At 39.0% G+C, this 142834-nt stretch overlaps 5 protein-coding genes and 1 long non-coding RNA gene across 47 annotated transcripts; 4 read left to right on the top strand and 2 right to left on the bottom strand.

The window, feature by feature from the left end:
* The first annotated feature begins 11045 nt into the window (after positions 1-11045).
* On the top strand, positions 11046-19996 carry PRHA (pathogenesis related homeodomain protein A). 3 transcript variants are annotated; one of them, XM_086645168.1, is made up of 11 exons: positions 11046-11338; positions 12751-13321; positions 15155-15320; positions 15555-15678; positions 16436-16548; positions 16657-17040; positions 17161-17394; positions 17799-17888; positions 18302-18352; positions 18709-18954; positions 19581-19996. In XM_086645168.1, exons 2-11 carry the CDS (start codon positions 12801-12803, stop codon positions 19836-19838), a joined length of 2187 nt encoding a protein of 728 aa, XP_086501294.1. In that variant the 5' UTR covers positions 11046-11338; positions 12751-12800; the 3' UTR covers positions 19839-19996. The 3 variants fall into 3 exon arrangements, with proteins under 3 accessions (XP_086501294.1, XP_086501295.1, XP_086501296.1); XM_086645169.1 differs by having other exon boundaries at positions 11125-11821; XM_086645170.1 differs by having other exon boundaries at positions 11170-11338; positions 12730-13321.
* A 120-nt stretch (positions 19997-20116) lies between these two features.
* On the bottom strand, positions 20117-34242 carry LOC147531675 (uncharacterized). 18 transcript variants are annotated; one of them, XM_086645187.1, is made up of 11 exons: positions 34152-34242; positions 29408-29463; positions 27982-29329; positions 27453-27513; positions 27243-27355; positions 24518-24608; positions 23968-24015; positions 21192-22508; positions 20657-21109; positions 20454-20561; positions 20117-20295 (listed from the first exon to the last, which is right to left on the bottom strand). In XM_086645187.1, the coding sequence occupies exons 3-8, from the start codon at positions 29322-29324 to the stop codon at positions 22452-22454; spliced, it is 1713 nt and encodes a 570-aa protein (XP_086501313.1). In that variant the 5' UTR covers positions 29325-29329; positions 29408-29463; positions 34152-34242; the 3' UTR covers positions 20117-20295; positions 20454-20561; positions 20657-21109; positions 21192-22451. The 18 variants fall into 18 exon arrangements, with proteins under 18 accessions (XP_086501313.1, XP_086501306.1, XP_086501312.1 ...); XM_086645180.1 differs by having other exon boundaries at positions 20657-20829; positions 22391-22508; XM_086645186.1 differs by having other exon boundaries at positions 20454-21109.
* Positions 34243-70130: 35888 nt separating this feature from the next.
* Positions 70131-72040, top strand: LOC147531674 (tRNA (guanine-N-7) methyltransferase). The gene is made up of 2 exons (XM_086649413.1): positions 70131-70245; positions 70805-72040. The coding sequence occupies exon 2, from the start codon at positions 70928-70930 to the stop codon at positions 71732-71734; it is 807 nt and encodes a 268-aa protein (XP_086505539.1). The 5' UTR covers positions 70131-70245; positions 70805-70927; the 3' UTR covers positions 71735-72040.
* A 1202-nt stretch (positions 72041-73242) lies between these two features.
* LOC147531673 (uncharacterized) lies at positions 73243-75452 on the top strand. The gene is made up of 5 exons (XR_015227981.1): positions 73243-73307; positions 73752-73806; positions 73906-73988; positions 75219-75265; positions 75372-75452. It is a non-coding gene; the product is annotated as an uncharacterized LOC147531673 (long non-coding RNA).
* A 4667-nt stretch (positions 75453-80119) lies between these two features.
* LOC147531672 (uncharacterized) lies at positions 80120-87099 on the bottom strand. The gene is made up of 9 exons (XM_086647590.1): positions 86671-87099; positions 85097-85303; positions 84815-84917; positions 83551-83630; positions 83386-83463; positions 82460-82551; positions 81178-81289; positions 80941-81066; positions 80120-80583 (listed from the first exon to the last, which is right to left on the bottom strand). Exons 1-9 carry the CDS (start codon positions 86974-86976, stop codon positions 80461-80463), a joined length of 1227 nt encoding a protein of 408 aa, XP_086503716.1. The 5' UTR covers positions 86977-87099; the 3' UTR covers positions 80120-80460.
* A 25584-nt stretch (positions 87100-112683) lies between these two features.
* LOC147531671 (transcription factor bHLH34-like) lies at positions 112684-120521 on the top strand. Of its 23 annotated transcripts, XM_086649400.1 has the most exons (13): positions 112783-113429; positions 114332-114472; positions 114939-115211; positions 115377-115556; positions 115662-115947; positions 116113-116275; positions 117452-117559; positions 117667-117846; positions 118838-119013; positions 119175-119411; positions 119625-119795; positions 119900-119955; positions 120150-120521. In XM_086649400.1, the coding sequence occupies exons 3-5, from the start codon at positions 115201-115203 to the stop codon at positions 115852-115854; spliced, it is 384 nt and encodes a 127-aa protein (XP_086505526.1). In that variant the 5' UTR covers positions 112783-113429; positions 114332-114472; positions 114939-115200; the 3' UTR covers positions 115855-115947; positions 116113-116275; positions 117452-117559; positions 117667-117846; positions 118838-119013; positions 119175-119411; positions 119625-119795; positions 119900-119955; positions 120150-120521. The 23 variants fall into 23 exon arrangements, with proteins under 23 accessions (XP_086505515.1, XP_086505508.1, XP_086505511.1 ...); XM_086649382.1 differs by having other exon boundaries at positions 112781-113429; positions 114425-114472; positions 115662-115827; positions 118843-119411; XM_086649385.1 differs by having other exon boundaries at positions 112781-113429; positions 115662-116275; positions 117766-117846; positions 118838-118956; positions 119175-119431.
* Positions 120522-142834: the final 22313 nt, after the last annotated feature.

Genomic DNA, 142834 nt, shown 5'->3' with positions numbered 1-142834 from the left:
TTTCATTTTATCAGGACCTTCGTTATGAAGGGGGATAGTATTGAGTAGGTTCATCAAAATTAGCACTGAGGATATCTTCATTCCAGTGGTCATTAATAATAAGTTGAGAAACATTGGTAAGATTCGAGTTGTTGGAGTTAAGAGTTGGGCTATTCGTGCCTGGGATCCAGTTGTCTGTCCAGATATTAATGTTGTCTCCTGTGTGCACTTCCCAAGAATGGTGGGATTTGGCAGGCCCGGGCATTAGAGTTGGCGAAGTATTTGGCTTTCAAGAATTGGACCCAGAGAGCTTCGGGGTCGGATTTGAGGCGCCAATTCAGTTTGCTGAGGAGGATTGTGTTATCCAGATGAGGATGGTTGATGCCCAACCCTCCTTGCTTTTTAGGAAGACAGATATAAGTCTTGGTGCATATACCTTTAGACTTTCCCCACCAGAAGGACTTCTGTAAAGTCGTTATACTTTTGCTTACGCCTTTCCGGATTGCAAAGCATTGCATCTGGTATCGGGGAACGGTCGAAGCTAAAATTGAAATGACAACTGTGCGGCCAGCTTGAGAAAGAAATGAGTGGTTCCATTTAGAGAGCTTGGATTTAATTTGCTCCAGAATGTTATTAAAGACTTTTGTTTTTTGAGCTCCGATAAAGAGTTGGGCTCCTAAGTATTTTTCAGAGGTAGAGACATATTTCACTTTGAGGGTTCGCATGATGATGCGCTTAAATTTAGGATGAGTGTTTTTAGAGTAGAAGATGTTGGGTTTGGCATAGTTGATGGTTTGACCAGAGGAATATCAAAAGAAATTTAAGATATTCTTAAGGTTATGAATGTTATCGATAGAATTTTTACCGAAGATGATGCAGTCATCAACGAACAGAAGATGAGAGATAGTAAGATTGGGGTTATATGTAGGGAACCCCTGGAATTAAACATGATCGGGGTTGGAAGAGAGGAGCATGCTCAATCTTTCCATAGCCAAAGTGAAAAGGAAGGGTGAAAGAGGGTCACCCTGCCGGATACCTCTGGATGGGAAGAAGGTGGGTCCCGGACACCCATTAATGAGGACCGACATGGAGGAGGTGGAAATGCAGTTGAAGATCATATTAAGCCAGTGCTCAGATAAACCAAGCCTCCTCATGAAATCAGCAAAAAAGGACCATTCGATTTTGTCGAAGGCTTTAGACATATCCAGTTTAAGACCAAAGTAGCCAGTCGAGCCTTTCATTCTTTTGAAGGAGTGACTTAGTCCCTGTCCTATGATAATGTTATCCGAAATTTGTCTACCTAGGACGTACGCAGCCTGGAAAGGGGAGATGATGTGGTTAAGGTTGAATTTCAGTCTCTCGACGAGGATTTTAGTGATGATTTTGTAGGTGGTGTTGAGCAGACTGATCGTGCGATAGTCTACCGGGGTTTGGGGCGTTAGAGTTTTGGGTATAAGGCAGATGTGAGTATGGTTAGTAACGTGAGGAAGGATAACTGTTTGGAAGAAGTTCTGAACTAGGTTGTAGATGTCTTTGCTAACTGTGTCCCAGTGGGATTGAAAGAAGAACGGATGGTAACCATCAGTTCCGGGGCGAAATCTTTCTTGTGCCAATTGATGGCTAGATCGATTTCAGATTTGTCTGAAATGGTTGTTAGCTCTGCATTTTAGGTTGGGGAGATGATGGGGTGGAAAAGATTGGAGATAATAGAATCCGTGGAAGTGTGGGATGTGGAGTTGATGTTGATGAGGTGATTGGTGAAGGTGAAGTATATGACTGTCATGTCATCCTGCCAGTCTTCGTTCTTATCTTTGATTGCTAGAATTTGATTGGTGCTAGTACGATGAATAGCTCGGGAGTGAAATAATTTTGTGTTTTATCTCCTAGGGAGATAAAATTGTTACGAGATTTTTCCTTCCACAAGCCTTCTTGATGTCTATAGAGCTCCTCAAGTCTCGCAGTGAGGAGGAGGTTGTCATTGTTATTATGGTTATTCTAAAGAGAAGATATGATGTTATTGATTTGTTTCTAAGTTACCGAAAACATCTTTGTTCCACTTGGATATGTTTGCTCAAAGTAGTAAGATCATTCTGAATATTATGAGCCGAAGGGATGTTATTATTAAGGGCCCATTTATTAGCGATGAAATCGTGACAATCTGGATGGGACATCTATGTGCGGATGAATTTAAAAGGTTTGGGTGAGGGTGGTTATAATTGCGAGTGTTAAGGAAAATCGGGTAATGATCCGACCCGACGATGTCCAGATGAGTGAGATAGGAGTTGGGAAAGAACTGGAACCAACTGTCATTTGCCAGCGCTCTGTCTAGTCGCTCTTGAATGAGGTTGCCAGCAAATTGACAATTACTCCAGGTGTACGGGTTTCCCTTGAAACCAAGATCGATCAGACCCATTTGGTTGATGATATCTAGTATTTTGGGAAGTTTAGAGTTTGATGTGTCATCACCCCCATTTTTCTCCCGAGGATCAAGAATAATATTGAGGTCTCCGATCAAGATCCAAGGGAGGTTGGGCGAGGGTCTAGCATTACGGAGGGTTTTCCAAAGAAAGAGCTTGTTTTTCTGGTAAGGGCTACCATAGAATGTCGTGATGATAGTAGTGGTAGTGTCATTGGGGTCATAGACGAAGGCGTGGATAATGTTGGCATTTGAGCTAATGATGGATAGATTGAGGTGGTGTTTCTAGAAGAGGAAAAGACCTCCGACTCTATTGATAGGATCCACAAAGTGGCCCGCGTACCTTTTAGCTATGGGGATATGTTTATCAATATTGAAGGATTTGTTTTTCGTCTCCGAAAGGAAGATAATATCAGAGCGCTTACTATTGATAAGATGGAGAAGATGTTTTCTGGAAAGGAAAGACTTGGTGCCCCTAATATTCCAACTGGGTATAGAGAGGTTCAGGTTGGTCACATGGTTCGAGGCCATAATATTAGGACTGGCCTAAAGAAGCTAAAATGCGGGTAGGGGTAAGAGTCTAGGGGCACCCACCCTTGAAAGGCCCAGGACGTTAGGCCCAATACAAGGTCAAGGGGTGGGAACTAGCTAGGGCTCGTGAAGTCCAAGGGTCAGCTACAGGGGTAAGTCTAACAACACCACAAAGGGACAGAGGCAGGCAGAAGAAGCAAGAAAGAAGAGAGACAATCACGAACAAAGAAGCGAAAAGCAGCAGAGATTAACTAAAATTAGAGCAGTATTATAAACAAAATGCGAAAAAGAACAGAAAAACAACAGAGATTAACTAAAATTAGAGCAGTAATATAAACAAAATGCTAAAAACAGAAGAGGTCTAAGCTATCAAAACAAAAACAGGAAACATTATTTTTTTTTGAACTATACGGGAAAGACTATTAACTTGCAAACTTATAAGGATAAACGAAGAACCGAAAAAAAAACCTACACAATTACTCCAAATAAATACATGCTAGTAGAGATATAGATTCAAGTAATAAAGCAACCAAACTTAATCTAATATCTACACACTCATAACATTAAATAACATTCAACTTCATCGGTCTCATTTTAGGGGAAATCAATACACAAATAAAGGCTATTTGGTGAACTTTAAGCTACTCTAAGATGGGTGCAGAAAGTTATAAGTGGAATCACAAGCAAGCTTAGTTTTTATTGAGCTGAAATTAGTAAACTAAGATGAACTAATATTGAAGTTTAGGGTTAAAAGTGAAACTTTCCTGATTTCCAGGATCTATGATAATGATGATGTTAATCGTTCATGCATGGTTGCTGCCCTCTTGGTTGAAGTCGTGGGTCTTTTGCTGTGAAGTTGGATTCCTGATGCTTTGAGCCTTCCCCGACTTCCTTTGTTGAACGTGATCCTATATAGAGGTTTGTTTGATTGGGATTGTTGTATGATCATGGGGGTTAGGTTAAGATGATTGATGATAGTAGCCTTGTTGGGCAGATTTGCGATGAGAAGATTGTGCTGGGTTTGATGAAGATCTTGTGTGGGATTTAGGGTTAGGTAGTAAGAGAGAACAAAAAATCGCCAGGTGACGTCATCGCGACTCTCTCTTTCCTAAAAAAACCCCCACTCTTCTATATATGTAAACACCATACACTCTTCTATTGTCGTATACCATTAATATTATGGTTCCTTGCAACAAGAAAGAAATTTAACATTATGGTTCTTTTACTAATTGACTTGTGCCCCCATTTGAGTATAATCTATTACAATAAAACAACTACGTCGGTTATGAGAGGCATAAGTCTGACCGTCTATTTTTTATTCGGAGTTTGACAAGATTACTGATGGAAATATATGGTAGATCAATGAAATAATAAAACAGATAAAACTTTCTTCGCTGTGTCGTGGTCTGGAGGCCACTGCCTTGAAAGTGATTTCAGAGCAACCTTGGTGCAAATTGCTAATTCCGGTCACTTCCCAAGGATTTACCACAACTTACCGTCTTCGACTGCACTGAAGAAGATAGTAATGGAGATTGCAGAATTCTAAACTCAGTACTCAGAGGGAGGATGATAACTAAATTTATGCGTATCTTTTTTGTTGAATTCGACGTGGTAGAGAAGATAGGGGAGTTAGAGATAAACTCGAAAACTGGTTAGATTATCCCCACGAAATCAGTTAGAGATAGACGACTCACGGGCACATGGGCTCAAGAGCCACGGCCCAAAGGCCCAAATGCCCAAAAACCCACCCGCTGCGCGTCAGTGTGCGCGCATGCGGGAATCTTCAATACTCCACTAAGTTCTTTACAATGAGTTGTCAAGCAACTCAACTAGTTTCCCTAGTTCAAAGATGTGGGATACTGGGTTATAGGAAAAATGACTTTGAATGCCATCTCCCATCTGAAAGTGGACCTTACCCATGTGCTAGCTAGAAGACAAGAGAGTCTTGACCAGTAGCAAGTGGGTGATGCTCACTCTCAATTAATTTCAAGAATGAAATAAACCCCAAATTTACATCCACTAGCTGATATAAAAAATCTCATTACTCAAAACAAAAGGGTATTGGTGTCAACAATCGGTCAAGATATCTCTAAAATAACTACTCCCCCTATTTATCATGTAACCCATAATTTTTGCCATTATTCCCTTCCGTTTTGAATTTTTTCAAATCCGAAAGTTGAAAATTCGGGTTCTTCACTATCACAACAACGTTAGCCAAGAGGGATCTGCGGTAGAAACCTAGTCACTAGTTGTTGGGTTATGGCTCATAATGTTCTAAGCGAAATCTCAGACATCTAATATCTAACACTAGTATCCCTAGGGTCTTATGTATAAGCTTAATATGAACTAAGTTAGATAGAGATTGTTACCTTAATCGTTATTTCCCACAGACTTAAACGGTTGAATACAAGAAGACCAAGAGCTCCAATTGTAGCTCCTATACTTGAGACATCAAGTAATCAACTTGATTTCCCACATGAAGTTTAGCTAGAACTTTAATGGTGATTAGACGAAGAACACCTTCTTCTTTAGAATAGATAGATAGTTGGGATTAATTCTCTCTTTCTTTCTCTACTTAATGTTGTAGAGATAAAAATCTCCTTGAGAATTCTGAACACCTTATTCTGAACTAATGAGGGTCTTATATAGAATTTCAAAGTTAGAGTCCAACCTAGGGTTGGGAATCGGTCTGGAAGGACAGACCGCGAACAGACTTGATTCCCTTACAGGACAAAACTTCACGGTGTCCGTTCGGACTGGCGGACTAAACGGACGAACTTACCAAAAATTTCCTCTCAAAAAGTCCCGCCCGTGTCTGTTTTATCGTTCTGGACATGCCGGACACCGGTCGATCGGACTTCGGGTATGAAGAATCAAAAAGAACACAAAGACGACAAAATTTTGAATTTACTGAGCTGAAGTTACAAATTTACAAACTATACAGTTGGAACTCGAAATAATGTTTATGTTATTGGCTTGTTGTTGTACTAACAAAAAAAGATGAAATCAGAAAACAAATTATAAGATATAACTTGTTATACTAGAAGAAAAGATTAATCACTGGAATTTTTTGTCATAACCTAACTAGAACCCAAATTCACAGAAAAGCTAGGGGAATTTCTCGACACTTCTTACTCAAAATCACAGATAAATTATTAGCTGGAACGAAGAAGAATATAAGAATAAACTAAAAACAGGAATATAACAAGTTAATACCTTTAGATCTTGCAGATCTTGCATAAGGAAGAAGAATATATCTATCACAATCCATGTAAGATGAAGAAGAAGATGAATATAATAAGTAATGATTTATCAAACATAGAAACTACCTTCTATTTTTCATCTTACTCTGGCCAGCCACCCTATGCCCTAATGGGCTGGGTTTGGCAGGCCCTATTAATGTGTCGGGCCATGCCTTGCCCGAGCCACTAATGGGCTTTAAGTGCTCGACCCAAAACTCCTATGTTCTGGCCCTTTTAACTATCTTTGCCTTAGCTTTCCTTTAGGCCTTTTTGACATATTTATGGGTCTAACCCATGTTTATATGTCTTACCCCTCTAGTCATATCTTTCGATCAAGTCGACACTCCTTGGTGTAACCCGATGTAGGATCTGGACGAAGTTAGCCGTGAATCGCTTTGTGATTCGACGATCGTAGTTGGTTTCTAGCTAAACACTATGATCCATAAATTGTCCGGACTTGATGATCTTCTTCATCAATTGTCCTATCTGACAAATTGCTCACCTTGCATCTTTGGTCGAAGGGCATCTCCTTCAGTCCCCCACTTGTACTTAGAATAAGTGCAATGCTCGATTCCTTTGTCAATTTGTATCCCATCTTATACGTCATATCTTTCATACTTTCTTGATCCCGAGTACAACTGTCAATGCAAATGATTAATCACTTAATCCATTTGAGCGTGGCCACGCCTTTTTTAGTTCCTACTCATCAAGTGGCCATGAGATACTTTTCCTAATTTAATTAGGATGAAACAATCCATTCTTGCACCCCCACTTAGCTTCATGTCTATCATGTCTTTCCCAGTATCCGCCTTTATAAGCTCCTTTTACGGTGCGACGTTTGACGGAACCAAAGTCAAACATTCCTTGCATAAGATGAGTGGAACACTTATGTTTTGAGGAATCTCTCCAATCTTGTCAATGAGAGGTTTTGTGACGTTCATCACTCCTGATGTACTCTAATGATGGGTTATCCAGTGTATATTCTCAAGCATACACCCACGTAGTTGACTTGAATACTCTTATTCCATAGCTCATGAAACAACGCTATATTGTCAACCTCGCGTTAGTCTTCATAAGTCATTGTTGTCCATGCAAATTTAGGGGTGAGCAACGGTCGGTTTTTTTCTTTTAGCTCAAGCCGAAGCCGAACCAATTAGTGGCGGTTTGACTAAATCGTCGGCCGAAGTCGAGCCGATCATTTGGTCGGCCGACATGGTTCAACTCGGTTTGGTTCGGTTCGGTTGAGTTCGATTGATCGGTTTAACCGAGCACAATTTAGAGAAAATGTAAACTAATGTTCTTCATTTCATTGCATATATCGAAAATAAAAATTAAGAACCCATCATACTTTTCCGCCATTACATATGCCGAAAAAAAAATTAAAAATTCATCGTACTTTTCCACCATTACAAACAAAAGATAAGTAGAAGTGTGAATACAAAATATATAATTTTAAGTTACAATTAAGAATAGGTTGTGGTAAATAGAAAATCAGAGAAGAATTACCTTTAAAACCTTTCAATCAAGTTGAATAGGTGGTCGATGAAGCCGACAACAACAACTAGGAAGAAAGACGGATAGTAGTATGGAAGACTTGATTAGGGATTTTCTAATTTTTTTTTTCTTTTTAGTTTAACACTTTCTAACTCTACAAAATTGTTAATTCATTTTTCCTTGGGATTCGGTCGGTTCGGTTTGGGCGGTTTCTGGAAACTCAAGTCGAGGCCAAACCAGACCGATTTTGGGTTATTCGGTTTTCGGCCGAACCAAGTCGAACGGTGATCGGTTTGGCCCAAAAATCGATCGGTGCGGTTCGACTTGGTTTGGTTCGGCCAATTGGTTCGGTTTTTGCTCACCCCAACATGCAATGTCCTGGACTAGGGAGATGATACTGAAATAATTCCAAGTTCACGTAATAGGGTTTCATTCATTAGATCACGCATCTAACAAACCTATTTGGAATATTTCATTATCAACGGACTGTCGTTTAAATACTAAACCAACTTTAGACGACGAAATAAACAACCTTTATTTCTGATAACAAGAGTTTGTAAACTTGAGTCTCCTCTGTAAACTCCTTTGGTTTCACAATTTACTAGTCAAGGTTATTCTCAGAATGGACCTTATGCCTTATACCCTATATACGACCTTTCATAATTGGTCTTAGGTGACCGTTTAGTTAAAACAGATCTAATCCGAGTAAATCTTTATTGTTTATCAATTAATCGAAGGTCGCGTCCTTCAATTTTCTTTGTTGATTTCTAGTATCTCTTTACTAGAATTAGAACTTCTAAAGCTTTAATTTTATTCTTTCGTTTGTAGAGTTTGCAACAGTAGTCAGCTTGGAACTCTTTCCAACCTACTATTTTTCCATGTCTGGAAGTTTGCAATATATGACATTTTCAACTTTTCTTGGTATTGATGTGGGTCTTATGACTTCCTTGGCTTATGGGTTTGATAGTGTGAAGGTGGCTATTGATTCAAAGGGTGCCTGTGACTTGTTGAGCAAGTCTGGTGCTATTCCTCCTTGGAAGTATTTGAGTGTGTGGAGGAGAATTAAATGCAATACGACGAGATTCAATATCTGCAGCCTAGAGCATGTGGTTTTAGAGAGGTGAATCAGCTAGCTGATTTGTTGTCCAAGGCTAGACAATTAGTGGGGATTGACCATCTTGCAGCAGGTCACCTTAGTGAGGAAATGCAATGTGTTGCTCATGATGATAGGCTGGGACTCATTAGGATGAGGCAGAAATCATGGAGGTTTTTTTTGTGTGTTTTTTCCTATTTGTATTTGTCTTAATTGTTGTAATCTTTGTATTTGTCTTAATTGTTGTAATTTTCTTATGGGACTATATCAACTAGTATGGGACTATATCAACTAGTTGCTATTTTCGGCAATTTCCTTAAATCTTATTCTAAATGGTCTTTTAGGAAACCTAATAGGAGGTGGATTCTTATTAGGGTTCTATATAAAGACTCTTAGGGCAGAGAATAAGGTGTGGAATTTCTCTCTAAGCTTTTTTACTCTACCACATCAAGTAGAGAGGAGAAAGTGAGCTAATTCCCAAGCTACCAATTAGTCAAGCAAGAAGAAGGTGTTCTTCTTATCAAACCACCATTGGAGCACTAGCGGGCTCTCAAGAAGGGAGATTAAATACACCTTTCGGTGTCCCAAGTAGAGGAGCGACAATTGGAGCTCTTGGTCTTCTTTAGCGATTGGAAAGGTTCGAGGGAAAATAGTGATTAAGGTAATCATCTATTTTCTTATTAGTTTAACTATTAGTTTATGCATGATGATCTTGGGACGTACTAATGTTAAGACATGAGATGTCTGAGATTCTGCTTATACGACATTAGTAGACACCACCATAACCCAACATCATGGAACTAAACTGATTACATCCGCCCGATAATAGAAGGTCAAAATCGTTCTAGTTCACATGTGCCTTTCGCACACACAAAATATAATTTGGAGTTAACGTTTTCCATCCACGTGGGGCATAAATCAGTTGTTAAAAAAACGGGGTGGAGTCTCAATATATTAAATTGATATAATAATGGGTCAATGTCAAACTATCCCATGAAGAGTTGTCAAGTGTCAATGAAGGTTCTCTTTCATAAGTGTCAATATATAGAGAGACTCCAATTTTTATGTGTCTTCAATGGAGATCTCTAAAATACCTCTACTTAATGCACATGTCACTCTTCAATTCAACAAACAAAAAGTAGTTAAAAAGCAAGGGTTTCTATTGGTTAGAATTTTAAAGCGGCACTTAGAGAGTCTCAAGAAGACACTCTAATTTTAGAGTGTCTCTCTTGAGAGTCTCTATTAATAAATACTTCACATCATCATAGTCTAGTAGAGTGTCCCATTGGAATTGAGTTTTTAACAATATCTCTATAAATTCTAAGTGGCACTCTAAATTTTAGAGTTTGAGTGTCACAAGAGCATCTCCAACGGGACACTCTAACAAAAACTCTAAAGTCTAGTTGTCAAGTGTCAAATAAAGATTCTTTCCTAAGTGTCAATATAGACACTCTAAAATTTTTTGGTCTCCGATGGAAATCTCTAAAATCTCTCTACTTAATACACATGTCACCTCTTAAATTGGATAGGAAAAGAGTAGTTGAAAAGAAAATATTTCTATCAGTTTAAATTTTAAAGTAGCACTTAGAGAGTCTCAATGAGACACTCTAATTTAGAGTGTCTCTATAATAAATGCTTCCACATCATCATGGAGAGTCAAATAGAGTGTTCCATTGGAGAAGGTTTTTTAATAAAAGTTATAAAAATCCCAAGTGACACTTTAAGTGTTAGAGTTTGAGTATCCCATTAGAGCATCTCCAATGAGACACTCAATCTCTAACACTCAATCTCTAACACTCTATTATGAGGTGGACACATTTATTATAGAGTGTCTAGAGAGAGAAACTCTAAACCTAGAGTGTCTCTTTGAGACTCTCTAAGAGCATCTCCAATGGGACACTCAATATCTAACACTTAGAGTGCCAAATATGATTTTTTGGAGTTTTTGTTAAAAACCCATCTCCAATGGAACACTTTGTTAGACACTCTATTATGAGGTGGACACATTTATTATAGAGTGTTTAGAGAGAAAAACTCTAAAACTAGAGTGTCACTTTGAGACATTCTAAGTGTCACTTTAATATTTAAACCAATAGAAACCTTTCATTTCAATTACTTTTTTCATATTCAATTTAAAAGTGACATGTATATTAAGTAAGAGAGTATAGAGATCTCCATTGGAGACCAAACCAATTTAAAGTGTCTCTATATTGACACTAGAAATGAGAATCTTTATTTCACACTTGACAACTAGACTTTTAGAGTATTAGAATGTCCCATTGGAGGTGCTAAGTCTATCATTATTGACTAAGCCTTTATGCTCCAGAAGACTTTTCTTTATTCTCCGAAGCTGTAGCCCATTAAATTTTGTTTGGATTATTTGGCTAAAGAAAAATAGTACTCCCATAAATTTCAACAAAGAAAAAAACAAGAAGCTCCGACCGAGAAAAGAAGAGCCTAAAACTAGCAGGGCGCCGGTGTGACGACCATTATAATCAAACTAATTCAGTCACTAGAGAAGAAATTTAATTTCTTTAAAATGTTATAGAGATCCTTCTATCTCCAGTCTCTCCCTCTTTTATGGTAACCTACCTATTTCGATATCACTCTTTTTTTTTCTTCATTTCTAATTTTTTTTTTGTTGAACTTCTTCATTTCTAATTCACTACTCTGATCTTTTCAAATGTGAAAAATCAGATATTTTTTGTTGAACTAATTCTATTGTGTTTTATTTGTTTAATCTCATATTTTCCTAAAAGTCACAATTGTAATCTGATTAGTTCTAGAATTTTTAATTCCCCTTATCTTTAGAAGAAGATTAATTCTTGGGGTTAATGGGAAAGGCTTAATTGTGGGATTTTTGTTCTTTTCTTCCTTTCAAGGTCGAATTCATTTTCTCAGATTTCAATACCAGAACCAGGAACACTGCATTTCCTTAACTTTCCTGGTTTTCTGGAATTTTGATTTCAGCCTTTTGTTTGTTGGTTGAATCTTTCGATGTATGTGAATTGTCTTATATGTGAAAAAGGAAGAAGGATTGCTAGTAGGATCAATTGTTGAATTTAGGTTTTTCTCTTATTTACAAGCTTGAACGTTTATTTGATTTTTGTATGAATAACTAATAGATACACGAATTCTTAGTGTTGATTACATAATTCTTAGGTATTTGAGAAGATTATTTATTTATAACCTGAATGTTGATTTTAGGATGAACTAAGCTTTGCTTGTTTACCTAGCTAGACTCATTCAAAATTTTCATTAAGGGGGGCTGGGGATATCTAATTGGGGCAAGGACATGCTTATTGTCGGTATGTGAAGGTAGGAATCGATAAGCATTGTATAGTCAAAACTCAAGATTATAGAAGGCTTAGAAGCAAATGTGTATGCCAAGAGCATAAGATTTATGTGGCTCCCTGGAATCAATATTTTCCAATAAATTCTTTCTGGTCTTCAATTACTGAGAAACCCCGTAGCAAAATTTTGACCGAAACGAGGAAAGTATTCAGTTCATTTTTCTCTACCCACAATCACTTATTAAGTTATTGTGGCTTGGACATAGGAGTAACTACTATAGCAGTTCTTAAAATATTTGTTTGGTTGTCTTGTGACAGAGTTTCTTGCCTTGTGTTTTCTCCTCTGAAATCTAGATTCTTTTCTTACTTCCTTGAAGAGTAAATTTGTATTTTGGATGTGATGGAAAGATTTTTAAAAAAAGCCCTGAATATTGTGGTTACAGATTCATGATTGAAATGTTCATTTTTTACTCTTTTGCTTTATTTCCTGCCTCTTCGCTCTTTTCTATAATTGGTATCAAGAAAGATCACATCTTTCAATCAGAACTGATTAAGGTCTTTTGTAGTTTTTCTTGTGAATCAAACCTGTTTTCCTTTTCCGCTTGATGTTTCTTTTGAACCAAATATGTTCATCAGTTTTTGCCTTCATTTTGGTTTTCTCGCCATGAAATTATTGTTCAGGGTAGAGTTTCTTTTGTGCAGATAACTTCAAAGTCTTAAAAGAAGGGTTCAAACCCATAAGAACTACTGAAATGCAGAGTAGTGGAACAAAATCACACCTTCGAGCTTCAAGCAAGTCCATCTTTTCCAGGAAAGATCTTGGGTCTAAATTAGTTACTTCGGATAAGAACGTTGACAAACAATACTATACGAAGAGATACAAACCAAAACAAAAACCTCATGTAAAGACAGTTGATTCAATCTTGTCAAAGAGGTCAGCTGAGTTTTCAAGCGATGGTTCCAGGAAAAACCCTTTGAAGAGGAACCCAGTGAGAAGAAAAAAGGCGCGAAAAGTCTCTGACACATATTCTTCTGATATTCTACTTTCCTCGATCGTCCAAGACAGAAAATCCTTTTCCTTTAGAAAACACAAAAATGATACTGTTGGGGTACAAAAGGTGCACAGAAAGAAAAGACGGAAGAGGAAGAAGGAAAGCAGGGATCAAGATGGGGCTGCTAGTTTGCAAAGAAGAGCAAGGTACCTGCTAATTAAAATGAAGATGGACCAGAACCTCATCGATGCATATTCTGGGGAGGGCTGGAATGGCCAGAGGTATGGGCATTTCATAATTGTATCATCTCTTCCATCTGGAAGAAATTCATGTCTCTCTAAATTTGTGGGGAATTAATTTAATGTTCCCAAACTTTAGCTAGTTTCGAGAGAAACAAAACTTAACCATTTGGTTGAGTACTTCATAAAATTAAGGAGTACACATCAAGGAATGAAAGTATGAAACTTCCTAAAATTTCACCGAAATTTCGCGAAACGTTTCCTAAAATCAGATTAGGTGCACGAAGTAACACTTACAACTATTTCCTGCATAGTTTCCACGGACATGATCCAAATTTCCACCAAAATGGTTGGAAATATCGAAATTTCCACCGACATAGTAGAAATCTAGCAAAAAAACCCGGAGAAACTAATACTAGAAGCATATCCCTTCCTTCGTCTTTTTCATCATCATTTCTCTTAGATCTCTCTTGATTTTGATATTATGGTTATAATGCTTTTTAAACCTATTTGAATGATTTACGTCATGACTTAACTGCCTAAATTGATTTTATCTTAGTAGCACCCTGATATAACTATGTAATTGAGTAATTGACGATACCTTCTTAAACTAACATAGTTTGTTAACTATTAACTATTATCAGTAAGAATGTTATCTTTTGGGGGTTATAGCCAAAAAGTTATTCAATTTACCCCCGGAAGTAACTGTGTAATTGTTAATACTCCTTCAAACTAATAGATAATGTTAAACATCTTTTTCTTTTATTAATTCATTCAAAGTTTCAAAGAAAAAAAAAATTCTTATACATAATTGCATCATATATTTATCATTTTTGTAGATTTGTAAGATTTTCACACTGACCGAAACGTTTCCACACTGACCGACACGTTTCTACACTGACCGAAACGTTCCCACTTTTTGACCGACCGAAATTTCATTCCTTGGTACACCTATGGTGAAGGATGCCTTACTGCTGGATAACAGAAGTAAAAGAATAACCATGTATCGAGATGCTTCTTGGACACACTTTGAAGTCAAACTGGAATTACATTTCCTAAAACTTTTGAAAGGATCATTCGTATGTGGTTATTACTTATGAGACACATTTAGAGACAAGTTGAGCTCAGTTCTTATATTTATCTCCTGTTCTTATTGAATAGAGTGTGGTTTGGATTTGGTAGAACAGAGAGGCCGAGTCGGATTTTAAACTAATGGTGTAATGGATTTAACTGCCTCAGTTTCTCGACTAGACGTATTCACCCTGAGGAGCGTTCACTTTGGTCACCGCCATATAATGTGTTGATTCCTTATATAAGTTTTCTTCACCTCGCATCCCTATCTTATTTTTCAGTCTTTGAGTATCCATTATATGCATGAATTAGCAAGTAAAAAATGTTCCTATGTTCTATTGAATAGAGTGTGGTTTGGATTTGGTAGAACAAAGAGGCCCAGTCGGATTTTACACTAATGGTGTAATGGATTTAACTGCCTCAGTTTCTCTACTAGACGTATTCACCCTGAGGAGCGTTCACTTTGGTCACCGCCATATAATGTGTTCATTCCTTATATAAGTTTTCTTCACCTTGCACCCCTATCTTGTTTTCCAGTCTTTGAGTATCCATTATATGCATAATTAGCAAGTAAAATATGTTCCTATGTTCTATTTACTTTGCTCTTCAGTTCGAATCTGACAAAGCTCCATGGGGTATGATATAAATTGTCAGTAGAACCTGTTTTAATGTGTCTTAGATTTATTTTTCTGACACTTCGAGTGATAACTGATAGCATGTCCTGATGTAAGATTCTGAATAATTAAATAAGTTGTCAAGCTAACTTAATTAATCCTTCTGTATGTTTCAAAATGTTATCTGCAGTCGTGAAAAGATTAAGCCAGTGAAGGAGCTACAGAGAGCAACAAAGCAGATATTGAAATGTAAACTTGGAATCCGAGATGCAATTCACCAGCTAGATCTGCTTAGTTCCGAGGGCTCCATTGAACAATCTGCATTTGGTCCGGATGGATCTGTTTTCCATGAACATGTACACGTTACAACGTCCTGTTCTCTAGTAAAGTACTTTTTTGTGTAATCTGTCCCAAGTTAACTAGAGCTTCATGAAATAATTTGGGTTGTTGAAAATGACAAAATAGTAAATAGTTGAAGGGAACATGGCATCTTTTCAGCAGTAACTCAATAACTCTCTTCTTTTCCTGGTGGTTAAATCTAGTTTAAGGTCTAGATAATGAATATTAATAGCTCTATATTCTGTTTTTAGATTTTCTGCGCAACATGCAAATTGCAAGAGGCTTTTCTAGATAATGACATTATACTATGTGATGGGACTTGCAATCGTGCTTTCCACCAGAAATGCTTAGAACCGCCGTTAGCAACAGAAAATAGTGAGCCCATTCTTCTAAATTCTTTGGTTACAGTTTTATTTCAACTTGCGGTTTTTATTTGTTGTACTTCACCCAGGATCTATTTAATGCGGATGTTCTCTTTAGTATTTACTTTGCCATTTCTGGTACCTGAAACTCTGATATTTGTGTCAGACTCGCAGCCTTTCACGTGTATAGTGTGAGATTTTGTTTGTACATCTGGTGGATACTTGCCTACGATCATGTTAGGACTACAAAATACTACTTTAGGTTAACTTTCTTTTTTGTGAAAAGGAAAATTGGCCAAAACTCTAGAGCCCATATTTTCCTTTGTCCAAAAAGGATCCAACAATTTTTTCGCGGCTGCAAGGTTTGCTTAGGTTTGCATATTTCAAACTTTGCACAATTTTGCATGAGTATAACATTTGTACGTAGTCTGGGCAGGTTCGTGCGGGTTTGCGTAGGAAGCCCAAGCCTAAAGAACTATTGACATGCCTTTTGACTAAGAGTCAAGACCAATGTTAAAATGACTGATCTAGCTGAAAAAGTAGTTCGTACAAAATTGAAGTTCTAATCACCCAAGACACAATACGCTTACGACTGTCTCCTTGTTGGGCTTTTTCCACCCAATGTATCTAATTCCTCGTAGAGCAGTTGGTTATGATACCAGTGATATAAGTGCCCATGTTATATAGCTTAAATCCTATTCTTCTGGTATCTCATATCTGCTCTTCTTGCTTAAATTAACTAACTACTTCTTGAATTGTTTATGTTACAGTTCCTCCGGGAGATCAAGGATGGTTTTGTAAATTTTGTGACTGTAAAATGGAAATACTGGATGCCGTAAATGCACACCTGGGAACCCACTTCTCTGTAAACAGTAATTGGCAAGTGAGTGAAAATTCAACACCTAGTAGAACTTCTTATTTTCTTTCCGGTGCTCAATTTACAGTGTTTGATCCCCAACTTCTAGCACACTAGTAAATTCGTTCATGACAGGAAATTTTCAAGGAGGAAGCTTCAAGGCCTAATGAGGAGAAAACATCTCTCATTCCTGATGATGCATGGCCATCTGATGAGTCTGATGACCATGATTATGATCCAGAAAGAAATGATGTTAGCTGCAGCTTTAGCAGAACAGGCAGTGAAGATGATGAAGCAAGTAGTTCCAGTAGCTTTTTCTGGACATCTGATGAAGAAGCTAAGTTGCAACCCAGGAATTCTGAAGACGATAGATCCCCTAATGGTGGATCTTATCAGGGTAAAGATAGAGGAAAGAGCTCTGGTAAGAACAGAAGCATAGATCCTGATGACTCTACTGGCTGTGAAATAATGAATCAACGTAGGCAGAGGAGAGATGTTGATTATCAGCAACTCCATGATGTGAGTATCTTAGAAAAATCTAAAAATTAGATGTTAGCGTTCTTACTTTGCTGGATGAAGAATTAACTCACCTTACTTATTGTTTCAAATATGATTTCTTATCCTCTGGATGTTGCCTAGGAGATGTTTGGAAAGGACGTGATCGAAAATGAACAAGTTAGTGAAGATGAGGACTGGGGACCTGGTAGGAGGCGACGAAGATTGAATGAGAGTGATGCAGCTGGAACTCTGGTGGCTTTATGTGGAACTGGCGATGGATGTTCCAATGCAATGCTTGTAGAAGCTAAAATGAAACCATGCTCCCCTCTAGAAGATAAAAGAACACTATTCAGAATTCCCTCACACGCTGTTGAGGTATTTAAGCATTCCCACTCATTTTAGTATACTACTGCACCAGCAGATCAGCTTAGTTTGGTTGACTATTTAGGTGACTCAAGCACAAGCATACAAATAGAAATGATGGACCTAGATATGTGAAAAATGATTCCTACAACTTTGTGTGAGCTCCGTAGACCAGTGTAAGCAGGGTATAGAATAATAACACTATACATAATAGAGAATAAATAAGGTGGGTTGGCATAAAACCTGATGGAAGTAGGAATACATACTTGGACAAAGAAAATGTTTTATAATTGACGATACTAACTGTCAACCTTAAGCTTGATTACCTTCATAAAATTGATATGCTGTTTCCGGTTAGGATGTTCTTTTACTAAAATGGTTCTTATATAAGTGAATTATGTTTGTTGCACGCTCAGAAACTTCGTAGAGTCTTTGCTGAAAATGAGCTTCCCTCAAGAGCTGCCAAAGAGAATCTCTCGGAACAGTTGGGTATTGCATCTGAGAAGGTAAGCCACGCATGAACAAGATGAGTAACAGTTAAAACACGATGTTGACAGAAGAAATCAGGTCTGTCATTAGATTTGATTTACTTTCACTTCTTGAAACACGATCTTAATCAAGTGATTCAGTTTATAGTGAAATTTCAAAGGTGTACTAGGTTTAATACCAACATTCACTTTCATCCTGGCTGGACCAATTCGAAGGATACATTTTCTTGACTTATGACATTCTTATTATTTGTTTATCTTTTCCACCTCATTTGGTACTAATGAACCCTAAGTTTTTTTTTTTTCAATTGTTTAGCGTGTGCCTCGAACCCTTGACCTCTAAGGTGGAAGATTATACCTCTTACCACTCCAACCAAGGGTTGTTGGCAAATGAACCCTAAGTTGTTTTGTTCCTCTCTTAATTTTTGCAGGTCAACAAGTGGTTCAAAAATGCCAGGTATGCAGCACTTAAGAACAGAAAGGTGAGTCCAAACTCTTCATAAGCTTCTAAAGTCGTTTACGTTTTACTGAACTCCCGGTCAATACTTTAGGTACTTTCAGTGTCGGTTACTTGTATCTCTTGTATCTCTATTTGGGGCTTTGTTAGATTTCGGTATAATGATTCCTGCACGCATGGGACACCAATACCCATAATTCTCCTTGGATTAAAAGTCATATCCCTTTGTTTAAAACAATTCAAAGTGACCCATAATTCTCCTTGGCTTAAAAGTCATATCCCTTTGTTTAAAACAATTCAAAGTTGTATTCACTTTTCAGTGGATGTGGTTCGATTAGATCCCCTGCTTTATTGCTTACATGAATTTTCCTATTGCTGCAGGCTGATAGCACCGGTCGACATGACAACAATGGGAAAACTGCAAAAGAATCACCTGCTGCAGCTGAAAACAATCGAACTCCTAATGCAATTGTTAACTCTGACATAGTCCCATCAGCTAATGAAGTCTTAATACCGAAAAGTTTAAGAGAAGTTCATCTCAAGAACAAATCTAAAGCTCTAACCAATAACCAAAAGAAGAAACGGTACAAAAGTACAATTGGAGTTTGGCAAACTAATTCTCATGAGGTATTGAGTAGCTCTTACATATTTTTTTCATGCTTTATGCTGTGGGTCTAACATGGTTGACTAGATAAAGGCACACACGGGTGGAACGGTACCATCTTTATTGTAGTTTTGTTTCACGGTTAAAATTAGGAGTCGTACCTATTGAAAGATAGTCATAAGTCTAGTAATAGACCCGTGTGTGCCACATGTACTTGTATCTATTGATTTGTCATCCTCGGTCAACCAAAATTTTTTTGACTTTTGGAAACATTTACATGCCCACCAATTTAAGTGAGACGAGCCAATTCATAGGAAGCCACATGAATTTGACACAGTAGGGTGTGAATGTTTGTAGTTTTAAACACGGGTACACATCCGCACTAATTTTTGTCAACTGTCGCATGTGACTGAGTAACTATAGATTTATTTATATGTTTAACTTGAAAAGATAACACTACGGCAAATTGGACTGATATTCTCAAAATTCATTGATGACCCTTCGGAGCCAAAGTTGCAGTCTCTTGCAGACATTGCTAATAATATTGTTATTGTTGTTCCAAGTATGGTCCAATGTAAATATGAGATTATATGTACCTTGATCAAAGTATCAAACAACTTGGTAACCCCAGTTTCATGTCTTACTGCAGCTAATTGGCAATGACATAAATTACAAGAAGAATCTGACTGATACAAGGAGAAAATTTCCGCACGAAAACATCAACCATGAGGAGGTAATTTCAGAGAAGGTAGAGCAACAATATTGTGCTGAGATGGAGAGATTATGTCATCTCCAGGCCAAGTTAGCAGAAATGAAGCAGGTTTTAATGAGAATATGGAAGGGGAAAAATCATGTAAATGACCAAGTTGTTTACGTTCCAGTTGCAGAGTTAAAGATTAAGCGATGATAACATCACTATGTATTAACCACTAACTAAGTCTTGTAATCCAAATTCTGTTCCTCAGTGAAATATAAATCAAATACAAGTCACTGTATGAAATGGTATAATCTGAATTCACTTTCTTACATAATTGAAAGCAAAAATAGAAGTAATCTTCTTGTGAACTGTGATTAGTTTCATTTGTACTTCAAGTGTTTGTCGTACGGTTCTTTTGATTCTCTTACGAAGAGTATATCCCATTAAAATGTTTCAGAATTAGTCGAAATAAATCAGCTAAGATGAGATGTTGCAATACAGTTCATAAAGAGGAAAAAATGAAGTATAATATATTTACAATTACAGTGGTAAAGAAAATTGATGTTCAATTAGATGAAAGAAAATTAAGACATTTATATTAACATAATCTTTGGTAATTTCTTCTCTTTAGTAAAAACAAAAAAAATCTGTCCAGCCCTCATTGCAACTGCAACAAAAGATTCTGCAATTAGTATACAATTAGTGTGATAATAAAGATGACATTTTTAATTAGTAATCCATGACCAATGTTTGAATAATTATCAAGTGTACAAGAATTTTCAACAACAAAAAAAAAAAACAAGTGCACAAGAAACCAGCCATTACATTGTTTTTTTCAACGCAAGGGTCATATTTCCATGTATAGTTCAGGATTGAGAAACTGGCACGAACTTGCAAAATGATAAGATTCCATCTTCCCATTAGTTTGTTTCTCTAAAGTATTATGACGACCGGTAAAAAAAGAGTTAGTAAAGGGAATTTATAACAATAGGAGCGAGCCGATCGACAACAAGTATACTGAAATTTACATTTTAGCAATTGTTAAATTGGCACTTTGTAAGCACTCATTTTCGCTTCTACAACCCTAGTCTCTTGCCACGCCCTAAATCATCAAGAACCTCTAGGCCCTTTCTTCATTCAGAGAGGTAGAATGGACTTCCTTAGGGAAAGAAGATTTTTGGAAAAAAAAACAAGTCCCCTCCTGATAACAAGAAAAAGATCCTGATCTATAAGTTTAGAAAGAAAATAGTTAGTGATTTCTGGAAAAAGCAAAACCAACAAAAGTTCTTACCGTAACACATTATAAGTACCTCGGATTTGCAGTGTTCTTTTCTATATTTTTCTTTCCCAAACTTAAAAAATAATCAATAAGAGTACTATCCAACCAATTTTCGGCTAAGGAAAACATAATGAGGTATATAAACATTTCGTAACCCCACTATCTGATGTTTAAATGCGTCATGCATGAAGGTCAACAGGTCCTCTTTAAAAAAACCGATTGCATGCTTATAGTAACTCAGGGTGCTAATAAAACTGCATGCTTACAGTACAAAAGTAAAGTACCTTTAACAGTAGGATTCCATACACAGGATGGAGAGACTAAGCTGGTGTTTGTTTTCAAACTAAAACAAGACTTGTCTAAATGGTCTCAAGTAGCTGTAATTGCAAAACGTTTATCATGTATAATTCGTTAGTCTGACTGACCAACTCAGGTTTATTTCGAGTCCATTTTAGTTAGACATAAAACAAGTCTAAAGTAAGAGGCTGTTTATCTAAATGACTATTCTACCCCCAAGCAAAACTAGTAACAGATGATGAAACTCGAAAGGAGGCTCTATGTTCCCAAAAAGCTGTTCTTCATTTAGACCCACTTCATTCCGGAGGAACTTAGGTTTGCTCGAATGGGCGAGTAGCTCCATAGGACAAACTAGTAACTACGTTCGTACAAGACTACTACGTCTGTACTCAGAAAGTTGCTCTGCTTCATCATTTAAAAATGGGGTCATACTCAACACTTGTGTAGTCTCAAATGCAATAACCTTTTGTACATACCCATGCCACACTTGATTTTGGTCAATGTCATGGGATCGCAAAGAACAAACCTAGGGTGACAATCACATAACATTGATTCCAAGCCCAAAGTCAAGTAGGGAGGAGCCACGACATCTACATTAAAACTCAAACATGTATAGACTGGACCAATCTCAACCCAGAATCCTACTTTTTTAGGCATTTATAGTGTGAAAATCTCAGATACTGACTCAATTTTAGTTCATAAGAAAGATCACAGTTCATAAATACAAAGATTATGCAGTTTTTCTGAATAAACGAAACACAGACGGAAAAGTTCCGAGTTGCTTTTAGGAATAAACTATTACCAACTTTTCTGTTATCACTACAGTGAAATTCATCACTGAGTTCTGATTAAAACCCTAACCAACCTTGTTGTGTATACTGTTTACTTAATTTCTTTGGCCAGAAAAAAGGGTATTCCTCTCTTAAGTATTGTTATCTCCTTAGGTTGCCTTGGTCAAGACTCATGAGTGAAAAAGCTGAATTACAAAAGAAGCAGAATAACAAAGTAAATTATTTTCTATTCGGTTGTTCGACTTGTTCTCTTGTTTCCGTGTGTAATATAAAATTGGATCAAGTATATACTTTTCAAGTAAAATATAAAAAAAAGGAATGTTGAGAACCCTTTGAACTGTTTGAAATTTTGAAAGAAATGTAAAACTACATTTAAAGGTCGAATCTGTAAATACCTATATTAACTCTCATGGATCACCACCCCATCTTTTAATGTATGCCTCTAACATCATCTTCTTAATCACTCTTTCGCCGAATCTGTCTTTGCTTTTTAGAAGCTAGCCGAGGCCTCAACTGTTTAATAGAACATTTGCGAACTCATGACCATTAATAGAGATGTGCATGCAAATTTATTTAACTAGCAAATGAACCAAATCTGTCATTCTTCACAAATATATAAGTATAAGATAAAAATGGTTTTGTTTTGAAAAAAGTAATTTCAATGATAACACCGTTTCCCGTTCTGAGATAACGAGGTATAACTTGCATTGGCAAGAGCAACATTATCGTATTTTAAATATCAGCATATCGGATATGAGATCCAATTTCCTGTTGTTCCAAGTTAAAAAGACATCTCAATGTTTTTGGTCTTCGTCATCCCTACACAGAAATGTGCGAACTATGTAAACTGTGCAAACCTTACATACTATGTCGGAACTTGATTAAAACTCTGAGGAAAAAGTTGTGGATAGGAGTTTTTTTTTTGTTGAACTAGTTGTGGATAGGAGTTGACGCAAAAAAAAAATAGATGAATCCTTTCTAACAAAAGAAACTTCTGCTTAAGGAGTTTTGGCCATTTTTCAATTAGAGAAAATGTAGTGGGGAGCAGTCAACATTGTGGAGACATGATACGGCGAGATTTAGTACTGATATTTGCACCCAAAGCAAAAAAAAACAAACTCTGGAGGTTCGAAGAAGAGGAAACAGCACTTTGGAGAACCATTATGACTGAGAAGCATGGGGAATCAATGAAGGACTGGATCAGAAACAAAACAAAGCTCCGATAGAAATGTGGGGTCTCACGGAGCATCCAAACTAGAGTGGAAGAATTCTTCGACCTGACAAAATGGAAATTGGGGAACGGACAGAAAATCCAAATCTGGTAAGGCACCTGGTGCTCAACCATCAGCCTAAAGGACTGGTGATCGCCTATTCATCCATTGTTGAGTACTTGAGTTGCCACAGGCATCTGGAATTACTTCATCAACTCACTTCACATTAGCTGGTGTATAACCCGAGATCTTTAAAATCACCTATTGGACCAGTTGGAAGGTGTATAGAAAGTGAAGAACCGGAAAAAAATATAGAATATTATTCCCTAAAGCAATTATATAGGGGATATGGAAAGATAGAAATAACAAAATTTTCAAGGAAAAGAATTTGTGAACTAACCTAGTGAAAAAAGAAGTAAAGGGGGTTTTATTCTAGGAACCTTGAGTTGGCAAAAACGATTTTTTACAACGACTTTATCAACAGTTGGGAGGCTTGAATGTTGTATAACATGTAACCTAGCCCCCCAATACTCGTTTGTGATTCAGTTTTCTCATATATTCATTCAAAGTTTCAAAATTAAATTCTGATCCCAATTTAATAAGAAAACTACCTAGAACTTAACCTACACGATTAACAATGAAAAACTAAAGGAATTAGTGAATTACTAACAAGAAAACACGTTCAATTAATGATATTCAAACACATTCATACGACATTCTTTCAAAAATGAAAACGACAGATGGATTTTGCTAAAGCGTACCTTCTCTATATATTTAAGGTGCTTAAGTACTTGCTCTGTTTTTAGCTCCTGCAAATAGGTTGAACGAAAATTGAATTTGGGATAAAAATAATCCATACATGATGAAAGAAAGCAAGGAACTAAATGAGAGGCTGAATATTAATCCTAAAACTAGTGAGAAAGGTGTTTTAGTCTTATATTTCTGTGGGGAAACAAGAGTTGAACACTCCAAAACGAAGTCAAATGCATGATTTAGTAACAAGAAAAGTGATCAATCTAACAAGGAAAATAATATATGCCCAAATTGAAGGACTCCATGCTTTGAGCTTTGAAATTTAAATTCCTAGCTAACAATACAAGGGCTTTAGTATCTGAAACAAAGTAAATAAACAAGAAACAGTTCAAGTCTTCAAGATAATGAGTCATTTCTATGAACCATTGGGGTACAACAACCTAGTGTCTAAAACCAAACCTTTTACGCCCATCTGGGTATCCTTCTAGAAAACTGTTTACGGGTTATCAGAAACTTAAGTAAAGCTAATAGTACATAAAAGTGTAAACCATTTTTCACCTGAGGAACAGCACAATCGGCATGAACTGGATCCCAAACAACAGAGCAGGAGCAGTCCCAATCATCAGTTTGTAGCTCAAAAAGAGGAGCCCTGTGTTGATAAAAAATGTTAAACTTCACAAGAATAAATTGGAATGAAGACAAACAATTATTTTATGTTGTTTTTTCTATGCAGAGATTTGCTTCATATAAGTTCGCTTCTTTCACAAATTCATGTAAGGTTGCGTGATTCTCAGGAGGCCTCCAACTCTAGGCTGTAGCATGTTTTTTATTGAGAAGGCAAGCTTATTATATAGAGAAGAGATTATGGTGTTAGTACCACTCTAGGCCTCCCATACAAAGTGACCAAATTCTTTTTGTATCATATTTAGTTTGTATAATAAGTTGTTCTGAAACGAAAATCAAGTCTGAAATAATGCGACAAAGCTATCAAGTTTCAACATGATCATGAACTGATTCTTAAGAAAACATTTTTTTTTTTGAAAGTTTGAATGAATATATTAAGGAGAAAAAATATATACAGAAAAAATAGGGATAATCAATACGGGAAGTGTTACATCATCCACGCCTCCCAATTGACTACCATGTCAACAAAAGAAACATCTTTAAAAGCTTTCAACACTCTAGACCAAGCAAAACCCGTGCCTTTGACATCCTCTATATCTACTCTAGAGTTGGGGTTACAATCGTTGAAAATTTTATTGTTTCTATCCTTCCATAAGTTCCAGATTATAGCTGCCGGATAATGCTCCATATGGCCCTTCTGTTCTTCCTGATAGGAATGGATCCCCACTGCACCAGGATGTCCGAGATGTTGTTTGGAAAGCACCATCCAACTCCTGCTGTCGAGATAAAATAAGACCAAAGGTTTAGAGCCACTGGACAATGGATTAGAAGATGGGTGATGGTCTCCTCGTCCTGTTTGCATAGAGAACATCTATTGACTAGGATCATTCCTTTCTTTTTGAGGTTGTCTATAGTAGGGAGCCTATGAAGAGCTGCTGCCCAAACAGTGAAGCTTATCCTAGGAGGAATAAGAATTCTCCAAATATTCTTGGTAACATCCTTGCTGAGACTGTCATTCTTCTGGTTGGCTCTCCTGTAGAAATTCCTCGCAGAGATAGGGTCCTCCTCCTTAAATTTCCAGACTCTGCTGTCTCTCGAGGTCGACGGCTTCTGAGTCTCAATGAGGGGCATCAAGGTTGTAAACCTTTGGATCTCCCAGTCGTTTAGGTTCCTTCTAAAATGGAAATCCCAGGAGTCGTGGATAGTGCTAAACATCTGGGATACCTTATCATGTCTAGAGTAAACTATCTGATAAAGGTCAGGAAAAGCTTCGCTCAAGGTTTGGTCCCCAATCCATAAATCTAGCCAGAACCTAATGGAATTTCCATCCCCCAACTTCCATCTCGTCATCTCCAGAAACCCCTCAATTCTGTTCTGAATACCTCGCTAAACCCCACAAGTTTTCTTCTTGCGATTTCTGTTCCAGACTTGGACATCCTCTCCATACTTCTCTTTAATCAGGGTGGCCCAGAGCTTATCAGTCTCAGATTCAAAGCGCCAGAGCCACTTAGACAGCAGAGGTTGGATCATACCTTTGATGTCCTTTACTCCTAGTCCTCCCTGGCTCAATTCATGGCCAAGGATCTCCCAAGCGACCCAGTGGATGTGGTTGGCCTCTTGCGCTGTGTCCGATAAAAAGTTACACATCTTCTTGTCTACCTCCTTGAGGATGCTCGAAGGCATAGAGAAGAGAGACATGAAATAAAGGGGAAGAGCTTGTAAAACAGACTTTACCAGAGTTAGTTTGCCCCCTCTAGAGAGGTTCCTCCCTTTCCAAGCTGAGAATTTCTTGTTTATCCTCTCAATAATGGGATCCCACAAATGTTTGGCCTTATATCTTTCCCCCAATGGCATTCCCAAGTAGGAGGTGAGAAGACACCCAAGAGGGCACCCAAAAAGATCCATATTGGAATTGGCCTGATCTTCCTGGTGAGGAGAGTTCACCCGAAAGATCACTGATTTGGACAGGTTCACCTGGAGTCCCGATGCCATTTCGTACCAGATGAGTATTTCCCTAAGTTTACGAAGTTGGTTGTTATCATCCTCATGGAAAAATAAGGTGTCATCCGCAAATTGCAGATGATTAATGGGAGTGCCCCCCTCGCAAACTTTAAAGCCTTTCATCGATTGAAGAGCCTCAGCCTGTTGCATACACCAGCTCAGGATTTCTCCTACAAACAGAAACAGCATGGGAGAGATTGGGTCACCTTGCCGTATGCCTCTAGAACTTTGGAACACCTTGTAGGCCTATCAGGATGGAGAAAGTGGCTGACTTCTAAAGAAAACATCATGGTCTATGCGATAAAGAATGTTTGAACCTTAAGGATACTTGGGAGAGAAAAAGGATGAAAAAAATTACTACCTCCGTCCTACTTTGTTTGTACTTTTGGGAAATGAACTTATTAAGGAAAACTTATCTATTATTAACAACTAAAATTACTTTACCAAACTACTCATATTTAATGTATAGAATTCATTGGAAATAACATTGGTAGAAGTGTAGAACCAATTAGAATATTTTATTGTATTAAAAGTAAAGGGGAGTTTTGGAAATGTCATCACATTTAGTAATTTTGAATGTTATATAAGGAAAGTGGACAAATATTTTGGGATAGCCATAAAGGAATAACACCCAAACAAAATGGGATGGAGGCAATACCTTCTCCACTTCCCACAAATAGTGCCCTCTTCTATGTCACGATCCAAGGTCTCTCCGCATTGAAGCCAATTACCTATCGAGCTGCTTGCCATGGATTTTTTTGCATTTGAACCCTAATTACCCAATGTGAAAATCCATGTTAAGTTCATAAACTATATTGCTAAAAAAAAGATAAGAGTAATAAGATGCGAGTAGGTTAATAGCTCTTACACATTTATCACAACACTTGGCGGGATCCATTTCCAATGGTTCACCAAAACAATCTAAATCACTGCAACAAACATAAATCGCAAAATATGACATAATAATGACAATAACAATGAATGTTGAACCTAGATTTGACCAAACCCGAGGCACTTCAAATAATTCCATTCGAGAGAACTAATACTTGCTCATAAGAACCAGACTTACAAAAATTTTAGCTATTAAGAGAACAAGAAGTTGGAAACTTCTTCACATATAAGCAGTGTAACTCTAAGCTAAGTTCACATTTTCAAAGTAGTAGTTAAGTTTTGCACTTGGAATGGTATGAGACTGTATACCAACTTTTTTATTTCTTACAGTATGCATACAATTACTGAACTAGTTAAGTTTTGCACTTGGAATTTTTTTTTTTGAAACTTAGTTTTGCACTTGGAATGTTATGAGACTGTATACCAACTTTTTTATTTCTTGCAGTATGCATACAATTACTGAACTATCTAATAAAGAAAAAGATTGAGTGAAGAAAAAAACTTACTTCGAAACTGGGCCAGACCAGTCAGGTACATCTGCTTGGAAATCTTTCCCTATTCTTACATCTGTAGTATATGGCTCAGAGTCCGTCAACATGAAGGAGATAGGACCTAATTGATCTTTAGGTGTTCTACTCCTACACTTCTTCTCTTCACTTTTTGCATTTAACGATTTTCCAGGTGAATTCTTCGAGGAAAGTTCCTGTTTCTTCCTTGAACAAGTCTGACAATACCACTCATTAACAGGTATCCTTCTTATCCTGGGGTTAAAACAAGAAACATGAAATGCCTCCTCACAATGATCGCAAATCAACATTTTCTGTAGCTTTTCGATACACCCACAGATTTTGCATGATCGCACATTGCATCCATGAGCACCAACACTCACGCCATTATAAGTGTTGTTTCCAGCAGGGCAAGCCCGTTGAAGCAATCCATGCTGTCTGAGTATGGATATGCATAAATCTTTTTCTGTGAGACATTTCCCTAACCAACCTGTAGCTAGATTATCAGAAGAGGAGCTCTCCCCAGTTTCGTCCAGGTCGCTCTTAATGGAAGCAGAACCAAATTCAACGTTTGACTTTGATGATGAACAACTATCATTTGAACAATATGCAGAAGCTGGTTTTTTGAAGCTCTCATTTTGTTGTTCATCACAGCCTTCTACTTCTCCACCAGAGCATATATTATTAGAAGCTGACTTCAAAAAGGTGGTTTTGTTCTCTTCAGAAGGAGCATTCCTACAATTCTGAGGATTTACTTGTTTGTATACGGATTTCGGGCTTGCTGTGGTAATAGGTTCACCTCGCACCCTGTAACTGTCATTCGCAATTTGAGATTGCAGATTACATTCCTTATCTTCTGATAGTGAAGGCATTTCAGAACAACTATGACAGCCTCCACTACTCTTTGAACTATTTGTCATCGCAGTCGATAGAAAAGAAATGGAGTCCCGTTGAGAATTCCTTCGCTTGTAAAAAATATTTGGCTGAGGCCTTCTTCGCTTGTAAAAAATATTTGGTTGAGGCCTCCTTCGCTTGTAAAAAATATTTGGTTGAGGCCTCCTTCGCTTGTAAACCAGATTTGGTGCAAATTTTGTGCGCATAGTGTTGACAGTTGGTAATTTGAAACAGGTTATCGAACGGTTTCGAGAGTCACTCTCTTTCGCCTCCCTATCTGAAACTAATTCTCCATTCTGATGTTCAGAATAAGATGGACTTTTCTGGAGACACTTCTGTGATGTTTTTTTGCTGGATTCCAAATCACATACTAAGCCTTGTATCTTGTGATTAGATACAAAAGAATGAGCTATTTCAGAAGATCTGGAAACCGATCTCTGTTTCAACATTTCACCTGCATAATTAGTTATAAGCCGCCAGTTAGAAATGATTTTATCACTTTCCACTAGTGTCTCTGTAGAAAGCACCGCACCTTGTAAATACCATGTGGCACATTTCCTTGCTTCCCCTATTCGTACAAAAGCATCCCTAAACATAGCAAATTACACTAAGAAAATGTGCCAAAAGATACTAAGAAGAAAAGCAATTTGAAAATCTTTACTCAAAGTCTCACGCGACAACTATAAAACACAGTACAATATGCTTTAGGATCTTACTAAAAAACAACACAGCAACTAATATTTCTCTGCATAGTTAACATCAACTTTTAGCCACGATATACAAAATTGCCAGAAGCTTGTTCCAGTAGATTATAAACCAAGAAGAGTACAAGTGTGTAAAAATTGGTAATGGAAGAACTTGCATTACATTCACCATATATTTGTAACTTTATATTGTTGAAGTAGTGAAAGTTTTAACCAATTATATACATCAATGTTGGACAATAATACGAGTCTATAGTCTATAGTGTTTGACATTTTCTGCAGTATCTACACACCACGTTTACGTTGCAACATATAACAACATATAAATAAATAATAATGAGACCACGAAGTGGAGGAAAGAGAAGCAAATAAGAAATAAAAAGAAAATAGATAAAACTAAAGTTATGACTAACAAAAATAATTGAAGTACGTCATAAAGTGGGTACAACACTACAACTGGAAAAACAAAACAAAACTTGGGGCCTAGAAAGAAGCTCGGACACAATTGGGTGCAAAAACAATAAATGGTTACAAATAGGGGGGCCAAAAAGAATTAATTGTTCTCCAAATTAAAGAAACTTAAAAAAATATCAAAAAAGGTAGTCCATGAGAGGAGGCGAACTTCGAACCTAGCAAACTAGAGATATGGTTTCAACCAACTACGCTAATGCCTTTAGGTGATCATAGTTTGTTTCGGAACTGTGAAGAACTAACCCAGCCTATAGCCTAAGTTAGTCTTCAATAGTTTCACCCTTGATTCCGACAATAATTTCCATATTTTAACATATTTCCACTATTTCTACAGATCTCCATCAACTTGTTGATATGTTCACGCATGCCAAAACATTACGTGGAAATATTTTGGTATCTAAACAGACCAAAATACATAACAAAACCAAAAGTTAATACCTCTTTCAAAAACAAAGAGTAGGGAAGGGAGCTAAAAGTTTCTCCTTCCAAAATATCTACTTAAATGAGTATCTGATTTATGAAAAAGGTTTAATGAGCATAATTTCAAGAATCATGAGTTCTTAGACACTAAAAGTTTCAAATTGTAGATTGCAAGGGTGCATCCCCAACAATTGCCTATCATCTTTTCGAAGACCAAGGGGAAATAGAGACGGAAAAAAAGATGATAAATATGTTGGTTCCCAAGTCGGCTAAAACAAAGCATCGGAATGTAGAAGACTTTGAAATCCTATATCAAATTATCAATGCTAACTTATTTAAATCTCCCTTAAGTTAGACATGACAGCGATAACTTTCTCTTATTTTGTCAAGACTAAGGGATCATATTGCCTTTTCCATTTCATCAAGTCTACAAGTTGTTACAATATAAGTTATTTATAACATAACTTACAAAAAACGTGTATCCAAGTGTCCAACAAGATTATATGCAAAAAAATTTAAGTACGTAGCTAGAAAAGAAAAGGCATTTCTTACAAGATAGTTACCCTAATTTATTTATTAATTTTTTCGTTTAGTTATTTCTATCTCGCTTCCTTTCGTGGCTCACTAGGCGAATTTCTTTCTTTTGAAAGGTGTTGTAACTCTTCAACTTCTATCTACTTAACCAACTTCTTTAAAAAACGATTTTACACCTCAAGGCGGTTTCTTCGAAACGCGTGACATCCTCAAAAAGAAAAAACAAGTAAACAACTAGCACAGAAAACCTAAAATAAAGGCGTAGATGTCAAATAAACAAATTTATTGGTGTACCTAGTGTAGCATAGACTTCGACCTTAAAAGAGTAACACTAAACAATTGCTAGTAAAACCTAATAACTACACATTCTCCTATTATGCCTTTTTGTTTTGTAGTGCCCATTTGCTATTTAATTGTCCCAATATGTGAAGTGTGTGGGATGAAATTCCAACTACACCTTTTTATTTCATATCTATATACCCCGATGAAACTCTAAATATATTTATTTTTTTTTCGAAGAATTTGAATTAATTTAATGAAAAAGAGAGGAGGGACTATACAGAGACAACAAGAAAAGAACAAAGGGAAACCAAAGCGACTACATGCTCAAGACGCTATCCCAACTAGACACGAAATCTAAATACATGTAAGCCCTAGTCCAACCTAGAGACCTACTCCAATGAAACAGAACTCCCAAAACATCTTCCGCCTCTACTTTAAACGCCCGAGGGGAGTCCTTAAAAATTCCATCATTCCGAGCCTTCCAAATGCACCAACATATAGCCAAAAGGGACAAGGTTCCGTAAACCTCTCTTAGACTTCTTCACTGGGATCTTACTCCATTGAGCCAGCATCTAAATCAGACTATTCGGACTACACCAGCTAGTTCCAGCAGACCTAATGAAATAGGACCATAACTTCCCGGCCTCCGGACAATGGATCATCAGATGAGAAACCGACTCCTCTTCCAGCCTACATCTCCCACACCTATTGGGTATAGCCCAGACTCGCTTCTTTAAAGAGTCTATCGTAGGGAGCTTACCTAGGGCTGCTGCCCACATCATAAAACTCTAAATATATGAAGTATACAACTACATTTATTATTATCAAAAGATACATTATTGGTAGGAGCAGGGGCGGAACTATGTGTAGACTAAGCCAGCTATAGCCTGGGTTAGGTCTTGTAAGTTCCGCCCCAAATAACTAACATCAAAAGGAGGTAGCCCAGCTGGTTGAGCTTCTGCCCAGCGCACTTGAGGGCAGGGGTTCGAAGTTCGATATCACCCTTCAACATGATTTTTGTATATTTTTTTACCTAGGTTTTGATATGGATAATCCTCTTTTGGCCCTCAATTTATAAGAAAGCCTTGATTTTACCCTTAACACTTGACCAATTGCCGACTTGGCACTAAATTGTGTCTAAACTTTCTTTTGGGGCCCTACTATTGTTGCCTTTCCTCTCTTCTCTTTCCCTTTTTTTATTTTTCTTCCCCTTTCATTTTTTTATTCTATTATCACTTCAACCTCCATCGTAGGATTCTCCCTTACTTTAGCGACGTTATCGTGGTATGTCTCCCATATTTCATTTCAACTACTTGGTAAGACAAAAGAGTTGACGACCTTGATTTTGTGTTTTCGTCACAAATTTAACTTCAATTTTTTTCGCTTCATAGACAAAAAGAAAAGATTAACCCTTACCTAAGTTATGTAGAAAGATCCATCTCCAACAAGGAAAACAAACTCTAATTTGGTAACTAAAGCCAAAGAGAAAGAATTTTTTGAAGTCCCATTTTTTGCGCTTTTTGTTTATTTGTTTAGTAATAACAAACACCAATTACAAAGTAGACAACCAACTCACTTAATTCAAATTCTTAAAACCTAGCAAACCCAAAGAAATTAAGGAACTTATACAATATGAGTAATTTACTTGAACAATGCTTGGGCAAACCTTGGGGATTCTCTCAGCATTCTGGACAAATGGAAGTTGTAGCTTGGATGTGTCCAAAGTCTATCACTTGCGCAACTCACAACGCCATAGTCAACCCATAATAAGACCATTACGACGTTAGAAAGTCCTAAAGTTCATTACACATGAAAACTGACAATTCGCAGTTGACACCTAGAGATTCCTTCTTATTTTGGTTTAACCCTAATATTTATCTATATGTCGAAACATATGTTAGGTATTCTAAGTGGAAATATACTACTTCTTAATCCGGTCCAATCTTTGTCCCTCAAGGTTTTACCCTTTTACAAAGAAGATTTCACTGAATCAACCGCTTAAATGATGATATTTACTCAGGCCCCTTACTAATCTCATATTGATTTCACAACTATTTGTCCCGGGCATGTTTACGGCAGGCCTGCAACAAAAGGGCCTCCTTTGACATCATATCTTGTCACCCAGGCGAGCAGCCCTCCGGTTCGGGTGCCTGTCTTTAGAAGTCGCACATTTCGAATGTGTGTAAGCAACTTGAATATGTGTTAAACATATACCGGCCCTTCCCTTATAATATGATACCATACTAGCTTTCCAGCGAGAGAAATCATGTAGGGAAACTTTGTTATGTGGTGGAGAGATAATGAGAGATTTATTGAGAAGCATGAACTATTCATAGTGTTTAGGATCCTATATAAATAAATTATTTCAAGTAGTTCAATCTCGTCGCCTCCATCGCTTCTAAACTACAAGAAGTAATAGTTCTAGACATACATTTTATAAACAAACTGATTAAATTTTCCTACTAACTTCAAAAGCATTGTGCCCACAAACCCAAGAACATCATCTATTTCTTGAATAAATGGAATTTCAGTTTATTAGATTTAAAAGAATTATATAGCAAAACCCTAGAAACATTGAAAATTGGAATATCCTAGCTCTAAAATATTTAGCCAACAAGAAGAACAAACGGAAAATACCCTTAAAACCTAAACACACAATATCAAGATAAACAAAAACAAACCAGGATCCAGTGCCAACATGAAATAAGAAGAACTACCCTAACAACGTTGATTTTATCTAAGAACTGGAAACAAAGTTATTGACAAAAAATTAACAACACATGAATCAACAAGCAAAATTTCAGATAATTAGATAGAATAAAGCTATTCAGATTTGCAAACAGAAGGGGTAGAGACGATATTTACCTAAACCAGATGAAAAACCCTCGTAGGAACTAAATTTCTTCAACTTGGCAACGCTTGTCTATGGGAGGGGAATAGTGGTGCTCAAAAGGCCGGGCCGGGTTGCGGGCCGGGCCCAAGCAACCCGGGCTGGAATAGCTCCGGGCCGGGCCGGTCCCGGGTTGGTTAAACCTATGGCCCAACCCGGGACCGTGACTTGACCCAGGCCAGGCCGGGCCGGGCCAAACCCGAGTTTGACCAGGCTAATTTGTTTTTTTTTTTTCCTGTTTTTTAATATGAAACTCAATTAAAACTTAACGAACTTACTTAAAAGAAAATAAGACTTATCACGTAGTATTAAAGTAATGACTATTTACCTAAAAAAATCGAACTTACCTAAAGTAAATAAAAACAAAATGGAACTTACTTAAAAAATATAGTATTTACTAAAAATTTCTTCTCTTACTCGAAAAGAAAAGATTTTCTAAAACTTACACAAAAATGGTTTAATGAAACTTACCTATATTCTTTTTATATTCTCTAACTTAAAAAGGAAAAGATTTTCTAAACTTACATAAGGATATGAATCCTTAACATAAATATAAATATTTCTTTCTAACTCAACAACTTACCTAAATTTATTTTTAGATAAAATTTTTAAAGCATACCAAAAATTTCTTCTCCAACTTAAGTTTGCTATATTTTCTAAATAGGATATAAATGATTAGGAGGAATATAAATATTTAAAGAAAGAAAGAAAAATAGAAAAAGGGAAAAAAAATAAAAAATTGCCGGGCTCAACCCGGGCTTTTCCGGGCCGGGCCTAGCCCGTCGGGCCCAAAATAGAGGCCCAGCCCGGGCCCGGGACAGAACCCGGGTTGACCTGGCCCGTTTTCCGTACGGGCCAGGCCGGTTCGGGCCTGTACTGAACGGGCCGGCCCGGCCTTTTGAGCACCTCTAGAGGGGAATAGTTTTAATTACTTTTGATTGTTTTGCTTTTGAAAAGGTAGTCAACATGGACAACCAAATATCTTATGGCAACGCTTTCCGGAAAGCTAAATAGTTTCTCTTGTGTGAAATTTTAAAGGGAATATGCAAAATCTTGAAAATTTTCCGGGGAAACATATTTTACGGGGAATATGTTTCAAAATAAAAAACCCTCCACCTCACCTCACTTTCTCTCTCTCCACCTCACCTCTCTCTCTCCCCACCTCTCTCTATCTTCTCCGACCAGGTCGCCGGCCGGAAAATATTCCGGTCGGCGACCTGGAAAGATAAAAAAAAAATTCACTCTCTCTCTAGAAACTTCGGCGAAGGGAAACTCCTTCGCCGAAGTTTCTAGAGAGAGAGAGAGTGAATTTTCGTCGAAGGGGTTTCCCTTTGCCGGAGTTATGGTCTGTTGAAGAACAGACCAGAACAGGTCTGTTCTTCAACAGACCGGAACTCCGGCGAAAGGAAACTCCTTCGCCGAAGTTTCTAGAGAGAGGGAAAGTGAGTGAATTTTTTTTTGCTTTCCAGGTCGCCGGTCAGAAAATTTTCCGGGCGGCGGTTACCTGGTCGGAGAAGACATAGAGAGTGGCGAAGAGAGGTGAGGTGGGGAGAGAGAGAGATAAGGTGGAGAGTGAGGTGGAGGGAGGTGAGGTGGAGGGTTTTTTATTTCCCTATAACAACTTATAAAATAAAATTGTCAAATGAAATTGACCAATTTTTTACCAAGTCTTCACACCCCGAAAACTATTTTACTTTCCCCAAAGCACTGGCCATATCTTACATGACCATTACTTTTCGGCCTGAGTGTAAGTTAATTATGTTTCTTTGATTTAATGGACAAAGCTTTATAAGGCTTTAAATATTAAAACAGTAATTAATCTAGTACCATTAACAAATGTAATAGTTAAAAATAGAAAATTGTTACAAGGGATGTGGCTGCCCATAAAATCATTGGTTATGCAAGGAGATTTGGGTGCCTTTAATATACCTTTTCTTATCCAAACTTATATCTATAGAAGCCCACCATTCCTATAATACCACCTACATGTGGTGTCATCTTATGGTAGCTCCATATGAGAGGTGTCATCTTATGGTAGCTCCATATGAGAATTGTCATTGCATGGGAGCTCCATATGAGAAGTGTTATCTTGTTGATGACAACACACCATGCAAGTGACAACACATGGGTTATGTGTCACCTTCCTACTACTTCTCCCACCCTATAAATAGATGTACATGGTGTAGTGTTTGTAGGAATTTGTAAGAGATGGAAAAGGTTTGGAAAGAATTCATCTAATGAAGTTTGGTTCAAGTTTATCTCTTTTGTTTTAGTATAGCTCATTACCTCTATCTTTTTCCCTTCATTTAATTTCATTAAGTTGCATGCAAATATCGATACACATTGAAGCAAATAGACTGACAATTTACAACACGTTATCAGCACGAATCTTTAGCCAGCTGAAAGAAGTCGTTACTTTGCTCCGTTGTTGAAGTCAACATCGGTGAAATATCGAATAAACTAAGTCGCCACTCCGTCTGGTGAAAGGTATAATATTTTCGTTCATATTTCATAATGTCTAACCTTGCTAGACTTGAATTTGCAGCACTAGATATAACAGGTAAGGATTACATGGAATTGGGCAGTCGAAGCTAGACTGACTCTAAAATACAAAAATCTCCTGAACACTACTGTTAAAGGGAATAATGCAGATGAAATGTTACAGGCTCATGCTTTAAGCTTTTTGAGACGTCACATACATGATGACCTGAAGTCCGAGTATTTGTATGTGGAAGATCCATTGGCTTTATGGAATATCCTAAAAGATAGATATGATCACCTGAAGATGGTCATCCTTCCAAAATCTCGAAATGATTTTATAAATCTTCGACTACAAGATTTTTCTTTCATTTCTGCTTATAATTCCAGCCTTTGTAAAATTTTTTCAAGACTAAAAGTGGGAGGTGATATTATCACTGATGAACAGATGATAGATAAAACATTGAGTACGTTCTATGCCTCGAATATTGTTCTGCAGTCACAATACCGAGAGCGACGTTTCTTTAAATTCTCCCGGTTACTGACTTGTCTTTTGGTCAATGAACAGAATAACCAGTTGTTATTGCATAACCATGAATCTCGACCCACTGGGTTCGTACCTGTGCCTGAAGCACATGCGATATTGTCAAACGATCATGGCAGGAAACAAAATTACAAAGGGAAACGTGATTCCGGAAGAAACCACCAACGTGGATCCCGCACGAACAAATAGGATAGAAACAGGCAAACCCCTTACCACCGGAAGTGGAAAAGGGAGAAAATTCAAAGAATTATGCAGCGAGAAAGCCTGATAAAGTAAAGGGTAAAAATAATACCCCTCCCAAAGCTCGTGAAGAAGCTTGTTACCGTTGTGGTATGGAAGGTCTTGGTCCCGTACCTATCGTACGGCGAGACATTTGGTGGACCTATACCAAGCATCTCTGAAATCTAAAGCTGCACCAGAGATGAACCACATGGAACTTGATCCACTATTGTGTGTTGGAGATTATCTCCATGAAGGAGAAAATCAAACTGATGATATGTTTAATATTTAGTGTATTAACTTTTCTAACTATTATACTGCTATATTATAATGTAAAATAACTTTTGTCTATTAGATATTAGATAGTAAATTATATATACCTGTAATAGTTTTGTTTATGTTATAAACATAAATAGTTGTGGTTTGAATCTTATATTATATTATGAAAGGTATGGATTCCAGAAGAAACATATCTAAAGGTGATGAAGATAACTGTCTAGCAGACAGTGGGACCACAAATTCGATACTTCGAAATACTAAATATTTCTCGACCTAAAAATTATGTGAAGCAAATGCGATTACTATCGCTGGCTCATCAACCCTTATAGAAATCTCTGGAAGAGCTACTATAATATTGCCCCGTGGTACGAAAATAATTATTGAGGATGCTTTGTACTTAACTAGATCCCTGAAGAATCTATTAAGTTTCAAAGACATTCGTCTGAATGGGTATCACGTCGAGACTGGGTCTGAGAATAATAAAGAATATTTATATATCACCTCAAGTATATCATGCCATAAGCGTGTTCTAGAAATACTTGAAGCTCTTTCTTCTGAGTTATATCTTACAGAGATTAAAACAGTTGAATCATATGTCGTTGTCAACCCGAAGTTGCACGATCCAAATACTTATAAAATTTGGCATGATCGACTGGGACACCCAGGATCTACCATGATGAGTAGAATAATACAAAACTTTCAGGGACACCCTCTTCGGAACCAGAAGTTTCTAATAAATAGGGATTTTACTTGCACTGGTTGCTCATTGGAGAAGTTTATTACTCGCCCATCTCCGACGAAAGTACATATCGAATCTCCCAAATTTTTGGAAAGGATTCAAGGTAATATATGTGGCCATATACACCCGCAGTGTGGACCATTTAAATGTTTTATGGTATTAATAGATGCATCAACTAGATGGTCTCATGTAAATCTGCTCTCGACGCGAAATCAGGCGTTTGCAAAGTTATTAGCTCAGATAATTCGTTTACGAGCTCACTTTCCTGATTATCCGATTAAGTAGATTCGTCTAGATGGAGCAGGAGAATTTACATCGAGTACTTTTGATTCCTGTTGTCTCTCAGTTGGAATTAATGTTGAACATCCTGTAGCTCATGTTCATACTCAGAATGGTCTAGCTAAATCATTCATTAAGCATATCATAATCTGAACGGTCTCAGTCCGAAAAAATGACAAATTTCAGCAAATTTTGACAGCAAAAACTATTTAATCAACTCAAGATTTTGGTTTTGCTCAAACAACTCTAGTCTCCTAGAAATTACATAAATAAACCACTAATATGCTCGCATATGATATGGAATAAGTATGTTCAGTACTATAAGAACAACGCTAAGAAAATAACGCATAAAGGAGTTAAGCAAAACACACATGATATCCAGAATATGAACGCATAAAGGAGTTATTTCCTTTTTCATAAATTCAAATTTGGCCATCATTTTTATCATATATCTATAGGAAGGGTAGTTATGACATTTACTTTAAAAAAGGGGCCCAAATTTGAATTTATGAAAAATAGGAGCCAAGAAGGAAGCTGGTCACAAAATAGGAAGCCAAAAAGGAAATAACTCTAATATTAATACTTCAATTTTAGACAGAGACATTTCATCAAACACTTGTCAACATATGAACTCAACTTTCAGCAAGAACACTAAAATCAACCAACCCTTGCTAATGTCAAAAAATGGTTTTCCGTCTTATCAGCATGAAACAGGGAGTCGATGCATGACAACCTCCGTTATGTATGATTGTTCTGTTAGATTGAGTATTTATCAGTCTGATGTTCCTGTTTCCAGCTCTGCTTCTCGTTATATCAGCTCCTCGTCCTTTCCCCTTGTTCCTGCTCCTTGCTCTTTGCTCCAGCTCCTTGCTACACTGTTCCTGTTCGTCCGTTTTCGAGGGGGGAAAACCTTTAAAGGGTTCGAAAACTGCTCCGGCGCTCAAGCCAGTCAGGGTGCTCTTTGTAGTAAAAGAATGAATATTGATTAATCCTTTTGGGGGGAGAGTTATGGGAACTCTGAGTTTCTTGTGATCTTTTTAGGGTAAAGAGATCGTGTCCTGTGAAGGACGATGTGGGGGGTCTTTTATAGGCGATGTTAGGCCGACGGTGATTAGCGGTGGTGATGAGGCGGTTGCCGTCAATTCGAAGGGAAAGTTTCCTCCCTTGAGTATCTAGGGTTTCCCTTAGAGTCTATTTCGGATCTTTGATAAGTGGAAGTTCCTAAGTTCAAGGATCCTTCGTAGATATCTTGCCGATGTGATAGAATCTATAAGAGAAGTATCATCTTTTAGTTACGTGGAGTTCAAGCTGGCTTAAACACTTCGAGATGTGTAGCCGACTGAGATCTTTCTGGAAGATTCGGGATTAAGTTGGTAGATCGCTTAGCGCTGCTGCCTCCCCAGTTTTGGGCGTAAGACATTGGTCGGACCTGTTGGGACCCCCTTTACTCCTCTTAAGACCCCAGGGCTGATCTTGTCGGTGCCAAGGACACTTTGCAGGGCTGGTTTCTTCTGGCCGACCACCCAGTTAGGGGAATATTTGGTGGACCATCAGGGGCTCAGCTGTCCTGCTGCCTTAAGTCGGGCTGATCCAGTAGACTTCAGGTCTGATCTTGACTCTTCAGACGTTAGTCAATGTCTGGACATTTTATAGAGATTATCGCCCCTGACTGGGAATTTCATCATGAGGTGGTTCATAGAGATTATCTCCCCTGACTCTCTCAGGAAGTTACTTCTACTCCTTAGTTTCTGTACTTTCAACTAAGGAGTGGCGGGAGTCATGATGATGCATAAAATGTCCAGACGTTGACCAACGTCTGAAGAGTCAAAGGTCAGACCAGAAGTCTCTCGGAACAGCTCGGCTTAAGGCAGCAGGACAGCTAAAACCCCTGATGGTCCACCGTACATTCCCACAACAGGGAGGTCGGTCAGAAGAAACCAGCTCTGCACAAAACGCCATTGGCATGGACATATCAACCCTGGGATCTCTAAAGGAATAAGGGAGGTCTCTACAGGTTAGGCCCATATCTTACGCCCAGAACTGGGGAGATATCAGCGCTGCGCAACCTAAGGACTTAATCCCGGACTTTCTGGAGATATCTCAGTCGGTTACACATCTTGAAGTGTTTAAGCCCGGTTGGACTCCACGTACCTAAAGGAAGAAACTTCTCCTTTAGAGTCTATCACTCCGGCAATATATCAACGAAGTATTCTTGAACTCAGGAACTTTCACTTATCAAAGATACGGGATAGACTCGAAGAGAAACCCTAGATACGTAAAAGAGGTAACTTCTATTACGATCTGGCGGCCACCGTCTCACCACCGCCACTAAGGACAGTCAGCCTAACATCGTCTATAAAAGGCCCCCCACATCGTCCTTCTGAGGACACGATCTATTCTCTCAAAAAGATCACCCAAAACTCAGAGTTCTCATAACTCGCCCCCAAAAGGATCAATCAATATTCATTCTTTTACTGCAAAGAGCAACCAGACTATCTTGAGCGTCGCAGCGGTATTCGAACCCTTTGCAGGTTTCCCCCCTTTGGGAACAGACGAACAGGAGCAAAGATCAGGAGCTGGAGCTAAGAGTCAGGAGCTGGAGCTAGGAGTCAGGAGCTGGAGCAAGAAGCAGGGAGCAGAGCAGAGGAATCTCGCCTCTCTAAACAGAATATTCTATCATAATGGAGGTTGTCATGCATCAACTCCCTTTTTCATGATGGTTTAGCCGGGAGCCAATTTTCGACATCAGCAGATCTGGTTGGGGTAATAACTCCACACGTGGATCCATTGGTAATAATGGTTGTAGTGGCCAATTGGAGGGTAGGACGCATCCTGGTCGATACCGGAAGCTCGACTGAAGTCATGAGTCGGACATGCTTCCAAAAACTCGGTGTAAGTCAGCACCACCTTAAATCTTATAAATCTTGCTTGACAGGGTTCTGATGATGCATAAAATGTCCAGACATTGACTAACGTCTGAAGAGTCAAAGATCAGACCAGAAGTCTCTTGGAACGACTCGGGTTAAGGCAGCAGGACAGCTAAAACCCCTGAATGTCCACCACACATTCCCCTAATTGGGAGGTCGGTCAGAAGAAACCAGCTCTGCACAAAACGCCCTCGGCATGGATAGATCAGCCATGGGATCTCTAAAGGAATAAGGGGGGTCTCCACAGGTTCGACCCATATCTTACGCTTAGAATTGCGAAGATATCAGCGTTGCGCGACGTAATGACTTAATCCCGGACTTTCCAGAAAGATCTCAGTCGGTTACATATCTTGAAGTGTTTAAGCCCGATTGGACTCCACGTATCTTAAGGAGGAAACTTCTCCTTTAGAGTCTATCACTCCAGCAAGATATCGACGAAGTATCCTTGAACCTTGGAACTTTCACTTATCAAAGATCTGGGATAGACTCGAAGAGAAACCCTAGATACGCAAAAGAGGTAACTTCTATTACGGTTTGACGGCCACCGCCACTAATCACAGTCGGCCTAACTTCGCCTATAAAAGGCCCCCCACATCGTTCCTCAAAGGACACGCTCTTTGGAGGAAAAACACACTCTCTCTCCAAAAAATACGATCCCTTCATACCAAGAAGGATCACCCCCAAAAACAGGGTTCTCATAACTCGCCACCCAAAAGGATCAATCAATATTCATTCTTTTACTGCAAAGAGCACCCTGACTGTCTTGAGCGTCGGAGCGTTTTCGAACCCTTTGCAGGTTTTCCCCCCACGAGAACAGATGAAGAGAAGCAAGGAGCCAGGAGCTAGAGCAAGGAGTCAGGAGCTGGAGCAAGGAGCGTGGAGCAGATAGAAGCAGAGTAGCAGAGCTGAACAGAGGAATCTCTCCTCTCTAAACAGAATATACCATCATAACGGAGGTTGTCATGCATCAACTCCCTTTTTCATGCTAATTTAACCGAGAGCCAATTTTCGACATTAGCATTTGGCGCTAGAAGGAGGGCATCTCTCCAGCAAATCACTAGATTCGGTAACCCGAACCCTACTCAATACTTTTTCAGAACTAATTACTTCCTGAGATCTTCAGGCAAACATGTCTTCAGACAAGCACACCCCACGTGGGACACCCCACGTGGGACACCCCACGTGGGACACCCCACGTGGGACACCCCACGTGGGACACCCCACAGATCCCGGAGCGCAGATGAGCTCGCGGTTGAACTTGAACAACTCAAGACTGATTACCTCTGAAGGGACGAAGATGCAAAGCGATTGGAGGAAAGCCTCCGCAAGCTGGGATAGCCAAGAAGGCCGCAACACCCAATGAAAGGAACAAAGTGCTCAGGGCGTTCCTAAGAAGGCTCTTCTCGCCCGGCGACACCTAGGCACCTGAGACCCTAACTCTGCAACCAGGCGACCAGATGCGCTTGGAGTGTATCTTGAGGGAACAAGGCGGGCAAAACCCAGACGAACCTTATACCCCCAAGAATGCTGGGATAGGCGAGGGGTGCGTGGACGACCCCACCCTCTGCGAGTTTCTCATACACCAGGTAGCGGAACTAACAAGAGAAAAAGATAAAGACAAACTCTGGGGAAGGACGGTAATTCGGCAGCCACCTCTCTGCCGGGAAATACTGGAATCCGAAAAACCGGCAAACTTCAAGTGCCCCACGCTGGAACACTATCACGGCGTGGAAGACCCGGGAGTGTTAATCAACAACTACGTTGCGAGGATGAATTTGTGTACAACCAACCAAAATATATGGTGTGTGGTATTCGCCACCATCTTAAAAGGACCAGCTCAAGCATGGTATCAAGCACTAGCCCAGGGTCAATAAAAACTTTTGACCAGCTCACCCAAGCTTTCTGCGAAGCTTTCCGAGGAAGCACCAGTATCAAGAGAGGAACCGACGAGCTGTTGAACGTGGTACAAGGAAAGAGCGAAACTCTAGCAAGCTATTGGGAGAGATTTTGCAACCTTATAATACTGGTTCCCGACCTGGAATTAAGCGTCGCTTTTGTCGCCCTGCAGAGAGGTCTCAGACAGGATGACATAATCAAAGATATCTCAGGGAGAAAGCCAGGTAGCCTCGCAGATCTGATAGAAAGATTACAACAGTTTATCAGGGCAGAGGAGAATTATTTGCGGATGAAGGAGGTGGTCAATATTCCTTACGAAAGTGAACGCCCCCGAAAAAGAGAACGGGAGGAAGCCAGGCTACCCAGAGAACGAGAGCGAGGCAGGAGACCCAGGGCTGACTTCATAACTTACACCCCCCTAATGAAAGGGAGGGAGGAAATCTTGCAGGTATTGATAGCGAAAGGAAAGGCTGAACTACCCAAACCCACTGATGACTGAGGAGAGTTCGGATCTAAAGATATGACGGCGTGGTGTGCCTTTCACAGAGGTTACGACCACAAGACCGACGACTGGCGGCGCCTCAAGAATCTGATTGAGGAGATGGTAAGAAAAGGAGAACTGGATAATTACATCCATAAAGAACAGCGACCCTACGAATACCGAAACAAAAAGCCAGTAAACAGGGCAGGAATTGGATCGGGATCTAAAACCAACGGTCAGGGCCCTACTTCTAGAAAAGCAAACAAAGGCCCAGAGGGGTCCACCGGAGTAATGGAGAATATCAATACTGTAGGGAATTATACTCTTATACTAGTGTTTATAGCGGATAACGCCATCTAATGTCTAACACTAGTATCCCCAAGATCATTGATGCACCCGAAAAGGTTGCACACCCAAGCGAAGGTATCAAGTAGTAATCCGGCAAAGCCGGGATCGATCCAAGGATAGGAAGGTAGTTTTGATAACGAAGGGTCTTATCCCTTAGTCTAGATATTTAAAGCTAACTTAGACTAAAAAGGAAAGAAAACAAAGATAAATGGGGGTTTGATCGAATAAGGTGATAAGAGATAAAGAAAACAAGTAAAATAACTAAACTAAACAATAAAAGTAAACGGGCGAGAGAGATTCGAGAGAAGAGTCGAAGGAAACAAGAGTCGGGAGACACTAAGACTCGATTCGGGCAACAAATAAGTGAGAGAGGTGTCGAAGTCCGAGAATCCATAATGATAAACCTACGACTATGTGTAATCCGATTTGACGTGTCGAGGTACAATCGATATTCGACTCCTAAAGTAGATGTCTATAAGTACTATGTATATCCGGAGATCATACTTAGTCAAACAAACGTCTAAAGGTTAATCCCGAGTCATCGAAAGTGTCGTCTAGTCGCCTAACTATGTGAAGTGCATGACAAGACACATGAAATTATGACTTAGACTACGATCGATATCGAATACTTCGTTTCGTCTATTAACTATACGAAGTGCTTGACAAGACACATGAAAATACGATCAAAACGATAATCGAAATTTATGAACATCAATTTATAATCAAAACATCAAATCATATTAAACATAATCACGAATTCATCACATTTCATCTCATATAATCGACACACTAAAGTTAGCTAAATATGGTGATTGAATAAGAAATGGAAAGGAAATGATGAGAGAATCCCCCTTTTTCGATGTGGTTCGAGGCTAAGATCGTCGGAAAATATGAGTTTTTAGTTGCAGCCGATCTCCCCTTAGCAATTTTCTGGGTTCCCCATAGCGACCACCATCATCTTCTTCATTTAGAACACAACCTCCATTAAAGCTAACCCTAGCTTTCTCTCTCTAGAAATTTCTTGTCCAAAATCAAATCAAACTACATGGGAAGCAAGATCAAGACATGGGGAGCAAAAGCCCTAAGGTTTCCGGCCAAGAAAGTGGCCGGAACACCTAGCAAAATCCGGCCAAAGAAGTGAGGATTCCGGCCAACCCTAGATCCGGCCACATCTCTCTTCCCGAGCCGCACATGAGTAAACCCTAGGCGTCCCGTGCCATCTTGAAAGCATCCCGAGCAGGTTACTCACCCTCCCGTGCTGCTGTCCGGCCGTCCCGTGAAGCTGTCCCGTGTAAACCGAGCATGGGAAGCTTCCACGGAAGCTGTTGTCGCGCCGGAGCAGCTGCTGTGCGACCGCCATTGCTGCTGTAGAAGCTCCCGTGGACGCGTCCGGCTGCTCTCCCGAGCTGCTTGTTCCGGCCAAAGCTTTGGCCGGTCTCCTTCCTTCTCTCTTGTTCTCCTCCTCAAACCCTCTAAAACCCTAGTTGATTCTCTAGGTTTTTGATGATGAACACTCAAACCCTAGCCACCTCTTTCCTCCCAAGTTGTGTAGTTCCTTCAAGAAGAAGATCAATAGTAGCCTTTGACCCCTTTCTCTAACTTGAGTCAAACCCTAGACTTAGTCAAAGTTTGACTAAGTCTTTAGACCATTTCATCTTGGACCCTAAAGAGGTGCCTCTAAAATCTTTACTCCTTTCTTTCTTCTTCTTTTCTTAGTGGGCTTGACTTTGATTCCCAACTAGAAACAAAGGAGAGTGCCTTCAAGAAAAGACCTTGGCTTATTCCTTTCATATCTTTCTCGTCCTAACTCCGAATTGAATTCCGTTTTCACCGTCGGACTCGTCATTAACTCCTCTTGTCATTTGATTTGGTTGAAGTATTTTTCTCTCGTTTTCGACACATGAAATGATAGTGACAATTCGTTCCCTTTATTCCGATTTACATGTTTAACTCCAAAATAGGCACCTAACATGAAAAACACATAAAATATTATTTATAATACTCAAAACGAACTAACTAGGCTTAGTTAGGCTCTCCAAATGTGACATTTTTCGTGTCACATCAATCATCATGCAAAACTAGTAATTAAACTAATGGAGATAGTAGATTACCTTAATCGCTTTTCCCTCGAACTAGTTGAATTGATTAAAGAAGACCAAGAGCTTCAAGTGTAGCTCCTCTACTTGGGACACGAGCAATCAATTTGATCTCCCACCTTGTTGTATAGCTAGCACACCAATGGTGGTTGGAAAGAAGAACACCTTCTTCTTTGACTAGATAGATAGTAATGGGAATTAGCTCACTTTCTCCTCTCTACTTGATGTGGTAGAGTAAGAAAGCTTAGAGAGAAATTCCACACCTTATTCTCTGTCCTAAGAGTGTTTATATAGAATCCTAATAAGAATCCACCTCCTTTTAGGTTTTCTAAAACACCCTTTAGAATAAGATTTATGGAAATAGTCGAAAATAACAACTAGTTGGTATTTTCTCAATTCCCTAAGGATATGACGTCCAAACCCAGCCAAAACTGGCAGATTTAATGTTCATAACATAAGGAAACGTCCCTCCAAAAATCAGCCCAATCCGAGCCCTAAAAGTGCCCGAATCGGCCTAGGCCCAAAACCCTTATTTCGGGCCTTTTTGCTATCTTTTGCCCAAATTCTATTTAGGCCTGTGAGATATGTTTATGGGACATTCCCAATGTTATATCACACTCCCACTAGTCATATCGTTCGATTAAATACCCATTCTTATGTGTAACCCGATGTAGGATCCGATCGAAGTTAGCCGCGAATTACTTCGTAATTCGACGATCGTAGTTAGTTTCTAGCTAAACGCTACGACCCCTAAATCAATCGGACTTGATGATCTTCTTCATCAATTGTCCTAGCCGACATATTGCTCGCATTGCCATCTTGGTCGAAGGACATCTCCTTCAGACTCCCACTTGGACTTAGAACAAGTGCAATGCCTCGATTCCCGTGTCAATTTAGTATCCCATCTGATACGTCACGTCATTCAGACTTTCTTGATATCCGAGTACAACTGTAAAATTCAAACGATTAACTCTTAATCCGTTTGAGCGTGGCCACGCATTTTCAGTTGCTACTCATCAAGTGGCCTTGAGACACTTTGTACCTAATGTGATTAGGTTGACACAATCCATTCTTGCGCTCCCACTTAACTTCATGTCTATCCTGTCCTTCCCAGTATCCGTCTTTATAACCTCTTTTTACGGCGCGGCGTTTGACGGAACCAAAGTCGGACATTCCTTTCATAAGATGAGTGGAGCACTCATGTTTTGAGGAATCTCTCCAATTGTCTTGATGAGAAGTATTGACGTTCATCACGAGTGATGTACTTCTCATTTGAGGGTTATCCAGTGTATAAACCTTTTAGACACCCACGTAGTCGAATAGAATATACTATTCCTATAGCCCATGAAACTGCGCTATCCCATCGACTCCCGTGCTAGTCTTCGTGAGTCATTGTTGTCCATGCAATGATCTGGACCAGGGATTTGATAATAAATATTCCAAGTTCACTTAATAGGGTTTCATTCATCAGATCACGTATCTGACAAACCTATTCGGAATGTTTTATCATCAATGGACTGTCGTTTAAACACTAAACCAAATTTAGACGACTGGTGAAATAACTCTATTATTTTTTATAACGAGAGTTTAAATCTGAGCCTCTTCCGTAAAACTCTTTTTACCTACTCAGTTTTACTTGTCGAGGTTTAAAATTATACCTCATGCCTTAGACTCGTGTATGACTCTCATACTTTGTCTTCGGTGACAGTTTAGTTTGACTACGGATGTAATCCGTTTAAACTTTGCTAATTATCAATTAATTTGAAGACCGTTATCTTCAACCTTGATAATTCCTAGTAACTTTTACTAGAGTTAAGGCTTTTAATTCTTTATGTAGTATTTGCAACAGTGCTTAAAACACTTTTAGCCTACTTTCCTTCCATGTCTGGAAGTTTGCTACGATGACATGTTCAACTTTTGTACTACTTCATCCTTTAGCCTTCTAGGATGTTTCTAAGTAGTGTTTCGGTTTTCAAATCCGAATTTGGATATTCAAATGCTAATCATATCCAATATGATTGACTTTATGTATTCGAACATAAATCTTTCTCTCATGTTTGTTTGCTACATCGGTGTCTTTTCAAACTCCGATTTAGCAACGCTCTTAGTCATGAGTTTTGGGTCGAAATTCTTTTAGACTTTTCGAGTCGTAGATTTTCTGTTTCGAATCTCAAGCATCTCAGCGTACTGAGTCTCTCCAATCCTATCATCCTTTTGATCTATGCTTATAGATTTTCAGATGCCCAAAATGGCATTTCATCCTTGTGTGTGGTCCTTTTATTGAGTCAGTGTGTTCACTGTTACACAACATCTTATGTCGTACTCAATCTTTTGTATGTACTCAGCATACGGACCCGGAAGGTTTGTTTCTCCCACTTACCTTCTTGAAACTCGTGATTCAAGATTATCTTCATTCATCAGGAATCAAACTTCTTTGATTGCCTTTTGAATCGAAGATTCTAACTCTTGCGTGCTTTTAATCCGTCGATAGATTTGTAAAGCATGCCTATGGACATAACTTGATTGGAAGAATCTTATTCTTCTTGTCTAGTTTCGGGAAACATGAATGTTTCCATCCTTCTCAGTTTTCTACTTTGGAAAACCAATTTAGGTCTTTTGTTGACTTAAATTATCAAGCTTCATGTCTTGACGAGATATGGATTCCACGATGATTTTGGCTTCTAGCCAAAATCTAGAGTCAGTTTCCGTTTCTGCGCAGGTCTTTTATCTCTTCAGAAATAACCTTTATTTTCTGAGTCTTTAAGATTTTATTTTGACCTTTTAGGGCTTTTGAACAACAATTTGGAATTTTCTCAACTACTTTGAGATATTCCTTTAGAGACACTTTCACTCGCTTTGAGAGTTCTTCTGCGAATGACATTCGCTTTTGTGCGGTGGGTTTACAAGATCATATCTTTAACCTTTCCTTTTCCAAGGAGCCGCAGTTTGTTGCTCTTGGTCGAATTTAATCGTCTTGTACAAGTTTCATGATTGTTCTTCATGACCCTCCATGATTTTTCTCATGATCGAATTAAATCGACTTGTACTTTTCTCCCACTTATTCTTGTAATAATTAGTACTTTTCTCCCAGACTACTAGGTGTGCTAATTACTAGAAGAATACTATCATGAGCAACAAACACTTTGTTCTCTTGATTGGTTGTGGAAGAAGCCCAAATTTCTTCTAAAAGAAATTGCGTCAGATATTAGCTAGTTTTGTAACGTTTTTACAAGTTTTAGCTTTAGACGGAATAGGTTAAGTGTGAAAACAATCGTGTCTAGACTATATCCCAAAATATTCGGAAGACTGGCTTAAACCCATCTTTGATCGAATCATGCATAGCAATGTTCGATTACTCCCACTGAATCCACCATCCCATAGATGTGTTCCATGGAGCGAGTTGGGAATCGGCTTCTCAACTCCTTTGATGGTTATCAAATGTTTGACTCAAGTTTTTACCACTCCAATCTAATCGGATGACTTAAACTCTCTTGTCAAAATGATTCTTTACTTCGGTTTGTACTTTGTTTGAACCTTTCAAACATTCTGACTTATACTTTATGATTTGTACGTTTCCATACTTCATGAAGTTATCAGCGTACATATTGGAGTAGCTCTCGTTAGCTTCTGCAAGTAAACTTATAGGTCTGCATAACACTGTATGATTCCTAATAGATTACTAGTCTCTATGCCTTTTGAAAAGGGTGACTTTGTCAATTTAGTCCTTAAGACCTAATTGACAATGCTGAAGTTTAATGAGTTTGAATCTCTTGATTTTAGCCATTATCAATGTTAACCTTCAGTTAATTTTACCACTGGTACAAAACATCGGACGTTTCTAGAAGAACAAAATAATCACTATTAAGTTCTAAGCTAGATCAGTGTCTAAAAGAAGACTTTGATCCCTTTCAGCATCCTTAGCATTACTGCTTCTGCTCCCTCTTGGATCTTTACTTCTTTTAGTCAAGTATGTGATTTCCATGAGCTTTACCGAGCCGTACATCCGGTATTAAATACCTGATGAAGAAATTTTACGATACTTGTTTTTAACTTTGTTAACAAGGATGTTGGAATCGGAATTCGTAATTCCATTCCTTATGTCCTCCAGGTGCTAAGGGTAGTTTCTTCTTGAATGGTCTAGCCATTGTTTGGAAACATTCACAGTAATGAGAAATACTCTTGATCATGTACTCGGTAACTGTTTGCCTTTTCTTCGATCAAATGTTTGTCTCACTTGACTGACCCTTTGCCCTTTTGAATCTTAAGAGATCTTTCTTAGATTTTTGTACCAAATCTCAAGAACCTTTCTTAGATTGGATATTCCCGTATGTTCTGCTCAGTTTGTTCGTAACAACCTGAGTGACTCATCTAAGGTTTTATCTATCTTTGTTCAAGCGATATTGAATTGGGTGATAGATGTATTCTGTTGTCTTCCGTTAGGATGACTTTCAGATTGCCTTGGAGGTCTCGTACCTCTCCATTTATGACTTCTGTGGGAAATTCTTCCTCAGTTTGTCTTAATGGTTATGCTAGCATCCATTACTCTTCCAAAGAGAATGTTATAAGATTGCTTGCAAATGGCTTTTGACCTTCTTCGGTATGAGTCTACATTAGGATTGGGTATTCTAGTAAGCTTTCCTTTTGAATCTGAGAACTATTCTCGAATTCATTCTTCCATTCTAGTAAGTGGGTCAACACCTCCCTTAGGTGTGATTTTAAAGTTGAAACCGTTTTCATGTGTCATCTTAATTCTACATAAAGAAATGGCAAAGTTTTAAAACTCGTTATCGTTTTTGAAAAACTTAGTTTTCCCACATTATTCAATAAAAATCGTCCCCGATTGAATAAGTGATTCCAAGATCTCAGTTCTTCGGAGTAAAGTGGATGAAGGCCCTACCCTTTGACTCCGTCGTTCCGGGTGAGTGAACTACTTCACTGATCATACCTTATGACTCTTGGTTGATAGATTTCATTAATGAATGACTAATCTATCCTTTTGCCTCGAGTATCCAAGACTCTCTTGCTGATCTCGTTGAGTAGAACCATTTAGACGTGTAGGCCTCTGCTATAGACCTACCCGCATTGTCCCAAGGTAGAGGAGGTACTCTGCGAAGGCCAACCCACCTTCCTCGAACAAGGGCGCAACGAGTGTCTTAATCTGGATAGGCGATTACTCATGATTACGTTTTGGGGACTTTTACGCTAGTCTGACGTTTGTTATAGTGAACTATTTAGCCTAACCAACATCCACGACATAAAGCGTAAATAAGTAAGTAAATGCGCGCGAGAAAGTAAATCAAGCAGACATGGATCCTAGTATGGCCCCTAACCTAGAAGATCTAATCTCCTTTGGTTTTCTTCTTGTTTCGCCTTTTGGTTCGTCTTAGATCGCCATCTTTGAACCTCCATTGATTTCTCTCACTCGCCTTTGGATTTCATCCTCGAGTTTCTTCAATGGACTCATAGACCCTAAACTCTAATTACAAGACTCTAACGATTCGCAGATAGTATAAACTTGAAATTAAAATTAATTACAAAGCATGCACCCATCCGTGCTTAAAACAAGAATAAAGAAATAAATCTATGGCCATACTAGTTTCCCGCATTCACATCACATGCAATCATATAATATATCAAGGCTAAGAATTATAAATGCATGATTATCTTGGGAGATACTTTTGTTGACATCACATGTCACATTACGGACCTTAAGTCTAAATTCGAAGAATTCAACTAATGGTGCGTTCCAGTTTTATCTTTTATGATTTCTAAAATCATCTTTAAGAAAAACTCCGTTTCGGGTTCTGAAAGCCCGGGTCAATTTCGGAAAAAATATTGGTTCGATTCTTAATGATTTCATAAATCAATTTAAAGAGAAATCCGTTTTGGCCTACTGGATGGCCCGGATTGATTTTGGAATTATTTGGTTGGAAATCGGAAGAAAATTTGGCAAAAACTCCCACTCGAATGATGGTCCCTATTCGTGGTCCGAAAAGCCTCGAAAAAGCCCGGGACAAGTCCTAGACAAGTCCCGGCCCAAGCCCACAAAAGGGTTCGGACAAGGTCCGGACATAGCACGGCCCATAGGGCCGGCATGTCCTGGCCGAGGCCTATCAAGGCCTGGTCTCGTCCTGGCCGGAGCCAGGATGCTAGTCCATGTACCAGACGCGTCCTAGACGTGTCTGGTGCTGGACCGGACCAGCACTAGGTGTCTCGGAGTAGTCCGAGACACCCAGAACCTCCCAGACGAGTCTCCAAGACGCGTCTGGTCGAGAGCTCTGGACGCGTCTCAGACGCGTCCAGGAAGCTCCCTTGCAGCTGCTGATCGCGTCCTAGACGCGACCTGGACGCGTCTTGGGACGCGTCCAGGAGCTTCCTGGCCGGACACTAGGGTTTTTCAAAACCCTAGTTTCCAAAATTTTTTTTTTTCTTATGCAACTCTAAGTTGCTATTTTCCAATTTTAAAACTTTTCTAAAATTTTGAAATTCCTTTTAAAACACTTCTAAAACTTTTAGAAACTTTTAAAATTTTCCAAATTTGTTTTGGGAGTTTCCTAGACTCAAAACAACTCCTTTTAGAACACTTCTAAAATTCCAACTTTTTTGTTTTTCAAAAGTTTCCAAAACTTAAAAACAACTCTTAATCAAACCAATTTTGGATCAAAATCTAGGTTTTTGAAACTTTTTCAAAGAACAATTTTGAAATCAATTTGAAAAATCTTTGAATCCAATTCAAAATTAATCAAATTTTATGTTTAAAACCTTTTTAAACATAACTATCAACTTAATCAAGCATGGATTAGTTTGAAATTCAATCAAATTGAGTCTTTTAAAACGCTTTTAATCATCAATTTGATTCTCAATTTGAAATTCATTGAATTCCATTCAATAATATCAAATTGTGAGTTTAAATAATTTTAAAACAATTTTAAAATACTTTTATAAACTCAATTTATCAAACTATCAATCATATCCAATATGAACTAGTTCGATTCTTAGCAAAAACTAGTTCATTGCAAGAGGCTCTGACGCCACTGTAGGGAATTATACCCTTATACTAGTGTTTATAGCGGATAACGACATCTAATGTCTAACACTAGTATCCCCAAGATCATCATTTAGTAATTAAACTAATGGAGATAGTAGATTACCTTAATCGCTTTTCCCTCGAACTAGTTGAATTGATTAAAGAAGACCAAGAGCTTCAAGTGTAGCTCCTCTACTTGGGACACGAGCAATCAATTTGATCTCCCACCTTGTTGTATAGCTAGCACACCAATGGTGGTTGGAAAGAAGAACACCTTCTTCTTTGACTAGATAGATAGTAATGGGAATTAGCTCACTTTCTCCTCTCTACTTGATGTGGTAGAGTAAGAAAGCTTAGAGAGAAATTCCACACCTTATTCTCTGCCCTAAGAGTGTTTATATAGAACCCTAATAAGAATCCACCTCCTTTTAGGTTTTCTAAAACACCCTTTAGAATAAGATTTAGGGAAATAGTCCAAAATAACAACTAGTTGGTATTTTCTCAATTCCCTAAGGAGATGACGTCCAAACCCAGGCAAAATTGGCATATTTAATTTTCATAACATAAGGAAACGTCCCTCCAAAAATCAGCCCAATCTGAGCCCTAAAAGTGCCCGAATCGGCCTAGGTCCAAAACCCTTATTTCGGGCCTTTTTGCTATCTTTTGCCCAAATTCTATTTAGGCCTGTGAGATATGTTTATGGGACATTCCCAATGTTATATCACACTCCCACTAGTCATATCATCCGATTAAATACCCATTCTTATGTGTAACCCGATGTAGGATCCGATCGAAGTTAGCCGCGAATTACTTCGTAATTCGACGATCGTAGTTGGTTTCTAGCTAAACGCTACGACCCCTAAATCAATCGGACTTGATGATCTTCTTCATCAATTGTCCTAGCCGACATATTGCTCGCATTTCCATCTTGGTCGAAGGACATCTCCTTCAACTCCTTCAAATACCATAGCAGGATACCCTCGGAGGAGCAACCAAAGGCGAGCAGCGCAGATATGCCAACGAAGCAAAGAACCGGCCAGTCTTTCTAATCAAGCCTGCCATGGAAACTCCACCCATTGTCTTCACAGATGACGATCTGGTCGGGGTAATAACTCCACACGCAGATCCGCTGGTAATAACAGCCATAGTTGCCAATTGGAGGATAGGACGCATTCTGGTCGATACGGGGAGCTCCACAGAGGTCATGAGTCGAACGTGCTTCCAAAAACTCGGGGTAAGCGAACGCCATCTCAAATCTTATCAATCTTGCTTGATAGGATTCAGAGACAATCAGGTCGAAACAGATGGAATAGCGACCTTGTCAGTACTGATCGGCTAAGGAGAATAAGCAAAGGCGATAATGCTAAACTTCTCAATCGTCGATAAGATGTACGCTTATAACATCATATTGTCCAGAAACTTCCTGAGGGAATCAGAGCAATAGTTTCCATGAACCACCTCATGATGAAGTTCCCAATTCCGGGAACGAATCTCATCGGGACGGTCAGGGGAGACCAAAAAATAGCTCGGGAATGCTATCTCGTCTCCGCCCGGGACTGCGGGTGAGAAGAAGTTAATCTAGTCACCGTTGGAGTAGACAAAGTGTTCTACGATGACCCGACGGCAGATGTGCAGAGCTGAAAACCTAAGGTCATCACTACCCCTATTATCTTTCCTTTTTTAATAAAGCCATTAGGCCAAAGAAGTAGCATTACTAGCTACATATTTTACCTTATAAAATAAAAATATTTGTTAGCATAAAACGCTATAAAAGGAGGAATCCTAGTTAAACTCATCTCGCTCTGAATCGAGCAGGTAGCCCTGATAGCGAAAGCCACGACCAGGGGACCTAAAGGCAGCCTTGGTAGGTGAGAGCAGCGACCAAGGGCCCTAATTTAAACAGCCCTGCTAAGCGAAAGCCACGACCAGGGACACGATAGCCTCTGTAGCTACGACGACAACTGAGGGCCCTAACGAGCAGTCCTAGTTAAACTGAACTTTGTTCGAGTAAAAACCGACCCCTCACCAAGGTCCCAAGGAGAAGTCCTAGTTACACTGATCGGCTCAAGCCGGCAAAGGAGGTAGCTCCGGTAGCTACGGCTGCAACCCGAGGCCTCACAAGGAGGAGTCCTAGCTAAACTCAACCCTTTACTCGAGTGAAACGTGGTCCCTGGGGATTCCCAAGGAGAAGTACTAGATAAAACTACCGCCTCGATGAAGGTGACCGGGGGTATAAGGAGAAGTCCTTGCGAAACTATTCATGCTTAAAATGAGGAAGACAGCCCTGTTAGCTAAGGCCACGACCAGGGGCACGGGAGGAGTCCCGGCAAAAACTAGTCGAGCTCAAGCCGACGAAACCAACCCTGTTAGCGAAAGCCACGACTAGGGACAGGACAACCTTGGTAGCTATGGCAACGACCGAGGGCCCTAAGGAGAAGTCCTGGCGAAATTAGTCAAGCTCAAGCTGATGAAACCAGCTCTGGTAGCAAAAGCCACGACCAGAGGTATAAGGAGAAGTCCTTGCAAAACTTACCGAGCTCAAGCTGGCAATATCAGCTTTAGTAGCGAAAGCCACGACCAGAGGTCCAAGGAGAAGTCTTAGCGAAACTAGTCAAGCTCAAGCTAACGAAACCAGCTCTGATAGCGAAAGCCACGACCAGAGGTATAAGGAGAATCCCTAGCGAAACTTACCGAGCTCAAGCTGACAATATCAGCTCTGGTAGCGAAAGCCACGACCAGAGGTCTAAGGAGAAGTCCTAGCAAAGCTAGTCAAGCTCAAGCTGCCGAAACCAGCTCTGGTAGCGAAAGCCACGACCAGAGGTATAAGGAGAAGTTCTAGCGAAACTAATTATGCAAAGACAACTCTGGTATAGACAACCAGGGGCAGAGCTAAAAAACTCTAACACTATTCAAAACTTTTTGCACAGGGCTAACTCGGGTTCTATTTTGCAGAAGGAAATAGTAAGCTTAGGGCATGCTAGACTAGGTCTTAAATTATTTCTTTTGCAGGAACGGTCATTCGGAGCATGCGTAGTAAGCTTAAGAAAAATCGCATTAGTAAGTATAGGGCTAATTACATTAACTTTTTGATTACATATTTAAGAAGACAGGAAAATATAGTCTGGCGGCAAGCTCTTATTCGCCAGAAGAAGAAGATGACGAAGGACCGCCAATATCCACCGAAATCCTGATCATGACGGCCAGAAGGCGACTACCTCCACGACGACGAACCAGAAAACCCACAGCAGAAAAGAGAGCAGGTTCGGAAGTGCTGGTGGTACCAGTCAAAGAATAAACCAAAGGATAGAGTGGCCTGGAGGAACTGAGGGTAGAAAGGTGATCATCATCCAGAAGATCGTGCGGACGAAGGACGTCAACAAAGCCCTCGCCAGCCACTTCCATGCAGAAGTGCTCAATGGAAAAATGATCATAGTTCAGAACCATGTAAAAGGCAACTCTAACATCACCACCAGGGAAAGTTCTGCTAACCATTAAAAGAGGCATGGTGAGATTAAGAAAAGTTATTCCTACCTTAACATCTATTTATAGGGTAAAAAGGCCATAGAGGGGACGTGATCAACGAAGAGTCGCGGCAAGCAGTCGTGGGGAATTAACAGACCTAAACGTGGGAAATAAAGAGAAGCACGAAAATAAAGAAGAAAAAGGTAACTCTTTATTAATTCATAAGAGGGAACTATTACAGAAGAAATTACAAAAAAGGACATCCAGACCACCACTGGTGCTTGGGTGTATTACAGAAGAAATTACAAAAAGCCCCGATCGTTGAGGGAAAGGAAAACAGATCTAAAAACATGAGCGACTGCAAAAGAATCGTCATGGAGTTTGACAGAAGAAAAGTGGAAAGGCTGACAGGAACCACCATTCAGAGGTGTAGTTCGGAACGAAGAAGCCCTCTGGGCATCATCACCCTGCCCTGAGCACCCAGGCGGAAGGCAGTACCGACAAGCCTCACCCTCCTCCGAGCTCAAACATAATAGCTCGTGAAATTATCACAACCATTATGAAGAAACCCATCCTTTATCACGGTCATTATGAAGAAACATCCATCAAAGCGAACGCTTGGCATGAACTCAAACAGAGGCCTCATCCCGAACCTTTGGGAAATAAACAGGAAGAAATAACGAAGCAACAACAGAAGGAAAGAGATCTAAAAATGTTTTTCAAACTTTTCGATGGTAAAGAATTAGGAGGCCAAAGCAAACTATTTATAGTAAGAAAGGATAACCAAAAGACCTCTCAAGAATAAATAAGAAGCATTAAAGGCAGCAGATCAGACGCGCCTCGAAAACACTCAACGGAATAATGACTAGGAAGTGTGAACGGCTGAAGAACTGCGGTTACCAAGGAGGCTTTAGTGGGTTTCAAGGAGACGTAGTTCGTTCATCAGTCACGACGCTCCACGCGTCTACGAATGGCAGAGCGGGTTGCCGTGTGAAGTGATCCAAAAGATCAGCGCCGGAAGCACAGATTCAGAGAATCAAATCTGTGACGTCACAAAGTCGCGCATGGAAAAGATCGATTACTTGCGCAGAAGATGAAATGTATCTCGGAATAATAAACCACGCATCAGAACACGCTGGGTCAGCCCTAGCAAAGATAACACTTGGTGAAATAAAATCTCCAATTCATGAACATCAATCAGCTCTGGAGTACTGACTGGAGGACAAAACTCCATCAAACAGCCATGGTCTAGGTAAGGCCCAAAGAGCTTCACGAAACAACTCTGGGACAGGTAATACTTTCGACTTCTGGCCTTCAAAGTAAAACACACGAGTTACTTCTACTCCTTAGGCTCTTTACTTTCAACTAAGGAGTGGCGAGACTCGTGATGATGCATAAAATGTCCAGAAATTGACTAACGTCTGAAGAGTCAAAGATCAGACCAGAAGTCTCTTGGAATGACTCGGCTTAAGGCAGCAGGACATCTAAAACCCCTGATGGTCCACCACATATTCTCTTAATTGGGAGGTCGGTCAGAAGAAACCATCTCTGCACAAAACGCCCTCGGCATGGATAGATCAGCCCTGAGATCTCTAAAGGAATAAGGGGGATCTCCACAGGTTCGACACATATCTTACGCCCAAAACTGAGAAGATATCAGCGCTTCGCGACCTAATGACTGAATCCCGGACTTTTTAGAAAGATCTCAGTCGGTTACACATCTTGAAGTGTTTAAGCCGGATTGGACTCCACGTATCTAAAGGAGGAAACTTCTCCTTTAGAGTCTATCACTCCAGCAAGATATCGACGAAGTATCCTTGAACTTAGGAACTTTCACTTATCAAAGATCTGGGATAGACTCGAAAAGAAACCCTAGATACGCAAAAGAGGTAACTTCTATTACGGTTTGACGACCACCGCCTCACCACTAATCACAGTCGACCTAACTTCGCCTATAAAAGGCCCCCCACATCGTCCCTCAAAGGACACGCTCACTGGAGGAAAAACACACTCTCTCTCCCAAAACTACAATCCCTTCATACCAAGAAGGATCACCCCCAAAAACAGGGTTCTCATCACTCGCCCCCCCAAAAGGATCAATCAATATTCATTCTTTTACTGCAAAGAGCACCCTGACTGTCTTGAGCGTCGGAGCGGTTTTCGAACCCTTTGCAGGTTTTCCCCCCACGGGAACAGATGAACAGGAGCAAGGAGCCAGGAGGCAGGAGCTGGAGCAAGGAGCGTGGAGCAGACAGAAGCAGAGTAGCAGAGCTGAACAGAGGAATCTCTCATCTCCAAACAGAATATACCATCATAACGGAGGATGTCATGCATCAACTCCCTTTTTCATGTTGATTTAACCGGAAGCCAATTTTCGACATCAGCAGGTTCGGCGATAACCAGGCTGAAACAGATGGAATAGAAACCCTGCCAGTACTAATCGGTGAAGGAGAATCGGCAAAAGCGATAATGCTAAAGTTCGCCATTGTCGATAAGATGTACGCCTATAACATCATATTGGGCAGGAATTTCCTAAGGAAGTCAGGAGCAATAGTTTCTATGAACCACATCATGATGAAATTCTCAGTTCTGTGAACGAATCTCATAGGGACGGTCAGAGGAGACCAGATAATAGCCCGGGAATGTTACCTTATTTCCTCCCAAGGCTGCGAGGAAGAAGCATTCAACCCGACCACAGTCGGAGGAGACATAGTGTTCTACGATGACCCCACGGCAGACATGCAGAGCTAAAAAACTCAGGTCATCACTACTCCTAATCTACTTTCCTTTAAATAAAGCCATTAGGCAAAAGAAGTAGCATTACTAGCTACATATTTTATCTAACAAAATAAAATATTTTTTACAAAAACACTATAAAAGGAGGAGTCCTGGTTAAACTCATCTCGCTCTGAATCGAGCAGGTAGCCCTGATAGCGAAACCCACGACCAAGGGACCTAAAGGTAGCCTTGGTAGTGAAAGCGACCTAGGGCCCTAATTTGAAAACAACCCTGCTAGCGAAAGCCACGACCAGGGACAGGACAACGTCTGTAGCTACGACAACGACCAAGGGCCCTAAGGAGCTGTCCTAGTTAAACTGAACTTTGCTCGAGTAAAATTGACCTTCACCAAGGTCCCAAGGAGAAGTCTTAGTCAAACTGATCGGCTCAAGACGACAAATGAGGTAGCCCCTGTAGCTACGACTGCAACCCGAGGCCTTGCAAGGAGAAGTCCTAGTTAAACTTAAACTCTTTATTCGAGTAAAACATGGTCCCTGAGGATCCCCAAGGAGAAGTCCTAGTTAAACTACAGGCCTGGCGAAGGTGACCAGGGGTATAAGGAGAAGTCCTTGTGAAACTATTTATGCTTAAAATGAGGAAGACAGTCCTGGTAGCTAAGGCAACGACCAGGGGCACGGGAGGAGTCCCGGCGAAAACTAGTCGAGCTCAAGCCGACGAAACCAGCTCTGGTAGCGAAAGCCACGACTAAAGGTCTACGGAGAAGTCCTAGTGAAATTAGTCGAGCTCAAGCCGATGAAACCAGCTCTGATAGCGAAAGCCACGACCAGAGGTCTAAGGAGAAGTCCTAGTGAAACTAGTCGAGCTCAAGCCGACGAAACCAGCTCTGGTAACGAAAGCCACGACCAGAGGTCTAAGGAGAAGTCCTACTGAAACTAGTCGAGCTCAAGCCGACGAAACCAACTCTGATAGCGAAAGCCACGACTAGAGGTCTAAGGAGAAGTCCTAGCTAAACTAGTTGTGCTTAAGCCAACGAAACCAGCCTTGGTAGCGAAAGCAACGACCCGGGGGTCCAAGGAGAAATTCTAGCTAAACGGTTCAAAACCAGATTAAATAAAAGACAGCCCTGGGAGAAATAGCCGTGATTAGGGGCAAAGGTAGGCTCGGAAATTGTCATGATTTACAGAGCCGCGCTAATTTGGGTTCTATTTTGCAGAAGGAAATAGTAAGATTAGATCAAGATAGATTAAGCCTAACTTCCTTTGAATTTTGCAGAAGCGATCATTTAGAGCATGCGTAGTAAGTTAGGGAATGCATTAGTAAGTATAGGACTAATTACATTAACTATTTGTTCTGATTACATACAAAGAAAAGAAAACAGGAAAATGCAGTTCGAAGTCAAGCTTTAGTCGTCAGAAGAAGAAAAAGAAGAAGGAGGATCGTTGATATCGACCGAAACCCTTATCATCACGGCCAGAAGACAGCCACCCCCACGACGACGAACCAGAAATCCCACGGCAGAAAAGAGAGCAGGTTCTGAAGTGTTGGTAGTACCAGTCAGAGAATAAACCAAAGGATGGAGTGGTCTGGATGAATTAAGGGTGGAAAGATGATCATCGTCTAGCAGATTAGGAGGACGGAGAACATCGATGAAACCCTCACTAGCCACCTCCATGCAGAAGTGCTCAATGGAAGAAATGTTGTAGTTCAGAACCATATAGAAAGCAACTCTAACGTCACCACCAGGAAGAGTTCCGTTAACCATTAGAAGAGACATAGTGAGGTATGGAGGAGTTATTCATGTCTCCACGCTTATTTATAGGATGGAGATGCCACAATGAATAGGGCACGATCAACAAAGGGTCGCGGCGGACAGTCACAGTTAACAAATGGGGAGTCGACAGACTTAAACATGGAAGATAAGAAGAGATACAAAAGCATAAGGGGGAAAAGGTAATTCTTTATTAATTCATAAGAAGGATCTATTATAGAAGAAATTGCAGGAACACCCATAATCGTCGAGGGAAAGGAAAACAAACCCAAAAACCTGAGCGACTATAGAAGAGTCGTCAAAGAGTTTGAGAGAAGAAAAGTGGAAAGGCTGACAGGAACCACCATTCAGAGATGCAATCAAGGCAAGAAGACAACCAAGGGAAAAAATAACCCCCTCGTCGTCATATCCTTGTCCTAAACACCTAAGCGGGAGGCAGTACTAGCAATCCTTACCCCCTTCGGGTTCAAACAAAACGACTCGTGAGGTTATCACGGCATTATGAAGAAACCCATCCTTTATCACGGTCATTATGAAGAAACACTCCTCAAAGTAGGCGACTGGTATAAACTCGAACAAAGGCCTCATCTAGAATCCTTGATGGAAGCAGGAAGAAGGAAATCAGAAGACAATGTTAGAAGAAGGACCCCCCTAAAATAGTCTTTCAAACCTTTAGTGATGAAGAATTGAAAGGCCAGAGAAAGTTATTTATAGAAGAAGAAGATAACCAAGGGACTTCTTGAAAACAAACAAAGGTCATTGAAGACAAAGACCAAACGTATCTCGGGAACACACGAAGGAATGATAACCAAGGGATATACACTGCTCGAGATCGATCAGGTCTGATAGAATGACACAGATTTCAAGGTAACGCATTCTATCCCCCAATAGCAAGACTCCACGCGTCTTCGCGTGAGGGAACGAACTGCCGTGTGCAGTAACCCAGAAGATCAACGCTGAAAGAGCATGATCAGAGGATCAAATCTATGACGTCACAAAATCACGCATGGAAAAGATTAATTACTCCAGCAGAAGACAAAACGTGTCTCGGGAAAGCAAACCACATGTCAAGACAAAAGCACAGCTGGGATGGCTCTGGCCAAAACAACACTTGGTCGAAAAATACCTCCACTTAGCAGATACCAATCAGCTCTAGAGCGTCAGTATAATACTGAGTTCCACCAACTAACCCTGGTCAATGTAAGACCCAAAAAGTTTCTCGATACAGCTCTGGGACAGGTAATACTCTCGACTTCAGGCCTTCAAATAAAGTAAAAACACACGAGTTACTTCTACTCCTTAGTCTCTTTACTTTCAACAAAGGAGTGGCGGGACTCATGATGATGCATAAAATGTTCATCCGTTGACTAACGACTGAAGAGTCAAGATCAGACCGGAGGTCTCTTGGAACGACTCGGCTTAAGGTAGCAGGACAGCTAAACACCTAATGGTCCACCATGCGTTCCCCTAACTGGGAGGTCGGCCGGAAGAAATCAGCTCTGCATTAAACACCCTTGGCATGGATAGATCAACCATGGGATCTTAAAAGGAATAAGGGGGGTCTCCACGGGTTCGGCCTATATCTTACGCCCAGAACTGGGGAGATATCAGCGCTGCGCGACCTAATGACTTAATCCCGGACTTTCTAGAAAGATCTCAGTCGGCCTCACATCTTGAAGTGTTTAAGCCCGATTGGACTCCACATATCTATAAGAAGAAACTTCTCCTTTAAAGTCTATCACTCCGGCAAGATATATACAAAGTATCCTTCAACTTAGGAACTTTCACTTATCAAAGATCTGGGATAGACTCGAAGAGAAACCCTAGATACGCAAAAGAGGTAACTTCCCTTACGGTTTGACGGCCACCGCCTCACCGCCGCCACTAATCACAGTTGGTTTAACTTCGCCTATAAAAGGTCCCCCACTTCGTCCTTCAAAGGACATGATCTCTTCAACCCGAAAAGATCACCCAATACTCAGAGTTCCCATAACTCGCCCCCCCGAAAAGATCGATCAATATTCATCCTTTTACTACAAAGAGCACCCTGACTATCTTGAGCGTCGGAGCGGTTTTCGAATCCTTTGCAGGTTTTCCCCCCTCGGGAACAGACGAACAGGAGCAAGGAGCAAGGAGCAAGGAGCGAGAGCAAAGAAGCAGAGTAGAGAAGCAGAGCTGAACATAGGAATCTCTCCTTCCAAACAGAATATACCATTATAACGGAGGTTGTCATGCATCAACTTCCTTTTTCATGCTGATTAAACCGGGAACCAATTTTCGACATCAGCATTCCTAATCCAGGTCGTCGCATGGACAACAACGACCAAGGAAAACTAGCACGTGAGGTCGACAATATAGCGCAGTTTCATGGGCTATTGAATAGGAGTATTCGAGTCGACTACGTGGGTGTGTAAAAGGTTTATACACTGGATAACCCTCTAATGAGAAGTGCATCACTCGTGATGAACGCCAAAACACTTCTCATTAAGACAAAATTGGAGAGATTCTTCAAAACATGAGTGTTCTACTCATCTTATGTAAGGAATGTCCCACTTTGTTTCCGTTAAACGCCGCACTGTAAAAGGAGGTTATAAAGGCGGATACCGGGAAGGACAGGATAGACCTGAAGTTAAGTGGGAGCGCAAAAATGGATTGTGTCATCCTAATCACATTAGGTACAAAGTGTCTCAAGGCCACTTGATGAGTTGACAACTGAAAATGCGTGGCCACGCTTAAACGGATTAGGAGTTAATCGTTTATCTTTTACAATTGTACTCGGATATCAAGAAAGTGAATGACGTGACGTATCAGATGGGATACTAATTGACACGGGAATCGAGCATTGCACTTGTTCTAAGTCCAAGTGGGAGTCTGAAGGAGATGTCCTTCGATCAAGATTGCAATGCGAGCAATTTTTTGGCTAGGAAAATTGATGAAGAAGATCATCAAGTCCGATTGATTTAGGGGTCGTAGTGTTTAGCTCGAAACCAACTATGATCGTCGAAATTACGAAGTAATTCGCGGCTAACTTCGATCGCATCCTACAACGGGTTACACATAAGAATGGGTATTTAATCGGATGATATGAATAGTGGGAGTGTGATATAACCATGGGAGTGTCCCATAAACATATCCCACAGGCCTAAAGAGAAATTAGGCAAAAGATAGCAAAAAAGCCCAAAAACGGGGTTTTGGGCCTAAACCGATTCGGGCACTTTTAGGGCTCGGATTAGGCTGATTTTTTGAGGGTCGGCTCCTTATGTTAGGAACATAAAATATGCCAATTTTAGCTGGGTTTGGACGTCACCTCCTCAAGGAATTGAGAAAATATCAACTAATTGCTATTTTCGGCAATTTCCTTAAATCTTATTCTAAAGGGTCTTTTAGGAAACCTAATAAGAGGTGGATTCTTATTAGGGTTCTATATAAAGACTCTTAGGGCAGAGAATAAGGTGTGGAATTTCTCTCTAAACTTTTTTACTCTACCACATCAAGTAGAGAGGAGAAAGTGAACTAATTCCCAAGCTATCAACTAGTCAAGCAAGAAGAAGGTGTTCTTATCAAACCACCATTATAGCACTAGCGGGCTTTCAAGGAGGGAGATTAAATACACCGTTCGGTGTCCCAAGTATAGGAGCGACAATTGGAGCTCTTGGTCTTCTTTAGCGATTGGAAAGGTTCGAGGGAAAATAGTGATTAAGGTAATCATCTATTTTCTTATTAGTTTAACTATTAGTTTATGCATGATGATCTTGGGACGTACTAATGTTAAGACATGAGATGTCTGAGATTCTGCTTATACGACATTAGTATACAGCACCATAACACAACATCATGGAACTAAACTGATTACATCCGCCCGATAATAGAAGGTCAAAATCGTTCTAGTTCACATGTGCCTTTCGCACACACAAAACATAATTTGGAGTTAACGTTTTCCGTCCACGTGGGGGCATAAATCAGTTGTTAAAAAAACGGGGTGGAGTCTCAATATATTAAATTTTTATAATAATGGGTCAATGTCAAACTATCCCGTGAAGAGTCAAGTGTCAATGAAGGTTCTCTTTCATAAGTGTCAATATATAGAGAGACTCCAATTTTTATTTGTCTTCAATGGAGATCTCTAAAATACCTCTACTTAATGCACATGTCACTCTTCAATTCAACAAACAAAAAGTAGTTAAAAAGCAAGAGTTTCTATTGGTTAGAATTTTAAAGTGGCACTTAGAGAGTCTCTCTTGAGAGTCTCTATTAATAAATACTCCACATCATCATAGTCTAGTAGAGTGTCCCATTGGAATAGAGTTTTTAACAATATCTTTATAAATTTCAAGTGGCACTCTAAATTTTAGAGTTTGAGTGTCACATTGGAGATGCTCTTAAACGGGACACTCTAACAAAAACTCTAAAGTCTAGTTGTCAAGTGTCAAATAAAGATTCTTTCCTAAGTGTCAATATAGATACTCTAAAAATTTTTGGTCTCCGATGGAAATCTCTAAAATCTCTCTACTTAATACACATGTCACTCTTAAATTGGATAGGAAAAAAGTAGTTGAAAAGAAAATATTTCTATCAGTTTAAATTTTAAAGTAGCACTTAGAGAGTCTCAATGAGACACTCTAATTTTAGAGTGTCTCTATAATAAATGCTTCCACATCATCATGGAGTGTCAAATAGAGTGTTCCATTGGAGAAGGTTTTTTAATAAAAGTTATAAAAATCCCAAGTGGCACTCTAAGTGTTAGAGTTTGAGTGTCCCATTAGAGCATCTCCAATGAGACACTCAATCTTTAACACTCTATTATGAGGTGGACACATTTATTATAGAGTGTCTAGAGAGAGAAACTCTAAAACTAGAGTGTCTCTTTGAGACTCTTTAAGAGCATGTCCAATGGGACACTCAATCTCTAACACTTAGAGGGTGTTTGATTTTTTAGCACTTATAAGTGCTACCACTTACTAAGTGATAATCACTTAGTAAGTAATATCACTTGTAAGTGTTATGGCGTTTGTTTTCCATCACTTCTAAGTGTTTGATTTTTATTTTTATATTAATTCTAAATATCATAAAAATGAGAAATTGTCAATTTTGACCTTAAAGTATTCACACATTAGCATTTCATACTAATTCATTATGCTCACGAGTTTGGATACAAGAAAATTACGGTATATGAATACTTTGTGTTGAAAATATTAACTTCAAATAATTAAAATTATGAAGGAGAAATAACTTACGTTGCATGATGGAGTTTGGGTGGTTCGTGATTGATGAAGGAAAAGATGTGAAAAAAAAATTTAGGAGAAAAGCTTAGGTGAAGGATGAGTGAAGAAGGAAAAGAGTCATCGCTAAAGTCATAAAAGATTTGTTACTTATCAATTGGTTAAGATTTTCTTTTTAGTTATAATTATATTGGTAATTGTTATATTCGGAGAGGATAAAAATGTTTTTCTCAGCACTTAGAAAGTAAGTGCAGAAAAATAAGCTCCAAGTTGGAGCTTACTTTTTTGCACTTACTTTGGCCCCACTTACAAGTGATATTCACTTATTAAGTGAAAAAACAAACGGCCTAAAATTGTCGGCCCGCACTTATTAAGTGAAAATCACTTAATAAGTGCAATAATCAAACACCCTCTTAGAGTGCCACATATGACTTTTTGAAGTTTTTGTTAAAAAACCATCTCAAATGAACACTTTGTTAGACACTCTATTATGAGGTGGATATATTTATTATAGAGTGTCTAGAGAGAGAAAATCTAAAACTAGAGTGTTTCTTTGAGACTCTCTAAGTGTCACTTTAAAATTTAAACCAGTAGAAACCTTTTCGTTTCAACTAATTTTTCCATATTCAGTTTAAGAGTGACATTTGTATTAAGTAGAGAGAATTTAGAGATCTCCATTGGAGACTAAAAAAATTTAGAGTGTCTATATATTGACACTAAAAAAAGAAAATCTTTATTTGACACTTGACAATTAAACTTTAGAGTTCTTGTTAGAGTGTCCCATTGGAGATGCTTCAAGTGTCACTTCAAAACTTAAACCAATAGAAACCTTTTCATTTCAACTACTTTTTTCATATTCAATTTAAGAGTGACATGTGTAAGCAGAGATTTTAGAGATCTCCGTTGGAGACTCAAAAAATTTAAAGTTTCTTATATTGACATTTAGGAAAGAGAATTTTTATTTGACACTTGACAACCAGACTTTAAAGTTTTTGTTAGAGTGTCCCATTGGAGATGCTTTTAGTATAAGGTTGTGTTTGATTGGAAGTTGGGGAAAGGAAAATAAAAAGAGAAACTGGTTCTCCGTGAAACTATTTCATTGAGAAAGTGATTCTTCGAACATTTTTCTAAAATTTCCACTGTTTGGTTGAGCAAAGAAAATAATATTGTTTTCTTATTTCTAAACTTTACTTAGAGCTTAACTATCAAATTTATTGAAATAACTTGTTAGCTATCACCATAAATTTGTATTAGTTCTTACAAGTCTCGACTAGTGATAACAATGGATGCCGACACATAATTGATCATTTTATACTTCTTTAAGAACTCTTGAAAACCGTTTTGAATCATCAAATTTAAGAGTTGGGAGTGGGATTTCTAACTTCAAAGAGAATACTTCGGTTCAAAATTATCATGGACTAAAAACTTTCGGAAAAGCAATTGCAAGTTTTGTGGAGAAAATAAGAGCAGAACATGCAAAATTGAACCACCAAACAGTAATTCATGTTCACTGTGATAGTTCAACAATTTCTAAATTACACCAAAGGATGTGAAAGATGCTAATAATGTAGTAACATTGATGAATAACAAGGTTAAAAGGATATTCATGACAAACCCCTCAAACACGTTAGATTTAGCAATCAAACATCGAGATCAAACATACTCCGACAATTAAATCCCCTTTCACTTCTGTTTCTACTCAAAATCAAGAAGTTATTTTTGGTTTTTTTTTTGTCAAGAGAAGACGCCTTATTCCATAATTGAAGAAAACAGATTCGGAAGAAGAAATTGATTGAGAGATGATGAAGTTTTTGGAATCAGATTTGGTGAGGATAGAGTTAAAGAGAAGTTGACGGGTGAAGAAGATTTATGAAAAAATTTTGCCTTGAAAAAATCGTGTATTTATTAGGATATAAAGGTGGGTAAGAGGGTAGTAGGAAAGAGATTCTTAGAGGGGAGGTGGGTCAAAACTTTCCCTTATTTCATGGAAAACTAAGAAATTTTTGTCAAGTGAGAGAAAGTTTATGATTCCCTAAAAATCCTAATAAACAGATAGAAATTTAAAATTTTAGAGAAGTTGTTTCTATTTTCCCCGAAAAACTCTCAATCAAATACACCCTAAGATTTCATCCACATAAGAAATTCTTTCTTCCCTATATCGGCTGCTACACTTTATAACCTGTAATTAGGGGAAGTTGAAGGAGTTGAAGGAGATGTCCTTCGACCAAGGTGACAATGCGAACAAATTGTCGGATAGGACAATTGATGTGGAAGATCATCAAGTCCGATTGATTTAGGGATCGTAGAGTTGTAGCTAGAGACCAACTACGATCGTCGAATTACGAAGTAATTCGCGGCTAACTTCGATCGGATCCTACAACGGGTTACACATAAGAGTGACAAATTGATCTAGGATATGACTAGTGGGAGTGAGATATAATCATGGGAGTGTCCCATAAACATATCTCATAGGCCTAAAAAGGAATTAGGCAAAGATAGTACAAAAAGGCCAAAAACAGGGTTTTTGGGCCTAGACCGGTTCGGGTACTTCTAGGACTCGGATTGGGCTGAATTTTGGAGGGTTAGTTGCTGATATAATAAACATTATATCTGCCAATTTTCGTGGTGTTTGGGCACCTCCTCCTTAGGGAATTGAGAAAATACCAATAGTTGCTATTTTCGACTATTTCCCTAAATCTTATTCTAAAGGGTGTTTTAGGAAACCTAAAAGGAGGTGGATTCTTATTAGGGTTCTATATAAACACTCTTAGGGCAGAGAATAAGGTGTGGAATTTCTCTCTAAGCTTTCTTACTCTACCACATCAAGTAGAGAGGAGAAAGTGAGCTAATTCCCATTAACTATCTATCTAGTCAAGAAGAAAGGAGTTCTTCTTTTCCAACCACCATTGGTGTGCTAGCTATACAACAAGGTGGGAGATCAAATTGATTGCTCGTGTCCCAAGTAGAGGAGCTACACTTGAAGCTCTTGGTCTTCTTCAATCAATTCAACTAGTTCGAGGGAAAAGCGATTAAGGTAATCTACTATCTCCATTAGATTAATTACTAGTTTTGCATGTGATCCTGGGAATACTAGTGTAGACATTAGATGTCATATTTCCGCTATAAACACTAGTAGAAGGGTGTAAATCCCTACAGAAGTGTCACTTTAAAATTTAAACTAATATAAACCTTTTCATTTCAACTACTTTTCCATATTCAATTTAAGAGTGACATGTGTATTAAGTAGAGTGATTTTAGAGATCTCCATTGGAGACCCAAAAAATTTAGAATGTCTTATATTGACTTCGGAAAGAGAATTTTTACTTGACACTGGACAACTAGACTTTAAAGTTTTTTGTTTGAGTACCCATTGGAGATGCTCTTAGTATAAGATTTCATGCGCGTAAGAAATTCTTCCTTCCCTATATCGGCTGCTAAACTTTTTTTTTTTTGTTGAAACGGCTGCTAAACTTTATAACCTGTAATTAGGGTTTTGAATTTCCTTTGCTCAACTTCAAGACTAGGGAAACATTAGATTTCCTGTTCGGGAATCTCGAACTGTTTTCAGGTATAGGAATGTTCTCTTTTTGTTTTAATTGTTCCTCTTCTTCTTGTTTTAAATTAAAAGAAACCCTCATCCGACTTGATTTGTGGTGAAGAAGTCATCATCTCCAGCGACTGGTTACTGAAAACCCTAATTTCTTTGTTACTTGGTTTGTTTGTTTGTTCTTTCCATTTCTTCTACTTGCTCCTAGGGATAGGAAAAAGAAAGTTTGAGTCTTTGCACTCACAGTTTATGAATCTGCTATTGGGTTGAAGTGAATCTAGAAAAATATGTTTTTCTTCTAAGTTAGAACATTGAAGAAGTGGTAAAATAGAAAAGGATTCATGAAAGATGATGAAGATATTGTTTTACTTGTAATGAACTCAGTTTGATGTTTTTATAGTGTGTTCATGTTCTAGTACGACGTTCAATATTCTTAGCCGTTAGGGTTTAATTGAGATGTGAATTTGAATCTAGAAGTCTTTGACCTTCTAAGAGTCTTCAGATTAATCGGAACAAGATTTTGTTTTTCTTTTCAAATATACTTCTCCTAATGTTGTTTTATCCCTTTATTCTATTGTAGGAGTTCATATTTACATCTTAGTTGAAGAAGAAAGGAGGAAGTCGTGATCCTGAGGTTGCCTCACAAAGTCGATAATTTGTTCAGATTAATCTGTCCGAGGATCAGGAGATATAATTTGAAACGATGCCGGAGAAGAAGAAACCAAACTCGAAAAGCAACAAATCGACTGGATTACCTCGAAAACGGTTCTACCGAGCACGAGCTCACAGCAACCCACTGAGTGATTCTCACTTTCCGGTACCTCTGAAACCTTCTCATGTCGAATATTCCTCACATTACCCACATTTCTATCCTCCAGAAGAAACCATCAATGAAAATGACAATTCCACCGTCAATTCCGAGGTATCACTCCCTAAACCCCATTCGAAAAAGATCCAGTTTGCTGATATTGGTTGTGGTTTTGGGGGATTACTCATTAGTCTCTCAACTCTCTTTCCCGAAACACTAATGATCGGAATGGAGATTAGAGACAAGGTAACTGAGTATGTGAAAGAGCGGGTTTTGGCTTTGAGGGAAGCAAATCCGGGTAAGTACCAGAATGTATCTGTAGTTCGAACAAATTCGATGAAATATATCCCAAACTTCTTTGAAAAAGGACAGCTTTCTAAGATGTTCTTCTTATTCCCTGATCCTCATTTCAAGGAGAAAAATCATCGCCGTCGTGTGATTAGTCCACACTTGCTTGACGAGTATGCCTACACACTCGAAGTTGGTGGAATTATTTATACGATTACTGATGTTGAAGAACTTGGAGAATGGATGAAAAATTGTTTGGAGAATCATCCTCTGTTTGATACTATTCCACAAGAAGAACTCGATTCCGATCCAGTTGTGAAGCTTTTGAGTTCTGCAACCGAGGAAGGACAGAAAGTTGCTAGAAATGGTGGTGACACTTTTCTATCTGTTTATCGTCGAATCGCACTTTCATGAATAGCAAGTGGGGAATAGTTTTTCATCTCCAAATTTTGTTTGCATTTTACAAACTTTTGAGGTCAAAATTGGTTACCTCAGTCTTTTACTTCTAGGGTTAACTTTTGAGTTTATTTACAAGAAATGATGTGACAACAGCTACCAGCTTGTTATGATTGCTTATATAATGTGGAAGTAAGCTTAAAATTTCATCCGCATTTCTCCCTTCATTATGTTATCTGCTCAAATTGGCTTAGAAATGGTAATGTTGGTGTTTAGTTAAGCAGTAGCAATCAGAAATGAGCAGCTTGTTTGTTTTAATTCTCAGTTGATTTATATATTTAATTGGTTCAGATTTGTAGTGAAAATCATTGAAGGGCTGAGATTACAAAAAAGTAAAAAGCAGCATCATTTCAAAGATACCCTATTTTGAATACCCTTCCCGCTCATTTTCCATCTTAACTCACGGGGTCAGACAAATTTCTCTCTGCCTCTCCCTTTTCTCAATATATCATCTCACGCTCTTTCTCATAAGCACCACCGGGAGGTACTACCTCTTTCTCTGTATGTATCTCTCTCTCACACACACATACACACTAAAATTCGATTTATGGCTTAGATTCCATGTTCTTTACCTAGAATCCATCTAGGGTTTCATCTCTCTGTATGTATCGCTCATTTTGATAATTATAATTTGGAAGGATTGTAGCATATTTTTGTGGATTCACACAACCCCCAGGGGATTATCTTTGTTTCTCTCTTTTTGACTATCTTCATTGTTAGGACTTGAGGGCTTTTTTCTGCTACTATCAACTTAGTACTTATGGTTTTATCAAGAAAAAGTTAAACTAAATTCATACGAAGTCTCTTAGGGTTAGTAATTCTTTCTCTTTAATCTGTTTGAACCTGTTACTTTGGACGGTACAATTTTGAGTTGATTTTTTTGGCATCCTTCTTAGGGGATTTTTTGTCACCGTTGAAATGCTGTTTTAGTTCTGCACTTCAAGTGTTTGACGAATTGTCCAATAAATTTTCTCATCAATTTGCCTCATCTCTACTTTTAGGTAAGTTCACCGAAGGCTAACAAGGTTTGTGAATGAATTTGCTTAAATCATTAATTGTTTGTTTGATCCTTTCTATAATATCGGGATCACCGAAGGTAACAAGCATAACTTATTTTGTAATGGTAAAAGTTTATGTTCATGTTTTATGTGTTCTTTTTTGGTTTATATGTAAGAGGGTGGATCCATCTTTAACTCAACTCAACTTGGACAAACTACTTACTCATAGAGTTACTGAATATTTTGTTTCCACAGTTTGCAACAAGGTTGTAGACAAGGTTGTTGGAGCTTCTCTGTCTTTATTTTTTCCCAAGCTGATTTGAAATACCTTCTTGGAGTAAATATAGCTTATTGTTTTTCTGAAATGTGGTTCCTTGCTTTAGTATTTTCAGTCAAAATCTAAATTTAATTTTATAGGATCAGAAAATCCTATCATGTACGTACGTGTGAGACGTTTTTTGAGTAAGCGTTGTACTCTCCCGCTCTCTCCCTCTCTCTCTCTCGATGTATGGTTTCCAAGGTAGCAATTCCAGGTACGAAATTGCTGTTAGTTTTGGCTAATTTTTTTAATAATTTTTATTTCATATGTACTAGGGTTAATTTTTGGGTAAGTATAGATGCAAATAGAGTTAAAAACAAGGGGTTTCTCTCCCTCGAATCATATTAGGTGGTTCAGTTTTAGTTTCGTTAAAAGCATTCTGTTTTATAAGTTTTTGTTACTTTTTTTTTTCGAAACCAGTTTTTGTTACTTATTTATATAGATACTTAATATATAGATTATCCATCTAACCAGTTAAGACATTTTAGAGGCTATTAATGATATGTGAGTGTTATGGCTTCTCATGACACAGTCATTGTATTTGTTATACTTAAACAACTATTTAGAATACTACATAAAAATGTGTATAAAGGACTCTTATTTTGTTGTGTTCATTATATTTCTTTTGTTACTATCTTTTAATCTTTTAATGTTGAAGGTACTCCATGTTAGTCTTACGCTTTGGCACTCTCCCTCTCTGGAATAGGTTGAAGGTACTCTCTCTTCTTTTTCTTTTTCTTTTTGTTTTTGTTTTGTTTTTTTTTTCTGTTTTCTGTTACAACATACTTTGTTATGAATGTTTTTTTCTTCAGGAAAACGTTCAAGAAATAAGGTTACGATTACTTCAATCTACTTCTCTCTTACTGCCCTTCTCCTTCTCTCGAATAGGTAGAAGGTACTCTCTCTTCTCCTCTTTTACTCCTTTAATCTCTCACAACACAACTCATTCTGAAAGATTTCTCAAGTGAACCTGTATAATAATGATACTTTCCAGTTTTGTATATACTACACTCTTTCCCCCATAGTAGCAGCAGTACGATGGGCTCCCGATATCATTTTTATTCATCAATCTATATTTGATTTCATTTGGATAGTTTTTACCCACAAGAGGGTTAAATAGGAAACGTATTAGGTGGTTCAGTGTTAGTTTTTGTTAAATGCATTTATTTGTGTAAACTTGATTATTCAACTAACCAGTTTAGCCATTTTTGAGGCTATTAATGATATGTGAGTGTCATGGCTTCTCATTACACAATCATTCTTCTCAAGGTCAGTTTTACTAAGAATTTACTATAAGAAAACTGAGCACAGCAGTGCATAAACTACAAGTATTATCCTATGGAAGTGGCACTCAGTTCAAAGAAAAAGAAGTCATTGCTATGTATAGGGTAGTTTGTTTACAGGTTAGTCGGTTACATGGTTGAAGTTTAAGTATGCGTGAATAGGTTAGTTTGTTCAAAGAAAAAGAAGTCATCGTTGAAGTTTAAGCATGCGTGAACAGGTTAGTAGGTTACATGGTTGTTTTGCTTTGTCCTTTAAGACCTTATATTAGAACACTTGGATTAGTATTTTGAAATTTGTTTTATTACTGAATCTGAGTGCTCAAGAAATTATCCTGCTGAAATCGTGATATCTGTACCGCATTATTAACTCCAAAGACATGGAACTCAGGTTGGTGTTTTTATCATTTTGGAGCATCCACAATGATAATGGTTTACCCTATTTGAAGTTTTCAGTTATCCGAAGATGATCAGGCAGAATTGGATGACTAATACTTCACATTTAGTTATTGTAGTAGAGTCATTATGTTGATTTTAGACATGTGAGATAAATTAGGTCTCTCCCTCATTTTCCTTATTGTCCTAATGTTTGTAAAGTGGCACGTTTTTGTCTATGCATGGCCTTACATCATTGTAGTTAGCACGTTATGACGAACATATATGATTTCTATCTTAGTTTCATGTCAACTTACTCTCATCGATACCTAAGTAACAATTTTTTCACATTTGAACAGGAATAACAAGCTGACACAAGTTCTCATGGACTCCCTTTGTATTTATGCCTTCCGCCAAACAACTTCTTTAATTTGTAAGTGCTTCTTACCGGAATTATGTCGACGAACTAGGTAAACCGTGAACCGACATGACGAATAAATGCTTCTTACCGGAATTTGTAAGTGCTTCTTACATCATTGTAGTTAGCACGTTGTCTAATGACTTGGACAGATTCTGACAATTTTTTGCTCCAACTAATTTGTTATTGTTTTCCCTACTGCTAGAATGTTCATCCTGCATGTTGGTTCGGTTCGTGAGGGAGCATCGATCTGGGGTGAGCGGATTACAACTTTGATGGTTATAAATCTCATGCATTCGGGTGATTGAGGTCCACTTAGTTCTCTGGAAGCCAAACCATCATGCCACTTGGTGACACAGTCGAACGTGAAGAGATATGTTCTCTCTCTCTCTCTCTCTCGCACACAATAATGCTAAAGATTATATTAACTCATAACTCATGTTGGCCTATCCCATATTTATAGGTTTTCTTCAAGACTGACTATGTGGCACCAAAATTTTCAAGATTTTGCGAACTCATATCTATTGAGTCCTTATTTGGAAATGTCTAGAAGTCCCTACCATATTAGGGAGGACTCATTAAAACACAACTTCCCACATTAGGAGAGTAGTTGAGGAAAATACATAATGGCAATATGAAACTTGATGAAAGAAAGGATTGGTCCTTATTTATAACCAAAAAGCATGAGATAATTCATCTCGAAGGTCCTCCTCCGTCCTCTTACTGAAGAAGATCTTTAAGTGGAACCATAAAGGCCATCGTATTGATAAAAAGACCGTCAAATATATTACGATCATGATATTTTGTGGTGGTATTGTTATAGTTAATACCAATATGAATGTGCAGATTCATTCAAGACAATAAATGACGAGGAATGTCACTGTACTAGAGGCCATTAATGAGGGGAAAGCTATACATACATTTCACTGTGGAGTTTACCGACTCTGAAGCAGTGCAAGGCACCAGAGACTGTTCTTGCTAAGGCAGTAACTTAAACGACAGACATGGAGTTGGACGAATGGATTGAGACAACAATGCATGATGTGAACATAAAGGAACAGACGATCTTTCTGTACCAAGTTCAAGTTCAAGCTCAAGCTTAATAGGCATATGATGCGGATGAAGATATGCATGTTGGTGCCAATAGGATCGAATGTGTCAGCAGGAAGCTAAATGAATTCATTTCGATATTTTTTTTGTCGGTTGTTTACTTAAATTGATTTCAAATGTTTAACTTATGGTTGTCTTCATAAATTTTAGAGATTGTAAGTTTAGTTCTTTAATGCATTCAAAAGAACTGTCCGTGCCCCACGGGCACGGGTTACACCCTCGTAAATATATATATAGAGAGATTTCTTCAGAAAAGCGTTTATGAATATGAGTTTGGTGGAGTAGAAGGCTGCTTCTCCGGTTTTGTTTTAATTCTCAGTTGATTTATATATTTAATTGGTGCAAATGTATATATATAGAGATATCTTCAGAAAAGCGTTTATGAATATGAGTTTGGTGGAGTAGAAGGCTGCTTCTCCGGTAGGGGTGGGAATTGGGCGGGTATGGACACCCACGGGTATACTAGCTTCAGGCTCGGGCGGGTCGGGTAGATTAGGTGTTTGGCTATTAGGGTAGCTGGGCGAATCGGGCGGGTACTTTTCAAAATTCTCTTACCCACAACCCACCCACACCCGCTAATATAGTCGGGCCATCCGGGTTCGGGCGAATCGGGTGTCGGGTTAAAAGCTAGCTTCATTAAAGCTTCCTACCTGCTGCCGTGATACAACTCCATATTCTCAGCCCAAACCTGTGTTATAGAAGTGATACACACTTCACTCTCAATCTTGGATCCGAGCAACATAGTTTGATTAAAGAAATAACCTCCTACCACTTTATAAAGCTTTGAACCAAACTCTCACTCGTAAAGGGACAATGTGGGACTATGTGAAATCAAGTTACCTTGAGTTGGAAATCTTCTATGGAGATTTGAAGATAGTCCCAAATTGGGAACAGAAGAAAATCTTCCACAGAGATAGACTTATAAAGTCAACCCCAACTCTTGAAGCCTAGTTTCATTAATGCTCATATCAAATAAGACATAATTAACACTAACTTTTGCGGGCGCCCAATGGGCAATATGACTCGGGCTCGGGTGTGAGCGGGGGTGCGGGTAAGGCCTTCCACCCGTGCCCGCCCACTATTTTTCATTGGGTCGGGCGGGTTATGCCCGTTTCGGGCATGGGCGTCCACGGGTTGTTTCGGACACGGGTGCCCGTAGTGGGTAGTGGGCAGTCGGGTAAAAATCCCACCCCTATTCTCCGGTAACATACCACTTCGGAAACAAATGCTCATTAAAACGTAGGCTCTGTTACATTTTTATTTTCATGGTCTTGAGGTGATAGCCAGGCAATCCAGAAACTGATTTTGACAAAGTCTGTACCACTTTACCATCATTGGATGGAGAAATCCATCGTGTTTTCAAAAATCCATCATCAAGAACACCCCTAGAAATCCACGATTAGTGGGGCCACAATAGGGCCAAGCCCATGAACCAAATGACAAATGGGTCTGACCCATTCATCTTCAGGCACCTACAACAATTAGAAGATACCTGATTGTACCACCTTTTCTCCTGACGACCAAAGGGTGCAAACATTTTATCTCCCTCGGCGACTAGAGAATTAGGCAAGCGTACACCTGATTGTGTCACATTTTCTCCCGACAATCGTCTTGCTCAGATAAATAACTTCATAGCTCAATCTCTGATTTACAATTCATATTTATTATTTGTCAAGCTTACTGACTTGACCATCGGAGCCCCTTTATGCTGGCACCATCCCAGTGTCTCAAGGATCTCACGGTCACGTGTGTTTTGTCTCTTGTCACAAGTTAAGTCCAAAAACGTCGTCGGCGCCCGTAAAGATATTAACAGGTGAAGGTTTGACTTCCGGCCAACGGCCCGGACCTCTTGACTTCTTGACCCGTATTTTCATACCCTTACAGGGCATAAAGACTTAGTCAATAAAAAGGTGGGTGCTATTTACAGAGCTATTAAGTGCTATTTACAAGTCCGGCTATTTACAGATCTACTTTTTACTATTTACAAATCTTTAGATTTTATCACAACTTATTAGTTATTTAGAATAAAACCCCTATTTTAGAGATAGGTCCCCCACCGAAAATGCTTACAAATTAAACATCAAACTGACCGAAAATGTTGAAAAATTAAACATCAAATTGACCGAAAATGTTGAAAAATTAAAATGACCGAAAATTTTGAAAAATTAAACATCAAATTGACCGAAAATGTTGAAAAATAAAAATGACCGAAAATGTTGAAAAATTAAACATCAAATTGACCGAAAATGTTGAAAAATTAAACATCAAATTGACCGAAAACGTTCATCGTTCTAAGCATTATTTCACCGAAAATTTGAGTTGTTCACTTAGAATGTTGACCTAGAAATTTGAGTTTTTTTAGAATAACCACCACAAATTAGTTTATCTTACCTCTAAAGTTATGTCTTCATTTAGAATGTTGTTATATGAGTCCAATGAAGAGTTGTAATTGAGTTCTTCAACATCAAACTCTTCCATTAATGAAGTCTCTTGACCACCAAGCTCCTCCATTAATGTACCTTCCTCATTGTTAGGTTCTTCCATTACTAATGTTTCTAGTAGGTGATTGTGAGTTGATTGTTCATAGTTGTGGTGTGATTGTTGGGTGGTGGAAGGTGTTGGTGGTGGGATTTAAGAATGAAGGAAATAAAATATCTTCCAATAATCAATATATTTTTTCAGCCAATCCTTATCAGAGTTTGATTTTAGTCCCTATGTGCTCTGTAAATAGCAAAGTCTTATTTACAGAGAAAGTGAAATGATTTCATTTTTCAGGCTTTGTAAATAGTCAAAGTAGCTCTGTAAATAGTTTTGGCCCAATAAAAATTGGCTTAGGGGCATATTCTTTTGGGTTAATTCCGTTTTGGCCCCCGAGTTGTGACCAACTCGCCGTTTTGGCCCTCATAAGTGTCTGGCAGTTCGTTTTTGTCCCAAAAATTTCCTATTTGGCCCCAAATCTTATCCAACCTTCCAATTCTACCCCGATGGCATTTATGTAATTTTATATTTTTTCTTTTTGTTTGTCCACCTCATCTAATCTCTCCATCACACCACCTCACCCTTCTTCTCCGGCAGAATGTTGCCGGCCAGAATAAAAAATTCCGCCCGACAACCTTACTAAAAAAAAAATTCTTTCTCTCTCTCTCCTTCCTTTCTTTATTCCGGCGAAGGTACCCTTCACCGGAAATTGTCTGGATCTGGGGAAACCCCAGGTCTGGGAGGGAGGGAGAGAGAGAGAAAAGGAGGGAGAGAGAGAGAAGGAGGGAAAGAGAGAGAGAAAAGGAGGGAGAGAGAGAGAAGGAGGGAGAGAGAGAGAGAGAAAAGGAAGGAGAGAGAGACAGAGAGGTCGAGAGAGAGGGAGAAAGAAAAGAAGTCGCAATGGTGGGTGAAGGTGATGAAGATGAAGATGAATGACAATGTTTGAACATATTAATTTTTGGGCTAAAAAAATATATGCTCCTGATAATGTACGAAAAAAATATAGGTTCCCTTGACAATTTAACAGAGATCTTCGATATGGTTTAAAGATACCAGATTTGTTGATATTCAATTTAATTTTTAAGAAAATCTACATCCTGATTTTAAGATCCTGAAATCCAAAACACTCAAAGATTTGGCTATTAAATTTTCACCGAATCTGACTTTATCAAATGTTTTCACCATTAGATATCTTCAAAGTATTTAAACACCATTAAAATTGGTTCAAGAAATCAAACCCTTCAAAATCAATAACCTCAGATATGATTTCTTCATCATTAAGATTCATCTATTGTTCAAAAATTCTTAAAGGGAGAAAGTAAAAGAAGACGCAGAAGAGAAGTAAAGAGATAGGAAGATCAATGCTTTTGAGGTTAGTTGAGGCCTCCAAATTATTAGAAAACCCCTCAAATTTTGGGCCTCTAACCCATTTTTCCTTTATTTTTTTTATAATTACATTCAAATTCCAGCTATATAATTATCTAGTCCTGACTATAAATGTAACAAAACATAATAATATTAAAACGAAAATATGTTAAGAGTAATAAAACCTACAAGATAAAGTTTCAACAGCAAAACGGAAGTTATTTTGTATGATCGGAGGTGCACAGGTTGCAAGCTCGAGTCCCTAGATCTCACCTAACAAATCTTGGATATTTCGTTATCAAACCTCATAGGAGGAAATGATTTTCTGCTTGTATATCGTTTCAACTTTTGCTATGCAATCTTAGACTGCAATCTTTGTTCATTAAGTTTTGCAATGCTGCCTTTGCTTCTTCTAGTGATTCGACTGCATATCCAACATCAAAAGATAGTCGCTGGATGTTGAACTGCAAAATAGAGAAAAAACATACAAACTTCTTGAAAGTCTGAAATTTACGTCAGGACTCGGCCATCATAAAATAGGCTATTTATAGGACCTATCGAGTATCGACCTCTCTATACTCTTTCCATGTGATCGCATCAAATAGGCTTACCACATTCTTAGATTAGCCATAGCCCAAAAACTCAATGTGAAAGATTCAAGATGAGTTGGTTGATGGTGAAGTAAAAGAAACAAAACTGAGGTACATCTCCTTCAAGAAGGCCAAAAAATCGACTACTGCTATGACATTGAATGGTATAAATAATGGCAACTGCAGTTCATAAATTTTAACTAAATTCAAACAAAAGGTGAAGAGAGAGACCTGTGTGCCTTGCCGAACGCGAATATCAATGCCCTTACTGTCTATTGATATCAGAGCTGCATCATCTACTTCCGTCTCAGCGGAAAGAAGGTTCTTAAGTGGTTTCGAGAATATAGCATTAAGTTCCTACAAACAATAGCACAATAAGAAAAAACCTATCAGGGTTAGAAGGAAAAAAAAGTAAAGTTATTTAGTATTCAGTTAATAAAGCAGAGAGGAAGAAAAAGAAGAGAGGACCTTCAGATTTTGCTCTCCCCCATTGATCGCGATCTTATCAGGTTGTAGGGTTTCATATTCCTTGACATCCACCCAAGCCACTGTCCCAAATCCTCCAATGAAATATATATCACTGGTGACAAGCAAGTAGATGAATTAAGTTAACGAATATTTCTTCCCTTGAACAGAAAAGAACACCTGACAGCAAATTACTTGGCACAAAGATGACATAGTCAGTAATTGGACGACATGTCAGCATGATATACGGATTAAGGTTGCATTGATTTCTACTTTTGACTACCATGGCTGATAAAATATGGTGGGCGATCCTACAAATGAAGGATACTACTGTTATAAAGCAGTGGGGATATTCTCAATATATTGGACGCAACAACCTCGAGTTTGAACTTGGCACCAGCTGTGCATTGATGCGAACCTCTACTAATTCATAGAGCTCTTAGATAATCCAACACAAGAATATTAGAAGATACATTGACCAAGAAATAGTCCAAAATCTGTAACTGAAATCTCGGAAATTGTGATCCCTTCCTTAACTTATTAAATCTTGCTATAGCTTCTGATATTGTGCAATTTGGTAGATTTTATTGAGAAACAGATTACACAGGTAATCAGCGGCCAATATATACTATCTATACAGATATCTAATGTATTTAGAATTAGTAGAAAAGTAGCTCGCAAATTTATACGTCTTCAATCAGACATTAGATATTCAGAAATCCATGAGCTTATTAGAGCAAATAGCTTATTATACGATAGTATAATCAAACACGTACAGTCGTATATCGATGCCATATATGGTATACATTTGAATATTATATCCAAAAAAGTATAAGACCATGAATCTGGATACTTCAATCGCAGAAAACTCAAGGAAAACAACAAGTGATTAACGTGTCATGAATTTAATGGAAATTCAGCATCGTCCAACTGACATTGTGATTGTGGCCTTAAGTGTACGCTCATCCACACCGTGTTTTCAGAAAGGAAAGCAGTGAGATGGCATCCAAAGAACGGATTACATCAAAACATGCTTCAAGCAAGGTCCTTCACCAAAACTAAAGACCACCCAGAGGGAAGTCAATATGGGTTGGTACAGAATATGCTCTGTGATGTTGCACAATTAACTGTACGGTTTTATCAAAATTTTGACTTTCCACTGTTTTAACAGCTTACAAGGTTTACTGTTGAACTGTTATAGGTTAATATAGAACTGGAACTGAAATCTTAATCAGTGCAGTTGTGCACTCGTTAGAAAATGAATCATTATATATTATGGACAAACCTTATGTTCTGCATCCTGAAGTAGTAAAAGTTGCCCCACTGTTGGGAGGCCACTTGTTGATGTTTCGCAACATACTGCTTATGAGCCCATTCCTGCTAGTACAAGTACACGATTGCAATAAAAACATAAGAAAGTAAATCAAATCAAATTAATTTAATTACTGACCACTTTCCCTACGGCTACATGTATTATGTCATCTAGCAAAGAATACCCCTAAGATTATATTACGTTCAAAAAATACCACTCTAGTTTATTGTCAGTATGTATACTTTAATAGTGAACAACCTAAAAGTTAAAAAAAAATTGTATAATGATAAACGACGAAATAACTAAGACAAAAGAGCATATGTGATGTCAAACCCTATATTGGATGTTTAGGTTTTCTTATACGATATCTCATAAGTCATATCGGTTTCTGAATATGATACTTGTTTAGCGTCCATGTCATAAAGGTACTACTATACAGTAGATGGGTAGAGCACATCAAGTGGTTGATAACATTATTTATCAACCTAATTAGCTTACTATGGTTACTTCTAAGCGTCTCATCTCAGTTTTGGTAGTTGCTTGGAAAGTTATGTTGGTTTGCATTGGTAGTAATGATTTTATGATGTTCAATTCATATAGTTTTGGAATGTTTCCATCAGGATCTACCTGTTTTCAACTATCCAAAGCATTTGTTAATGAACTCAAACAAGATTCTGAAACTTCATTGTAATAGCAAAACTGTAACATAATCTTGAGATCCTTGAAGACCATACAGCTATGATCACCTAATTTAGTTGGCTGATGACTTCCAAGACCTCATAGTTAGGAAGTCGTGATATATGGTCACTTTCAACCTTGTCGACTCCATACCATAACACACGTTAAAGCTTTTCAAGAAATACAGATGTTTGATTAATTGAATTTGTTACGACATGCACCTGTTGATCGTCAGGAAGAGGAAATATGTCACCAAAAATTGTTACCCTTGCATTTGATAGTCCACTCCATCCAGGTACCTAAGATTAAAACTAACTGTCATACGATCATAAAAGGAGAACCAAAAACAAAAAGGTTTAGCACAACCTTACACCATTGTGACATACCTGAACAACGAGTGTACACCTAGGATCAGCTAGCAGATTCCTCGTGTGAATAGATAATGGTGAAAATGAAAATATTGGATCTGGAATTGAAAAACACATACCAACTTCAAGCCTAGCGTCGTAAAGAATACTGTATGTAATACAGTACTAGTTACATGATGATAATTTTTGAGTGGCATGTTCATCCACATTGGGTATGTAAACAGATGGGACAGAACTAACCGCAGACTGTACATCAGAACTCATACACTAAAACCTATATAAGATGGATTCTTCTTTTTTGTTCTTTTTCACCTTGTTGGATGGATACTCGTATTGGACATCTGGATACTACTCTTGTTGGATACTCGCAATCACTTCAGTAGACAGTAGGTATAACGGCAGATCTTATATATACGTGTTAGCATGTGTATACTTACACACTGTTGTGTTAGTACCGGAAAATACTGTTATGGGTTGATGTCTTTTGGATATAATGTAACAGAGGTTGACCCTAAATAAAATTATATATCAAAAGCATAGAAGACCTGATAAACAATACAACAAGAATATAATATGATTATGGTTGTATCTCCATTGTGGCACTTTCTGCCGTATCAGACACCTCCTAGAGCCGATATTCTTACCGCTGCCGTGTTACATAGCTAATTATGGGTCCTAGTTGGAGATTCCCTCCGTTTCTAGCTTCATTTCCATTTGAAATAAAAGTATAATCTCCCCCGCAAAATTGTGATTACTAAGCAGCTAATACCATCCACTCAGATATAACATATGTCTACTTAGAGTAACTTTACCGTAAGGAATGCAATCATTTTTATGGAACTATGTATACAAATTTATCAAAAGGTCTATTATAGCCGCACATACTTAATAAAAGCAATGTTATGAAGTACGTTTTTATGTCTCAAGGCAGTTGACATCACAAGGCTAGGCGGCGCCTTGAGGCGTACACACGACGCGTAAGAGGCGTAAACTTTTTTTCGTAAGGAAAATGATATCAATTATGTAAAAGCAGAACATAGTTTTTCTACTTTACTAACATATTATAAAGTCCTACGAGTTCAATAAATAAATACAATATATTTTTGTGATGCCTAACAACTCAAAAAATAACAGGTGACTTCAGATGCACACGTTTTATTCTAGAGTTCTACGTATGCCTCGAGGCATCAGGTGACTGCCGCACCTAGTCTTTTAGAACATTGAGTAAAAGAGGGGGGAGGGAAAAAAGAGAGATTTAGACAAAGTAAAGGAGATGACATACGGCCCATGGAATCTGGTGCAAAATCTACAAGTGAACCGAAAGGATATCCTTCTCGTCGATGGTGCATCCGAGACATCACAGTGCATAAGTGTGCAAATCTAGCCTTGAATTATATACAAGAGGAGAACCATTAGTACTTTTTCCTGAACAATATCACCAACTAGCAAAAGAAAAGACGGTGATAAGCAGCTGATAAATAATCAACGATACTTAAATTAAGATGTAGAAACTGTGAAAATTCACTGCACATGTATAGAATGCACAATCAAATTAGGCTTTTACCTGTTCCATTAGATTACGAACTGCCAAGGCTGGTCGAGGTAAACCATGAGCAGAGGTTGCACTCTGAACCCCTCCTGAAATTGGTGTCCTGAAAAGCCCTGCCCTGGAGCCACCAGTTGTTCCACTACTAAACGTGGACGTAATAGGGGTCACCAACGTTGAAGTCTCAGGTTCCTTTTCGTTGCTTCCATTGCGACTTGAATCGCTCTTCAGATAATGAAAGATGTAGTTAGAACAAAGTTGAAGTAGCCATTTAATATATCTACTCGTTCACCACATCTCCAGATAGTAATTTTATATTTTCATAGAACACCGTTATAAACAAATGGTACTAATAATAGTTATACTAGGTAGGATACAACATGGGAAAGTGAAGTGTAAACTCCTCAGATTAGACAAGTTTCTGAAAATTCCTAGTTCAAATCTATTTTTACCTTCTAAAATGCCTAAACTTATCCTGATGTGAAGGGAACAACTTAATTCCAAGAAAGAAAAAATAACAAATGCCAGTGAGTAATATTTTGCAGCTGGTATTCCCGCCTTAATAAAAGTGGGCATGATGGAGAAAGCGTACACTGATCAGGATCAAGTATAAACAGAGAACTTAAGCCAATTTAGATAGGAAAAGGTTCAGATAGCTTGGAGCCTTGGACCCTTTGAATCGCCTAATTTTGAAGTCTGAAAGAAAGAAATAACAAATTTTATGGAAGGAGTATCATGTTAAGGCAGAAAACTTCTTCCACTTTGAACAAGTGATTTTATGGAAGGAGCATCATGTTAAGCCAATTCATACCAACGTATGAGCATCTAATTTTTCTCGGTTTAACTGAACCAATTAACAATCCTTTAAATCAATATATAAAACTGAAAGTCTGAAACCAGCCAAAACCCACGTGGGATTTGATTGTACACCTTCCTTTTGAAGGATTCATTACATGATAATACCATGACATGTGAAGGCATCATTACATTGTATTGGATATACAGATGGAATAGTCGTGTAACTACCACGAAAATAATAAATAAGTATCTTCTATGAAAAAGAAACCTAAAGGAAGTCGATCAAACTACCAATACTTCATTATAAACCTGTAAACTACAGCTGAATCTTTGGGTCAATACCGTAAAAGTTACATGCAACAATTCAAGATAATAAATAATAGACGCAGGAATCGATCCAGGACATCTTAGATTTTAGAGGGATGTGAAACAGTTAGGATATGAGGCGCATGTGTAATATGGTTTTGGACTGCGGTTTAGGCCAAAAAAATATTAAATTATAGTCATTCTATTGGCACACAATTACAACAGTTATCAATCAGATTCTATTCTTGTAGATTTGGATGTGGTCATAGTTATCTAAAACAAAATTGAAATCTACAAAGACAATTGATAAACCAGAGAAAACAGCGTCCAGTAGAAACTGAATCTAGTTTACAAACTTCTATATTGATAGTTCTTTTGTAACTTATTACATGAATAGATGTATCGACATGGTTGGGTTTTTTTTTATCCCAAACTACAAAATAATTTCATTTGTCAAAGACACTGACAAACTGCACAATCAAAATTACCTCTAACCAGGAAGAATCATCTTCAGGAAGAAAATCTTTGAAGTCGTCATCTCCTGAGGATCCTTCATCACCATCACCGGAAAGATCTTCGTTTAGAGCTCGAACTGGAAAAGACCCCCTTCTCCGGACCTTTTTATAATCTGGATTATGTATTTTTATTTCCAAATTAACGCTGATTTTGGGAGACCCACTTTGTTTTTTGATTGAAGATTTTATCGAATAAGATGGTTGTAACGATTTAACAGCTTGATGGTTCGTCTCTGCTTTGAATCGAGCAGAAAATGTTGAGCTTGAAAGTGTGTCCATGAGTTAACAGTAAACCCTAGCTGTTGCTGCGAGAGTGAAGTAGCGAGGGGATTAGAGTTTTAGGGAAAGTGTATAAACTTTGTGTTGTTTGGTCATGGAAAAGTGTATAAATTTTGCTGACTCAAATATTTAAGATTAGAGTTAATTCCTATATGGCCCCCCTACTTTGTGACCAGCATCCTTTATGGCCCCTTTTTTTCGTAAATTCAAATATGGCCCCCTTTTCTTAACACCGTGAGTCAACTTTTATGGTTGATCTTTTTGTTTCCATATTTACCCTTCTTATAAGAATGATTTCAAAATTCAAAATTGACCCCCTTTTAAATTTGGGTCAATTTCCAAAAACTTATAGCTACTTAAGAAAAAACTAGGGAGCCAAAATAGAATACATATAAAAAAAATTTAAAAACACCTAATCTCTCCCTCTCTCTCCTCCGCATCATGTATCTCGCCACCTCATCATCTTCTCCGATGAAGGTCGCCGGCCGGTCAAATTTTCCGGCGACCTTCAAATTTTTTTTTTATCTTTCTCTAACTAATATCTCTCTTCTCTCTCTCTCTCTCATTTCTCTCTCTCTCTCCCATCTCTCTCTCTCATTTCTCTCTCTCATCTCTCTATAATTCCGGCGAAGGGGAGGAATGAGAGAGAGAGATGGGAGAGAAAGAGAGAAAGAGAGAGATGGGAGAGAAGAGAGATATTAGTTAGAGAAAGATAAAAAAAAAAAAATTTGAAGGTCGCCAGAAAATTTGGCCGGCCGGCGACCTTCATCGGAGAAGATGATGAGGTGGCGAAATACATGATGTGGAGGAGAGAGGCGATGAGATGGAGGAGAGAGAGGGAGAGATGAGGTGTTTTTAAATTTTTTTTATATGTATTCTATTTTGGCCCCCTAGTTTTTTCTAAAGTAGCTATAAGTTTTTGGAAATTGACCCAAATTTAACAAGGGGTCAATTTTGAATTTTGAAATCATTCTTATAAGAAGGGTAAATATGGAAACAAAAAAGATTAACCATAAAAGTTGACTGACGGTGTTAAGAAAAGGGGGCCATATTTGAATTTACGAAAAAAAATGGGGCCATAAAGGAAGTTGGTCACAAAGTAGGGGGCCATATAGGAATTAACTCTTAAGATTAATATTAAGGGTTATTTCCCAAATGGCCCCCAACTTTGTGACCAGCTTCCTGCCTGGCCCATAGATTAGCAAAATATCCATATGGCCTCCTTTTCCGTTACCTTTAACATTCCGTTAGCTAGTCATATTCTCTCTCCTCCATCTCATCTCTTCTCTCTGCCACCTCATCATCTTCTCCGGCGAAGGTCGCCGGCCGGCCAATTTTCCGGTCGGCGACCTTCAAACATAAAAAAAAAAAAAAAAAATCTCTTTCCTCTCTCTCTAAAAAATTTTGTTTTTTTTCTTTTCTCTCTCTCTCTCTCAAACAGATCTAGAGAGAGAAGAGGGTCTGTTCTCACGAACATAACAGATCTGGTCTGTTCGTAAATGCTTGAAAAATCTTGAGGTATTTTAGTTTATTCAATACTATTTTAGATGATTTTTCCTTTTTGGTCGTACTTGTAATAAGTTGAACTTGTGAAGCGAGGAAATTAGGGATTTTATTAAACCCAAGAAGAAACCTAGGGTTTTAATTTTCTTCAGTTGAGGTTATCAAAAGTCTTCTGTTGTGTTGTTGATTGTATGATTCTGTTGAAGTATATTGACTTTAGATGATATTTGAGGTGGATGTGGTTGCAATTCGATTGAAGTCTGAAATTGATTATAGGTTTGTTAGAAGAGCTATGAAGTGTTGTTGTTTATAATTCGTTTTGGGTATCATTTGACGTTGTCTTTTTAGGGTTTCTTTTGAAGAGTTTGAAGTATTTTTATTGGGATCAAAATTCAAATGGAAGAGTCAGGTGAATCTCGTCATGATACGCCACAAAGGCTTCAATCATGTTTTGGATCTTCGCAGTCTTCTGTTCAGAAACAGAATCAATCAATTAACAGACTTGATATTCCCTAATTAAATACTAATCAAACTCGTGTCCCGTTTCGGAACTTCTTCCCAAATTTCAGTCCTGAGAGCAACAAGAGACCTGGTATACCACTATCTCACCCAAATTTTGTTTTTTTTTTCTTTTCTCTCTCTCTAGAACAGATCTAGAGAGAGAGAAAAGAAAAAAAAAATTAAAGAGAGAGAGAGGAGAGAGAAAATAAAAAAAGTTTCTTTTTATGTTTGAAGGTCGTCGGTTGGAAAATTGGTCGGCCGGCGACCTTCGCCGGAGAAGATGATGAGGTGGCGAGAAGATGAGGTGGCAGAGAGAAGAGATGAGATGGAGGAGAGAGAATATGACTAGTTAACGGAATGTTAAAGATAACGTAAAAAGGGGGCCATATGGGTATTTTTGCTAATCCAGGGGGTCAGGCAAGAAGCTGGTCACAAAGTTGGGGGTCATTTGGGAAATAACCCTAATATTAAATACAAAATTATTCACGTAGAAAATGACACCTAATGATTTTTAAATTTTTAGAATATTGCATAAGAGATGTCTTTTAAAATTATGAGAGAAAAAAGAAGAAAGTAGTTGCAACAGCACGACTCTGGTCTGCTTGATGTCAAAATTTGTCAATCTAGTTATCAGCCAGAACAAAGATGACTTGATGTTAGATCACGTCCGGTCGATTGATTCTGCTCCGTCGATTCCTTCTTTGATCAATATCGTACCCACTCATACTCCTAGAAACTAGGGGAAAACCCTCCAAGGAGCTCAGAAACCTCTCCAACGCTTAAGACAGGCATATTGTCCTTGCAGATAAAGATTGAGTGTTGAATGAACCTTGGAGTTGTTACCTTCTTCGAGGTGATTTGATGCCCTTTTATAGACTGCTTTGGACCGACTGTCGGTAGACGGTGATGTTGAGGCAGTTGCGATCCACCATGTTGTATTAAGACTACTTTTCCGTAGTTAGGAGATATAGGGTTTCCTTTTGAGTGTATTCATATCTTAGATATATTAAGAGTTCCTCCGTTTTAGGATCCTTTATCTTTCCGAGTCTAGGAGAAGTTTCCTCCTTTAAAGACTTTTGCAACCCAAGTTAGGCAAATACTTTAGATCTTCATCGATTGAGATCTTTGATCAGATTCAGGATTAAGTCAGTAAGCGTTTGACATGCTTCTACCTTCCCATATTTAGGGCTTAAGATATCGGGTTTGCTCATGTGGACCCCCTATCTTTATCGCGAATCCCAAGGCTGATCTGGTTGTATTTGAGTTAGGGAAGGGCTTAAGAGTCTAGGTGATGAGTTTTGTCGGAAGCGTGAGTACAGAGTGAATGTAAAGATCGTAAGAAGTGCTGATGTCGAAAATTGGCTCCCGCTTAAATCAGCATGGAAAAGGGAGTTGATGAATGACAACCTCCGTTATGATGGTATATTCTGTTACGAGAGGAGAGATTCCTCTGTTCAACTATGCTTCTCTGCTCTGCTTCTCTGTTCCAGCTCCTCGCTCCTTGCTCCTTGCTCCTGGCTCCTCGTTCCTTGCTCCTTGTCCCTGTTCGTCTGTTCCCAAGGGGGGAAAACTTGCAAAGGGTTCGGAAATCCCTCTGACGCTCAAGATAGTCAGGGTGCTCTTTGCAGTAAAAGAATGAATGTTGATTGATCCTTTTGGAGGGCGAGTTGTGAGAACTCCGTTTTTGGGGGCGATCCTTCTGGTATGAAGAGATCGTATTTTTGGGAGAGAGAGTGTATCTGTTCCGAAGAGACCGTGTCTTGTGAAGGACGATGTGGGGGGCCTTTTATAGGCGAAGTTAGGCCGACTGTGATTAGTGGTGGTGGTAAGGCAGTGGCCGTCAAACCGTAATAGAAGTTACCTCTTTTGCGTATCTAGGGTTTCTCTTCGAGTCTATCCCGGATCTTTGATAAGTGAAAGTTCCTAAATTCAAGGATACTTCGTTGATATCTTGCCGGAGTGATAGACTCTAAAAGAGAAGTTTCCTCCTTTAGATACGTGGAGTCCAATCGAGCTTAAACACTTCAAGATGTGTAGCCGACTGAGATCTTTCTGGAAAGTTCGGGATTAAGTCATTAGGTCGCGCAGCGCTGATATCTCCCCAGTTCTGGGCGTAAGATATGGGGCCGAACCTGTACAGACCCCCCTTATTCCTTTAGAGATCCCAGGGCTGATCTGTCCATGCCGAGGGCATTTTGTGCAGAGCTGGTTTCTTCTGGCCGACCTCCCAGTTAGGGGAACGTGTGGTGGACCATCAGGGGTTTTAGCTGTCATGCTGCCTTAAGCCGAGCTGTTTCAAGAGACTTCTGGTCTGATCTCTAACTCTTCAGACGTTAGTCAACGTCTGGACATTTTATGCATCATAATGAGTCCCGCCACTCCTTAGTTGAAAGTAGAGAGACTAAGGGGTAGAAGTAACTCATGTGTTTTACTTTGAAAGCAAGAAGTCGAAAGTATTACCTGTCCCAGAGCTGTATCGTGAAGCTCTCTGGGCCTTACCTAGACCATAGTTGTTTGGTGGAGCTCTGTCTTCCTGTCAGTACTCCAGAGCTGATGGATGTTTATGAATTGGGGATCTTCTTCAACTAAGTACTATCCTTGCCAGGGCTGACCCAGCCGTGTTCTTGCTTTGACGTGTGGTTTGTTATTCCAAGACACATTTCGCCTTCTGCGCAAGTAATTAATTCTTTTCCATGCGTGATTTTATGACGTCATAGACTTGATCCTCTGAATATGTGCTTCCGGCACTGATCTTTTGGATCACTTCACTCGGCAACCTGCTCTGCCATTCGTAGACGCGTGGAGCGTCGTGACTGGTGAACAAAGCACGTCTCCTTGAAACCCGCTGAAGCCTCCTTGTAACCGCGGTTCATGAGCCGTTCATACTTCCTAGTCATTATTCCGTTGAGTGTTTTCGAGGCGCATCTGGTTTATTGCCTTTAATGCTTCTTATCTATTTCCGAGATGTCTCTTGGTTATCATCTCTCACTATAAATAACCTGTTTTGCCCTCCCAATTCTTCACTACCAAAAAGTTTGAAAAACATTTTGAGATTTTTTTCCTTCTGTTGTTGCTTCGTTGTTTCTTCCTGTTTATTTCCCAAAGATTCAAGATGAGGCCTCTGCTCGAGTTCATACCAACCGTTTGCTTTGAGGAATGTTTCCTCCATAATGATCGTGGTAAAAAGTTGACTTCTCCACAATGATCGTGGTAACCCCATGTCCCAGTTTGGTAGATTCCACGAGGAAGTACAGTCACCGGCGTTGTCTCCAATTGGGGTGCTCCGGGCGAGATGATGACATCAAGAGGGTTATTTTTTCCTCGGTCGTCTTCTGGCCTTGGCTGCGCTTCTGGAAAGGAGTACCTGGTAATGTTTCATCTTTTCTTCTCTCAAACTCCATGACGATTCTTTTGCAACCGCTCATGTTTTTTGATCTGTTTTCCTTTCCCTCAACAATTGGGGCTTCTTGTAATTTCTTCTGTAATATACCCATGCGCCAGTGGTGGTTCCGGTGTCCTTTGTAATTTCTTCTGTAATAGATCATTATTGTGAATTAATAAAGAATTACCTCTTTTTCCTTATGCCTCTGCGTCTCTTTTTATCTTCCATGTTTAAGTCCGTTGACTCCCTATTTGTTAACTGTGACTGTTCGTCGCGACCCCTTGTTGATCGTGCCCCATTTACTGTGGCCTCCCCATCCTATAAATAAGCGCGGAGACAAGTATAATTCCTCCGTACCTCACTATGTCTCTTCTAGAGGAACTCTTCCTAGTGGTGGTGTTAGAGTCGCCTTCTACATGGTTCTGAACTATGATAATTTTTCCATCGGGCACTTCTGCATGGAAGTGGCTGGCGAGGGTTTTGTTGACGTCCTTCATCCGCATGATCTTCTGGACGACGATCACCTTTCTAACCTCGGTTCCTCTAGGCCACTTTATCCTTTGGTTTATTCTCTGACTGGTACTACCAGCACTTCCGAGCCTGCTCTTTTTCTGTTGTGGGTTTTCTGGTTCGTCGCCGTGGGGGTGGTCGCCTTCTGGCCGTCATGATTAGGCTTTCGGTGGATATTGGTTGTCCTTCGTCACCTTCTTCTTCTGGCGAATAAAAAAGTTAATGTAATTAGCCCTATACTTACTAACGCAATTTTTCGGTGGATATTGGTGTCGCCAGACTGTGTTTTCCTGTTTTCTTAAGTATGTAATAAACAAGTTAATGCAATTAGCCCTATACTTACTAATGCAATTTTTCTTAGGCTTACTACGCATGCTCCGAATGATCGCTCCTGCAAAAGAAATAATTTAAGTCCTAATCTAGCATGTCCTAAGCTTACTATTTTCTTCTGCAAAATAGAACCCGAATTAGCCCTGCGTAACAAGTTTTGAATAGTGTTATAGTTTTTAGCTTTGCCCCTGGTCGTCTATACCAGAGTTGTCTTTGCATAACTAATTTCACTAGGACTTCTCCTTAGACCTCTGGTCGTGGCTTTCGCTATTAGAGCTGATATCGCCAGCTTGAGCTGGGCTAGTTTCACTAGGACTTCTCCTTAGACCTCTGGTCGTGGCTTTCGCTACCAGAGCTGGTTTCGTCAGCTTGAGCTCAACTCGTTTCGCTAGGACTTCTCCTTAGACCTCTGGTCGCGGCTTTCGCTATCAGAGTTGGTTTCGTCGGCTTGAGCTCGACTAGTTTAACTAGGACTTCTCCTTTGTCCTCTGGTCGTGGCTTTCCCTACCAGAGCTGGTTTCGTCGGCTTGAGCTCGACTAGTTTTTGCCGGGACTCCTCCCGTGTCCCTGGTCGTCGCCTTAGCTACCAGGGTTGTCTTCCTCATTTTAAGCATGAATAGTTTCGCAAGGACTTCTCCTTATACCCCCGGTCACCTTCATCGGGGCGGTAGTTTTAACTAGGACTTCTCCTTGGGGAGCCTCTGGACCACGTTTCACTCGAGTAAAGAGTTAAGTTTAGGTAGGACTTCTCCTTGTGAGGCCTCGGGTTGCAGCCGTAGCTACCGGAGCTACCTCCTTTGTCGGCTTGAGCCGATCAGTGTAACTAGGACTTCTCCTTGGGACCTTGGTGAGGGGTCAGTTTTACTTGAGCAAAGTTCAGTTTAACTAGGACTGCTCTTTAGGGCCCTCAGTCGTTGTCGTAGCTACAGAGGCTATCCTGTCCCTGGTCGTGGCTTTCGCTAGCAGGGCTGTTTTAAATTAGGGCCCTTGGCCGCTGCTTTCACCTACCAAGGCTGCCTTTAGGTCCCCTGGTCGTGGCTTTCGCTATCAGGGCTACCTGCCTGATTCAGAGCGAGATGAGTTTTAGCTAAGACTCCTCCTTTTATAGCGTTTTATGCTAAAAAAAATTTCTATTTTATAAGGTAAAATATGTAGCTAGTAACGCTACTTCTTTTGCCTAATGGGTTTATCAAAAAGGAAAGATAGTAGAGGTAGTGATGACCTTAGGTTTTTAGCTCTGCATATCTGTCGTTAGGTCATCGTAGAACACTTTGTCTCCTCCAACGGTGACTGGATTAATGTCTTCTTGCTCGCAGCCCTTGGCAGAAACGAGATAGCATTCCAGAACTATTTTCTGGTCTCCCCTAACCGTCCCGATGAGATTCGTTCCCGGAATTGGGAATTTCATCATGAGGTGGTTCATGAAAAGTATTGCTCCTGACTCCATTAGGAAGTTTCTGCCCAATATGATGTTATAGGCGTACATCTTATCACCGATTGCGATGTTTAGCATTATCGCCTTTGCTGATTCTCCTTCGCCGATCAGTACTGGCAGGGTTGCTATTCCATCTGTTTCGACCTGATTGTCTCTGAATCCTGACAAGCAAGACTTATAAGATTTGAGATGGCGTTCACTTACCCTGAGTTTTTGGAAGCACGTTCGACTCATGACCTCTGTGGAGCTTCCCGTATCGACCAGAATGCGTCATATCCTCCAATTGGCAACTACAACCGTTATTACCAGTGGATCCACGTGTGGAGTTATTACCCCAACCAGATCGTCGTCTGTGAAGACAATTGGTGGAGTTTCCATGACAGGTTTGATTAGAAAGACCGGCCGGTTCTTTGCTTCGTTGGCGTACCTGCGCTGCTCGCCTTTGGTTGCTCCTCCGAGGGTAGGTCCTCCTGCTATGGTATTGATATTCCCCAATACTCCGGTGGATTTCTCCGGGCCTTTGCTTGTCTCACTAAATGTAGGGCCCGGCTCTTTGGTTTCAGATCCCGATCCGATTCTTGCCCTGTTTACTGGCCTCTTATTTAGGTATTCGTAGTGTCGTTGTTCTTTATGGATGTACTTATCCAGTTCTCCTTTTCTTACCATCTCCTCAATCAGATTCTTGAGGTGCTGACAGTCGTCGGTCTTGTGGCCGTAGCCTTTTGATGAGTCATGAAAATGTCTCATCTGAGTCTCATAACTCGGGCTAGTTAGTCCAATTCGAGCCTTTACTCTGATAATTTGCTTGTTTCTCTTTCCAGGTGTCTTTTACGGAGTTCAGTGTGAAAAACGGATAAAAACGGGAGAAAAACACGTGCTAGGGGTATTTTGGTCATTTATTGATTATGGTATTCTGAATATTTCGATACTCGGATGAAAAGTGAGTCGAATACGAACCCAACGGCGAAAACGGAAGTCAAATCGGATTTGGGATGAACAAAATACACCGAGTCAAAGCTTGAGTTAAAAATTGGTTGACCAAATGTCAACATATAGCGGTCTGTGACACATGGCACGTAGGAGGGGAGTAATCAGATGGCCGGAATCATTTGCGGGATAGGTTCGGTCACTATGGGTGTGTTACGTGATTCTACAGGTGCGCAAGATCCGGTACATCTAAGCGCAAGCTGTTACCGTGTGCAGGAGGGTACATGGTCAAATCGAACGACTGAGATATTTCCCATGCACGTGTCTCCACCCGAAATGGCAACCGCAACATTCTTAACTGATCCGAGATGCACTGAATCTTTCTCTTTGACAGCCAATTAACACGCACGGATAACTCACGCTGATTGGGGACCTTCTTCCAGTTGTCCTCTCGTCTCTATCTTGTATTAGACAAGATATTCTCCTTCCCCTTTTAACAGTAGAGAGAAAGCTAAAAAACAGAGAGAGAAGGAGAATAGTTTAAGAATCGATAGAGATATTCGATTGAGACTGAGAAGAAAAATAAATTAGAGAAATAAGAGCGGTTAGATTACTGATTGGAAGGAGATTTGTGAGATTTCTAAAGAAAGCGCAAGCTCGGTTGGGTAGAAAAGAGCTAGAGAGAGAAAATAAAGAGCTGGAGACCGAGAGCTTTAATGGAGGAAAGATCACAGTGAGATGATTTTAGAAACAGAAGATATCCTAGAAAGAGAATCTCAAGGGATTTAGGTTATTTGTGGATTGAGAAGATTGAGGACAGAGATTGGGGTGATTCATTTGGCTATATAAAGAGGACAGAGGGCATCATCGAAAATCATCTCGGTTTGGGGGGTAAAATCATCCTCTCTTGAGCTCAATTAGCATAGAAAGATCAGAGATAGAGAGAGAGAGTGAGAGACAGAGAGAGACAGAGAACATTTTTGTATCATCATCTTCTTCTTCTTCTTTTGGTTTTTCTTGTATTTTTTTAGTGAGAGAAAGGGAGAACAGAGAGAGAGAAAGAAAGAAACAGAAAGAGGGATTGTTTGTATTTTGAAGTTTTTTATATTATATAACAACTCTTCTTTCAATTGGTTGATATTTTGAGTTGGAATTGAATTGATAACAGAGAGAGAAGCATCAGAGAGAAAAGAAAAACAGTGAGGAAGATGAGAAAATCTGTGGGAAAATAATTTTCCTACAGAGAAATTGCTTCCGAGAAGATGAGAAAATCATTTTCTCTAAAGGTCTGTTTGTCTGGAAAACAGTAAAAACAGAAGGAAAACTGCTCCTTAGGGGTGCGTTTGGCTGCCAGACTGGAAAATCAGCAAGAAACATTTTCCAGCGAGAGAAAAAGTTTAGTTCTTCTCCCATTCTCTCTCTTATTAGTCATATTTATTTCAATCTTTGATCATGATTAGCTAACCATCTCTAATCTAGGGTTGATGATGAAACCATATTCGATTGTTTAGAAACATATTTGAATTGATTAATTCTCGGATTGTGCTACAATGTTTAAGTTATTTTGTTAAATCGGTTATCTTTTCATTTTCTATGCTTTTAGGTTTGATACATCGTGCTTAGGTTAAATCCTTTGATGGTGTATACTTATCAATTAATAGATAATAGTTTAGAGGTTTGTTTTTCAAAATAAAATAATTACAAGTTTATGAATAGAGTTTAAACGAAAACATCTCCCGAAATTAGGTAGTTCATTATCCGAAATTCTGAGTTATAAAAAAGAGATTTAATTTATCTAATTATTGGTTCTTAAACTGATTGTATGTGGTGAATTCAGAAACCTTAGTCTCTCTCCCATTTCACCTCCCCCCATTTGAGTTCCTTGTATCATTTGTATTTTATTTCCGTCATTTTATTTTAATATTTTATTCATTTCAAAACCAAAACCAAATCATTGAAAAATCTTATTACTTCCTAGTTTTAGAATAGATTTCACTTAGTCTCTGAGGAACGAACCGGTCTTACCGGAAATTATTACAACTTGACACCCGTGCACTTGCGGGTGTAGACCTATTTAGGAAACTTTCTAGGTCCATCAAGTTTTTGGCGCCGCTGCCGGGGACTATGTTTTAAATTTATTCTAATTTTGGAAATTTTTTATTTTTGGTAAGTTTTGAATTTTGGATACTTTGACTTGCTTCTCTTTTTTGGTGTGCAGAACACTAAGGAGCTGAAGAGGAGGCGAACAAGGAGGAGGACCTCAAAAGAAGAAATTTACTGTTTTTATTTTTATTTTTTTGTATTTATTTTGGTGAGAGAGAGACGTAGACTTTTTAGTACTTTCTTTTGTTTTGACCCTAAATTGGAGGGCTTTTATAAATTGTAACCGAAAAACCAAAACGAAGCCTCGGGTTCGAACACTCGCGGGGAGAGTGGCCCGAGTCGTCTGCAAAGGTCGTCGCCCGTCTCGAACGGGAGGTAACTTTCTCTAATCACCCACGAATCCCCTGTTAGTGGGTGCTTTTTATAAGATCTTCGTAGTGCTTCCTCGGTTTTTGTGTTAAAAAAAAATAATAATGACCAAAAGAAAGGAGTCAAGTTTAGTTACATAAGTGTCAATTCTCATCTCGTGATCGTGCCTGACCATCATGGCACATTTTTCTAATGGTTAGACGTACCATGTTGATGATGATGACCTTGATCTAAAGGGACCCGTCATCAACCGAACTGATATAACCTTAAGAGAATACCAACGGTTGCATAAAGACTGGCTTAACCGACCTGGTACGACTCTAAGAGATTATCAACGAATTAACGAGGGGAATAGGCTAGTTGAGCCTAACCGAACTGGTATGACCCTAGGAGAATACCAACAAATGTGTAGAAACGAGCCTAACCGACCTGGTATCATTTGAAGATTATCAACAAATGTCTAGAAACGGTCCGACTAGTGAGTGGAGTAGACCAGTGAAGGATATAATGCCTAAAGTCTGAAGGAATGGTATCCTTCCGAAGGAGTGTCCTTCGACCAAGGATGCAATGCGTGCTGATGAGACATGAAAATGTCCCATCTGAATCTCTTAACTTGGGTTAGTTAGTCTATTTCGAGCGGTTACTCTGATAATTTGTAAGTTTCTCTTGTTCAGGTGTTTTCTATGGAATTGAGCACAGAAAGTGGTTAAAAATGGGAGAAAGAGACACAAAAGGGTAGTTTGGTCATTTGCTAGTCCTGAAAATCTTAGCCAATATTGATACTCCAATGAGAAGTAGATTCGAAGACGAGCTCGTGGGCGAAAACGGAAGTAAATTCGGAGTCCGGGTGGACAAAGTAGGTCAAGTCAAAGATGGGGTTAAAGTCACTAGATCAAAGTAAGCGAAGGACACGTGTACAAAGCAGGCTACGTGCGGGTTCTCTTCTATCACAAGTTCGGTGGATTTCGGGATTTCTAAGGTCTCTGCCTCCGTGTGACCTCACCCAATATAAAACAGTAAACCCGAGCGCATCAAGGGCAATCGAATGGATAGGAAACTTTGCACTCATGTGGCTATATCTAGAATCGCGTTGTAACATCTTATATTGCTTCGCAATGCAGGATATCATTCTCGTTTGACAGCTACACACGCTCACTGGGCGCCAGATTTGAGGAGTCCTATCTCCCTTCCTTTCTCTCTCTCGTCTCTATCATCATCTATTAAACAGGGCAATATTTTCTTTCCTCTGTCAACAGAGAGAGAAGGGATAGAAAATCAAAAACTGAATATGGAAATCAGAGGCAAATAAAGAAGAGATTTTTAGAGAAGGAAAGAGTTATATGGAAGGAAATAAATGTACAAAGAAGATAATGGAGAACAGAGAAGGAAAGCCGAGACAGAGAGATTGAGGAGATTTATAAATAGAAATACAGAGATGGAAAGAGTAGAAGGTTGGATTCGATGAATAAATTAAGAGAAGGAGATTTCTGAGTATATTTCAGAAATTTAATTTGATATTTAGAGAGAAACTAATTCTAGAGAGAGAAAATGATGAAGTGAGCTCTCGGTAATATTAAGATTCGGTTGAAGATTTTATTCGAACAGAGGAGTTGTGATTGTAATCTTCTTCTACTTCTATATACAAGTTCGAACTGAGAATGGAAAGAGAAGGATTCGGTTAGGTTGGTGATATATTTGATTGAGAAGGAGATATTGAAAGATTGGAAGAGATTGGATTGAGAGAGTTGGGTATTTCGAATTTGGAATGAAGATAGGAAAGATTTCAAGTAGAGATATCTAGAGAGGGAGAGAGATTGATTTGGTGGGCTTCATGTCTTATATAAGAAGACAGAAAACAGAGTGAAAGATCATCTCGGCTGGGAGGATGACTTCTCTTAAGCTCAACCAAACCTGAAATATTAGAGAGAGAGAGAAGCAGAGCTGATTTAATTTTTCTTCTTTACTATTTTAGTGAGAGAAAGGTAGAGAGAGAGAGAGAGAGATAATTGTAGAGTGAGAAATCAAATAAGATATATTTTGTTCATCTTCTATTGCTTCTTCTTCTTCCTTTGTTATTCTTTTAGTGAGAGAGAGAAAACAGAGTAGAAAGAGATAGTAGACAGAGAGATTTCAAAAAGAAAGAGAGAAAAAGAGTTAAAGAAGACGAGAAAATAATTTTCCCCCAGGGAATTCATTTCCGGGAAGATGAGAAAACTTCTCTCTTAGGGCACGTTTGGTTGTCCGAGTGGAAAATCAGCAGGAAAAACAATTTCCAATGAGAAAGTTATGTTTTCCTTCCCTCTTTATCTCTTATTTTCATACTTGCTAATGTTATCTTGTTTCCCATGAGTGACTAATTCTTTTATCTAGGGTCTTAGATGAAGTTCTACATAAGAAATTTTATCGATATGATTTATTAATATTTTTATTGTTTTTCACGATAAAATCTTTCGCATTTTTGAAATTCTTGAATTTTGTGGGTAGATTCACTGCAAACCCTCACGAGACAAAACTCGTCCTCTAGGGTAACCTCGAGGTTTAACGGCTTGTTGCACGTGCTAAGTGTAATCGTGAGTCCCTACGAAAGTGGTGAACTAGGCGTAGTTTTATTTTTCTGTTTTGCTCGAGGACTAGCAAAATCTAAGTTTGAGGATGTTTGATGAGACATGAAAATGTCCCATCTGAATCTCATAACTCGGGTTAGTTAGTCCAGTTCGAGCGGTTACTCTGATGATTTGTTTGATTTTCTTTCTCAGGTCTCATTTACGGAGTTCGATGCGAAAACATCGTGATAAAGACATACTTGAGGGGCATTTTGGTCATTTTAATGACAAGGGTATTCTGGTCAATATTAGTGCTCATGTGAAAGTAGAGTCCAATACGAGTTCGTAGACGAAAACGGAAGTCAAATCGGAGTCCGGATGCGTAAACTAGGACGAGCCAAAGTTTGGTTCCATATCCGTGCACCAAATATCCACACAGATGTTATGGTGACACTTGGCGCAACTCTAGAGGAGGGAATTCAAATTTCGGTATCATGTTGGGCTTTCGGGAACTTGAACCAGTTAGAAATCTGGTGTAATCAGAAGCAGGTTATTACGGTAGCCCTAAAGATCTGACGGTCTCCGAAACGCATACGCAAGATCAGCCATTTGAGTGCGCGAGACACGGTACTTAATATGCTTCGGCTACACCGGATCTTCACACCTTTGACGCCAGCTGTTAGTCACGGGATTTTAAGATTTTCGCTGCAGTGCTCCTGGACGCAAGATAATAAGATGCTACCCGCGAGATCCAACGGCTTATTTTGTCTCTACGCACACGTGGTTACCAGTGAGGGTCGTTGTAGATTTTCTTCGCTGATCCGTGCAACACCATAGCTGCCCCTATTTCCAGCCAGCAACATCTCAACCGAATTGCCCAAAATCTTGGAAAGTCTCTTTTCCTCCATTTCTATCTTAACCGTGCCTCTCATATAAACAGTATCTTACTGTTTTATGACAAGTATTTGTTAAAGTATAGATAGAAAGAGATATTCTCTTCAACAAGAAGGAAAGAGATAGAAGAAAGAATTTAAGGAGCTCTCGGTCAAGAGATAGCTGGAGATATTTCCATTGCTATTATGAGAGAGAAATCAAGGTTGGATGGGATGTAAAACATAAATCTTTCTCTAAGATTTTTTCACTCCTCTTGCCTTCTCTATCTATATTTGGTTGATATATCATGGTTGAAGACAGAGAGAGGGATTTAGAGAGAGTATTCTCTGGATGAAGAAACAAAATAAGAAAGATTCGATTGGAGGTGATTTTTAAGAGAAAAAGGAAACATGGAAGGAGATAAGAGACAGAGAAGGAAAGAGAGAAATGGGGATGGAGAGAAGATATTTTCTTAGAGAGAGATTTATTATTTTATGCTTCATTCGGCTATATAACAGGAACTCAACTGGGACAAAAATCATCTCGGCTGGGAGGATGACTTCTCTTAAGCTCAACCAAACCTGAAATATTAGAGAGAGAGAGAAGCAGAGCTGATTTAATTTGTTTTCTTCTTTACTGTTTTAGTGAGAGAAAGGTAGAGAGAGAGAGAGAGATAATTGTAGAGTGAGAAATCAAATAAGATATATTTTGTTCATCTTCTATTTCTTCTTCTTCTTCCTTTGTTATTCTTTTAGTGAGAGAGAGAAAACAGAGTAGAAAGAGATAGTAGACAGAGAGATTTCAAAAAGAAAGAGAGAAAAAGAGTTAAAGAAGACGGGAAAATAATTTCCCCCAGGGAATTAATTTCCGGGAAGATGAGAAAACTTCTCTCTTAGGGCACGTTTGGTTGTCCGAGTGGAAAATCAGCAGGAAAAACAATTTCCAATGAGAAAGTTATGTTTTCCTTCCCTCTTTATCTTTTATTTTCATACTTGCTAATGTTATCTTGTTTCCCATGAGTGACTAATTCTTTTATCTAGGGCCTTAGATTAAGTTCTACATAAGAAATTTTATCGATATGATTTATTAATATTTTTATTGTTTTTCACGATAAAATCTTTCGCATTTTTGGACCATTCATGGACCAAAATTCTGAGTTATATAAAGAATTTGTTAATTAATTAAATCATAATGAATCATTGTTAGAATTATTATAAGGACGGATTCGACAACCTTAGGTTTCTCCCCCATTTGAGTTCCTTGTATCATTTGTAATTATTTTCTTTCCGTAATTTTATTTTAATATTTTATTCATTTCAAAATCAAAACCATTTTCAAAATCTTAATATTTCCTAGTTTTAGAATAGATTTAACTTAGTCTCTGAGGAACGAACCGGACTTACCGGAATTATCACTTGACGCCCGTATACTTACGGTGGTGACCTATTTAGGAAACTTTCTAGGCCCACCACGTGCAATTTGGCTAATAGGATCTTAATGACCTTACTCGGAAGATCATTAGTCCGGTCCAATTAGGGGTCGTAATGCTTAGTTAGAAGCCAACTACGATCGTCGAATCAAGAGTTGATTCGCGGCTAACATAGACCGGATCCTACAAGGGTTACACAACAGAGTAATGATTTGAACGGAGAGAATTGACTAAATGGGTAATGGCAAATAAGTGGATTGGATCCGTTATTGGTAAGTCCTGAAAGATTCGGAGAAGTCCGAAGAGATAAACATGTCCGGGCCCAAAAGGGAGGCCCGGAATGGCTTTAGGGAGGCCGGCCATGTGATGGCCGGCCCAGGCAATAGGGCCGGCCATGTGATGGCCGGCTAGGCCTTAAGTGGGCCGGCCAAGGAAGCCCATAAAGGGCTATGTTGGCCGGCCAACTTAAGTGACCCAATGGAGGGTATTTTGGGTGTTGCCTAATAATTAGGTTTATGGAATCCTAGTCTGAGTCTAATACCTCTTCTAGGGATTTCTATATATACCTAATTATACAACCTAAAGAAAAAGAGAGATTGAATTCTCAAGAGTCTGAGGGTTAACTGAAAGAGTTTCAGAATATACATCTCAGAGAGAGAGAGAGAAAAGGAGTTTTCTCAAGTATCTAGTCAAGAAGGAGTTCTTCATCTCAACCTTCAAGAAGGTCCTAGCTGACTGAAAGGAGGGAGTTCAAGTCATTACTCGGTGTCTCAAGTAGAGGAGCTGCACTTGGAGCTCTTATCTTCCGAATACTGATCGGAATTTAGTTCGTGGGAAAGCGATTAAGAGGTAATCATCTTTCCAATCTAGTTCATTGGTATGTTCATGTATAGATCCTGGAAACTAGTGTTAAACATATGATGTTTGAGATTCCGCTACCAACACTAGACAATTAGGTGTATGAGATACACTAGGTTATTCCCCTTCAGTGGCATCACGAGCCGTTTGCATGAACTATCTTTGACTAGACGAATTAGATTCATACTTGAACAACTAGATATTAGTGTTTTTGATGTTTGAATAGAGATTCAAGCATAAGTTTGATGAGATCAAATTAGGGTTTTGGATGAGATTCATGACCTAGAAACACTAGAAACATAGTTTTATGAAAAGAGTTTTCATAAACAAGCTTTAGGGTATTAGAATTTTGATAAAAATCATCAAAACCATGAAGATTGGTTGATGAATTGATCAAAAACAGTACCTAACAGCAGCTGGAACAAAGAAAAACAAAAGAAAAATCAGTTGGAACGGTTGGATTTCCAAAAAGTTTGGAAACCCTACTGGCCGGACCGGCCAGGACGCGTCCGGGCCAGACCAGCACGTCTCGGACAGACAGTCCGAGACAAACAGGGACACGGACTGGAAATCCCAATCCGTGAAGGACCGGGAATCCTAGTCCGAGCTGGACTAGGAGTCCGAGACTCTCGGGTCTCGGACATCCCAGAGCGTCTAGGACGCGTCTGGGATATCCCAGTCCAACACGGACTAGGAGTCCGAGACTCTCGGGTCTCGGACGTCCCAGCGCGTGGAAGACGCGTCTGGGATATCCCAGTCCGAGACGGAATAGGATTCCGAGACAGGAGCGTCTCGGATATCCCTGACGCATCTGGGACGCGCTCGAGGGAACCTATTTAGAGTCTCGGTCTAGGACCGAGACACTGGACGAGTGTCCGGATGCATCCAGGATGCGTTTGGAGCGACCAGAAGCATCTCGGATGCGACTGGAAGCTTCCAGACGCGACTGGGATGCGACCGGAGCATCCAGAAGCGTCTAGGACGCGTCTGGACGCGTCCAGAAGGCATCCCAGATAGGATGGCCTTGCCGTCTGTACACAGAAGCGTCTGAGACGCGACTGTGGAGCACGGGTGCATCTCGGACCGAACATCCGAGATTGCACATGTGCTGTCCCAAGTCCAGACACGTCTGGGACGCGTCTGGGAGTTCCAACAGCTCTCGGATTGAGCACCCGAGAGGGATGTAAGGTGACCGGATGGTCTGGACGCGTCTGGGACGCGACCAGGACGCATCCTAGACATCTCACCCGAGATGTCTATGGTCTGTCCTGAGACAGAAGCGTCTAGCTGGGCTAGGACGCGTCTGCCCGAGAGACCAAGCACGGCAGGAAGGTGCTGTCTCTAGGACCGGACCTTGACCAGGTTGAGTCAAGAGTTGACCAGAGACCAGTCAAGGGCCTTTGACCAGGGTTGACTCAGATCTTTTTGAGTGGGACTCAAGGGCTTTTTAGGCCATGATCTGAAAGGGAGTTTTTCAGACTTTTCTCCCGGTTCCGAGCATAATTTTTCCGACATAGACCCGGGGTTAGAGAAGAACCCGAACGGAGTTTTTCCTTGTATTGATTTTGGAAACAATTAAGGAAGAAACATAATGTGCTTCTCGTTTGAGTATTGAGAATATGAAACTTTAGAGCCCATTAGACATAGAGATGTCACAAATTCCCACAATAGCTATACGATACATAGCAAAACCTAGAAAAGAATCTAGGATACATACTTTATTTATTATGATTGTCATATTTTTGTATGTATGGATGTATGTGATTGCGTAGAATAGTATACCTTTAGATAGGATTATCGTTTCTTGTTCTAAGCGCAAGGAGTTGTGCCCGAATAATACTTAGAGTATAGGGTCTTAGAATCTATTAACGAACTGAATGATGAGATCATGGTTCAAGTGGGAGTAGTCAATAGAGGTTCTTGGATATGGATCCAATCGAACCATAGGCGAACAAGAAATAAACTTAAAAGATGGGATCTTTTAAGGGGTAATACTAAGATTTAACAAATCATTACGCAAACCCACATAAACTTTTACGTAATAAATCATGAATGGTTATGCAAGAGTTCACAGTAACGCAACTTGATAAATTACGTAATAAGTCCCAAAAAGAATTTTGAGTAAAGCCTACCCAGACTAAGACACCTGTTGAGCCCTTGTTCATCGATGGTGGGTCATGCCAAAGCAGGGTGCCATCTTTTACCTCAGGACAATACGGGTAGATCTATGAAGAGGTCTACATGTCTAAATGGTTATTCTCAAACGAGTCAGCAAAAGGGTTTTGGACTTCGAGGCTAAAGGACGATTTAATGTTTAAATCGTTAACCAAGAGTCATATGAGATATGATCAGTAAGGAGTTACTCACCCAGGACAACGAATTAAGGGCAGTGCCAAAGTACGCTTAATTTCGAAGGAATGGGATCTTGGAATTATATTATTCTAAGGGGACAAAAAAAGTAGAATAATATAAGCAAATTGAGAAAATTGCCAGGATAACAAGTTTAATCACTTTCGCATTTCTTACATGCAGTTTAATTATGACAACGAACATCTTCAACCTCTATACCATACTTGAGAAATTGAACGATACCAACTTCGTTCAATGGGAGAGGAACCTGAGAAAGGTTCTAGGAGAAAGCGCAGAAATATTGGACATTCCGATCCCCGTGCTTTCAGAAACTTCTTCTGATGAAGAACGTAAGCAAGTAGACGATATTCGAAGGAAGTCAGCGCCAGTAACCGGTTTAATGCTAATGGCCATGGAAAGAAAATATATAGATATGTTCATTGAAATGGAGGCATACACCATTATTCGACGACTAAGAGAAGTGTTTGGAACACAATGTCGAATAGAAAGATTTAGAATCACAATGGTGACACTGGGAATGCGACTGGAGAAAGGGAAACCCGTCCGTTATCATGTTTTGGAGATGATTGATCACTTTAAAGACATGGAATGGATGGGGTCTCCTATGCCAGTCGTAATGGCAGTTGACATCATCCTGAATTCATTGGATGAAAGGTTTCAGGATGTAGTAGCAAACTTTGAAGATAAGTTTGGACGGGTATCCTTCGAAAGTCTACTGGCGATTCTGGAAGTTGCTGAAAGTAGGTTCAGCACCCCTGAAACTCTAGAAGAGATTCTAGGAGTTCAGGAGAATGTAAATACGGGAACGGAAGACGTTAGGAGAAGGAAGCCGTCTGGCAAGAGAATGGGCAGGAAAGCACCAAGACCCAGAACTATCCTTCCTAACAAGAGATGTCTTGTGTGCGGTAGTACATCTCATATTCGATTAAGAGATTGCCCGCGATTCTTGGAAGAACTAAACGACGGAGCTGGGAGTTCCGGTCAAGGTAAAAATTATTAAAAGTTATTCAATTAAATACACATTCCTCAAGGTATGTGATACCTAAAAGACTATTGTCATTATGAATAACAGGAGCAAGAGGGAGCTGAGTATTTATTGAAGAGGAGATGAACCTGTCGAAAGCTGAGAAGGCAAGAGTTGTTGGAAAAGCTCAAGAAGGATCATAGACTCGATAGGCAATACTTTAAAGTAGTTTTAGTATTTCTTTTTCTTTTTAGAACATTGACTCTGTAATAAGATTATGGGAGTGAATAAAATATGAGATATTTTATGATGTTCTTAAAAGAGCCTATCTAACTTTTAAGTAATTTTAACGAATGATCCGACTTAGTCATTCTAAATCTTGTAAGAGTACAAGAGTTCAGTTAATCGTAGAAAATAATGTTAGACATGAAAGTCTGCGATTAGTGTGATTAGAATGGACGTAAGACTTGATTGTGGAGAAGTTTGGAAACAAATCCTAAATCGAAAAGCGGATCTGGGTGACTAAAGAATATGATGAGATCATAAGTTCAATAGTCATCGGTCTTCCAAAAACACAAAGTCTAATACGTATCTGCCAAACCACTAAAAACCTAGAAAAGCTATAGTGAATAATTGAGTCCATCTGGATATGGATATTATTTTAGAAGGAGTTCTAAAATTTGTCAATTATTCTAATGTCTAAAGCGTGTTAGACATAAGTTCTTCAAAGGAAGAACGAGGTTTTCTCGCAAATCATCGAAACACAATGAGATTGTTGCTCTCGATGGTGTCTTCATTAAAAGGAGGGTCCTTCTAAAAAGACAAGTGGGAGGAAAAATCGAATGGGATTCGATAAAGAGCAACAAGAGGAAGTAAGGAGTTACTTGCCTTAAAACGAAAGAGAGTAAGAGTTACTCGGCTTAAAACGAAAGAGAGTAAGAGTTACTCGGCTTACGTGACAAGGGATGTCGACTTGAATGGTTCAAGAGACAATCGCCTGGAAACTTCTTAAGGAGTTAAGAAGGTTGCTCAAAAACCCCAAGGAATCTTTAGAAGATTCAAAAGAACTATAGCAGAAACCAATCTGAAATTGGATCGGAAATCCAAAGAGATAAGAGTAAGAATGGTTAAATCTTGTGAGACAAGAAGGTAAGTGGGAGTGAAACAAGAGTTGTTTCAGGTCCTGTATGTAGGAGACATACAAGAAAGGACAAGAAGACGAGGGTGAATTAACCATGGGCATCAAAAGTCTATGGAGATATACCAGAGGATGATAAAGACTCGTTCAAAAGGAGTTTTGAAGAGGTCTGAATAAGAAGATCTCTTGGAGAGAAATTCTACCCAACTCCCGTGATAAACATGGGAGAGACACTTATGTTAGAAAACATAAGAACGATCATGAGATGATTGTTGTTTACCCGAACATCTAAAAGTACTTGGAGTACGAAAAGATGTCGTCGCCCATACAAGTCAGAGGATTGAAGAAAGTCATAAAAGTAATCTTTCGAAAATAAAGATAGGAATCTTTTAGGAAGGGCTAACAGGTGGAAAAGAGTTTTCCATGCTGGGAGTCGTTACTTAACTCTACTAGATAAGAAAGTAAAATTAGAACTTGGGAAGTACTAATTTCAGTGGGAGAAAACTGATATTATCATAAAAGCTTGCGAAGAGTTCGAAAGCAAGATAATAACAAAGCGAAGTGAAAAGGAAACTAAACTGTCACCTTAGAACGATCATGAGATGCTCGGATCTAAGGGATTAGGATCCAGGAAGGAGAATCCTAAAGATGACTTGTAAAATTGAGAACGTGAAGGAGTTCACGCGGGTGCTCAAATTTTACAGACTCTTGTTATCCGAAATAAATTAGGTTTATTTCGTCATCTAAATTGTGGTTTAGAATTTAGACGACAGTCCAAAAGGATGGAGTGTTCCAGGTAGGCTTATTAGATACGTGATCTAATGAAAGAAACCCTACTAAGTGAACATGGAAGCACATCATCCTACTATCCCTAGTCCAGGTCATTAGTTGGACAATAATGACTTAGGAAGACTAGCATGAGTGATTGACAAGATAGCGCTGTTTCTTGGGCTATGGGAATAGGAGTATTCAAAGGTCAACTTCATGGGTGTATAGTTGATACACTGGAAACCCGCCGAATGAGAGTACTTCAAGAGTTGAAGTTATAAGATGTCATAACTCTCATTTAAGCAAATTGGAGAGATTCCTCAAAACATGAGTACTCACTCAGTTTATGGAAGGAATGTCGAACTTTGGTACCGTCAAACGCCATCCGTAAAAAGTGGTTATAAAAGCGGCATACTGGGGGAGACAGGATAGACATGAAATTGAGTGGGAGTACAAGAATGGATTATGTTTTCCTGAGTAAAATCAGGATAAAGTATCTCCGGGCCACTTGATGAGAAACAACTGAAAAATGCATGGCCGTGCTCAAACGGATTAAGAGTTAATCGTTTGGATTGGAAGTTGTTCTCGGGACCAAGAGAGTCTGATGAATATGACATATCAGATGAGATACGAAAAAACATGGGAATCGAGCATTGCACTTGTTCTAAGTACAAGTGGGAGACTGAAGGATATAATGCCTAAAGTCTGAAGGAATGGTATCCTTCCGAAGGAGTGTCCTTCGACCAAGGATGCAATGCGTGCAATTTGGCTAATAGGATCTTAATGACCTTACTCGGAAGATCATTAATCCGGTCCAATTAGGGCTCGTAATGCTTAGCTAGAAGCCAACTACGATCGTCGAATCAAGAGTTGATTCGCGGCTAACATAGACCGGATCCTACAAGGGTTACACAACAGAGTAATGATTTGAACGGAGAGAATTGACTAAATAGGTAATGGCAAATAAGTGGATTGGATCCGTTATTGGTAAGTCCTGAAAGATTCGGAGAAGTCCGAAGAGATAAACATGTCCGGGCCCAAAAGGGAGGCCCGGAATGGCTTTAGGGAGGCCGGCCATGTGATGGCCGGCTAGGCCCTAAGTGGGCCGGCCAAGAAAGCCCATAAAGGGCTATGTTGGCCGGCCAACTTAAGTGACCCAATGGAGGGTATTTTGGGTGTTGCCTAATAATTAGGTTTATGGAATCCTAGTCTGAGTCTAATACCTCTTCTAGGGATTTCTATATATACCTAATTATACAACCTAAACAAAAAGAGAGATTGAATTCTCAAGAGTCTGAGGGCTAACTGAAAGAGTTTCAGAATATACATCTCAAAGAGAGAGAGAAAAAAGGAGTTTTCTCAAGTATCTAGTCAAGAAGAAGGAGTTCTTCATCTCAACCTTCAAGAAGGTCCTAGCTGACTGAAAGGAGGGAGTTCAAGTCATTACTCGGTGTCTCAAGTAGAGGAGCTACACTTGGAGCTCTTATCTTTCGAATACTGATCGGAATTTAGTTCGTGGGAAAGCGATTAAGAGCTAATCATCTTTCTAATCTAGTTCATTGGTATGTTCATGTATAGATCCTGGAAACTAGTGTTAAACATATGATGTTTGAGATTCCGCTACCAACACTAGACAATTAGGTGTATGAGATACACTAGGTTATTCCCCTTCAACCAGAACCTGATCGATCTTGTATGACATTAGGAGAACACCGACAAATGTATAGAGATGGTCAGATTAGTGATGGATATGGTCCGACACCAAATATGTATGAGAGACCTTATAGTCCACACTATTCTGAGACCAATGACTTTAGAGGTAGGTATGATCCTAATATGTACAGTGGGAGTTTTTATCAAAAGTCTTCATTTAATTACACTAGTGAGCCTTATTATGAGGAGACTCTTGAAGATAGATCTCGATCAGAGTCCGAGAGTCGTCTTATTGAGATGATGTCACAATTTGCGTCTCAAACGCAGCAGGAGATTGAGTCCTTGACTCAACAGGTAAAAATGCTTAAGTCACAGTTGTTCGCCGACGAGGAAGGGGTTTCACCACCCCAAACTCAGGAAGGTACTAGGTACGATGACGAGGTTAATACATCTAACCCTAGTACTAAGTTAAATGTCGATGAATTTACTGATAATACCCTAGAGCCTGAAAGGTCTGATGTTGACTTGTTTCCTCCACTCGTGTCGCCTCACCATGATCGGACTACACTAGACGTTGATATTCAAGATGATGGCTCTATGAGCAAGTTTGGGAATGACACTATTCTGAACTTTCTGACATTTGACACTTGTAAGGAGTCAGTCTTAGATGAAATGTTAGGAAGGCATGAAACTATAAATGACTGCGAAGCCGCAGATGTCTTTGAGGACATTGATGACGCTAAAGACATGTTGGATAGTTTGTCAGACTGTTTACCTAAGGAAACCATGGACCTTGACTTGGTCCCCGAGCATATTGCCTTATCCTTAGAGTCTAGTTTGACCTTTCACATGACCTCAGACTCGGTTGTTGATCCCTTTTGGGACATTTTAGACGTCTCCTCAAGAACGTCTTTGGAGATAGTGGATATTCTGTCCACTAAGCTTGCAGATAATTTTTTGCCTTCAACGGATATATTTGCCCTTCATTATTATGTCGATCCTTTCGATAACTTCCTAGACATTGGTCCTAGCATTTATAGTTACTTAGTGGACTGTGCATCCACTAAGTTTGGGGATTGCCCCTCTTCTTTGATAATCTCACATGCACTCTCTGCAATTCACAAAAATGTGAGACTATCGTTTACTGAAAAATTTGTGTTCTGGGTGGACCCACAGATGTATCGAATATTGGTTTACAGTTATTCACATATTTGTAATCTAGTAGATTAATTCTTTTCTATTTTTTTGAATCATCTGTTTCGTTTGGCTGAATACGTTAAACTTAGCGCTTTCTGGGAGGCAACCCACGCTTAGGACTTCCGAATCAGGTAATATCTTTCCCTCGCCCTGTTATTTTTGCATAGTCTTCAAAACATTGAGGACAATGTTCGGTTTAAGTTTGGGGATAGGGGATTGAAATTTTTACTAAGTCCTTATTTAAAAAATTCAAAAGGGTTCAAATTTTTTTAGAAATTTTTAAATTTTTAGATTGAAAACGTGAGTCTAGTTGTTTTTGTTTGTTAATAGTTATAGAGTCTAGTTGCTCGAGCTACACTTTTGCTAAAGGTTTTTCCACGAATTTCGAGTCTTGAGGTTGTCTGTGCACTAGCCATGTGAGTGTTAGATAGGTGAAGAGTTGACTTTTCTGAGAGAACTTAATCGATCATTAGTGGAGACTTAACCTATGTGAGATTCTGAGCCTTTCTTGTTGTTTTGAGTGATCTCTTCTGAGCTAATTTTGAGTAGAATGAAGAGCTACTCAACCTCGCAATATTGAAAAAAGAACTTATTTGATCTCTTGAGTTCAAATTTTACAACCACTAGGGATGTCATCAGGAAGTAAACCTTTCTCTTGTAGTCTGGGAAACTTGAAAATAGTGTCAACTAGAGGAAGATAGAAACTCGATCCACCATTTAGAACCCTGAGAATTAAGGTATGAAGCAAAAGGAAGAGAATATTACCAAGGAAAGAATAATGTGAATAAAGTACGTTATGTATTTGAGTTTGATTACCAGAAAAGTGTATTAAAAAAAAATATATATCTATTATACAAAACAGATACTTGTGACTAGGATAAAATAAATGTCCCTAGATGATGACTAGATTGCCACATAGATTTATGAGTGGGACAACCTTGCAGATTTACCAATTCGTATTCCTTACTCTCTATTACATCTCTCTTTCTTCTTCAGACGAACCACCAAAAGCCCTCCTCTCTCATCTAGAATGATTCATTAAATTTCTTCTCTCTTAAGCATGATTCCTTTCATCTAAAATGATTACTTTCATTGAATATTTTATCACCATAATTCCTAAAAAACCTAAGTTCATTAGTTGATTTCTTTTATCTCCATGTCATCTAATATTGAGATTTACTACTTTTTAGGGTTTTCATTCAAACATTATTTTGGTGAGTTCATCTTAAACTGTGTTGGAAATGTTGGGAAAACAATTGCTTCAGTTGATTGAGGGTGTCTAATTTGATTTATCTTTAGTGGAAAATCTAATACTCCATTTGATTTCATACTCAACTGATATCCCTCTTTGAAACAATTAAGTTTTATTGATTTTTCTTTGTTCATTTTAAATCTATGATTAGAAAGATTGAAATCCCATTTATTTTTTCAAAACTATTCATTGTCCTCTCCTTTGGGTTTCCTGATTTCATGTAGACAGAGAGATAGAGTTAAAGAGATAGGGAGCCTCCCGTCTCTTGTGTGATTTGCAGAGACAAAGAGAAGGAAGAAGAAGCAAAAAAATCAAATAATTTCGGTTACGCTCGGACCCCTTACATCTGCTATATCTAATTCAGGCGTTTGAACACTTTTTCCGGGCATTATAATAAATTAATTTGTTTCATTTTCATTGATTGCTGAGCCTAATCTGATTTTACCTCTTTCTACTTTTCCATATGTAGCTGATTGGTAAGTTAATATGTACTTCTTGGTGCTCCGGGATTAGCTTCTTTAGATGAAAATTTTTACCATTAATCCATTTTTGTTGTTAAGTTCATTATGACTTAGACATACTGCTGGTTAGAAATATCTTGGTTTTTTAATAGTTTGATTACATCGGAAGAGGTCATGGAAGGAATCGATTAAACTGGTTTGGCTGCTTCCATTATTAGTATTACTCAGACATTTGGCACACACTAAGTGTTTGATAAAATGCCTAACTAAACTCATACCATTATCCTCTTCTTTTGTTAGGGTTGGGAGATTAAGATTTACATTTCAAGATTTGATCAAGATTTAGAAAGCTTTTGCTCATGAAAAATTGAAAAGAACTTACCCGTGTTCAGAAAATAAGCCACATATACTTTTGTCATTAAAGATTCGTAACACATTATCAAACTATATATGAGATGCCTTAGGAGTGTTGCAACCTTTCAAACCTATATGTAATGTTATATAGGGTATCCTACTTTGTAGAACATTTAGAGTCTCCATCCTAGATCTTATAATTTTATCCCTTTGTTTGTGTTGTTTGAATTTACGTTCCTTCCCCTTAATTTTTCGTTATTTGTTACAAATCAAGCAAAATTATGGACTTTTTTGACGAGGTTGGTACGTCAACAGTTTCTAAAGAAAATCTAGGTAAAAGATTAGAATAGAATATATAGTCGCTTTATCATACATATGGTGAGATATAGTTTGTACTTCAAACGTAGATATAAATATAATGATTCTCAAATTCAGGTACAAGAAAACTGAAAACTTGGTTCAATTATGTTGTTGTGTAATATGGAGACTGTGGTGCAATGGTGCTCAAGGTTGGTATGTCATTTCAAGGTGTTTGGAGGCTGCAAAGAGGGTTCTCAGTCTCTCACAAAACAGAAGGTGATGATACTTATCTATATACCCTCCATTACTAATCCCTAATTAACTTCTATGGTTTTCTTGGCTCACCCATTATCTTATACATCTCTAATTAGAGAAGCATCCTCTAACAGTCACTTTTATATTTGCTCCCACTCCCCTCAAATTCTAAACTCTCGTCTCCCCCAATTTCTATTTTCAATCTTCGGAAGGATAACGCCTCATTAATATCCTCATCAATGACTTCAATATTGAATGAATTATGACATCATGTGTTTGTATCTCTAATGTGTCACAACTTTTATGTTTTGTTATATAGATTTTGTAATTGATTTTTTGAACGATTTCATTTTAGACCTAAATTACATATTCACTTCTCTGACCATCTCAATGAGGTATTTAAATGGGGAATGGTTTCAGTTTTCCTATTTTATCAATAGGGCTTTTATTCTGAGTTTATTTGTTTTAGGATAACTGAATAATACAGGGAGACAATCAATCTCTTCTATACACACTTAGAAGTTTTCCGTACAAGTGAAGGCAAATCCTTGCCAGCTTAGCTATAGATCGCCACGACAAGGAAATAAAGTTAGTTCTAGCTGCGGAGAACAAGTTATGTCATGCTGAAGCTGAGCACAAGGTTTCCAAGTATTGTGAATTTACATAAGCTTGATATGGACATTGGACGGACTGATTCGTGCAACAAAGCAGGTTCTAAAGCTTGTCACGAGAAATTGCGAAGCGACTAGATGAACGAGAGGTGTGCTGTTTCTTAGACAAATTTGAATTCAATTTCAGTATTGTACTAGAGTTTTCAGACCCTTAGAGCAGAATCATGGTTTATGCAGTTTTGCTATGTTTTCTTAGACAAATCGAGTCAATTTAGAAGTATTTCGGCTGAAAAGTGTGTCTATGCTTTGTGCAGGTTCGCAAAATTGGGTTGTACATTGGAACCTGGGAGACCTGCCATACTTAATGATGACATCCGTGTTTTGAGTCAGCTAAGAAGTGAAACCGAGGAGCTTCAAAAGGACATTAAAAATGGTATTCTCGGTGAAATCTCATGGCATGGCAGGGAAGTTAATCTTATCGAGCTTCTTACTAGGTAGGTAAGCTTTAGGGATATTATTTTAATCTTCAGCTTTTTACAGCCTAATACTGTCAAATTTATAGGAGAATTCAACTGACCTAGGATAACTGAATACTACAGGGAGACAATCAACCTCTTCTGTACACACTTAGAAGTTTTCCGTACAAGTCAAGGCAAGATTGAGAGGAAAATCCTTGCTAGCTTAGCTATAGATCGCCACGACAAGGAAATAAAATTAGTTCTAGCTGCGGAGAACACGTTACGTCATGCTGAAGCTGAGCACAAGGTTTCCAAGTATTGTGAATTTACATAAGCTTGATATGGACAGTGGACGGACTAATTCTTGCAACAAAGCAGGTTCTAAAGCTTGTCACGAAAAATTGCGAAGCGACAAGATGAACGAGATGTGTGCTTTTTCTTACACAAATTTGAAATCAATTTCAGTAATATACTAGAGTTTTCAAACCCTTAGAGCAAAATCATGGTTTATGCAGTTTTGCTATGTTTTCTTATACAACTCGAGTCAGTTTAGAAGTATTTCGGCTGAAAAGTGTGTCTATGCTTTGTGCAGGTTTGCAAATTTGGGCTCTACATTGGAACCTGGTAGACCCACCAGAACTGACAAGTCTGTCATACTAAATGATGCCATCCGCGTTTTGAATCAGCTAAGAAGTGAAACTGAGGAGCTTAAAGATGCAAATAAAAAACTTCAAATGGAGATTAAAAATCTTAAGGTAATTCTATCGTAATTCTAGGTACAAACTCTTCTTCACTACTGTTGTTATTATACTTATCCAAGTTTTTTTGCACACCTTATGTGTTTGATGAAATGTGTGAATGAATTTCTAGGTTAAAACATATAGATTACAAACATTAGGCGCATAATTTCTAGGTTATTATTCTGGGTAGCAACTCTTCTTCACTACTATTGTTATTGTACTTATCCAAGTTTTTTTGCACACCCTATGTGTTTGATGAAATGTGTGAATGAATTTCTAGGTTAAAACATATAGATTACAAACATTAGGCGCATAATTTGTAAAGCCCATAGATTATAACATGGGTAATTAGATAATTTTTTTTTTATTATTCCTATCAATTTTTTGATTATTCCTACAAACATTACTGTGCTTACTCGCAATAATAGTTCCAGATGGATTACACAACACTACAGAATCTAATTTTTCACCATTTTAATAATTTCCACAATACCTACTTGGTCAAATTCCTCCATGGAACAACTTTGTTTAAATACATACCTAATAAACACATGCACTTATAACAAAGCTTTGTTCATAACTGAAGAAAGCTTATGCATGTCCAGTTTTTCTAGACTGTGTATTTGTGTTTCAACTGTATGATTACTACAAACTGTATTTTCATTATATAAAAAACCTTAAACAAAACTTTTTTGTCCATTTAAAAAGAGAAACGAATAATTTGGCATCTTGATACTCTTTCTTATTGTATAGATTCTTCACCCCAAATGTGGAAGTTATATCAAAGATGATTACTAAAAATGCAGGTGACGAATTTTTAAATTTATTAAGGTAAATAAAACATTTGTTTAAAAATTTAAACAAATGTTTTATTTACATTCGTTTAAATTTTTAAACGAAGAATTTGGCATCTTCAAAATGTACTTTAGGTAAATAAAACATTTGTTCATATCTAATTCCGAATTCTGATTATACTTCTGAAAGGATGAATAGTTGATACTCTGAAAGACTTAAAGGTTCGTAATTCTAACTTTCCTTATGCCTTTCATGTTTATTTTCCTCCCCAAATATGAAATTCTCCAAAAAATCTCTCAGTAAGAAGATGAGTTATTTATCGTATTATTATACTTTTTCATTGCAGAAAAAATGTTCGACGTAGTATGTGAAATGTGTAATGTGATCTATTTTCAGGTTAGGTACCTTGAGTATTGCAATAACGATGCTTAACGAGGTGATACATTTGGGTTTGCCTCCATTAGACGGTGCTTCAGAAAACACTGAAATCGGATAAAAAATCAGGTACTGGTGAGCCAATTAACCTTCATTACATTCTTGCTTCAAAATTTAACCCACAACCCCTGTATAACTCCACCATCCCTTAGCATAACTCAATTGAAATAACGCAGCTTACATCCTTCACGTCTGTCGTTACCTTCTTTCCTCTTCCCTCGTAATCAATGGGCTTAGTGAAAAATTGAAATCGATTTCATTAAGTGCTCATCCAGGGTTACTTATATTTCTGCTTCAATTCGTCATGAGAACTCGACATACAGATAGGAAGCTTCGTCTAATTACAGCAGATTAAGGTATTTTTCTTCCTTTTTACTAACTTTTTCACTTTGATTATGGTTTTAATGAAAATATTTGTTCAACTTACTGCAAGTCTCTATGTACTGGAACTCTGGTGATGCCAGTAAAGTTTTTGTTGATGTCTGTACAAGCTATTTTATCTAGGTTCATTTTCGATTTTCTTTTACTGTTTCCGTTACGCATCTCAACTCAACATTTTTAAACCTTAACAATATTATGATTACCGAAGCTCAATTGAGGATTCAGTTTTTACATTTTGAAATTTATAAGTTTGTTTTGAAATTTTAGGGTTTTGTTTCAAATCTAGCTAGATTTATGGATTCGATACTTGTACTTTTAGGCAAAAGATATTCAAAATGTAGGGTAGATGATTTTTGGTTGTTTGAGTGGTTAATATCATAGAGGCATAGATAATTTTCTTCTGTCATGAAAGAGTAGATGAGCAGAAAATCCAATTGATAACTTATAATAAGAATGTTAATCTTTCAAAATAACATAAGTTGGACTGTTGGAGCTTTTGGAACTCCACTGAGTGTCCTGGTGGTCAATATCAGGAAGGTTTGTAGAGGAATTACAAACTCTTTTAGTACTTACCAATGTTTCTAATTTATCGCCTAACGCAATTACTTCTTCAGACCCATGATCCTGTTCCATTGGGAGAGGGTGTCAGTGTCGGATAATTAAAAGGGTTGACTCGACAATCATACCTGAAGATTCCACTTTTTATGGATTTGCTACCAACAAAAATTTCTCATATGTATGCTACTATTGGTGTGACCGGTTAAGGACAATTATCATTGGTTAAAGATGAACCCTATGATTTTTGCAATTGTTCAAGTAAGTTCTATATGGCATGATTTTTGCATTAATAAGACCATGAACTAAAAAATTTACAACTGAGAATTTCTTTTTATTAAATCTTCTTTGGTAAAATAGCTGGTTTACATTCATCGAGTACCGACAACCAATAACAACCTGTTTTTGTAGGTCAGTTCATGCTAAAAATGCAAGGCAAAAAATTAAGCACCCGGCGACTGATTTATCTCGGTCAAAAAGGCTCAGTAAAAGATGTAGAATTCTGATTATTCGAAGGACAATCGTCTTAGGTCACTACATTTCAGTACTCACTCTATTATACAAGAAATGGGTTTCTCCATTACCAGGTTCAAATTTCCATGAAAGCATAACATTACTTTGAGTCATATAAAACATTCTTTCATTTCTACAATGTGTTCATCCCTTTTCTGCTCCTGTCTGAGCCTTGGTTCAAATATGAATATAATCCTTCTCTTATTTTATGTGTGGAATTATTGTTTTTTTATAGGGAACGAGTTTTCTAAGTTTGCCAAGAGGTTATAAACTAACAATAGATGTGTGATGGTTGAAATCCTTTTGTCGGAAATTCTTCTCATGGAACCAAATGTACTTGATATCATTATTTTTCCAGAACAGTCTACACGATCTTTGGTCGCTCCTTAACTTTCTTCCTCCAAAGATGTTTAGTTCGGCTTAAACATGTGAGGAATGGTTTCAAATGTCTTCTGAAAATGACGATCAAAAGGTTGTTCAACACATCACATGGTAAGCTTCTCATTTTTTTTTCTCTTGGTGATGCATTAATTCTAGGATTGAGTTTTATTCAAGAACCTTTTCATATCTGGACTTTGTATCAGCTGTCCTTTCTACTATAAAGGTTGAAATCTAATGTATAGAAAGGGTTGCCTTCACAAAAGATACAATACTTAAAGTAGGCATGTCTTCATTGTTTGTGCAGTTTATCGTGCTTTCTTGTAGGAGGCTAGAAGTTGATAACGCTGCTGGAGAGCCTAAGCGTTTGCTGAACATAGCAATGCAACTCTGAAATGTTGCAATCATCCATGCCTATTTCGACGATCTGAACTTTGTCCTCCTTACACTACTAGGGATCATCTTATTACAAGTACAAGTATGTTATTTCTTCTACAATTCTTATTGTTATTTGATATCTATGTTGTATTTTTTGTAACTTCAATTCATGACAAGTTGGTGTTTTCTCAATGTTGTATATAGGTAAAATGATTCTTTTAAGTAAGCTGCTTCCAAAGCTGAAGGATCGAAACAACAAGGTTATGTTTCTCAATTTTCAATTTTGTAAGACTATAAAATATAGGTCATGGACCAGCCTAATGACATTCAAGACAAATAAAGAAACTTGCATGTCTCTTTTACACAAAGATAGTCTTATTTTGGTTAAAACTATAATTTTTATTTTCTTGTAAGACCATAGTTTGACAATTTTCACTGTTTCTATATTGTTCAGGTTGAGAGGCTTGAAGAAATACTTCAAGAACGAGGACATTTGGAATTCTTGACGCTTTAGCAGAAGGTTTCTGCTATTTTTTCTTTGAATCTACTTCCAACAAATGCTAAGGGCTATGTTGGATTAAATACTATCAGATCGGAGAATTGGTGGTTAGGTTGTATGTTTGTTGTAAATATTATCTTCAATCTGATTTCCCCCTTAACCCCATTTTTCGGTAAAAGTGTTTTCAGCATTCGTTGAGATAAATGTAACTCTTGTAAAAGTTTGTATATTTATATTTGTGGAGGTTGAGGATATTCTTAACAAAAATTAATGGTTATATTCTTGGGTAACCTGACCTTTTAAAAAAAAGGTCAAATTCTTTTTAATTAAGGTCGGATGCATTTGTTGTTTTTATTTAGGTTTTTACTTGGTTAATTAATTGTTAGTTAAATTTTTCTAAGACTTTATAAATTGTTTTTGTATGCTTACTTCTTCAGGTTGCGTAAAGGGCATTTCCCCGCCCGTAGGGCGGGGGTTATGCCTAGTATATATATATATAGAAAAAAAAATAGATATAGAAAAAAAGGAAAAATGTTTAAGTGTTTATCCCTTGAAGTAGTTCTTGAAGATTTGAAGACGTCAAGTTCTCAGGAGTTCTAGTTCATCCTTATAGTCTATTGACCTCTAGGAAGCATTGTTAGATGGTTGATCAGGTGAGAAGAGTTGGTTAGCTTTCACATTCCGTATTAGTGGTTGTTTCTTTTCTATGAGATCAGTCGTTTACCAAAAATTTAGTCCGTTTTTTTCATGTGTTGAGTTTTCCTTCATATTCATACTAACACATAGAGTGAGCCATTTCTGAGTGACTTTAATTTTTGAGTGTATGACTGTAAGGCAGCAGTCGAGGTGAAATGTATTGAGAAAGTAATCGAGGTCTTGTCTGTTCGGAACTGAAATGATGCTCATATTGGCTGGTCACGTGCACTTCGGGTCTTGATTACTAGTGAAGGAATTTTTAGCATTTGTATGGTTTGGTCGACTTAGATTTCGTTTCTATTACCTTTCAAAAATTTGACCGGATAAACATTTTTCAGTCCCTATTAGATTTGGACCCTTCTAGATTTTTTTTGGAATTTCTGAATTTTGTGGGTATATTCACTGCAAACCCTCACGAGACACAACTCGTCCTCTAGGGTAACCTAGAGGTTTAACGGCTTGTTGCACGGGCTAAGTGCAATCGTGATTCCCTACGAAAGTGGTGAAATGGATTTAGTTTTATTTTTCTGTTTTGCTCGAGGACTAGCAAAATCTAAGTTTGGGGATGTTTGATGAGTCATGAAAATGTCTCATCTGAGTCTCATAACTCGGGCTAGTTAGTCCAATTCGAACCTTTACTCTGATAATTTGCTTGTTTCTCTTTCCAGGTGTCTTTTACGGAGTTCAGTGTGAAAAACGGATAAAAACGGGAGAAAAACACGTGCTAGGGGTATTTTGGTCATTTATTGATTATGGTATTCTGAATATTTCGATACTCGGATGAAAAGTGAGTCGAATACGAACCCAACGGCGAAAACGGAAGTCAAATCGGATTTGGGATGAACAAAATACACCGAGTCAAAGCTTGAGTTAAAAATTGGTTGACCAAATGTCAACATATAGCGGTCTGTGACACATGGCACGTAGGAGGGGAGTAAATCAGATGGTCGGAATCATTTGCGGGATAGGTTCGGTCACTATGGGTGTGTTACGTGATTATACAGGTGCGCAAGATCCGGTACATCTGAGCGCAAGCTGTTACCGTGTGCAGGAGGGTACATGGTCAAATCGAACGACTGAGATATTTCCCATGCACGTGTCTCCCAACATTCTTAACTGATCCGAGATGCACTGAATCTTTCTCTTTGACAGCCAATCAACACGCACGGATAACTCACGCTGATTGGGGACCTTCTTCCAGTTGTCCTCTCGTCTCTATCTTGTATCAGACAAGATATTCTCCTTCCCCTTTTAACAGTAGAGAGAAAGCTAAAAAACAGAGAGAGAAGGAGAATAGTTTAAGAATCGATAGAAATATTCGATTGAGACTGAGAAGAGAAATAAATCAGAGAAATAAGAGCGGTTAGATTACTGATTGGAAGGAGATTTGTGAGATTTCTAAAGAAAGCGCAAGCTCGGTTGGGTAGAAAAGAGCTAGAGAGAGAAAATAAAGAGCTGGAGACCGAGAGCTTTAATGGAGGAAAGATCACAGTGAGATGATTTTAGAAATAGAAGATATTCTAGAAAGAGAATGTTAAGGGATTTAGGTTATTTGTGGATTGAGAAGATTGAGGACAGAGATTGGGGTGATTCATTTGGCTATATAAAGAGGACAGAGGGCATCATCGAAAATCATCTCGGTTTGGGGGGTAAAATCATCCTCTCTTGAGCTCAATTAGCATAGAAAGATCAAAGATAGAGAGAGAGAGTGAGAGACAGAGAACATTTTTGTATCATCATCTTCTTCTTCTTCTTTTGGTTTTTCTTGTATTTTTTTAGTGAGAGAAAGGGAGAACAGAGAGAGGGATTGTTTGTATTTTGAAGTTTTTTATATTATATAACAACTCTTCCTTCAATTGGTTGATATTTTGAGTTGGAATTGAATTGATAACAGAGAGAGAAGCATCAGAGAGAAAAGAAAAACAGTGAGGAAGATGAGAAAATCTGTGGGAAAATAATTTTCCTACAGAGAAATTGCTTCCGAGAAGATGAGAAAATCATTTTCTCTAAAGGTCTGTTTGTCTGGAAAACAGTAAAAACAGAAGGAAAACTGCTCCTTAGGGTGCGTTTGGCTGCCAGACTGGAAAATCAGCAAGAAATATTTTCCAGCGAGAGAAAAAGTTTAGTTCTTCTCCCATTCTCTCTCTTATTAGTCATATTTATTTCAATCTTTGATCATGATTAGCTAACCATCTCTAATCTAGGGTTGATGATGAAACCATATTCGATTGTTTAGAAACATATTTGAATTGATTAATTCTCGGATTGTGCTACAATGTTTAAGTTATTTTGTTAAATCGGTTATCTTTTCATTTTCTATGCTTTTAGGTTTGATACATCATGCTTAGATTAAATCCTTTGATGGTGTATACTTATCAATTAATAGATAATAGTTTAGAGGTTTGTTTTTCAAAATAAAATAATTACAAGTTTATGAATAGAGTTTAAACGAAAACATCTCCCGAAATTAGGTAGTTCATTATCCGAAATTCTGAGTTATAAAAAAGAGATTTAATTTATCTAATTATTGGTTCTTAAACTGATTGTATGTGGTGCATTCAGAAACCTTAGTCTCTCTCCCATTTCACCTCCCCCCATTTGAGTTCCTTGTATCATTTGTATTTTATTTCCGTCATTTTATTTTAATATTTTATTCATTTCAAAACCAAAACCAAATCATTGAAAAATCTTATTACTTCCTAGTTTTAGAATAGATTTCACTTAGTCTCTGAGGAACGAACCGGTCTTACCGGAAATTATTACAACTTGACACCCGTGCACTTGCGGGTGTAGACCTATTTAGGGTAACCTTTCTAGGCCCATCACCTTTGTGGAAGGCACACCACGTAGTCATATCTTTGGATTCGAACTCTCCTCGATCGTCATTGGGTTTGGGCAGTTCAGCCTTTCCTTTCGCTATTAATACCTGCAAGATTTCCTCCCTTCCTTTCATTAGGGGGTGTAGGTCGTGAAGTCATCCCTGGGTTTCCTGCCTCGTTCTAAGTCCCTGGGTGGTCTGACTTCCTCCCGTTCACTTTTCGGGGGCGTTCACTTTCATACAGAATGTTGGGCACGTCCTTCATTCGCAGATAGTTTTCCTCCGTCCTGGTAAACTGTTGCAACCTTTCTACCAGTTCTGCGAGGCTGCCTGGCTTTCTCCCCGAGATATCTCTGATCACGTCGTCCTGTCTGAGGCCTCTTTGCAAGGCGACAAAAGCGACGTTTGATTCCAGGTCGGGAACCTGTACCATAAGGTTGTGAAATCTCTGCCAGTAGCTTGCTAGAGTTTCGCTCTTTCCTTGTACCACATTGAACAGCTCGTCGGTTCCTCTTTTGATATTAGTGCTTCCTCGGAAAGCTTCGTAGAAAGCTTGGGCGAGCTGGTCAAAAGACTTTATTGACCCCGGGGCTAGCGCTTGGTACCATGCCTGAGCTGGCCCTTTTAAGATGGTGGCGAATACCACACACCATATATTTCCGTTGGTCGTACACAAGTTCATCCTCGCAACATAGTTATTGATGAACACTCCTGGGTCTTCCACGCCGTGATAGTGTTCCAGCGTGGGACATTTGAAGTTTGCCGGCTTTTCGGACTCCAGTATTTCCCGACAGAGAGGTGGCTGTCGAATTACCGTCCTTCCCCAGAGTTTGTCCTTCTCTTTTTCTCTTGTTAGTTTACCTACCTGGTGTATGAGCAACTCACAGAGGGTAGGGTCGTCCACGCACCCCTCGCCTATCCCAGCATTCTTGGGGATATATGGTTCGTCTGGGGTTTGCCCGCCTTGTTCTCTCAAGATACTTCCCAAACGCATCTGGTCGCCTGGTTGCAGAGTTAGGGTCTCAGGTGCGTATGTGTCGCTAGGCGAGAAGAGCCTCATCGCGAACGTCCTGAGCACTTCTTTCCTTTCGTTGGGTGCTGCAGCCCTCCTGGCTGTCTCAGCTTTGCGAAGGCTTTCCTCCAATCGTTTTGCCTCCTCGTCCCTTCCGAGGTAATCAGTTTTGATTTGTTCAAGTTCAACCGTGAGCTCATCTGCGCTCCGAAGCCTGTGGGGTGTCCCACGTGGAATATGCCCGTCTGAAGACATGTTTGCCTGAAAAGCTCAGGGAAGTAGTTAGTTCTGAAAAAAGTATTGAGTAGGATTCGGGTTACCGATGCGATGATTTGCTGGAGAGATGCTGATGCGTTTTCCCGGAAGCGTGAGTTCGGAGTGAAATGGGAGTATCGTGACAGAGTAACTAGGAAGATCCGGATCACCAAACTTTGATAAAGTTGCCACCACAAAGTGATAAAGAAACCGGTTGAGCTAACACCACACCTGGATAAAGTTGCCACCACCAGATGATAAAGACGCTCGAAATCCACCACCAATGGCTCTCCTCAAAACCAGAGGATAAAAGAGTTGATCTAAACAAATCCAAAGTCACAAAGACTCTATAATTTCCAATTCAATATTCTATGATTTTCCATTCATAATAAGCCTCATTATATAGAGGAGAATACATTAAATGAGAAATAAAAGCTAGTCTACATGCATAGAAACTAGTTACATTGAAGTTTAAATGCATGAATGTAGAAAGACGAGACTAACTTTAATGCAGATTACTAAAAACGAAAATGACTCTTCAAGTCTTCAATAATCCTCTTTAAAGCCCATATTTAATCATTGCTTAGTTGGTCCAACTTCAGCAAAGTAACGCTCAGCCCGTTGGTAGGCTTGTCTGCGTATTCCAGCGCTGCTTGCTCTAACTCTGATTGTTCCAGCCCTGGCTGATTCAGCATTGTTGCTCCCGCATCAGACTCTCCGGGTTGGAAAGGATTTGTCTTCAAATCTGATAGCTCCTCATCTTCAAAATATGGAGAAAGATCACCTATATGGAATGTAGCCGAAACACCATAGTCACCTGGAAGCTCTAGTTTGTAAGCGTTATCACCAATTTTCTCAAGTATCTTAAAAGGACCCTCTGCTTTTGGCATCAGCTTCGACTTGCGTTTGTTTGGAAACCTCTCCTCTCTTAGGTGTAACCAGACCAGATTACTGGCTCAAAAGACTTAGCACGTCTGTTTTTGTTGGCCTTTTTCTTGTACTTCTCATTGGCTCTTCCAATTTCTGCTCGAACATTCTCATGTAGCTTCTTCATTGTAGTTACCCTTGTTTTTGCTTAACAATCTGCCTTAAACCCCAAAGTTATTGAAATCAATCAGTAGGAGTAAGTGGATTAAGGCCATACACAATCTCAAAAGGTGTACGCCTTGTAGTGTAGCTTGTTGACCTATTATAAGCAAACTCAACATGAGCTAGCTTCAGATCCCATTCCTTTAAGTTCTTCTTTATCAAGCCCCTCAAAAGAGTAGTTAAGGTTCTATTTGTCACCTCTGTTTGACCATCAGTTTGTGGATGACAAGAAGTACTAAAAAGGAGCTTAGTACCAAGTAATCTCCACAAAGTCTTCCAGAAATAGCTCAGAAACTTTGAATCACGATCTGACACAATGGTCTTAGGAATACCATGAAGGCGTACAACCTCCTTAAAATACAAGTCAGCAACCATACTAGCATCATCATTCTTGTGACAAGGAATAAAATGTGCCATTTTGCTGAACTTATCAACTACCACCATGATAGAATCTTTTCCCCTCTGAGTTCGCGGTAGTCCCACAATAAAGTCCATGCTCACATCATCCCAGGGCTGTATTGAAACAGGTAAAGGAGTGTACAGACCTGGTTGGAAATGACTTTTCATCCTTTGACACGTTGCACATCTTTCTATGACTGAATGAACATCTTTGACCATCTTGGGCCAAAAGAAATGCTCCTGAAGCATGTCCAATGTTTTGTTAATCTCAAAATGACCAGAAAGACCTCCGCCATGTGCTTCATGAATCAGCACTCTCGAACAGAACTCCTTGGCACGCAGAGCTGGTTTCCCTTAAAAAGAAATCCCTCTTGCAAATGGTACTGATTTGTAACTTACCATAGACGTCAACAAGAAATCCCTTAAAAAGAAATCCCTTCTTGCACTTACCATAGACGTCAACAAAGTCTGGGTCTTCATTGTATCGAGTCTTCAACAAATCAAATCTCATAATTCGAGTCTTCATTGTATAGAGGTTAAAGCATACCTTCTTGAAAGTGCATCAACAACAATATTCGTTTTTCCAGCCTTGTACTTTGACACAAATGAGAAGGATTGTAGAATTTCTACCTATTTAGCATGTTGATTTTTTAACCTGTGCTGGTTGTTTATAAACTTCAGTGCCTCATGATCAGAATGCAAAACGAACTGACCTGGCCTTAAATAATGCTCCCAATGGGTCAAAAATCTCACAATAGCATAAAACTCCTTATCATAGGTTGAGTAGTTCTTTTGTGCTCCTATAAGCTTCTCACTGAAATAAGCTATGGGACGTTGTCCTTAGATAAGAACAACTTCAATTCCCACTCCACTAGCATAACATTCAACTTCAAACTAGTGGTGGCCAACGGGTCGTGTCGGCACGGAAACGGACCGACACAACCCGTTTATCTGGGATTTTAAGCTCCCAGACCCGTCAACCACGAAACGTTAGGAACAGAAACACGACACGCCACGGCCCGTGGCGTTCCTAACCCGTCATGACACGCTAACCCATTAAAACGGGTACTTAATTTACAAAACGTTACTGTTATTTTGTTAAAAGTAGTTGTTAATTGATAAAATTAATAGTTAATAAAATTATTAAGTAATAAAATAAACATAGATTCTAAAGTTTAAACAAAGATCACAACGTTTGACTTAAAAATTATTTAGTATTTTCTTTTGTTACTTTTGGCAACAGCTGGCCCATTAGCCACGACCCGACACGGAAACGGCTGGGACCGCCACGGAAACGGCACGGCAACGGCTGGGTCGTTGCCATGGGGCGTTTCTGTGCCAAGACCTTGTAGTCTAGGCACGGCACGGCTCAAAGCCGTGTCTGGCGTGGTTGTGGCGTGTCTAACACGCCACAACTGTCAAACGGGCCGTGCCACCACTACCTCAAACACTTGATTAAAATTTGGAAGTGCTAAAATAGGTGCTTCGCATAGCTTCTGTTTCAGCACTTCAAATGCCTTTTGTGCAGCACTGCTCCATTCGAACTTGCTTCTTCAAGCATTCAGTTATAGGCGCCACGGCAGTGCTAAATTCTTCACAAAGCGTCTATAGAATGATGCAAGTCCATGAAAGCTTCTTACATCAGATTGGGTGGTCGGAACTTGCCAACTCCTTATAACTTCAATTTTGCTCTCATCAACTGAAATGCCCTTATCTGAAACAATATAACCAAGAAACACAATGCTAGAAGTAAAGAACTCACACTTCTCTGGCTTAGCATATAGCTTGTTTTTTCACAACACCTTGAAAACTCACTGAGGTGTATAGCATGCTCTTCTTCAGTTTTGCTGTAGACAAGAATATCATCAAAATAAACCACCACAAACTTTCCAATTAAATCACGCAGAACCTGATTCATAAGTCTCATGAAAGTGCTAGGTGCATTGGATAACCCAAATGGCATGACTAGCCATTCAAACAAGCCACTCTTTGTCTTGAATCCAGTCTTCCATTCATCACCTTCCTTCATTCTGATCTGGTGATATCCACTCTTTAGGTCAATTTTTGAGAATACCTTCGATCCATTCAGCTCATCTAGCATGTCATCCAACCTGGGTATAGGATAAAGGTACTTGATGGTTATCTTGTTAATAGCTCGGCTGTTTACACACATCCTCATCGAACCATCTTTCTTAGGTACAAGCAGAGCTGGTACAGAACATGGACTCATGTTCTCCCTGACATACCCTCGATCAATCAGCTCTTGCACTTGTTTTTGCAACTCCTTAGCCTCTTCTGGATTACATCTATAAGCTGGTCGATTTGACAAAGTTGCACCTGGTTGTAAATCAATTTGATGCTCAATACCTCTGTTTGGAGGTAGTCCGGGTGGTAAATCTTTAGGAAAAACATCACAGAACTCATTCATCAATTTTTGCATCAATGGATGAGAAATCACTTCAGCTCCGCCATTCTTTTCAACCACCAGCAAAGCAAAGACCTCCTTGCCCTTTCCATCTTTTTCATGATTTTGGTTTCACCCAAAAACACGTTCTCCTTGCATTTCTCGGCTGCAGACTTAGCACACAAGTAGGTGATAATGGTGCCAATGTAATGTGCTTCTTATCCTTATGAAAAGAATAAGTGTTCTTGTACCCATCATGTACAGCTCTTCTATCAAACTCCCAAGGTATGCCAAGCAATAGATAACAAGCATCCATTGGAATGACATCACAGATTACCTCATCATGGTAGTTCTTCCCAATAGAAAAGGAAATTGCTACCTGTTTAGAAACCTGCAACTTGTTTCCGTCAGTCTACCACTTCAGCTTGTAAGGTTGTTGATGCTTTATAGTTGGCAAACTCAGCTTCTCCACAAGTGTACTAGATGCCACATTAGTACAACTTCCACTATCAATGATCAAACTACAGACTTTTCCTTTGATTGTGCACCGGCTCTGGAAAATAGCTTCTCGTTGCTCTTCTTCTGTATTAGGAACATAATGCAACACCCTTCGAATCACCAACAATTCTCCTCGATCAGGTTGCTTAATGACTTTATCATCTTCCTCATGAACTTTCTGACCAGCAACTTCTAAATCATGAGATTCCTGCCTTAGCTCTTCCCCAATTTCCTCAATCTCTTGAGTTGTCATAACTCTTCGATTAGGACATTCAGCTTGGAAATGCCCAAACCCTTGACATTTAAAGCACTTCTTCTTCAAATTCACATCCATAGGCTTTGATGAATTCTGAATTTCTATCTTTTTGCTACTGCTACTAACATCACCTTTCACAGCTCCTTTTGGAATTAAAGAAGAAACTTGATTGTAGGGTCTGTGATGAGACATGAAAATGTCCCATCTGAATCTCTTAACTTGGGTTAGTTAGTCTATTTCGAGCGGTTACTCTGATAATTTGTAAGTTTCTCTTGTTCAGGTGTTTTCTATGGAATTGAGCACAGAAAGTGGTTAAAAATGGGAGAAAGAGACACAAAAGGGTAGTTTGGTCATTTGCTGGTCCTGAAAATCTTAGCCAATATTGATACTCCAATGAGAAGTAGATTTGAAGACGAGCTCGTGGGCGAAAACGGAAGTAAATTCGGAGTCCGGGTGGACAAAGTAGGTCAAGTCAAAGATGGGGTTAAAGTCACTAGATCAAAGTAAGCGAAGGACACGTGTACAAAGCAAGCTACGTGCGGGTTCTCTTCTGTCACAAGTTCGGTGGATTTTGGGATTTCTAAGGTCTCTGCCTCCGTGTGACCTCACCCAATATAAAACAGTAAACCCGAGCGCATCAAGGGCAATCGAATGGATAGGAAACTTTGCACTCATGTGGCTATATCTAGAATCGCGTTGTAACATCTTATATTGCTTCGCAATGCAGGATATCATTCTCGTTTGACAGCTACACACGCTCACTGGGCGCCAGATTTGAGGAGTCCTATCTCCCTTCCTTTCTCTCTCTCGTCTCTATCATCATCTATTAAACAGGGTAATATTTTCTTTCCTCTGTCAACAGAGAGAGAAGGGATAGAAAATCAAAAACTGAATATGGAAATCAGAGGCAAATAAAGAAGAGATTTTTAGAGAAGGAAAGAGTTATATGGAAGGAAATAAATGTACAAAGAAGATAATGGAGAACAGAGAAGGAAAGCCGAGACAGAGAGATTGAGGAGATTTATAAATAGAAATACAGAGATGGAAAGAGTAGAAGGTTGGATTCGATGAATAAATTAAGAGAAGGAGATTTCTGAGTATATTTCAGAAATTTAATTTGATATTTAGAGAGAAAATAATTCTAGAGAGAGAAAATGATGAAGTGAGCTCTCGGTAATACTAAGATTCGGTTGAAGATTTTATTCGAACAGAGGAGTTGTGATTGTAATCTTCTTCTACTTCTATATACAAGTTCGAACTGAGAATGGAAAGAGAAGGATTCGGTTAGGTTGGTGATATATTTGATTGAGAAGGAGATATTGAAAGATTGGAAGAGATTGGATTGAGAGAGCTGGGTATTTCGAATTTGGAATGAAGATAGGAAAGATTTCAAGTAGAGATATCTAGAGAGGGAGAGAGATTGATTTGGTGGGCTTCATCTCTTATATAAGAAGACAGAAAACAGAGTGAAAGATCATCTCGGCTGGGAGGATGACTTCTCTTAAGCTCAACCAAACCTGAAATATTAGAGAGAGAGAGAAGCAGAGCTGATTTAATTTTTCTTCTTTACTGTTTTAGTGAGAGAAAGGTAGAGAGAGAGAGAGAGATAATTGTAGAGTGAGAAATCAAATAAGATATATTTTGTTCATCTTCTATTTCTTCTTCTTCTTCCTTTGTTATTCTTTTAGTGAGAGAGAGAAAACAGAGTAGAAAGAGATAGTAGACAGAGAGATTTCAAAAAGAAAGAGAGAAAAAGAGTTAAAGAAGACGGGAAAATAATTTTCCCCCAGGGAATTCATTTCCGGGAAGATGAGAAAACTTCTCTCTTAGGGCACGTTTGGTTGTCCGAGTGGAAAATCAGCAGGAAAAACAATTTCCAATGAGAAAGTTATGTTTTCCTTCCCTCTTTATCTCTTATTTTCATACTTGCTAATGTTATCTTGTTTCCCATGAGTGACTAATTCTTTTATCTAGGGTCTTAGATGAAGTTCTACATAAGAAATTTTATCGATATGATTTATTAATATTTTTATTGTTTTTCACGATAAAATCTTTCGCATTTTTGAAATTCTTGAATTTTGTGGGTAGATTCACTGCAAACCCTCACGAGACAAAACTCGTCCTCTAGGGTAACCTCGAGGTTTAACGGCTTGTTGCACGTGCTAAGTGTAACCGTGAGTCCCTACGAAAGTGGTGAACTAGGCGTAGTTTTATTTTTCTGTTTTGCTCGAGGACTAGCAAAATCTAAGTTTGAGGATGTTTGATGAGACATGAAAATGTCCCATCTGAATCTCTTAACTCGGGTTAGTTAGTCCAGTTCGAGCGGTTACTCTGATGATTTGTTTGATTTTCTTTCTCAGGTCTCATTTACGGAGTTCGATGCGAAAACATCGTGATAAAGACATACTTGAGGGGCATTTTGGTCATTTTAATGACAAGGGTATTCTGGTCAATATTAGTGCTCATGTGAAAGTAGAGTCCAATACGAGTTCGTAGACGAAAACGGAAGTCAAATCGGAGTCCGGATGCGTAAACTAGGACGAGCCAAAGTTTGGTTCCATATCCGTGCACCAAATATCCACACAGATGTTATGGTGACACTTGGCGCAACTCTAGAGGAGGGAATTCAAATTTCGGTATCATGTTGGGCTTTCGGGAACTTGAACCAGTTAGAAATCTGGTGTAATCAGAAGCAGGTTATTACGGTAGCCCTAAAGATCTGACGGTCTCCGAAACGCATACGCAAGATCAGCCATTTGAGTGCGCGAGACACGGTACTTAATATGCTTCGGCTACACCGGATCTTCACACCTTTGACGCCAGCTGTTAGTCACGGGATTTTAAGATTTTCGCTGCAGTGCTCCTGGAAGCAAGATAATAAGATGCTACCCGCGAGATCCAACGGCTTATTTTGTCTCTACGCACACGTGGTTACCAGTGAGGGTCGTTGTAGATTTTCTTCGCTGATCCGTGCAACACCATAGCTGCCCCTATTTCCAGCCAGCAACATCTCAACCGAATTGCCCAAAATCTTGGAAAGTCTCTTTTCCTCCATTTCTATCTTAACCGTGCCTCTCATATAAACAGTATCTTACTGTTTTATGACAAGTATTTGTTAAAGTATAGATAGAAAGAGATATTCTCTTCAACAAGAAGGAAAGAGATAGAAGAAAGAATTTAAGGAGCTCTCGGTCAAGAGATAGCTGGAGATATTTCCCAAGTCTTACTTGTAATCATCGGGTAAAAATCTCCTCTTCATAAGTCGTTTTAGATTTTCCCAAGACCTGATTCTGGTCTTGCCTTCTCTTAATCGCTGCGACTTAAGAGTATCCCATCAAAGGCTAGCATAACCCTTTAGCCTTGAGGTTGCTATTTTATACTTCTCCTCATCATCATAAATATTATATTCAAATGCACGTTCCATTGATCTTAACCAATCTAGAAAGTCATTTGGGTTTAGATTACCTTCAAAATCAGGAAAATCAACTTAGAATTCTTCTTGCCGAGTGTGTTGTTGATGTGGTCGATTATTTCTTCTTCTCCCACGTCCAGAACTACCACTATGATCATCATTAGAACTAAGAGAAACACGTCCGTCTTCATCAGAAGAGGAAGGGTTATCTCCAACTCTTTGTCTTCTTGGTTGCGCTTGCGTATTCATGCCATTAAAAGCCTGAACCATTTGTTGCATTTGCTGCCTCATTTCCTCCATTTCTCTACCAATACGTTCAGCGTATGCTAGGTCGAGAGTCAATCCTCTTGGAAATTCCATATTGTCAAAATAGGGGATTTATAATTTCACTTGATACCACTTGAATTATAAGCTTCTGAATTATAATTTCACTCCACTAACCTGAATTTGAGCTCTGATACCACTTGATGCGTTTTCCCAGAAGTGTGAGTTCGGAGTGAAATGGGAGTATCGTGACAGAGAAACTAGGAAGATCTGGATCACCACACTTTGTTAAAGTTTCCACCACAAAGTGATAAAGAAACCGGTTGAGCTAACACCACACCTGGATAAAGTTGCCACCACCAGATGATAAAGACGCTCGAAATCCACCACCAATGGCTCTTCCTAAAACCAGAGGATAAAGGAGTTGATCTAAACAGATTCAAAGTCACAAAGACTCTATAATTTCTAATTCAATATTCTCTGATTTTTCCATTCATAATAAGCCTCATTATATAGAGGAGAATACATTAAATGAGAAATAAAAGCTAGTCTACATGCATAGAAACTAGTTACATTGGAAACTGCTTAGTTTAAATGCATGAATGTACAAAGACGAGACTAACTTTAATGCAGATTACTAAAAACGAAAATGACTCTTCAAGTCTTCGATAATCCTCTTTAAAGCCCATACTTAATCATTGCTTAGTTGGTCCAACTTTAGCAAAGTAACGCTCATCTCGTTGGTAGGCTTGTCTGCGTATTCTAGCGCTGCTTGCTCTAACTCTGATTGTTCCAGCCTTGGCTGATTCAGCATTGTTGCTCCCGCATCAGATGCCCTTCTTCTAGTGCCAAATGCTGATGTCGAAAATTGGTTCCCGGTTAAATCAGCATGGAAAAGGGTGTTGATGCATGACAGCCTCCATTATGATGGTATATTCTGTTAGGAGAGGAGAGATTCCTCTGTTCAGCTCTGCTTCTCTGCTCTGCTTTTCTGGTCCAACTTCAGCAAAGTAACACTCAACCCGTTGGTAGGCTTGTCTGCGTATTCCAGTGCTGCTTGCTCCCGCATCAGACTCTCTGGGTTGAAAAGGATATGTCCTCAAATCTGATAGCTCTTCGTCTTTAATATAAGGAAATAGATCACCCAAATTGAAAGTAGCCGAAACACCATAGTCACCTGGAAGCTCTAGTTTGTAAGCGTTATCATCAAACTTCTCAAGTATCCTAAAAGGACCCTCTGCTCTTGGCATCAGCTTCGACTTGCGTTTGTTTGGAAACCTCTCATTTCTTAGGTGTAACCAGTCTAGATTACCTGGTTTAAACGACTAAGCTAGTCTGTTTTTGTTGGCCATCTTCTTGTACTTCTCATTGGACCTTTCAATTTCTGCCCGAACATTCTCATGAAGCTTCTGATGTGACACGAAAATGTCACATTTGGAGAGTCTAACTTAGACTAATTAGTCCTTTTCGAGTGTTGTCAATAATATTTTATGTGTTTTTCTTGTTAGGTATCATTTTTGGAGTTAAACATGTAATTTGGAATAAAGAGAGCGAATTATCACTATCATTTCATGTGCCGAAAACGAGAGAAAAAGATTTCAAGCAAATCAAATGACAAGTGGAGTCAATGACGAGTCCGACGGTAAAAACGGAAGTTGAATTGGAGTTCGGACGGAGAAATTATGGAAGATGCAAGCCAAAGTCGCCTCTTGAAATTAGATTTGTAGAGACCAAGTATGAAGGCACCTCTTGATTTCTAAATCAAAACCAAGTTCAAGCCCAAAAGCCCACAAAAGAAAAGAAGAAGAACAAGACAGGGAAAGATTCTATGAGCGCCCTCTCTTTATGGATCCAAGTCAACAAAGTCTAAAGAAATTGACTAAGTCTTGACCTAGGGTTTTAGTAGTAGAGAGGTTACTATTCATCTTCTTTTATTTTCATCAACTAAGCAACAAGGAGTTCTAGGGTTATTGAGTTTGAAGACTTGAGAGAGAAAAAAAAAAAGAGCAAGAAGAAGGAGGATCCGGCCAAAGCATAGGATGGCCTAGCTTTGGCCGGCCGAGCTGCTGCTCGTGCTGCAACACGAGCAGCAGTTCGGGAGTGCTTCAGCACTAGGCTGGAAGAACAGCTTGTTGCAGACGTGACCAGTAGCAGCATAGGACGCGTGCAACCAGCTCGGGTAGCTGCTGTTCCAGCTCGGGAAACCAACACGCTTCACGGGAGCTGCTGCAGACGCGACCAACAACCCGGGAAAGCTTCAAAGAGCACGAGACGCGCGGATACGGCCAGGACAGCACCTATGTGGTCGGATCTATATGATTTTTGGCCGGATTCTTCTTGTCTTTGGCCGATTTTTTCTAGAGTTTCCGGCCACTTTCTTGGCCGAAAACCTTAGGGCTTTTACTCCCCATCATCTTGGCTAGCTACCCATGGGGTTTGATTTGGTTTTGGACTAGAAATCGCTAGAGAGGGAAAGCTAGGGTTTAGCTTTAATGGAGGTTGAGTTCTAAATGGAAAAGATGATGCTGGTCGCTATAGGGAACCCAGAATTTGCTAAGGGGAGATCGGCTGCACCTTAAAGACTCATTTTATCCGACGATCTTAGCCTCGAACCACATCGAAAAAGGGGGATTCTCTCATCATTTTCTTTCCATTTCTTATTCAATCACCATGTTTAGCTAACTTTAGTGTGTCGATTATATGAGATGAAATGTGATGAATTTGTGATTATGTTTTATATGATTTGATGTTTGATTATGAATTGATGTTCATTTGATTCGATTATCGTTTCGATCATATTTTCATGTGTCTTGTCAAACACTTCGCATAGTTTATAGACGAAACGAAGTATTCGATATCGATCTTAGTCTAAGTCATATTTTCATGTGTCTTGTCATGTACTTCATATAGTTAGGCGACTAGACGACACTTTCGATGACTCGGGATTAACCGCTTTAAACGTTTGTTTGACTAAGTATGATCTCCGGATATACGTAGTACTTCGAGATATCTACCATAGGAGTCGAATATCGATTGTACCTCGACACATTAGATCGACTACACATAGTCGTAGGTTTATCATTATGGATTCCCAGACTTCGACACATCTCTCACTTATTTGTCTCCCGACTCTTGTTCCCCGACTCTTGTTCCTCCGAACTCTTCTCTCGAATCTCTCTCGCCCATTTTACATTAGATTATTTAGTATAGTTTTGCTTGCTTTATTTCTTATTGCTTAATCAATCTTAAACCCCCCATTCATCCTTCTTTCTTTCCGTCTTAGTCTAAGTTGGCTAGTAACACTTAAACCGACGAATAAGACCCTTCAATATCCAAACTACCTCCCTATCCTTGGATCGATCCCGGTTTTGCCGGATTACTACTTGATACCTCCGCTTGGGTGTGCAACCTTTTCGGGTGCATCAACTTCTTCATTGTAGTTACCCTTTTGGCTTCAAAGTCTGCCTTAAACCCCAAAGGTAGTGAGATCAAATCAATAGGAGTAAGTGGATTAAGACCATACACAATCTCAAAAGGTGAACGTCTTGTGGTGTAACTTGTTGACCTATTATAAGCAAACTCAGCCTGAGCTGGCTTCAGATCCTATTCCTTCAAGATCTTCTTTATCAAGCCTCTCAGAAGAGTAATTAATGTTCAGTTTGTCACCTCTGTTTGACCATCAGTTTGTGGATGACAAGAAGTACTAAAAAGGAGCTTAGTACCAAATAATCTCCACAAAGTGTTCCAGAAATAGCTCAGAAACTTTGAATCACGATCAGAAACGGTCTTAAGAATACCATGAAGGCGTACAACCTCCTTAAAATACAAGTCAACAACCATACTAGCATCATCAGTCTTGTAACAAGGAATAAAATGTGTCATTTTGCTGAACCTGTCAATTGCCACCATGATAGAATATTTTCCCCTCCGAGTTCTTGGTAGTCCCACAATAAAAATCCACGCTCACATCATCCCAGGGTTGTATGGGAACAGATTAAGGAGTGAACATACCTGGTTGGAAATGACTTTTCATCCTTTGACACGTGACATATCGTTCTATGATTGAATGAACATCTCATACCATCTTGGGCCAGAAGAAATGCTCCTGAAGCATGTCCACAGTTTTGTTAATTCCAAAATGACTAGAAAGACCTCAGCCATGTGCTTCACGAATCAGCAACTCCCGAACAGAACTCGGCACACGGAGCTGGTTTCCTTTAAATAGAAATCCATCTTGCAAGTGGTACTGATTTGTGACTCCCTTGTTGCACTCATTATAGACTTCAGCAAAGTCTAAGTCTTCATCATATAAAGTCTTCAACAAATCGAATCTCATAATCCGAGAATTCAGAATAGAGATTAAAGCATACCTTCTTGAGAGTGCATCAACAACAACATTCGTTTTTCCAGCCTTGTACTTTGACACAAATGAGAAGGATTGTAGAAATTTTACCCATTTAGCATGTCAGTTGTTCAACTTGTGCTGGTTGTTTATAAACTTCAGTGCCTCATGATCAAAATGCAAAACAAACTGACCTGGCCTTAAATAATGCTCCCAATGTGTTAGAGCTCTTACAATGGCATAAAACTCCTTATCGTAGGTCGAGTAGTTCCTCTGTGCCCTTGTAAGCTTCTCACTGAAGTAAGCAATGAGACGTTGTCCTTGGATAAGAACAACTCCTATCCCAACTCCACTAGCATCACACTCCACTTCACACACTTGATTAAAATCGGGAAGTGCTAAAATAGGTGCTCGCATAGCTTCTGTTTCACCTCTTCAAATGCCTTTTGGGCAGCACTGCTTCATTCAAACTTGTCCTTCTTCAAGCATTCAGTTATTGGCGCCACGACAGTGCTGAAATTCTTCACAAAGCGTCTATAGAATGATGCAAATCCATGAAAGCTTAAGAAATTGCACCAAACTAGGAAAAGAAAGAGGAGAGAGAAAGAACCGGGTGGAACGAATTTTGAGGGTCTTTCTCCGACAGGCTTTTCTCCTATTTTTTAGGGTTTGTGGCGGCGACGGTGGTGCTGGCGTCTAGGGAGCAGTTGCAGTTGCTACCTCCCTCCCACCTGGAGGGAGTGGATTTCGATCCTAGAGCTGAGAATTTGACTAAGACGAAGGAGAAAGGTCTTGTTCATTCTAGCTGGGTTGGTCTCTTTCGGATAAATGAGGGAGTGGTTCGTGAGAAGATGGAGTTTTGACCTCCGGAATTGGTTAATGTGAATAGGTTCAGGTGATCTCCTCTGATGATTACCAGGAGGATATCAAAGAGTGTAAGAATTGGTTGATAGGTTCGTTTATTGGTGAAGGCTGGATTTCATATTAGTTCGTAATAACCTAAGAAGACTATGGAAGCCGAAGGGAGAGATGCATATTACAACCCAAGGTGAGTCTGCTTTCATTATCTGTTTTGATTTGGAGGAGGATAGGTGTAGAGTTCTTGAGATGGAACCAATCTATATTGCTAGTAGACTGTTTGTTGTGAGACCATGGAAGATGTTCATTGAGGAGGAGATTGAGGAGATAGATTTACTTCCTGTTTGGGATTGTTTGAGAAATGTTCCAGTTTTTTATGGAATCGAAGGGGATTGGCTCATATTGTTAGTAATATAGGAACTCCAGTTATGTTGGATAGTCCCACGGAAAGTAGGACGAGGATGTCCTTTGCTAGAGTGCTGGTGGAGATAGGAAAAGAGAGTTTATTTCCACCAATAATTCCTCTGTTAGTAGATTGTGTTAGGAGGGTGGAGATTAAGGTGGAATATGCTTGAAGGCCATTGAAATGCTCTTGATGTGGTTCATTTGGACACCCAGTTGGGAGATGTAGGCAAATTGTTCGACAAAATGTGTCACAGAAGAGGAAGAAAGATGTGAAAGAGCAATATGCTGAGAGAGAGGTGGGGAAATCAGAATCTACTAAGGAGTGGGTTATCAGGAGAAATTTACATGAGAAGAAGGTGGATGTTAGTAATGTAATTACACCTAAGTTGTTGAACCCTTCTAGTTCTGCACCTGCTTGTGCTCAGGGTAAGGATTCCTCTAGGACTTCCCCTGCAAAAAGCATGGTGGCTGCTCGAGACCAAGTCCAGTTATCTAATCTAACTGATTTGGCAAAGAGTAAAAAGGGCTCTATCCTTTCTTCAGGTTTTGGGTTACAGGATGAGGTAATGGGGGATAATAATGATGGTTGGTCAGTTGTCACTAACAAAAGAAATAAGAAGTTTGGTGCAACCAGGGGGTTGGCTGTTGCTAATTCTCTTGAGGTAGGTGAGTTGAATAAGGCTAAGAGGCAGTGTGTGCTTGACATTAAGGTAGAAGAGGAGCAAGCTGGGGAGGCAATGAGGGTGGAGGCTAGAATGAACTTTGAAGAGACTTTTAATGCTGGGAAAGATAATAAGGATGAGGATATGGTAGGCAGTAAGGAGAAGTTAGATGGTGTGGCTAATAAAGTGGCTTTGTTTACTAAAGGTGGGGTTGGGCAGAGTTCTTTCACAAGTTCTAAGGGGAGGGGGTCTGCTAGAGTGTTAATTGATGAATCTAGGAAGCTGGAATGTTAGGGGATTAAATAATCCCTCAAGAATAAGAGATGTTAAGGATCTCATTAGTACTAAAAATCTAAAGGTGATGGGTTTGGTTGAGACAAGGGTGCAGGAGGTTAATAAGGTGAAGGTACAAAGGAGTATCAATCCCATTTGGTCCTTTCTGGACGATTATGAGGACGATGAGGGTGGGAGAATTTGGGTGGGATGGGATCCAAGGGTGGTGAATGGTCATCTATTATTTAAATCAGATCAGATTCTTGCTGTTCATTTGAATTTCATAAATGGCACAAAATGCTTATTAGCTGTTGTATATGGGAGGAATTTTAGGGGCTTGAGGAAGAAGTTATGGAAGGAGATGAGGGATTTGTGTGAGTCTTTTGAGGCTTCTTGGATGTTTTTGGGTGACTTTAACTCCATCCTGAAGAGTGAGGAGAAGATTGGAGGGAAGGATGTGAGGGTCTCTCTGTGTTAAGATTTAAGGGATTGTTTTTAGGATGCTGGGTTGTTTGATTGCTCTTTTGTTGGGTCTTTATTCACTTGGTCAAATGGTCAGGAGGGGGAGGATTCCATTTGGGTTAAGTTAGATAGAGTTGCTATAAACATTGAGTGGCTTGAGGGTTTTCCTGGGTCTAAAGTATTGTTTGATCTGCCTAGGACTTTTGATCACTCACCTGCTGTTGTCAGTCTCGAGATGAATGTGGTGAGAGGTAGGAGACCTTTTAAATTCTTTAACTATTTGGTGGAAGAACCTGGCTTCATGGATATGGTTGAGTTGGTGTGGCAAAATCAAGTTGAGTGTAATCCTATGTATAGGTTGGTCTCTAAGTTGAAGGCTGTGAAAGGGGATATAGCTAAGTGGAAGAAAGATAAATTTAAGCATTTTCCTGAGCAGGTTGCTGCAGTTAAAGTTTATATGGAAAGGGTTCAGGAGGAGCTGAAGATGAATCCTTCTAATCTGGAGTTGAGGCGGGAAGAGAGGAGGGTTGTGCAGGATTACTCTCATAAAGCTTGTTTTGAGACATCTATGTTTAAGCTGCAAGCTAGAGTAAAGTGGCTTACTTTGGATGATGGTAACAATAAGTTCTTTTATAGCACCATCAAAGAAAGGAAGGCCAGAAACAACATTAGGCAGGTGGTGGGGGAAGAAGGGGTTGTTATTGATGTGCAGGAGGATGTAATTGCATAATGTGTCAATTTTTATGAGGAGATGTTTGGAACTGATGAGGTGAGTGCAAAAGGAAGATGATATTTTAGACTCCTTTCAGTTTCAGCATCCCCTAGAGGTGGAGGGAGGTTCTATGTTGGTCCAACCAGTTAGTAGAGATGAGGTTGCGAAGGCTCTTTCTAAGATAGGTTCTTATAAGGCTCCTGGACCTGATGGTTTTTTTTTTTTTTTTCAAGAAATGTTGGAGGATAGTTGGGGATGATTTGGTTGCAGCTGTCCAGAATTTCTTCAAGTCAGGAAGGATGCTGAGGGAGGTAAGTTCAACTCTGGTTTCTCTTGTTCCAAAGGTTCCTAATGCTTCTTTTTTGGGGGATTTTAGGCCCATTTCTTGTTGTAATGTGGTCTATAAGTGCATTACAAAAATTCTTATTGAGAGATTAAGTTGGTGGTGTTTTTCTATGGTTAGTGAGAACCAATCAGCCTTTATTTCTGGTAGGAGCATCCAGGACAACATTATGTTAGCCCATGAGATTGTCAGGAATTATAACTATAAGAGGGGGTTGGCTAGGTGTACTGTGAAGATAGATCTTAGGAAGGCTTATGACACTGTGAGGTGGTCTGCTTTACTTAAGATTCTTAGGAAGTTTATGTTGCCTGAGAAGTTTGTGCCAGTGGATTTATGAGTGTGTGTCTACTCCTAGATATTCTATAATAGTGAATGGGGGAGCTCATGGATATTTTCATGGTAAGAGGGGTCTAAGGCAGGGGGGCCCTATATCTCCTTACTTGTTTGTGATGGTGATGGTAGTATTCTCCACTTTATTGCTAAAGGAGGAGAAAGAAGGGAAGTTTCACTTACACCCTAGATGTAAAGAGCCAAAGATCACTCATTTATGCTTTGCAGATGATCTTATGGTCTTCTTTATAGGGGATGAAGACTCACCTTGTGCTCTGAAGAGGGTTCTGGTGGGGTTGAAGAAGGGGAATGGTCTGGGGGTCAATTGTGAGAAAAGTTCTATGTTTTGGGTTGGGACAGAGAATGAGGAGAAAGTGAAAATTCAACAAGAGTTGGGGTTTCATTGGGGAGTCTTGCCTATAAGATACCTTAGGCTGCCTTTGATTGCTATTAGGTTATCTTATAATGATTGTTTTCCTTTCATTGAGCAAATTCAAGGAAGAGTTCAATCTTGGAAGGCTAGATATTTGTCTTTTGCTGGTAGGTGTTTGTTGATTAAAGTTGTTCTTTGTGGTGTGATGGTTTATTGGACCTCTGTGTTTGTCCTGCCTAAAAGGGTTTTCATGGAGATTAAGTCTATTTTCTTCAGGTTCTTATGGTGTGGGGTAGAGATGGGACATAAGAGACCAGCAGTGCGAAGGGACATTGCTTTTCTGCCCAAGGAAGAAGGGGGGTTGGGTATAAGATGCATTGAGAGTTTAAATGAGGCTATGAACTTTAGACATGTTTGGGATTTGGTTAGTGGGAAGAACTCTCTTTGGGTCAAATGGGTGAAAAAGAACCTGATTAAGGGAAAGAGTTTCTGGCTTATGAAGGTGCCTCATGATTGTTCATGGTGCTGGAGAAGGATTCTTGGTAGTAGGGACAAGGCTAGAACAACAATTTTTAACTTGATTGGTAAAGGGGACATGATTCAGCTGTGGGTGGATATCTGACATCCTCAGGGGGTCATGTACCCCTGCTTATTTGGAGCATGCTAGGTTTGTTTCTAACATTCCTCTCCATATGAAACTTTTTGATATTATTAGAGATGGTGCTTGGCATATCCCTGTCCATCTTAGGCCTTTTTTGGTCCCTATCTTAGGGTCTA

The sequence above is a fragment of the Eschscholzia californica genome, unplaced genomic scaffold (genome assembly GCF_041429995.1).
Source record: "Eschscholzia californica isolate CP2 unplaced genomic scaffold, dmEscCali1.0.p SCAF_6, whole genome shotgun sequence".
Lineage (NCBI taxonomy): Eukaryota > Viridiplantae > Streptophyta > Magnoliopsida > Ranunculales > Papaveraceae > Eschscholzia > Eschscholzia californica.
Note: the sequence above shows the minus strand (reverse complement) of the source record. Positions and strands in the feature narration are given on the sequence as shown.

Bases quoted from the DNA above. Each gene is read 5' to 3' on its own strand.
- PRHA (XM_086645168.1), top strand. From the start codon at position 12,801: ATGCAGAGTAGTGGAACAAAATCACACCTTCGAGCTTCAAGCAAGTCC. The intron at 16,549-16,656 runs GTGAGTGAAAAT...CGTTCATGACAG, and splicing joins CTGTAAACAGTAATTGGCAA to GAAATTTTCAAGGAGGAAGC. The intron at 17,041-17,160 runs GTGAGTATCTTA...GATGTTGCCTAG, and splicing joins ATTATCAGCAACTCCATGAT to GAGATGTTTGGAAAGGACGT.
- LOC147531675 (XM_086645174.1), bottom strand. From the start codon at position 29,471: ATGTTTAGGGATGCTTTTGTACGAATAGGGGAAGCAAGGAAATGTGCC. The intron at 29,330-29,407 runs GTGCGGTGCTTT...CTAATTATGCAG, and splicing joins TGCCACATGGTATTTACAAG to GTGAAATGTTGAAACAGAGA. The intron at 27,356-27,452 runs GTAAGAGCTATT...TTGGGTAATTAG, and splicing joins CCAAGTGTTGTGATAAATGT to GGTTCAAATGCAAAAAAATC.
- LOC147531674 (XM_086649413.1), top strand. From the start codon at position 70,928: ATGCCGGAGAAGAAGAAACCAAACTCGAAAAGCAACAAATCGACTGGA.
- LOC147531672 (XM_086647590.1), bottom strand. From the start codon at position 86,976: ATGGACACACTTTCAAGCTCAACATTTTCTGCTCGATTCAAAGCAGAG. The intron at 83,631-84,814 runs GTATGTCATCTC...TTTCAATTCCAG, and splicing joins TGCACCAGATTCCATGGGCC to ATCCAATATTTTCATTTTCA. The intron at 81,290-82,459 runs GTTTGTCCATAA...GCTTGTCACCAG, and splicing joins TTCAGGATGCAGAACATAAG to TGATATATATTTCATTGGAG.
- LOC147531671 (XM_086649380.1), top strand. From the start codon at position 115,493: ATGGTATTCTCGGTGAAATCTCATGGCATGGCAGGGAAGTTAATCTTA. The intron at 115,561-115,661 runs GTAAGCTTTAGG...TGAATACTACAG, and splicing joins TCGAGCTTCTTACTAGGTAG to GGAGACAATCAACCTCTTCT. The intron at 115,836-116,112 runs GTATTGTGAATT...TGCTTTGTGCAG, and splicing joins GCTGAGCACAAGGTTTCCAA to GTTTGCAAATTTGGGCTCTA.